Here is a 113,933-nt window from a genome sequence, read left to right on the forward strand (position 1 = left end):
GACAGACAGACAGACAGACAGACAGACAGACAGACAGACAGACATAGATAGATAGATAGATAGATAGATAGATAGATAGATAGACAGATAGACAGATAGATAGATAGATAGATAGATAGATAGACAGACAGATAGACAGATAGACAGATAGATAGATAGATAGACAGACAGACAGACAGACAGACAGACAGACAGACAGACAGACAGACATAGATAGATAGATAGATAGATAGATAGATAGATAGATAGATAGATAGATAGATAGATAGATAGATAGATAGATAGACAGATAGATAGATAGACAGACAGATAGACAGATAGACAGATAGATAGATAGATAGACAGACAGACAGACAGACAGACAGACAGACAGACAGACAGACATAGATAGATAGATAGATAGATAGATAGATAGATAGATAGACAGATAGACAGATAGATAGATAGATAGATAGATAGATAGACAGACAGATAGACAGATAGACAGATAGATAGATAGATAGACAGACAGACAGACAGACAGACATAGATAGATAGATAGATAGATAGATAGATAGATAGACAGACAGACAGACAGACAGACAGACAGACAGATAGATAGATAGACAGACAGACAGACAGACAGACATAGATAGATAGATAGATAGATAGATAGATAGATAGATAGACAGACAGACAGACAGACAGACAGACAGACAGACAGACAGACAGACAGACAGACAGAGAGAGAGATAGATAGATAGATAGATAGATAGATAGATAGATAGATAGATAGATAGATAGATAGATAGACAGACAGACAGACAGACACAGACAGACAGACAGACAGACAGACAGAAACAGTAGATAGACAGACAGACAGACAGACAGACAGACAGACAGACAGATAGATAGAAAGACATATAGACAGACAGACAGATATTTTATTATCCCACAGAAAGAAAAAAAATCAGTTATAATCAGTAAATAATCTGAGTGTGTTAACCTACTTTTACCTAGACAGTTAACGAAACATGAAATCTGAACAGGGGTGTCCAAAATTCGCCTCATGAAATACCCCACTTACATTTACACTTGGTCCATGGACTGAGTATTTCAATCATTTTTTATGACTGACTGAATCGCTTATTGCCACCAGATGGAGCTACGAGAACTTTTAAAGTAATGTGGAATCAAAAAGCTGGCTAAACGGCCACACTTAAGACTATTTTAGTTTTATTTAGTTTAGATAATAACTGTCATAAATCTTCTTGGCCAGCAAAAAGCTTGTGTTTGGTACTGATAATAAAAAACATGTTGAACCTTTATCCCTGTTTTCTCATGTGACATGGACCCAGTTGTTCAAGGACACCTGTTAATGATTTTTAAAAATCCTGACATTTGCAATAGATGTGGATTCAAATACCCTGGATATGAGTTGCTAGACACACTGTGGCCTTGAGCCTAAAATTACACTAACATTTACAATAGTGAAAAAGAAAGCCACCTTTGTACCAACATGACAGTAACTGATATTCCAAAAGTGATTCACCCAGGATGAACTTTATCCTGCTTATCCTGTTAGAAATGCCTGTATTCTGGGCTCAGTGAATCACCCTTTACCATCAGCCACAGACTCTTCTCCAATTTCACTTTTGTTCATGTGAGATCCTCAGTGACGAGGCTTAATCAGCTCTGAGCATTAAAGACATACAATAGCACTGGCATCATCTACTATTTCAGAGTTGATGGCAGCTGGTGTAGAACTGAGAGCATTTTGCAGGTTCAGTGGGGATACTCATTCATCTTCACCAATCCTGAAAAGGGTAACGTTTGGTCTTGAGCCTATCACAAAAACACAGTGCAAGGCAGGAGTAAACCATGGACAGGTAACAATTTATATTAGGGCATTACACCCCTACCAGGCCACACCTACATGCAATTTATAGTATGCAGTTTACCTACTGTCATGTTTTTGCGATGTAGAAGGAAACCCATGTGGAATCAGAAAGTGATACACATATTTCTTTGTCAAGCAAAACAAAGATGTTTATAAGATGACAGTTTAGCAACATTATCATATGTTATATGTAATTTAATTAAGTGCATTTATTTTTATATATGTGCAGCAGTAATAGCTCAGCGGTCAAAGTATTGTTGTGGTACCAATTAGAAAGTCACAGGTTCTAGCCCCACTGCTTTCCTTGTTTGGCTCTTGAGCATAGCCTAAGTGTAACATTACAATGTGCAATGCTAGTCATCAGCTGAAGTGGTGTAACGCAGTGGTTCTCAAAGGGTGGTATTAGTATCTGCATTTATTTCTAAATCAATAAAAATGTTAAAATAAATTAATAAATACATGGTAAATGATACTAGGCAGTATACATATCAATTTTAATGCTACAACATTCTTTAATTTGCCATTTCTAAGTAGCCACATTAGCAATTATGATAAAACTGACAAAAAGTAAAAACATGGATTATTTTAATAATGACTTTACAATCAAATATAGGATAATTTCTTTATTTCCTTTATTAATACAGGTTATGCTGCCACACTAAATGCCATTTAAGTTCCTTACACACTACATAAATAACTTTTAGCACTGTCGCTTCAGAGCAAGAAGGTCCTGGGTTCAATTCCCAGGTAAAGCGGTCCGGGTCCTTTCTGTGTGAAGTTTGCATGTTCTCCCCGTGTCTGCGTGGGTTTCCTCCAGGAGCTCCGGTTTCCTCCCACAGTCCAAAGACATACAAGTGAGATAAATTGGAGATACAAAATTGTTCATGACTGTTTGACATTAAAAGCTTAAACTGATGAATCTTGTGTAACCATTACCTGTTTGGTCATGAATGTAAACATGACGTTAAAATCCTAATAAGTAAATATAAATCACTTTATTAGTGTAACACACTGGCAGGCAGCAAGTGTTACTTGGCAATGATCACAGAAAAGGAACCAATTAAAAAATCCCCTTCAGAAGTAAACACTATGAAAGCATAATAAGATTAGGAAAATATGTGGGGCAATGGTCTGGTACAAAACTAAATATAATTAGTGGTCATGACCTTAAGGTCTTATTTACAATGATATAATTTGAAATCTGGTAAACATGAGTAGATTTGGTTGATTAATGAGGGTAACTAATATTATAACTTACTTAATTTGCAGCAAAACTGTACTGAAACCAAGGCAGCTGCTGTTATATACACTAATTTTTGTCATATCATATTTAAAGACACAACTGTTAAATTGATCAAACACTTTGCTAAAGTATTAAATTATATAAAATAAATGATATACCTCTCAATTTGTATCAACAGTTTGGGGCAAGGCCCTTTCATGTTCCAGCATGACTTTTCCCTCTTGTGCACACACTGAGGTCTATAAAGACATGTGAAGGAACTACAGAGGTCTGCACAGAGCTCTGACCTAAACCACATTAAAACCCTTTGGATGAATTAAAACAATGATCATAAGTCAGGCAATCTCACCAAACATTCTGATACAGAGACAAATGGGCTTCTTTAATTTAAAGTTTTCAAACACAAATTGTATAAGCAGGTATAAAGGATTTATTTGCTTTATTGATATTTATTTGTGTGACCAGCTTGGATTTGCAACCTCCAGAACTCAGGCACTGCTGTAATCACCTAGTTCTTACAATTACACTGCATGAGCTCACCTGCATGGACATGGGATGAACATGCTAAATTGTTTTCAGACTATAGCTAAACTTGAGGTTTAAAACTAGATGTCCTGGACCCTGAAGTTGTGTGGCAACTACATTAACTGCTGTGCCATCATTCTGGCACATTATGCAATGCCCACACAGATTTCCTTTCACACCTTAATTTTACGTTTTATTCATACTTATGTAAATATGACACTATGTGTTAGTGTTTAACTATAAAGTAAATGTGTCTATAGTGTATTTAAAAGCATATATAGAAAAAAAGGAAAGAGTAAAAAATCTATAAAGTCTTTATTAGTAGTGTGTAATACTCTTACTGTGTTGATATCACAGACTGTTCTTATTAGAGTGAATGACTTTGCTTCCTGACTCTAATGCATTTACCTTTTCCTTTACCACACCCCAGTTAACAGTTAATTTGATTAAGGTTGTTTTGTCAGCAGCTTAAATAATGCTTGTTGTATTAGAATGTTATTTTTATCATTATTATCTACATAAACACAAACATAACTAATCCCTCACACTGTCTGCAGTGATACTGTATACTGTACAGTACCTAAACAGTCCTGTTTCCCCCATAAACATTACATCTCCTCCTGAGAACCACTTTCTAGCATTTAAACATGAAACATTAAGTGCATTCACAAAGTTTTCAGACTCCCTGACTTTATTATACAACCCCAAATCAGAAAAAGTTGGGACAGTATGAAAAATGCAAGTAAAATATAAATGCAGTGTTCCTTACATTTACTTTGACTGTTATTGGATTGCAGACAGTTTGAACCCAAGATATTTCAGGTTTGTCTGCTCAACTTAATTTCATTTGTTAATATACCTTCATTCCTGCATTTCAGGCCTGCAACACGTTCCAAAAAAAGTTGGGACAGGGGCAATTTAGGACTAGTACTGAGGTGAAAAAACTAAATAATAATGTGATTCCAAACAGGTGATGTCAACAGGTGATTGTAATCATGGTTTGGTACAAGAGCAGCATCCAGGAAAGGCTGAGTCTTTGATGAGTAAAGATGATCAGAGGATCTCCAATTTGTCAACAAATGCGTGAGGAAATTATTGAAATGTTTAAAAACAATGAACCTCAAAGAAGGGATTTGCATATTTCTTCCCCTACAGTGCATAATATCATTAAACGATTCAAGGAATCAGAAGAAATTTCAGTGCGTAAATGCCAAGGGCGCAAGCTTAAGCTGAACGCTCGTGATCTTTGATCCCTCAGACGGCACTGCATCAAGAACCACCACTCAACAATAGCTGATATAATCTCATGGACGAGGGATTACTTTGACAAACCTTTGTAAAGCTCTACAATACAGAGTTACATGCACAAATGCCACTTAAAACTTTACTGTGCAAAAAGAAGCCTTATGTTAACCAGTGTCGACTTCTCTGGGCTCGGAGGCATCTAGGATGAACCATCACTAAGTGGAAATGTGTATTGTGGTCAGATGAATCAGCATTTGGAAAAAATGGACACTGTGTGCTCCGGACCAAAGACGAAAAGGACCATCCAGACTGTTATCAGCAACAAATCCAAAAGCCAAGGTCTGTCATGGTATGGGGCTGTGTCAGTGCCCTTGGCAAATGTCATTTACACTTCTGTGATGGCAGCATTAATGTAGAAAAGTACATTGAGATCTTAGAGCAACATATTCTGCCTTCAAGACGTCATCTTTTCCAGGGACGTCCATAATTTTTCAACAAAACAATGCAAAACCACATGCTGCACACATTAAGGCATGTCTGCGGAAGAAGAGGGTACGGGTACTGGACTGCCTGCATTTTTCATGCTGTCCCAACTTTTTCTGATTTGGGGTTGTGTATTCATTAGTTGATAAAGTCACTGATTATTTTGTAGAAAGTTTTTTTAATAATGAAAAAATATATAAACCTTACTATCCTTAAATGTACACTGTGTACATTCAACAAATAACTATACAAGGTGATCAAGACATCTAATAAATATACAAAACATTTATTTTGTCTGTACAAAATATGAAAACAAATAACAGTGCTGTTCTAGTTAGCAATTTACATGGAAAAAAAATACAAAAAGCTTTTATCATTCTTAAAAATAACACTTGAAATAATTATGAAATGCTGGCAAATCTAAACAGATCATTCTTTTGAGAAATGGTGACCTGTTCACAATGTTCTTTGAAATTGGTCAAACTTGCCCAACACACTGGACAAACACATCTTTACCCTTTATTTGCAAGAAACAGAAAAATACTGTTCTAATGATTGGTCTGTGTGATGAAAAACAACTAAGCATGCTGCTCTTCTTTTATTAGATATTACATTAGATATTAGACCTTCTCTCAAAAAAACACAATATTGCAACAGGCAATACCCATAATAGCTACAAGTTGTTACAAGTGAGCTCAAAAATTTACATATGCTTATAAGAGACAAGTATGTTTTCATGCTGGTATGACATAAAAAAGAGTTAATTTTGGAGCACCAGGTGCAATCTATGATGCACATTTTGTTTCCTGATGGACTAACACTGACAGAATAAAATCAAGTGCACTTTGTGACCTTTCCAGATGAAACTTTTGTGGGACATTACGCAGCCCATAGTATAAACTAGACCTCGGCCTTCTTCATCCATCAAAGACTTGGAATGTTATCTTTTTGAACATCACACCACTAACCATTTAGAACAGCATTCTATAAAGAATTAAAGCAATTTGGGAACCAAAAGCTGGCTTTACACCTTTTTAGCTCATTAACACAAAGGGTCTTGTGAGGTAGCACTCCATCAATATTGCCCTGATATAAGGAATGTAAGCTGCATTTTAATAAAAAAAACTTATTTATAGTTTAAGGTAATACAACAGTTAAACAAAATAACTAATTTGCAAAAACATATTGACCTCTATCTTAAAAAGGTAAAAGAAAGGAAAATGTAAAAAAATATATATTGTGCATTTGAAAGTCTGACTTCCACCTGATGAACTTAGATATTGTTTACTTTAAACACAAGATACATTTGATTTATAACATTTAAATACAAACATTTATTTATGAAAATGTTTTGTAACTTTTTAAGCAGAATAAGTAACAGATTAGCAGTTAAACTGTTTCCTCATGGCACATACACCAATCAGCCATAACATTAAAACCACCTCCTTGTTTCTACACTCAGTGTCCATTTTATCAGCTCCACTTACCATATAGAAGCACTTTGTAGTTCTACAATTACTAACTGTAGTCCATCTATTTCTCTACATACCCTTTAGCCTGCTTTCACTCTGTTCAGGTATTATTTAGGCACTGCAGTGACATGGTGGTGGTGTGTTGTGCTGGTATGAGTGGATCAGACACAGCAGTGCTGCTGGAGTTTTTAAATACCGTGTCCACTCACTGTCCACTCTATTAGACACTCCTACCTAGTTGGTCCACCTTGTAAATGTAAAGTCAGAGACGATCGCTCATCTATTGCTGCTGTTTGAGTTGGTCATCTTCTAGACCTTCATCAGTGGTCACAGGATGCTGCCCATGGGGGGTGCTGTTGGCTGGATATTTTTGGTTGGTGGACTATTCTTAGTCCAGCAGTGACAGTGAGGTGTTTAAAAACTCCATCAGCATTGCTGTGTTTTATCCACTCATACCAGCCCAACTAGTGCTGGACAATAATTCGATATCGATATATATCGCGATAGAAAATGTTTCAATAACGGTGATATGATTTTTAAACAAATTCGAACAATATATATTATATCAGTGCGTACTTTTGTGCGGAAGCATTTTTGCTCGCAGGTGTTCCCACAGGGAAGCAATTCAACAGCGCACCTCAAGCGAGTAGTTCTCCACCAAAACAGTGCAGTTATACACTCAACATAAATGTCAACCACCAAAACTATTACAGAAGTACTAATACTACTGAGTACTAATACTACTGAGTACTAATACTACTAAGTACTAATACTACTGAGTACTAATACAACTAATATTAGTTATGGCGCGCTACGAGTAAAGGCACGAACGGACTCTGCGCGTTCCACTGTTGCCAGATTGGGCGTTTTTTTTTTTTTTTAGAAAAACAATTTAATAGCATTTAAATAACACTTCTATTGAAAAGAAAATATTCAGTTTTAAGAAGCCCCAGCATTGTAGAAGGTTGTTAAAAGTAAAGTCAATTTTCAATGCTGATTTGGCTTAATAGTGTTGGTCAGAATGTATCATATTCTTGAAAGAAAATTAAAATTAGTTTTCCATGCATTCACACTAGCATGTTCACACAAGTGTGCAGTCAAATGATGAAGTATTGCAAAGGAATATCTTTGAAATTCTTCCTCATAATGTTAAGGTTATAGGCTATATTTTAGTTTTTCACTTGTCAGGGAAAATTAGAAAAAAATAAAAAAGCTTATTATGCTAGGTTTGATGTCATTCTACATGGCACTCACTGCCATAGGTAAACAAGTGAGTGACCAAAACACTACTAGATCAACAGCCACTAGCCACATACAAAAAATAAGATATCAGACAGTTTCTGTGCCGCCCCTGTGTGAGCAATGGTCTCAGTTTGGCCACCCCTATGAAAACTGTCTGGCTTTGCCATGGTCTACAGTCGAAAAAGAAGCAGATGAAATAGCTGATAAGAGATGAAGGACTAATTCAGTGGTGTATTCAGCTTGTATTTTTAGCCAGAAACCAGAAAAGAGGTTCGCAGGTACCGGCATCCAATTTTGGTATTTTTGGCAGTTTTTCTGAAATTTTTATTATTCATATCGATATCGGAATTATATCGTATCGACCGAAATTAGGAGTTATATCGTGATATAAATTTTAGCCATATCGTCCAGCCCTAAGCACAACACACACTAACACACCACCACCATGCTGAGAATGATCCACCACCCAAATAATACATACTCTGTAGTAGCCCTGTGGGGGTCCTGACCATTGAAGAACAGGGTGAAAGCAGGCAAAAAAGTATGTAGGGAAACAGATGGACAACTACAGTCAGTAATTGTAGAACTACAAAGTGCTTCTAATTGGTAAGTGGAGCTGAGAAAATGAACAGTGAGTGTAGAAACAAGGAGGTGGTCATAATGTTATGCTTGATGCCAGTGTACAGTCTAATACAAAATGTCATGCTCTTTTAATAAAAATCCATGTTTTGTTGATATCCTCATACTAAATGACTATTCATTTTCATTTGGTGAATTTAAAATATAGGGGGAGATAAGAGATATCACATCCCCATTTTGTTAAAAAAAAAAAAGGGTTAAGATGTGCTAACTTATTCTTATCTGGAATTTGACCAGGGGTGTCAATATGTTAAAATTAGACTGTATTAAGACAGCAGACACCTTTCAAGCAGCGGACTCCAAAGTCTTCAATTAATGCAAATGGAAGGTTTCAGAAAGCTTAAAACTTAAAAGAAGGTTTCATGTTACATTAATCATTGCACTCATAACAAATATAAAACATTCATTACTATTCTGCACAGCTTTAGACACATTATTTTAAAATCACCCCATTGGCACTTATTGCATCATCCATTTCCATGTCTGAATCTGTCCAAGGCATATATATGCATATTATTCAGACTCACTTACTAATCATTTTATCTTTATGAGTTGTGAACATGTTGAAGGCCCTTCCTGAAAAGTTTCACATCATTGTATTTCTGAGACTGGCGTCTTATTGCCTACTGCAGAAGCTTTATCATGATGAAGTGGCCCTGATGAACCTCAGGAGGTGCTGCTCCTTTTCCTGGTCTTGGGTCTCTTTATCAACACGTCCTCCTCCTGGTCGCTTTCACAGTCATACTGAAACATAATTTCTGTGAACATTTTGGGTCTATACTGGAAGAAACTACTTTATATTAATGTTCAAAGTTGTGATATGAAGTATTTAAGAACATGTTGTGATGTTTGGATGTCCAAATACTTGTGTACAAGTAGTGCATAAATAAGTTATCATCATTCTATATGTTTAGTTTCAATGAATATCTATGAACAAAAATAGCATGCATGTAGAAAAAACTCCACATTTTGACCTGAATGAGGTCTGAATGTCCGTAAAATTTAACATTATACATTATTATAACATTTAACATTATAATAGCCCTCAGTAATTCATTTCCAGTAGAGGCATGATTTAGTAGGTAGAATGTGAATATGATACTTACTTCTGGTTTCTTCATCATACGTGTCAAATGGTTACAAAGAGCAACAATCCTGAAGGAGAACTATGTAAGAGAAGAAGAAGAATCAATGTGAGAACAAAAACTACAAGGTCAACGTATTATCAGTAAAAAGGCAATGTGCGGGATAAAGTTCAGGGGTCGTATTCATTCAGGTGGCAGTAAAATGTGCTAGCCCACAACGTTCGAAAATCAAATTGGAATCTCTGTGTTATCAACAGGCCAGGCAACTCCACAGACATGATTGGCTGTGTCTGTTGGGATGGATGGATGGATGGATGGATAGATAGATAGACAGACAGATAGATAGATAGATAGATACTTTATTATCCCAAAGGCAATTAGGGACTAATCCCGAAGGAAATTAAGGTGTTATGTGGGAGGGATGGTAAAAGGGATTCTTCATTACTGCAGCAATGGCAGTCTCTGCTGGCTGGGCAAAGGCACCTACACAGAGATGGTGAATAATAATAATGGCAAGCAGTGCGTGACACTTTGTACATGATACTTCTCTTTGTGAACCTGTATCTGACAGGTGTTTGACAACTGCACACTTGTCTGAGGGGGCATGTGTTAGGTACAGGTGTCTGCAGCAATGGACCAGATTGAGGGGCAAAAAAATGCACTGCACCTCATAACTTAAGTAACCATGTGTTTAAATTGTATTTGCTTAATGGCTTGACATTTAACAGAGGTTTATGTCATGCTGTTACTAACAGTTCAGCACACAGTTCAGATACAACTGGCTGTAGTAGGTTACCTTCCACCTGCGGCGGACATGTTGTCTTCTGAAATTCTCAATGTTGACTACAGACTGTCTGCGCACCAGTGCTTGCCTGTGGTCCAAAGGCTAAAAAAATAAAAAAGATCAATTAAACACAGAATTAATATGAAGGTGAGAATCATTTCATATAGAAGAGTCTTAAGATTCTTATTTTAGGTAATATAAACACAAAAAAATTAACCACATTACCCTTGAGATTATGTGAATCTACATTTTTATTTGACCTTTTCCCCACATATATATCAAAAAAGCTGAGCAAATCTGTGAGGAAAATTGTTGACTTTTTATTTAGTTAATGTTCTTTGAAAGAAAGAAAGAAAGAAAGAAAGAAAGAAAGAAAGAAAGAAAGAAAGAAAGAAAGAAAGAAAGAAAGAAAGAAAGAAAGAAAGAAAGAAAATAAAAAGAAAGAAAGTAATAATCAAGGAACATTCATCACAGTGATGTTTATGACTAACTTTTGGCTAATCACAATAAATATGAAATTTATAGTACAACTTGGATTATATATGAAAGTAAATTAAAGTAAGGGAAGTCAGTTACAGGCAAATTACATTGGTTCACGATCTCAGCAAAAACAGCTCAGAAAAAAAGAGAACTATGGCTAAACATCTTGTTCAACATTTTCAAAAAGCACACCTTGTTAGAACAATGTTCTACAGACAGACAAATCAAATGCACACTTTTAAACAAAAACTGTCTGGCAAAAGGCAAATAAAAAAGTTTCTAAAAATAAGAAAGAAAAATGGCAATGGCAACTGTTTTGAATAGTGTGGGAGTGCTGCACATGGTAACAAACATTTTATGCACGAAAAATGAGCAGTGTGTGCAATAAGGCTAAAGTTCCTCCAAAGTGACAGAAAGTGTTTCACAAGGTTGGATAACTTTATCTCCTAAATAAATACAATAATGTTTTACAATAATGTTTTACAGAATATGTTAAATATCATTTTTAATGATGTGCAACTACACAGATCATACAAATAACTGTTATCCAGTGTGTGCAATAGCACAGGGAATCAGAAAGTTTGTAGAAATGTGGTGATTAAATCAGTGTGAAATAAAAAGGGATGTAAATGTTTTTTTTCGTTCTTTTATGTACACCTAATTTCAATTTTGTTTTAACCCCCTTTATCTAAAACTAATCAGTCTATATCTCACATAAGTTAATATTGCCAGGCTTACTACAAAAGAGTTAAAACTGCTGCACATTTAGATGCACATTGCTCTAAACACAAGTGTTTTAGTACACAACAATTACCAAAAGCTGTACAATGATGTAGGGTGATATATTTATTACCATATACCATGTAATTTTACTTTGATGATATCGTCCAAAAAGAAGTTAGTGAGGATAATTATTTGAAGCTCTTAATGTAATGATATTGAAATGTAAGTGTAATGATATAGCAGCAAATCAGCATGTTCATATATACATTTTTTATCATAAGCATTTGCAGTTATTAATGTGAAACAAAGTCAGTATTAGACCAACGTTAGACTTTGTCCGATACCCAAAGCTTTGATATTAATATCGGTGCATGCCTAATTTTAGTACTGCTTTTAGAAATAATACACAAATATGACTGGAACTAATAAATGCTATTGTAAATAAAAAATACTGTAATGCTTTTTCAAGTGTTACATGTGCAAAGTGAATGTAATATGGGTGCATTGTATACGAAATTGTGCAGAAACATGCTTTTAAATTAAAGACTGGCTGTTGTAACTCTCCTTTGCAAGCTCTTCTCAGCAACTCCAGGAGACCCTGGTTCACCTGGTTCTTGAGGGCAGGAGTGGATCATCATTTTCCATTCTCCACATCTACCTTTAAGGAGCCCATTACTCCCTGGAGCCAGCACAGTTCAGTATGTAGCTCCTCTCTCAGAGAGCTAAGCTGAGCTTGTCTCTCTAAGTAACAGTCACTGATGCTGTCTAGGCTGGTTTCTGTAGCCATAATGTCCTGCTGAAGATCCTTCCTTAAAGCCACTACCTTACGGAGCTCGTAACGAAGCTGTGAGAGTTCCCGTCCCACACTCGCACTTTCCTCTCTGTACCAGACCTCCTTCTTATTATAGGTGGAAAGAAAAGCTTCAACATCCTCCTGAACACACTCTCGTTTTTTGGCTACCTCCTCCAGGCTGGTATCTATGAGTGAGATATCATTCACTACTTGGGCAAAGCGCTCAAAGTTGATATAGGTTTTGTTGGGTGGGATGCTGCAGTGAGAGTGGATGGTGTACTCCTTTAGGTGTTTGGTCTTTAACTGATGCGGTGCAGTTTGCCTCTGTGTTGAGATGCTGTTGCCCACATGCCCATGGGACTTTAGAGATAGGAACCAAAGGAAAAATTAGGTAAGTGTGTGACCTGTAAAGTGTTTTGCAGTCACAGCACTCAATTATAGGTTGGGAGGTGGGCAGTGGAATGCATGTTAGTGTAAAGGAGATTAAAGGGATCAAATCAAACCACACTGAGGTCAGATCACTGTTCAGTCAATGGCATTATAGGTTTTTTGACCAAACACTTCCATTATGCAAGAAATATCCATGCAGGTTAACTGGTGGGGTGAGACAGGGTAATCTCTGAGTACACACAGTGCTAAATGGGTTTGTTTTTGTTTGTTTGACTGAGTAAGGTGGACAACAGAGACAGGGTGACTGTGTATGAAGACTATTTAAAATACAATACTGTAGAAATGTAAGGAATCGGTTACTGAATCATATCCTTCTGCCTTCCCAAATATGGCCGGCAGAGAAGGCATGGAGGCGCAGATGATTGATGTGTCGGTTCCCTTTAACTGTCATCTGTGCCTTGTTGAGCGTTAATTTGCTCCAGGTGGAAGTGTTTCTATTTATAATGGTTTCTTTTTACAGTTTGTCATAGCTCATCTGTTGCCAACTTGCTGTTCTTTTGAAATCATAATGCCCGGCTTAGACCAGTCTGGTTTTCTGTAAGGCCAGCACACGTTTGTCTTTGTCCTGGGAACATGGCGGGAGCAGACCCCACGGATGGACCGATGCTGGACATGGGCTGTGCAAGTTGGTGGGGTTGGGGTGACGCTTGTGCATTGCTGTCCCTGGCTTGTTCTGAGTTTCCTTTCTCTCCTTTTTTGACAACTGGATTGTCGCAGGCACTCTGAGCAGCTTACCATATTGTGAAAACCAGTTCTCATTTCTGCACTATTAAAACAAACACTCTCAGTGTTTTGTGTCTGCATTAGTCTTTCTCCTCTTTTATAAAACCTGCATTTGGCTGGCTGAATCCAAAATGAAAAGTGGACTGTTATTGCCACAATGGGAAGCCAATGGCAATGGCAGTGATTTTAAGAAATGTTGCATAAGGTTAGGTTACCAACGAAACAATAAAAACACACAAGTAAAAAAACACATGCTGTCTTATGCACAATCCTCCAGATAGTTACCTTTATCCAGGGGTGGCTGAGAGCACCTTCTACTGTTAGCCTCTTTCTGTAAATGACAAAAAAGCCAATTATAAATAACAAGAGCACTACAATAGTAGGCATGGTAACTATTTAGCACAACTATTACTGCTAAAGTGTGTGCTTTTAAACACATATTTCCTCTGGGCATTTTCTCAAGACCGTTCCTTACTGTTTGCTGATTAAATACTGACATGTTTGAGCAAGTTCTCAGAATGTGAGCAGCACAAACTTTTCTCTTAATCTAAAAACGTAAATCCTGATTCTCTTTTAAAACATTCTGAAACAGGTCCATCGACCTTTTTCGGACTGCAGTGCCATTTTTGTCCCCTCACCTTGTGTCTTTATTGAGTAGCTGTCTAATAAAGCATTTAGCCAGCTCACTGGTGCTGCCGAAGAATTCCTCATCGAAGTCATAGTTCACAGCAGAAACGTTTGCAAGAGTCTCCTGTTTGGACTCGCCTAGAAATGGTGATGCACCACTTAATCTGGAAAGTTAAAAGAAAAAAAGTTTTCACTTCTGGCAATCAAAGGGTTTAATAAATTATAATGGAACAATGATTGTGAGCCAAGTCTTCACATTCAACAACAGTGCCTGACCTTATAAATGCTAACAAATGCACTGTAGACTAAATGGGCACAAGATGACAAACTTTAAAATCTTATGGAAAACCTGTTAAGGCTGCAAAGGGAGAGGTGGGTGGACTTAATATTAATGCTTATTGTTTTAAACCGGAATGTCCAGTAAGTTCATGGTCAGGTGTCCATATATATATTATTAAAACCACCTCCTTGTTTCTACACACGTTGTCCATTTTATCAGCTCCACTTACCATATAGAAGCACTTTGTAGGTCTACAATTACTGACTGTAGTCCATCTGTTTCTCTGCCTGCTTTGTTAGCCCCCTTTCATGCTGTTCTTCAATGGTCAGGACTCTCCCAGGACCACCACAGAGTAGGTATTATTTGGGTGGTGGGTCATTCTCAGCACTGCTGTGACACTGACATGGTGGTGGTGTGTTAGTGTGTGTTGTGCTGGTATGAGTGGATAAGATACAGCAATGCTGATTGAGTTTTTAAACACCTAACTGTCACTGCTGGACTGAGAATAGTCCACCAACCAAAAACATCCAGTCAACAGCGCCCTGTGGGCAGCATCCTGTGACCACTGACGAAGGTCTAGAAGATGACCAGCATGAACAGCAGCAATAGACTTTACATCTACAAGGGAAACCAACTAGTAGGAGTGTCTCACAGAGTGGACAGTGAGTGGACATGGTATTTAAAAACTCCAGCAGCGCTGCTGTGTCTGATCCACTCATACCAGCACAACACACACTAACACACCACCACCATGTTATTGTCACTGCAGTGCTAAAAATGATCCACCATCTAAATAATACCTGCTCTGTAGTGATCCTGGGAGAGTCCTGACCATTGAAGAACAGCATGAAAAGGGGCTAACAAAGCATGCGGAGAAACAGACGGACTACAGTCAGTAATTGTAGAACTACAAAGTGCTTCTATATGGTAAGTGGAGCTGATAAAATGGACAGTGAGTGTAGAAACAAGGAGATGGTTTTAATGTTATGGCCGATTGGTGTATATTTACCAGGATTTGCATGTTATAAATGTAGTACATCAAGGTATTTAATATTGAATACTTAGAAACAGTAACCAGTTAAGACAAATTAAAATTAGTATAACTCTAATGAAATTCCAATTAGCCTATTTAAGAAATAATCTGGGTCTGTCACACCAGCCTCCTCAGTTAACACCTGAAACGGTGAGTTCACACTTACAGGATGTATGTGATGACTCCAATGCTCCTGCGTAGAAAGAGAAAGATCAGAAAAATGCAAGATTAAGCCATGCAATATACTGATGCTTGTGTTCTGCAAAATGCAAAGTACCAGCCAATGAATGTGCACTGACCACATGTCTGCTGCTAATCCCAGAGGCTCGTAGTTGACAATTTCTGGAGCTGAAAATGTAAAATGCAAGATGACAACAATGAAAACAGTATAAATGTTCTATTGAATATGATTAAGACTATACACTATACACTACGTATAATGGAAACCCGTCTTTCACTTCACACATAAAAGATATAATACAGTACATAAATAATACACAATGATAAGTGTATTGCACAATGATAGTGCTTCAGTACAAATGTCTGTACAGTACAGTATAAAGATAATAATATGTTATACTCTCCCCCATTCTGACTTACCCACAAATTCTGGTGTCCCAAATATGTTTTTAAACTCAGCGCCATCTTCAATCTTATGTGCCAAGCCAAAGTCTATAAGTTTGATCCGTGGCTTTGGGACGTTTTTATCCAGGAGCATAATATTTTCAGGCTGAAATCCAAAAATATGACAATAAATTCTAATGAACTGTTACCTAGACAATATGATGTCAAAAAACAGTGACTGCTGTTATAACATGAAATGCAGATTGTCACTTCGAATAAGCAAAATGATTGGTTTTTGACACCTGCTTGTTTTTGGGAGGTAAGAGTAAAGCAGAATATCTACAGGAACCCAGAACCTCAGAAATTAGAATGTTGTGACACCAAATCGAGCTGTGCTGCTGTGCCTCTAGACTCTCTACAAATGTATGGTATGTTCGGTTTGCACAGCCTGAATAATATAAGTTAAAATAACTCTAATCATTCATTGATGGAAGCTGTAAAAGTGAAAGTGAAGAATATGAAGCTATTAGTAAACAGGATGCAGGTTATCAGGCAGATCATGCCAAACTTCCCTTATCATGTGTGGCTAATAAACTCAGATTAATTGCAATCAGGTCAAACAGCACTCTGCACAAGTGTGAATATGAATGCAAACAGATAAACAGCTTAGGGGAGTGAATGGACAGTTTTAATAAAGCCGCATAATGCATAGCCGACCAAAGCTATATATAGCCTATTACACTAGTCCACCACTGCGGCGATGACCAGGATTACATTTACATTTTCTGCATTTAGCAGATGCCTTTGTCCAAAGTGACTTCCAGTACTGGGACAGTATACAGTCTGAGCAATTAAGGGTTAAGGACCTTGCTTAAGGGCCCAAGAGCAGCAACCTGGAAGTGGTGGGGATTGAACCAGCAACCTTCTGATTACTAATCCAGTACCTTAACCGCTAGGCTACAACAAGAACAATAATAATGGCTTTAATCTAACCAACATCTCAAAGGCTACAACAAGAACAATGAACATTAAAAAGTTGTACCTGTCCTTTGTTTAATAATAGCATGTAGAGAACATTTAACTTATATTAAGATCATATCTATACCTGCACTTCACGCTGTTATGATGTTGACACGCAGGTTTGATTACATCTAACTATCATGTTAACAGATGAATTTGGCAGATATTTTACCGGCACAGTTAGTCCAAATTGTGTATTTGAAAATACAATTGGGAAACTGCACTGCACTTAAACTACCATCTGCACTACCAAACTCTATTTAAGAAACGTCTCAATATTCTTCGCCATCGAGAACATTTTTCACAGGCCCCCTGTGCAGATTTTACTTTTAAGTTTTAAAACACTGTGTCTTGCTAGGCAACAAAGTGCAGAGCAGGACAGATTGTCTAAAAGGCCATCACAAAAACGATCTGCTACCATAGCAACACTTCCAGTTTCGTGTCATTTTGGACCATACAGTATGTTAAAGTTAATAAATGTGGATAGATACCTGCAGTGAAATGTGTTTAAGCTAAAAGAAAAGGCTGCAAAACCTTTTCACTTTTAGACCTGCTTCATGTCTATTTAGGTAAACTGCTACAGGTTAAAGTGATTACACTGGTGCTGTAATTAGTCATTGTAAAAATTGCTTTAGCATTACAAGAAAGTGAATTGTGCTCAATCAGTAAATATGCTTTTGAGGTGCAATGCCGACTGATATAGTAAATACTATACAAAAGGAAGAAAAATAAATGCTATATGCACACTCACTGAGCACCTTATTAATCTGTTACATATGTTAATAATTTCATAAGCTACAACTCTAAAGCTACTCTAAACAGATGAACATTGTGGGTTTACATTTACTGACTAGTCAATCTGTTAATCTGTACACTGTCACCCTCCTATACCTCATTTATCAGTGAAAATGGACAAGATGTTGAAACAATTATTATTATTAATGTTATAATTAGTGATATTATCATTAGGTGCTGTTGACTCCTAGTGACCATATGGATAGTGTTTTTCTAGAGCACACTGTCGTCTGTTTTGGTCTTCCGACTTTTTATTAGCTTGTTCATTGTTCCTCTAATTAAAGCAATTCTTCTGCCATTATAGTCACTGTGTTATTATTGTTCTATGTTGTTTTACTTCCTACCTACTTACTCTTACTGAATGTTGCTTGCTTTTACTATGTTTGTGTGCTCACTTTCCAAGATGTAGTACATAATTTCAAACATATAAAAGAAATGTCTAGTGTGCTAAAACATTTCTGCAGACACCTCAGACCAAATAGTTTAAGATGAACAATAACAATTGGACACATACCTTCAAATCAAAATGTACGATTTTTTTGGAGTGCAGGTACTGGACTCCATCAAGAATCTGTTTAATAAACTCTGTCGCCTCTTCTTCACTTAGAGATTCCTTCTGGGCCAGGAAATCAAAAAGTTCCCCTCCGGAAACCCTACAAAAGATGAAGAAATAAACTAAACTACTTGCCTCCATTACAAAATTAACCAATTATATAATGTTAACATTAAATGCAAAATATACATCACATGCAGTTCAAAATTATTTATATATACAGTATATAACATATATATACAAACTCAGTTGGGACAAAAGTTGGGACATTTTATAAAATGCAATAAAAGCAATAATCAATTTTCTTGAACCTTATTTAACTAAAAAGTACAAAAACACTTGTTTTGTCAGACCAACTTAATTGTATTGTGTAAATATAAACTCAGCTCAAAAAAGTTAAGACATGAGCAAGGTTTTAAAAAAGAGTAAAAAATTTTATGATATTCAAGTTGTTTCAACTGTTTCACACTAAATATTTCACAATAAGCAGGTGAGATAGTAACAGGTGAGGGTATCATGGTTGGGTATTTAAGGAGCTCCACCAATGGCTAAATTAAGATGGGTTGTGTGCCAAACTTTGAAAGAACATATCTTAATGCAAGATTGCAAATAAACTAGACCTTTCACCATGTACCGTACATAATAGTGTAAAAAGATTCAGGGAATCTGACAAAGAAAAAAGGCAACAAACCACTGTTGAGTATACATGACCTTTGAGACCTCAGATGGCAATGCATTGTGCTACTGTAATAAATATAGCCACATGGGCCCAAGGGTACTTCAGAAAACCATTGCCAAAAGTACCTCAGAAAATCACTTTTAACATAGTCTATCGCTGTATCAAGAAATGCAAATTGAAACTCTATAACACAAAGAGAAATCCGCTCATCAAATCAGCAGAGTTCTCTGGGCCCGAGCTCACCTCAGTTGGACCAAAGGACAATGAAAACATGCTGAGGTCAGATGACTCTACATTTTAGCTTGTTTTGGAGAAAAATGTATGTTGAGTTTCTGTGCTTACGGCACAAAGAACTATCCAGGCAATATCTGTCAGTATGAAGGTGCATCAGTACCCATGGCATGGGTCAACTGCATGTGTGTGTTTGCAGGTTATTGACAAAGAGACGTATGTTTGGATAATAGAGAGACATATGCTGCCATTAATGCAATGCTTTTTTCCAGGAAGTATATGTTTATTTTAGCAGGACAATGCCAGGCCATCATTCTGCATGCACTAATGCAGTGTGGCTTTGTAAGCACAGTGCTTGATTGGCCTGCCTACAGTCCAGAACTGTGTCCTATGTAAGTGCTGTACAGGACAAAACATGGCACAGATACAACAGTTTAAAAATACAAAAATAAATCGGCAAAAATCAAATGGAAAGAAATGCTTGATTTGAAATGAATGAATGAATGAATGAATTAATGGAATAATACACTGTAACTGCACTCTGTGTTGGTGAAATGCAGGTGACTCTCTTTCAAACCTGGTCCAACCAGGACCAACTCAAACTTCACTTATTACAGCTTTACATATCAAAATGAAGAATTATGTAACAGGCTGTATGCAGGATTTAAGTTTGTCACTTACAGTTCCAGAATAAGCACCACATCAGTACGGGTCTCATAGACGTCATGCAGCGAGATAATGTTGGGGTGCTGAAGCTGCTGTAGAATGGTCACCTCCCTTTCAATTTCCTCTCGGCGGACTCCTCTTCTGCTTACTCTGCTTTGCCGCTTCTTTATAAACTTTGCAGCATACTCCACACCTGTACTCTTCTCCCTACACTGTTTCACTATAGCAAACTGCCCACTAAAAAACAAAAAAAACTGGTTAGAATTACATCAGTAATGTATGCGGTAAAAGAAATCAGCATATACAGTTGTTTATGATATTAAAACTAGCATTTTCTTATACATGATATGGCCAAAAGTATGTGGACACCTGACCATAAGCTTGTTGTTGGACATCTCATTTCAACACCTTTTTCTATAATCATGGCTAAAAACCTGAAAGCAATAATCAGAAGGGGTGTCAACATCATTATATAGCCATATAGTGTTTTACCAAAATACAGCAGCATTGTTAAATTTGCGACGGTGTAGAATGGTGTAGTGTACAGCTGGGCGATATGACTTTGAAATACACATTAAAACCAGTAGACACAAGGCTTCAGCATTTAGACAGATCATTTACACTTTTTGTTTGTTTGTTTTTTGCTCCAGTATTTAGGGGTAACTACAGCGGATCCTTTTGGTTTGCATACAATATTTGGCACATTTTTTATGTTGGATGGCCTGATGGCCTGGATGTTCTGATGCAACCCTCCTATTTTTATCCAGGCTTCGGACCGGCACTGAGAGTGCACTGACAAGTGAAACTCCCAATGGCTAGGCTGTTCAGTTATCTCCCCAACGACACATAGCCAATGATGTCTGTGAAGACACTTAACCAGCTATCATGACACCATGATCAAAAAGTAGAGACTAGAGTGGAATAGAATTTTATTCATAAAGGGCTCCAAATAAATGAATGAAGTTTTAATTAAACATTAAAAATGTACTTTTTAATGTGTGCATAAATTTGTGACTGACACAGTAACTGGTAGGGTGGGAACTGCTCAGGGAGAGGGGGTTAAGCCCTGTAATGGATTGGTGCCCTGTCCAGGATATTCCTGCCTTGTGCCCAGTGTTTCCTGGTGAAACCTGACCCACCATGATCCTGACCCGGATAAACCGGTTGATGACAAGGAAATGAAAGTATTGTAGAACAATGTGATACCTGGCAAGAATTTAGTAAATATTTTGCATTACTAAAATAATGAATGAGAACTATTTACTATTGTATATCACACCACAGTATTCATCTTTATGAATCAAATCACCTCCCACAGAGTAAATGTCTGAGAGAAAACCCTTCATCTGGTCAGCATTAGATGGGACGTTTGGAGTAGGAAGAACACAATTTGACAGAATAAAAAAGTACAGAAATGTCCTCCTACTCACACTACCACTGTGTGAAACCCTTGCTTCCTTCTGCATTCTTACAACATTGCTTGCTGGTATTCAGAATAACCGTCTCGGGTAAAAAACATTCAAGTCAACATGATTCTTGGCAACTTGCACAAGTGGTTCTACAATATCATGATTCAAGATTAATTTATGACCAACTTAGAATTGTATGCTCCTTTGGATAAAATCATCTGCTAAATGCTGTGAAGCTGGAGCAGGCGGTTTAGAAAAGTGTGTGTTTTTTTTTACCATTAATCATGAGAATAACTTGTGCCTTAGTCTACTAGTCATATTCTATGCACAAATTGCCACAATTTCATCTGTCCCAAGCTATGCCTAAAATAATGAACACTAAACAAAGAGAACAGATATAGGAAATACCTCTCTGTGTCAGAGTTCATCTTTGCAGCTATGTCAGGCTGCATCACCAGAGCATTCCAAGTGGAATGTACAAGTAGGAAGCTGTATCAGAGTTTACTAAATAGAACCACCTCTGATACTCTCCATCACTTATAAACCTCCTATTCCATTACTTTATCAGTCTAGACCATTAAGACACAGCAGCATCAGTGCGCACTTCAGATGGCTGGCTCAGGAATGCAGATAGTGTGGGGGTGAAGGGGTCACTATGTGAGAAGCGAAGTGGAAATGGGAAGCTGTTTCCTGTCTAAAATGTGCTAGGGGTTTTCTGACAACAGTCTTGCCAAATCGGATGTTCCTGTATGTAAATTGAGGCTTGGTGATGTGACGATATATAACAGCTGGTAAAAAATGTTATTTATTTATTTTATTTTTTTTACAAATCCTCGCTTATTATTAAAAATAGATGATGCATGGTTGGAGTTGGGGCAGTTTCATTTTACCATTGTTTTACATCAGCTTTCATATTAATTACACTTTTTAATCGTTTGGGAACTAAGGACCATAATTGATGCAGTTTTGCAAGTGGAATTCCCACTTGCCCATTTTTGCTTGATACACCACACTCTTTGCTTACAAAGCCAGACTGTGGTAATGCATACAGAATGAGGCTTGACATTGTCTAGCTAAAATAACCATAGATTTTCCATGGAAAGAAGTGACCTTGATGACAATATGTGTCTTTCAAAAATCCCAATATACACCTCCACGTCAACACATATGCAAGTCAACCATGCTGTGGGCACTAATGCACCTCCACACCCTGTTGGCTTTTGCATATTTTGCGGATTGTTATGTAGTAGTAATAATAATAATAATACAATTTCATTTGAAAAGCACCTTTCACAACACCCAACACAGCACAGTTCTGGGTCACAGGTTTTAAACACGGTAGCAGATGAACAAGCACGTAACTCAAAAGGAATACTATTCCACAACTTGGGGCCAGCGTCACTAAATGCCACGTCACCAAATTTAGAGGGGTTATGTGAATTACTGCTTGTGGTCTGGCTGGTTCTTTTCACTGTTGTCATGGAGAATTCAACATTTGTTTTTTCCTGAAAACAAGCTATGACGTAGATCAACAAGCGGCACACATCAGCTGTTTTTTTTTTTTTGATGAGTTTGGATCCAGAAAACTCACAGTTTCTGTATGAACTTGATGTACAGAGTTCTCTTTGAGTAACAGATTTTCAGGTTACAATAATTTCCACCTTTAAAGTGACCTATAATCTGTGCAACTCAACTGGAAAACAAACTGGAATTGTTTAGAGTGAAAAAACCTAAAATACTATGGTTACATAAGTGCGCACACCCTCTTATCTTTGGGGATGTTTCTGCATTCAGAATGAGTCAATCACATTTAATTATTAAATAGTAGTCAGTGACACCTGCCATCAATAAAAGTGACTTTGATTAACCCCATAGTTAACCCCAAGTTCAGCTTCTCTACTAGGACTTCCCTGAAATGTATTGACATATAGTTGTATCTTACAGCAAAAGCCATGATCCACAAAGAGCTTACAAAGCATCAAATATCTTATTGTTGAAAGGTATCAAGAGGACACAAAAAATTCCAAAGCATTACATATACCATGGAACACAGTCAAGACTGTCATCAACAAGTGAATAAAATATAAAATAACAGTAACATTGCCATAGAAAACATGGCATATTTAAGTTGGCTCTATGTAGATAATAATCTAGCTTAGTGTGATCAAATTTATAGCCTTAGGACTGGCCAAATTAGGAAAAAACTAAAATGGTGGTTCAGCTGCTGGTCCATCTTAAAAGTTTGTTGCATCTGTTACATCTAAAGTAGAGTTCTAGCCCAGAGACTGTCAAACGTTATGCTAACTGGACTGGTTAGAAGCAACAACAGGAAAGAAATCTAATCCATTGAGAACAATGGGTCTTAAATTGCATAAAATGTTCTTGGAGAGAGCCCAATAATATATGAACAATTCCAGACTTTTCTGGGAAAACATAACACAAGGCAAATAAACCAGCAACACACTGAAAATCATGAATAAATCAAACCATATCAAAACATTCTTTTGTTACTACAAACTGACCTTGATATTAACTCATCTATCATGGAGACACAAAATGGTTAATGTTCTGTGTGGGGCTAAGAAAGAAACGAGTCCTCCCCAAGGCAAGCAAACGTCACTCTGGACTTTCCACCCCCAACAGCTGCTGGTTTTAACCATGCCAAGCCTGAGTTCTTAGCCCAGTAATGCCAACCTAATATTTTAATTGAACATAAAAATGTAACACCACAGCTTAAAGGAATCCTTAACATTAGATTCATGACTATAAACTGTGATCTGAAGAACCCACTGTAACTGGTGCAAGTTCTTGTTTGAAAGTCTTTGGGGGTGTTTATAATTGAATGAGGCTCCAGGCATAACAGAAAAAATGAATGACTAAAATGCCCATATGGTTAGGAGTAAGCTATAAACAAAAAGGAACATCTGCTTTTAATTTCATTAGAAAGACGTGCAGTCATGTCAAGTTCAGAAAGTCAAATTCAGAAATCAGTTTGGCAGTCATCCCTGCTAAAACTGTAATTCTTTCAGTGTGGGGTCAGAAAACCCACCCAGATCATTATCCCTCCCATGCAAATGCATTTCGATTAACACACTACTTTCAGCAGCTACTTTTTAAAAAATATATATATATTTGTTTTATGCATTTTCTCCCCTTTTTTCTCCCAACTTTTCAGCGCATCCAATTGCCTGATTGCATCACGCTTCCTCTCCACTAATGCATTTTGTCACCCACACTAGGCGAGTACATATATGCGAATCAGCCTTGTGTACGGAGAGACACACCCTGATCCGCACTATTTCCCCGCCTCTGCAGGCGCCATAAATCAGCCAGCAGAGGTTGCAGTGCATCAGTCATGAGGAGTCCGGCTTAACACCCCACCCTTAAATGAACAACAGGCCAATCGTTGTTCATGTGGCCGCTCAGCCCAGCCGGATGGCAGATGTATTCAAAATCCCAGCTCTGATGCGCTAGCGTGTGTTTTTACCGCTGCGCCACCTAAGCGGCTTCAGCAGCTACTTTAACTCAGACTGACACAAACACCCATCATTTTCAAAAACTATTTGAAATGACTTGTCAGATCCCAGTTTCCAGTTTAAGTGCATCTAGAATGATCTTTATTCTTAACTAGTATGTGTAAGTACAGTGACAAACTTGCTTAGTTTACTAACACAGGTTTAGTTCTGTCATTACAAAAGCATGTTAGTTGCATGCTTGATCAAACATTACAGACATTCAAAATTAGTTTTTGTCATTGCTCTTTATGCACACACATTTCTCTGGATTCTGGATGGGCTGAAAGTGGTAGACAGTGATTAAGGCACTGGACAGAAGGTGATCAGAAGGTTTCTGATTCAAGCCTCACCACCGCCAAGCTACCACTGTTGAGTGCCTGAGCAAGGCCCTTAACCCTCAATTGCTGCTGTAAGTGTCTGCTAAATGCCATACATTTAAATGTTAATGTCATAATTAGTCACAACAGCAATACCTGCTACCAATTCACCAGCTTATTTGTCTTGTAACATTCCACAAACTATTTCTACCCTAAGTCCAACATTTTTGGAATTGCAGGCATTAAATTAGTAATAAATGCTGACATGATAAAAGATAACTAATTTTATTCGCAGGTTAGAAAACTGGTTTTGTAAAATGAAAAGCTTTTGGATTTTAATTACATTATAATTACATACAACTTTCGCACAGTCTTGCTTGTAAGAGCCCTTTCCCCACCTGAGACCACACTAGGGGATTGGAGATCTGCTGAAAAGAGAAGGATTTTGACCTGAAAAAGGAACTGACACTAACGTTAGCGGTTTCCATGTTTTAGTTCACTTCCTTCCACTGTTTAGCCACACTGACAGATCTGTTGCATTTACTCTCATTAAAAACTATTTATTAAACAAACACAACCAAGATGTATGCAAATGAGAAGCAGAGCTTTGTGACAGTAGCCAATTGAGAGTCTGTGTGAAACTTTAAGTTCCCAGAAAACATGCTCTTCTATAGAGAAAAAACATCTGTAAATATGGGCATGTGAATAATACAAATGCTGGATAAATATTCTAGTTTATTACTAAACATTACATAATAATAGTAGACAGTCATACTTAATTGTATGTACACCTGCCAGGATGATTTTTACATGTGAGTTAAGTGTGAAGTAATGTCCTGCCAGTACATTCCATTTTGATTTTGTTAGCATCAACCCCTTTATCCTGGTCAGGGCTGCAGTGGAAACACTGGGCACAAGTCATACCCTGGACAGGGGACCAATTTATTTCAGGACTTCGACCACCCTCCCTCAGACAGAGCCAATCACTAAGGGTGCACTGATATGTGTCCTCCTAATAGCTTGGTTCACGTACCGCCATGCGCCTTCTGTATTTGTGAGCCCAGCCCAGCTCAGGCACTGTGCGCTTAGTTAAGAGGTTTAGTCTGGATACACCACTGCTGCATGTACAGTTTTAAAACAATAAAATATTGCTACTTTATGATGGGGATAAAATTTAGGCTAAAAAGCACAGCGGGATAATCCGATAATCCGCTAGCACACCAGTGCCGAGATTCTGAACTCCCGGTTTCGAATGCTCGCTGTTCAAACGCAAATCCACTAAAGCATGGGAGAATAAGAAAGGACTGGTGGACTGCGCACACATCGGAGGGAGTGTCAGGCTAATGTACACCCTCCTTGGACGCCATCAGGGGTCCCCAGCAGTGGATTGTTTAGCTAAAATTGGGAGAAAAAGAAGGAAACATGCATAATAAAGCAGAGACAGCTCAGTGTCATGTTCATTTTACCATGGCTGCTATTGTAAATGTATAATAACTCTTTTATTTCATTGCTATATAAGCAGGTATCGCATGTTCCCCTGCCCTCTGACCAGTTTAAATTACTCTTGGTGGCCAGTACACTGCTTTATAAATATTTAATTAATGTCAACATCTTGCATGCTTTTTGAACAATAGCGATTCTAAGTATGGCATGCCACAGATGATCGATCCTTTGTGGTATGACTCTGTAAACCATGTATGCAGTCAGACATCACCGTCATGGAAGAGATGTGGAAGGTCTTACATGCATTCTAAATGATAAATGAGGTGACGTGATCATCAACGCACGGAAAAAAAAACAACAACAACGAGTGGGACACGGAGGAGTAACTGGGTTGGGTGTGAGTGATATTTTCTTTGCAAGAATTCTCTGAACATCATTATTCTTTCTCTTATTCTCTGTAGCATGCTCATTTCACACAGCTGTAGCAATGGCTTAGCTTTCACACGTCTCAGACGGTTGTGTAAAACCACATACAAGATGTTTCCTCTTTCACTTAAGACATGAGTGCTTATGAACAAAACTGTCCCAGTAGACCTTTTTGTGTTCTGAGCACGATTTCCTGCTATATAAATCATAAATTTGGGTAAAGATTACTAACACAGCCCACATCTAAGACTTCTAGCCCACAATGGAAAAGTATAACATACTGTTAATCTAAACATGCAGTTGTTGCTTCAATATCTTCACATCATTTTCCTTCCTCATAATGCCATCTATTTTGTGATGCACCAGTCCCTCCTGCAGTAAAGCCCCCCCACAACATGATGCTGCCACCCTCCATGCTTCATGGTTAGTATGATGTTCTTTGGCTTGCCAGCCTTCCTCTATTTCCTCTATACATAATAATGGACATTGTCCAAAAAGCAAGATATTTGTCCCCATGTGCAGTTGCAAAATGTAATGTTTTATGGCAGTTCTGGAGCAGTGGCTTCATCCTTGACGAGCCTTTCAGAACATACTATCAATATAGGACACATTTTACTGTTGATATCAATACCGTCACAAGGTCATTTGTTATCGTTCTTAAGCTGATTTGTATTTTGCACACCAAAGTACATTAATCTCTAGGAGAAAGCATGTGTCGCCTTCCTGAATGGTATTATGGCTGCAAGGTCCCATGGTCTTTAAACTTGCATGTTAATTTTGAGTAGATAAACGTGGTACATTCACTCACTCACTCAGTGGCTTAACCGCTTATCCAATTAGGGTCGCGTGCTAGAGCCTATCACAGCTTTTCAATTGGCGCAAGGCACACAGTAACAGCCTGGACGGGGTGCCAGTCCAACGCAGGGCAGACACACACACACATACACACACCCATTCACCTATAAAGCAATTCAGTGTCTCCAATTAACCTGACTGCATGTTTTTGGACTGTGGGAGGAAACTGGAGCTCCCAGAGAAAACCCACGCAGACACGGGGAGAACATGCAAACTCCGTACAGAAAGTACCCGGACCGCCCCGCCTGGGGATCAAACCCAGGACCTTCTTGCTGTGAGGCGACAGTGCATGATTTCAACTGTATCTCCAAATGGTTGAAGTTGAATCAGATTATGTAACTACTGACGTCATTCCAATTCGGTACAATACACTACAACCCTGTGTAATACAGTTCAGGTACCTTTTTGAAACTAGGGTGTGTCAGATAAACAGCCAGTAAACTGAGGGAGGGAACGTTGAGTGGGACACAAATCAAGTTCGCCAGATGGTGACTTTTCTCATATATTCACAATAACAGACATCCACCTTCTAGCTACAGGGCATGCCACCTCCACTGCGCTCTGAACTGTCAATAACCTTACCTGGATAATAGATGCTGCTTCCATTAGCAGACGTGAGACTTTGTCATTCGATTTAACAGTGCATATTATTCATGTTTGTGATATAACCAGTTCTCCACAGGCTTAATTGCAGCTTGTTATATGCCATCTTTTTAGTGATGCTTTGTTTATAGGCCAGAAAGAAAGGATAAGCACCTGGACATAAGGCAACACCTTTCCTGAAAGTGTACAAGCAATTCAGCAGTGTAACCCCACTTCCTTTATGAATGGATTTATAACTTCATTCTGCTGAAAAGACACTATGAGTAATGTTTTCACAGTTGCTGTGCTTAAGTTGAGTGATGAGAGCTGGCCTCGCCTCTTGGAGCAGCTCTCGGGGAAGCGTGCCTTTTATAGCAGTGATAGCTCAGCGGTTCAGGCACAGGATTAGTATTTAGAAGGTTGCGGGTTCAAGCCCCACCCATGCCAGGTTGCCATTTAGCCCTTGAGCAAGGCCCTCAATCATTAACTGCCCCCCATATTCTCTCTACATGTAGGTTTTTTGGCCAATGAAATTCAATTCTTTTTTTCTATGGAACTTTTGTTTGATCATTTTGTTCATAGGAAGCTCTTAAGCCCATTCTTTTTTTATTTTATTTATACCCCCCCCACTTTTTTCCCCCAGTGTAGTTAGTCAGTGTAATTACCCTGAATGCGTCCTCTATACTGATTCGACCCTTCACCGCTGACTGAGGACGCCTCTCAACTGACATACGCCCCCTCCGGCACGTACAGTCAGTACAGATAGTGCATTTTTCACCCGCACCAGTCGAGTTCATATACTTGACAGGCACTGTGCACGGAGGGCCAAACCCCCATCAGCCTAATTCCTCAGCCAGCAGGGGCCGCAGTTGCACCAGTTATGAGGACCTATGAGCCGACTTTTTACCCCTAACCCTGAACAACAGCCAATTGTTGTTCATACTGCCGCCCAGCCTAGTCGGAGAGGTAGAGCTGAGGTTCGATACGATGTATTCGAAACCCCAACCCTGGTGAGCTAGCGTACTTTACCGCTGCGCCACCTTAGCGGCTTTCTTAAGCTCATTCTTAAGCTCACCTTAATTACTACTTGCATAAATATTTCAACACAGATATAGAACAAAAGCACTGTTGTTTGTAATGGCTGTTTATAAGGTTAGGATGGCTCTCTGTACGTGATACAGCTTTTTAGGTTATAGGAAGCAGCCACTGATTGGACACGTGTCTGTGATCTGACTCTCCACAGTTAGAAATAGGAAATGATTAGAACAAAATTTACCGTCTTGTAACATGTACTCAAGAATACATGTTACCTTTAGTTTGTATATGTTTCTATAAAATGTATATGAATGTACTTTAAGCTCAGTAAAATTACTTATGTATGCTCAGATATGAAAAATACACAAACTTAAGCTACAAAAGACAAACCCTTGGGGGTACTGCCCCAGCAATGAAGACATGGAGACTACGAGTAGAGGCAAAAATCAAACCTCGGCTCCCTTAGATGTGTGTCAGCAACCCTACCTACCTATGCCTTGACCTATATTGAGTTTTAATAACACTACACTCATTTTAACGTCCATGAGTATAATATTCGTTAGAGAAACACAGCCAATCTGAGCATGTTGCTAAGCACAAACAACAGCCTTCTGTTAGCTCCTCTGTTCTTTTCAGCTATGACTAGGACTTCCAGCACAGTAATTTTCTAGACCAACATCAGTGACCTGTCATTTAGATCGTTCTTTAAATGCACTCAAGCATGTAGTAGGACTGCAGTTTTTAATGTCAAACCACATGCTTCCTTTATTCTGGTCTTGCAGTGTTAACTAGTCACACAAACATGTATCATGTCACTTACCTTCCAAGGTCCTTTCCCATTTCATAAAAATCCTCCACTTTCTGTTGCTTGAACACAGCCATGCCCAGAGTCTTCATTGATGATGATTATGTCTTGAAGGTTATCAGGTAAACAAGTTTCAGTAGGGATCCCCCCAGCATAACACACACTAGACCGGAGATGCTGTAAAAGATTTTTATTCATGTACGTTACCCATATGATGAGCACACACGTTCCAGCTTGCTACCTGCATTCCATCACTGAAGGGTGGAACCTAACATATCATGTTACTTAAGAATGTCCCAAATGCTTTATTTTGACCTGTGAATTTGACCTGTGAAGGACAGTGGGACCTAATGGGTAAACATACAAGCATAATAAGCAAAACAGATATTTTATTATACTGTGATTATTCAGGTGTGCACCCATTTCTTTTTCTTTTTACAATTTATTTCTTGTATGGCATGTTTGTTTGTTTGTTTATTAGGATTTTAACGTCATGTTTTACACTTTGGTTACATTCATGACAGACACGGTAGTTACTCGTTACACAAGGTTCATCAGTTCACAAGGTTATATCAAACACAGTCATGGACAATTTAGTGTCTCCAATTCACCTCACTTGCCTGTCTTTGGATTGTGGGAGGAAACCGGAGCACCCGGAGGAAACCCACGCAAACACGGGGAGAACATGCAAACTCCACAAAGAAAGGACGCGGACCGCCCCACCTGGGGATTGAACCCAAGATCTTCTTGCTGTGAGGCGACAGTGCCACCCATTTGCTTTAAATCTGTTCTAACCAATACAACCAGATTCTGATGTTTTGATTTTTGAAGAAATTTCCTTTTAGATACCACCACATTCTTACCCCAGCATTTCATTTCCTCATAGTTTAACACATCAGTGCATTCAAACATTTTTCCTGATAATTCTATCTGTTCTGTTAGTTTGAGCTCCATCTCTGAGTGTAAAATCTGCTTGATGAAAAGCTAAATAAGTCATTTATCGCATTTACACCAGCATGGTGTCAATGCTGGTGCCAAAATAGTTTCATGCTTTTTTACCACAAAATTACAGGTTCTCGGCCAGAAAAATTGGTGCCGTTCTGACCCCATAATCTTGTTGGTCTGGAACCAGCAAACCTGTGATGCAAGTGCCCAGTGGGTGGGTGGGTAGGATGTCCCAACCTTTTGTGTGTGAACACATAATATGCATAAAATGCTTGTGCACATACATAGAAATCATAAAAAGTGCCCACTGAGGTCACATTAATTTGACGGTCACAGATGTCGGTGCAACATGCTACGTAATAACTGTACACAACTGTACAGTCAATCAAACTGATAAAGCAGACAAAGGACTTGGGTTTATGTTGTTTAAAGTGTGTTTCGAATTTTGTTTTCAGGTGATGGAAAGCACACATCCACTTACATAATTGTTGGGCTTTTAAACCAGTGTAAACATAGGTTCATTTCTATAAGGTTCACTAGTTTGCAGGAACTGGCACCAGAACTTCGGTGGAAAAGAAATATTTCTGGCCCCTGTTGAATATGCACCAATACTACCCATTTAGAATCATATTAATTCTTTCATTTTTTAATTTTTAGGAAAAGCTTTATCCTGGTCAGGGCTCCAGTGAAAACAGAGATAGTGAAAACTATCATTGACAAATATGTACACTGGAAATATAATTTCATTTTTATGTTTTACCACTGATTTATCCTGGTCAAGGTTGCAGTGAATCCGGTTTACCTGGAATCACTGGGCATAATGCATTAACACACCCTGGACAGGATGCCAATCCATCCCTGGGCCTCAGCCATCCACCCAGACACAGCCAATCATGTACATTTTATCAATACACAAAACAGCTGGAACCAACCTGACCACGCCAACTGAACCTGACTAGTTCGTTATGTAACATCACAAAGTGTGAACTTTTGGGGCGAAACTTGATTCAAACTTATCACATCAAACATATGTCAACACATTAAAGTACTGATAAGCTAATAAGTGTTTACTTTTCAGGCAGGTTCCACAGAAAAGATGTCAGGCAGTTCAGTACAGAGAGCAGTACCGCAGCAGTACAGCAATACAGAAGTCTTTACTCACTGAACGGGGCGGCATCAATAGCGTACAGTCAAAATGTTACAAACTTTAAAAAACACTTTTAAAAGTAAACTGTGAGTTAAAAAGTTTCTTACCCGTATTGTTTAATTGAAAACGCTTCCTAACAGCAGTGTAGCAGAAGCAGAAGTAAAGTTTGGTCCTTATTGGACATTTGAGCGACTCCTCACCGCTTCGCTTCTCTCCACTGACAGACTCGTACTGCGGGCAAGTGTGCGAGAGATGTGTATGATTAGAAGCCGCGCTATGCGCATGCGCAGCTTACCCAGGCGTACTTAGTAAGTAGAAACACAAATAATACAACAATGAAACAAGCAGCACTGATTTGCATTTTTATATCCCAAGTAATTGATTTAAGGTATTGTTTTTGTTTCAAATGTTTTATTTTGTATACAATATTTTAACCGAATTATCAACTTTTAACACCCAGATAATGTCAAGTAGTTCAACCACACATAAATAAAACACATATTAAATTAATTTACCACTACTAAAAACATTACTCTTAGTAGTGGCTACATTGCAGTACATTTTAAATTTGTGTTTACTTTTCATTTTAATGTTTTATGGAATCTTTTACAGCATTTATTGAACAAAGACTGCTTGAGCAAACAAGTGATTGTTAAGATGTTGTTATATGTTTATTTAAAAACAGCTCTTATGAAGACAAACTATGAAACAGGGAAAAAATTATAGTGGATGGTATTAAAACAATTTCTATCCTGACATTTGGGATTGAATCCAAATAATCTATGGAAACTGAAGCACTCAATTTAGGAATAATATTAGCTAGCTGTTTATAGAGTAGTTTATAGCTGTTTATAAAGTTTATGCCTTTATAATGTGCTCTAAAGTTATTACCATGGGCTCATTGATAGGTTATCAAAATAAAAGAGTTCATCCTTATTTTACATCGATTCATGATTCCCTCACTTGTTACCAATTCACCTGCTTATTGTGAAATGTTAAAAATTCTGTAATGCTTGTAACGCTTTTTAAAACTTATTTTTCCTCTTTCCCAACTTTCCTTGAGTGTGTTACAGGCATTACATTCTAAAAGTGTTTTTATTTACTTTTTTTTCTTTTGTCAGTTAAATAAAGATTCAAAAGAATGAACAAATCACAGAATATTTTACTTCATTTTACACACCGGCCAAAATTGGTTTATAAATAGTCTCTTCTAAATTATCATGAACAATGACCTAATCTAAAGCAAGCAAGGCCTGCACTTCCTTTGTGTCCTTTTGTGATTCCTGGTTTAAAGCCCCATCACCAAGTTGCCACTGTTGGGCCCTTGAAAAAGCCTTTAAAGCTTAATTGCTTACACTTTATTTGGTTGCAAATGTATTTCTTTAGATAAAAGCTTCTGAAAATACTGTAAATCAAATGCAAATAAATTTTTGCCTTACTGTAAATAAAATGACAATTTAAGCTGTTTTGTTGTTGTTAGCCATGTAATTGTATAAAAAGGAACCTTGCCACATATGAATGACCTTACAGAGCATAAATATTTTGGAAAATACATTTAAAGGCAAACGTAAAAGACATGACTCCAAATTAAACTGGTAGTCTAAAATGAAAGCCCATATTTATTCCATGTTCGAGTTAAAGCATTAAATACGTTCTATACAATTTCTGTCATATTTTGAATTTGAACCCTTTTTAACCACATTTTAAAAAGGTTTACTGTATCTGCATGGTTGAATTGTGACACTACCATCCACGTTTGTGTTCAGAGAATAGGCTTTCCCTCTTCGTACTTCTTTGCTGATAAACTCCATACATAAGCCAGTTCAACATACACTATATTGCCAAATATCTCGTCTGCCTTCACACGCATATAAACTTGAGTGACATCCTATTCTTAATCCATAGGGTTTAATATGATGTCGGCCCAACCTTTGCAGCTATAACAGCCGAGCCCAACTCCTGAAAAACAACCCCACACCATAATCCCCCCTCCACCAAACTTTACACTTGGAACAATGCAGTCAGACAAGTACCTGGCAACCGCCAAACCAAGACTCGTCCATCGGATTGCCAGACGGAAAAGTGTGATTCGTCACTCCAGAGAACACGTCTCCACTGCTCTAGAGTCCAGTGGCAGCATGCTTTACACCACTGCATCTGACGCTTTGCATTGCGCATAGTGCACCTCAGCATCCGCTGACCCCGCTCTGTCATTTTATGTGGCCTACCACTTCGTGGTTGAGTTGCTGTCGTTCCCAATCGCTTCCACTTTGTTATAATACCACTGACAGTTGACTGTGTTTAATATTTAATAGTGAGGAAATTTCACGACTGGCATCCTATCACGGTACCACGCTGTAATTCACTGAGCTCCTGAGAGCAACCCATTCTTTTACTGTTTGTAGAAGCAGTCTGCATGCCTAGGTGCTTGGTCTGGCCATGGAAGTGATTGGAACGCCTGAATTCATTGATTTGGATGGGTGAATACTTTTGGCAATATACTGTAGTGTAATTCACTTGTCTCAGTACCTTATGTTTTAAAGCTACCAAAGGACATAGTGCCACCTGCTGGAAAAATGTAAATAGCGTGCAATGCAACGTGCGCTTAAAAAAGAGGGAAAAAGCATGTTACAGAAGAGAAGAACAGTTAGTTTTTAAAACACAAAGCTAATCTCCACATTCGCCAATACGGATACACAATCAACAAAAGCAGGAAGGAACTTGAGGTGAACCTCAAGTATTGTTAGCTGAAACATTATCTATATTCAGTTTCCTGTTTTTCATCCAGGTCAGTACAAATCACAGAGGGAAAATCTTCCTTTAAGTGTGAATCTCAACTCACTTAACACACATTCAGTTGTACACACACTACTCTGAAGCAGGGATCTTCTGTATGCTTAGGCAATTTATTTAACAATCAGTGAAACAACAGAAAACGATTACATCAGAAAGCATCTTTAAATGTTTTAAATATATATGCTTTACATGTATGTATATAATAAACCTGTAAGCTGTTGGGCAACAACAATAAGAATCACATGCCAGCTTATTTAATAAACAATAGTGGAAGGAAATGGACTAAGTAATGCTTAAATTTAGATGTTTTTTAAACAAAGTGTACAAGTAAATAATACTTGTAGGCCAAATATAATAGAAATATGTGAGAGTCATAGAGAAGGGTAAGGCCAATGTCCAAAGTTTTTACTGAAGAAACTTAAAGTTTTAACAGTTTTAAGTCAGAATAAAATCCTACAAAATGTCATGAAGACACATTGAGAGACCAGCTCTCAAAGTTCACAGCATTGTATCATTACTCAATGAAATTTCCGGCATATTTTTAAGACAATTTTGGGTACAAATACACATGGAATGTGTAATATACAATACACTGAAAGCCATCTAATCAGTTTTTATCTAATCAGTTAAAAATAAAACAAATAATAATGACAAATTATTAAACACTGCTGCATGTAAAAGTAATACATGTTATATTGTGTATGCAGGTATAAACAGTAATGTCCAAAGTCAAATCAACTAAAAAAACAAAAAGTGTATATTTAAATGAAGGTAAAAATGTAAAAAACAAAACAAAAAAAACAATACATGGACATTTCATGTCCCTCATCAATAAGGCCTCAAAAATTCAATACCATTTGTAATCTAAATTAAGCCACAAAACATGTGACGTGAAATAAAAAAGCTAACCAAAGCTTAGTATAATAATGAATAAAACTGATATGATACTGCTCCCTGCTAAAGAAAATTTTTGAAAGTCTTTATTATCTGTAATGTACCAAAATGCAACTTTGCTGTCAGAACAATACACGTGTAAACATTAACTGAAAATGATGCACTAAAATAAAATGTATATTATCAAAACTGTCCTGAAATAAAGCCACACACAGCTGTCAATATAATACACAGGCAGAGAACTGGATATACTGTATACTGTAAAATCCTGACTCATAAGAATTCAAACTAATCAAAATTCAGCATGAAACATTTGCATTGTTTAGGCACTGTATTTAATTCATGGCTGGAAACAAGATCTTTCAGTGGGTTTCTGAAGAAGTTCATACACTGGACAAAAAATACTGCTTGGTTTTGGTTTTCTGATCTACAATTTGTACTATAATTGTATGTCTCTAATTTAAAGTGATTTAAGTGCTTCAGAAGGAAATGTATTTGAAGTTGAGCAAAACCTATAACATTGTATATAAAAAAAGCAAAATGTATTTCAAATGAGATAGTGCACAGCAGTAATATGAATATAGTTTATATAAAGAGGTAAACAAGTGACAGGAAAAATAATTTGATTAATATACAAAAGTGTGGAATGTGTATGATAGTGATAACACAACAGTTATAAAAATGATGTACCAGAGCTGCATTCCCAGCATTCTACTGTATGAAAAAGCAGCTTCATTTTGAATGATTGCTTAAAGGGACCCTAATGGAGTTCATACCAATTTATAAGAGAAGTCTCAGTGCTATTATGTTGCACATTTTCATTGTTTTATCAAGCACATTAAACACAGGTGTCTACATCAGTCTACACCAAGGGTGCCAATAATTGTGTAGCTGACTGTAAACTGGTGGGAGCAATTAAAGAGGCACAGATCCCTGTTTCAAACAGCTCTAATCACCGATCGACACTGACTTAGTTGTCCTCCTCATCTTCACTGATGAGTGAGCGTCCATCCTGGGAGTTGTCTCTCTCGCGTAAAAACGTTTGCCGTATAGCCTCCAGCTCGGTAAGCTCCAGTCGAACCTTTTCCAGGTGAAAGGTACGACGGTTTTGAATTTGCTTCAGCGGAAATGGGTTCATGTCCACAAAAGCCATGTTCATGAGCTTTCTGCAACAGAATTATGTCAAATAATTCAATTAGCCATGGGTTTATAGCATTTATATTGGTAGCAAAATAATTGCCCTGAATTTTAAACACAGACTGTTTTTCATGCACAGATTAATCAGGGAACTGCAAGAAATGTAATTTGAACAAAATTATTACATAACTGGGGTTACACACACACTCATGTATTCTCATAATGGAAAACCTCTGATAGTTTGGTCACCTGTGGTAAAACATATTTAACTTAGGTCAGAGTATTACTAGCATACCTATGTTAGTGGATTTTATATTCATTATTTATTTTTGTTCAAATGGGTGCTTGGGTGGCACAGTGGCAAATTACACTATCCCACTACCACTGGGATGCAAGTTTTAAATCCCCAATGTTGCTATCAGATGGGAATGTTATAGATTGGGTGTGTTAATGTTTTGCACCCAGTGATTTAGGAAAAGTTGCAACCCTGACCAGGATAAAAACATAAAAATTAATTGAAAACAATGACTGATTTCATACGCCTGTAAGCAATCTTAAGTCGTTTTCCTTTGCCTATACGATGTGTTTAATAAAGAAAAGGTTATGATGCCATCCTGCTTTTAGATGTCCTTGTTTTGACTCAGGAAGCATTTCAAATCCTATACATGTGTGTGAAAGTGTGTGTCTGCATTAAAAACAATCCATTGATGACGTTTCTTGGAGTATATGTGTAAGTGAAGAAGCCACAATACTAGCTCACACAATACTAATACTCATAAGTAAGTTCTAAAGAACAATAACAAAAAAGTTACCTTGCATCAAGGATTGTCTGTGTAAAATATCGAAGATACTTAAAAATAGACATGGTGTCCTGCAACTTCAAAAACTCCTCCTCTTTGCATTTGAAGAGTGCAAGAGCATATCGAAATATGATCTGTTGAAACAAAAAAAGGTACTTAAAAAAAACACAAGCAACTACTTCCTTCATTTCTAACATATCATCTATGCACAATCAAATATTTTGCAGTGGTAGCTTAGTGGTTAGGGTACTAGACTATTAATTGGAAGTTCCCCACCACCACACAGGTTGCCACTGTTGGGCCCCTAAGCAAGGCCCTTAATCCACAATTACTTGCACTGTTTTCAGATTACAATTTCAAGCTGCTTCAAACAACATTTTAACATTTTGCAGAGGCTTTTAATGTTGTAATTTACACCGATCAGTCATAACATTATAACCACCTCCTTGTTTCTACACTCACTCCATTTTATCAGCTCCATTTACCATATAGAAGCACTTTGTAGTTCTACAATTACTGACTGTAGTCCATCTATTTTTCTACATACCTTTTTCAGCCTGCTTTAGCCTGTTTTTAATGGTCAGAACCCCCACAGAGCAGGTATTATTTAGGTGGTGGATCATTCTCAGCACTGCAGTGACAATGACATGGTGGTGGTGTGTTAGTGTGTGTTGTGCTGGTATGAGTGGATCAGACACAGCAGCGCTGCTGGAGTTTTTAAATACCTTGTCCACTCACTGTCCACTCTATTAGACACTCCTACCTAGTTGGTCCACCTTGTAGATGTAAAGTCAGAGACGATCGCTCATCTATTGCTGCTGTTTGAGTTGGTCATCTTCTAGATCTTCATCTGTGGTCACAGGACGCTGCCCACAGGGCGCTGTTAGCTGGATATTTTGGTTGGTGGACTATTCTCAGTCCAGCAGTAACAGTGAGGTGTTTAAAAACTCCATCTTATCCACTCATACCAGCACAACATACACTAACACACCACCACCATGTCATTGTCACTGCAGTGCTGAGAATGACCCACCACCAAAATAATATCTGCTCTGTAGTGGTCCTGGGAGAGTCCTGAGCATTGAAGAACAGCATGAAAGGGGGCTAACAATGCATGCAGAGAAACAGATGGACTACAGTCAGTAATTGCAGAACTACAAAGTGCTTCTATATGGTAAGTGGAGCTGATAAAATATACAGTGAGTGTAGAAACAAGGAGGTGGTTTTAATGTTATTGCTGATTGGTGTATATCCGGCAGCTCAATGGTTAAGATACTGGTCTACTAATCAAAAGGTTGCTGGTTCCAGCGCCACATCTGCCAGATTGCTGCTGTTGGGCCCTTGAGCAAGTTCCTTCATCTTCAATTGCTTGCATTGTACAAGTCACGGTCCTAAGTTGCTTTGGATAAAAGCGTCTGCTAAACTGTTTAAATGTCAAAGTTCTAGGAACAGATGCTTTAGAAAGCTTTAGTGCCTGATAGTCTGTTGCTTAGTCTATACAATGCTTTGCTTTGACACCCTTTTGGTACATTTTAGTTTCACACATCACATTTCAATAGATAAGGTTATAAATATATAACAAACGTCATTTAATGGTTAAAATACGTATTTTCTATCTGTGTTCATTTTCTCAGATTTCTCCCCGCTGAAATTAGCTGTTTAACTGACTTGCCTGTTACAAAAACAACAGTCTGCAACATTTAAGACAACAGCAGACAGAGATCACTGCTTATAAGCAGTCTTAGATCAGTCATTGAGACCTAAAGCTCAAGCACAGTTGGGTTATGCAACAAATGGGTTATGTACGGCTCAAAAGAAACAAAATGAAGGTTTTGGAGTGGCCGAGTCAGTGTCCTGATTTTAATCCCATTGAAATGTAATGGCAAGACCTTTAAGGGGCAGTTCATGTTTGAAACCCTTTTAATGTAGGTGAATTAAAACAATTCTGCCAAAACTAATGGACGTTGTTATTACTAGATGTTACTCTCAAGGGTGGCAAAACTGGTTATTAGTTTTGAAGGGGGTGCAATAACTTTTTCACATGGGTAATATACAGTAGGTTTTAAATGAATCTTTGTCTTCAATAAATGGAATTATCATCTAAAAGCTGTTTACACATCATCATTATATTTCAATTAATTTCGGATCTGCAACATTTAAATATGAAAAATTGGCAAAAATAGAAGAAATTGGGTGATGGGCATATAGTTTTTACCTGCCTTGTTGGCACATAGAGGGCAGATAAATAAGTAGATTATAACTAATATCGCATTATTAAAGCATTTTAGGTGAGTGTCAGAGCAGACCAAACAGTCAAACTACAACCACTTCCTACCCTTTCCCAGACACAGCCACTCATGCATTTGTAGATGCTTGGCCAGTTGACGGCACCTTTAACATTCAAACCTGGATTTTATTCGAGCTGTCAGTTGTTTTGTTTCATATCCATAGTGTAATGAATTCTATATTCCATAATGTTTTCTATCTCGCTTCTCCAGATCACCACGTTTATAAATTTGGATTTGCTTGTGCTTTATCTGCATGATTTTGCCCATATTCACTATGTTTGTGAAACCCTAATATCAAAATATCGATAAGCCCTAGAATGTCTAGTAGAGTAGTTTTCATTTCTTCTGCATTTTACATGTTTTTTTTCTCCACCCACTCGCAATTTAGTTCCAGGCCCAAGTCTATTTGCCACACAAGATAAGGAATATAAACATGAGAAAGACAAGCTTGAAAGCTGTTGTTGAACTCATTTCAGGAACTGATCCCCAGTCCACCTGAAAACTCTGGTCCATGGTTCACTTCAAGTGATCTGGTTGTGCACGTCACATTACTTCCTATTTCATGTTTTACATGAACAAAAAACAGAAAACTGCAGTCTACAAATAAACAAACAAAATACCCGCTTGATAAACAGAATGAAAATGGCATTCAGTTACAAGTGACTGCAAAGTACAGATTCATATCTGTATCCAAGTAAGCAAAAATACAGAAACTGCTTAATCGTTTAAAAACGTCAGTAAACATTTGATTTTACCAGCACCTATCAGTAACATGTGTCAGCAAACATTTATTCCCAGGGTAGGAAACACCCTGGACAAGTACCAAGTCCATCATAGAGCGCACACACAGGGCAATTTCTAGTAGTTACAGTTGGTCTGACTGCATGTATTTGGACTATGGTGCACCCATAGATAACCAACGGAAACATTGGGAGAACATGCAAACTTTAAACTGAAAGGACCCTGGCCTCCAGGGGTCTAACCCTATACCATTCATTTATTTATTAATTTCTTCATTCTTGACTGTTTGACCACCACTTTATTCTATTTAGGGTGGAGGTGGGTTTGATTAATTGGGCAAAATAGTAGAAAACACCATAGACAGGTTGCCAGTCCATCACATGGTGCGCACACACACACAAACACACACATTCATACCTAGGGCAATTTTTTGTACCTTCAATAAACCTGACTGCAACCCCATTTTCATCCTAAACTAAAACACACAGATGTTTATTCCTACCTTGGGGCCCTCGTAAAGAAAAGCATCCCATATCTTGAAGAGGATATCACTGACCACACTGTCCACAAACACCACCAAGAACCAGTTAAAAGTGATGAGGGAGAAATCCACTTTATACTGTTCAAAATGTGAATGAATCCTGGGCAGCTTCTCATTCATCAGATCCTTAAACACACGCTGGTCCACCTGCAAATAAAAAAAAAAAAACTTCCTGTCAGCTTCAGATTCACTGTATATAAAATATTTTAAGATATTAGTTGTGCATTACTTATTCATTGATATTTCACTTCATACTGACTAGGGCTGTGGAATGTTCAAAAAGGGCCAGTGATAGCTCAGTGGTTAAGGTACTGGACTAGTAAACAGAAGGTTGCCGGTTCAAGCCCCGACACCACCAAGTTGCCACTGTTGGGTCCCTGAGCAAGGCCCTTAACCCTCAATTGCTCATCGTGTTCCACTCATTGTGTAAGTAACTTTGGATAAAAGCGTCTGCTAAATGCTGAAAATGTAAATGTAAAATGTAAAAAAGCAACCCATCTATTGCAGGACATTTAATATGTATCCCCTCACTAATTTACTCACATACTGAATCCCACACAAACTTAATTAATTACTCTCAATCCATTACACTGGATTGATCACTAACTCGCACATTAAAAACTAAAAACATTTAATTGTATGTAAAAAAAGAAAAATTCTGCTTTTTCAAATATTTTGTTACAGAAATTGTCATACTTTTGTCATAAGTTTTTGACTTGTAGACAGGCAGGTTTTCACTCCCATGCTGCAAGTTTGAGAACCCTGCTGTAGTGGCTCTGTATGTTTTATTATTTTGTATTTTTATGGCTTCCCTGCACTATTTATTTTTCTTCCTCCGTTAAACCCGTTATATATGTTCTGCTAGATCTCAAATGCTAAATTTGTGCTCTTAAAACAAGACCTTTTTAATTCCATGTAATTTATTTATACTTAAATATAAACTGTTATTTTATTTAGCCCATTTCCCAGCACCAATTCCTTTGCCCACCACTAGAGGGGCCTCTTCTACCGTTTAGATACCAACGAAGCGATCAGCCTTTGTGAGGCTTATTTTTCCTGTAGCATGGTCGGGCAATGTTAGGCTGCTATTTTTGCTTAGTCTGTAAGGCGGGTAAATAATCTGCCAAAGTTGGTTTTAAATTGATTAATAACCAAAAAAAACCTACATAAAAACACAATTTATGCTTTAAATTAGTTTAGGTTTTTTGTTTTGTGTGAAGCACACGCACCTGTAGACCGTGTAAAAGAGGAGCTAAGGATAAAACAAACCAAAGGCTAACAGAAATGCAATGAATTCTGTCAGTAATTAGCAATAAAGAACTAGCAATTATGTATTCATAATTGACTACAGTGATCAGGGCTCTCAAGTTTTCGAGTTTGCTTGGAGTGAGGGGGGGGGGACACACCGACAGAACAACCTCTTCACGTTACACTAAATTCTGTAATATTACATAAATAGTTTTAGCTATGCCTTTCTAAACAAAAAAAAAAAAACAAAAAAAAAAAATTAAATAAAGAAAAACAAACGGGCCCCTTGAACAGTGGTGGTTATTCTGTCCCTCTGTGTGTGTTTGTGTTTATGAGTAATGATGTGTGTTGTGTTTGTGGCAGATTTTGATGCCTTGATGACCGATATTGGGGGCTCCCATTTAAAGCACTGTGGTTCAATATCAGCCATTTTCACGGTCATGATGGATGACAGAGTTCCATCCAGAGCCAACGTGTTCCTGGTTTTGGTTTTATTAAGCCCCACCATAGAAAAAAACTCTCTGCATCTGCATTTGAATGTGGCAGAACTAATACCAGTTTGGCAATCGTAGACAGCCTCGGAAATCTGCTCATACCAGTCACCTTTGAAAAAAATGAACCAAGGAAGCCTAATTACACTCTACTACATATTTTTATTTTATATTTTGCAGTTATTAAGTTGCTCATGTCAGTGGGTGTGTACTGAGTATAGGTCTTATACAAAGAGTAGGAAAACTATAGTGACTATATTATTTTAATAGTATAGTAATTCTATAGTAATTCATTTTGCCTTTTAAAATTGATCCTGTATAATTCACCCTGCTGTTTAATTCACACCGATTTACTACTGTTTTTACTGTAGGTTAACATTTAGCTTAAGTTTTAGCATGGAAGAAATCAATTACCTCTTTTATTTTTTCTGGTGTATATTAGGGTGTGTTTTTTTACTAGTTAAGAGGTTTGTAAATTTTTAAACAAAAATTTAATGTTTTAACATAATTCTATGTATAATGTACTATTTGAGCTGATGTTCCCTGACCATGAGCGTGTTGGACATTCCATTCCAAAACCACTGTCAACAATATAGAATTGGTTCCTACTTAAAGCTTTCACAGCTTTAACAAGAACTTGGACTGTGTCCATTAGAGTGTTTGAGTTGAGTGTTTGCACATTTTATCAAAAGACCATTTATGAAATCAAGTACTTTATAAGCAAGTCTGTGGCCTTCCACAGCCACCATTGGGGTGGTGTAATCAGCAGAGGAACTGGAATAGGGAATTGGATGTAGGTTGGGAGAAAAGAGGGAGAAAATGCAGACAGAAAGCCTTTATGGACCTGCCTTTGAGCCCAGCAAATGAATCATAGCTAACTAAAAGGCACATGCTACAAGGAGTCAGTTCATCTGACTAATGAAAGTCAGTCCAAAAAGCAGATCTGGAATATTCCCAGTGATAAAAACAGGAAAACAGTGGGGGTGCGTGCTTTTAATAGTACCTGTGAGCCAAGTAGTGTCTTAGTGTAATAGTCTCGTGGCATAAAAACCTCCACAATGGTGATAAGACACCAGAAAGCCTCTTCTTCCTCCAAATACAGAAGAGCTATGGCTGCTAGCCTGGAAAAACAGAAAATGAAAACAATGAAAAGAAACAATGAAAAACTGTTCAATTCTTTATCAATTCTGAACCAAAAAAAGCAAGATTAATGTAATATCCCAGTCTTCAACCAGCACAAATGTCACCGTTTGTTTTGGATTGATTTGGAATTTAGTTTACTTTAATATTAATTTTAGTTTTCGTAACAATTGTGTTACACTTCCCTCAACTCTGTGCAGACGCCATCAATCAGCCAGCAGCGGTCGTAATTATGTTATGAGGTCCCTATCCGGCTTTTCCCTCCCTGTATGAACAACAAGCCAATCGTTGTTCATATAGCCGCCCAGCCCAGCCGGATGGCAGAGCTGAGTTTCAAACAGATGAGTTTAAAATGTCAGCTCTGGTGTGCTAGCGTGTTTTACCGCTTCGCCACCTGAGCAACATCAGTGTTTTGTTTCTTTTAAAAGACTGTCTATTTTAATACAATTTATTTTTGCTTTTACCTATGGCACTTATTTACTTATTTACAGTCTCAAAGGAAAAGTGTACACTGGCAAGTCTAGAAGAAGGTATCAGTGATTTTGATAAATGTTTGAAAATCATGGTCTCTATGGCTGCACAAGGTGAACTGTACCTGCCTGCCAATCATGTCTGCAAAGTCAGAGTAGGGCTCAATGATACATTATACAGACATTATATGCCCGAAAACGAAATGAAAAAGAAATTTTATGCCTTCAGCATCGCAGGAACAGTTTAGAGCAACCCTTTCCTGTTTTAGCATTACTGTGCCCCTGGATAATAAAGGATTTTGGCTATACTGTCTCTTGTTTACAGTATATGTAGTATTAAATACAATGGTTACCCTGCCAATCTCTTTTTTTATTTTGCTCAGTTTTATCAGCAATAAATTCCAAATATATGAAAGGTTCCATATAAATAAACAATCTTTTTAACTAATGTTAACAATTACCTATAGATGTTCCCCACTAAGCATACCTGTTGAGTCCCTGGCAGTAACCAATGTCTGGGTTTCTCCAGGAGAAAGCCAGCAGCACATTCCTTAGTTTCTGGATACCTTCAGCAGAAGGTGAAGAATAGTGCTTGTTATTGGGCAGTGTTCGCAACAAGTCCAGCTCTATCTGCTTAGAGGCTGGGTTCGGTTTGTCCCTCGCGGTGCACAGCAGGTTCTCATAATAGTCCGCTGGCTGGCTCTCGCGGAGCTTTTTAACGTGGAAGTTGACGCACCAGCTCCAAACTTTGGAACGATGAACATGAGGAACGCCGCTGCGGATTAAAACTTTCAGCTCGAGACAGCGCACCATCTCTCTGTTCATGGTGCCAGCCAGGTAGTTTTCCCACTTCACCCCAACTGAAACCTCCTGGTCGGTCAGCGAAAGAGACCTAAGCTCCAGAGCCCTGACTTTGGCAACCAGCTTCTCCTCTTCATCCTCCTCCTCTGGAACCGTTTTGAAGCCGTACACATCATACTCACTGAGAACAAGAAGGAATATTAAATATTCAAATGTTAGTTTATTACAGTAGATTACACTCAGGCATGTTTTATAAAAAGGGTTGTCCATACCTGGTCAAATTCCACATGTTGATTTTCAAAATAAAAATAAGTCATCTTCTACAGAAAACTTTGCACATTTTAATGCCCTGTCAATGTTTATTGGCTAAATGTATCATGGTGGTTAAACATAAAACGAGCAAAGGTTATGGCACTTTTTGTAATATGGTATAGGCTAGGGCACTGTATTTGCCGGGAGAAAAAATTATTAGAACCCTTTGTATTTTTTGCATTACATGAAATTATTAAATTATTAAAATATCATAATTAACAGAATATTATATTTAAAACTAACTTTTTCTTTACTTGTTTGACATCCAGAGAAATATGTATGGCCTCCTCTTCTATTTACATGACATAGTTCAGTCCGCCCTCAAACCAGGCATGAACGGTACTTACTACCATTGACCTGCTAGTAAGAAGTGTCTTATCATACAGAAAAATCTGGTTACCAAAAACATGAAGAAAGGAAACTGAGTCTGAAGAAAAAAAGCTACAGTATGTCACCCAATTTTTTACAAACAAAAGTTGGAGTAGTCTGTGAGTGGTGGAAATAAACCTGGTACTGTAGGTCACAATGACACAAGCTAACGTTACTGTTGCTTCTTTAACATTTTATTTCATTTCGTAACAGTAAATTTTAAGTGTTTAAATGTCGGCTAGAAGAGGAGAGAATTGTAGTCAATGCAGGCAAAGCTTTAGCAAAATGATTACACTGAATCAATTGGCCCTACAAAACCTGCTACCAGGCCCAGCAGATGCAGCTTCAGGCTCAGCACCTTTATCTACCCATTGCCATATCAATGAACCAGCCCTACTCCCAACTGAATATAATGCATGTCAGTTAGCATAATTGCAGGGGATCTGTGGGAATTTCTTTTTTTATTACCATAAAAAAGAAAAAAAATGATTCTTTACAATAGTAAGAATTTAAACCATGTTAAAAAGGGGGTTGGTCTACAATGATTTATCTGGTAACCCAGGATGCCAATGCTGGTTAACCCAAATACCAGCAGCCAAACTATGCTGGTCATTTTCTATTCTTTTCAACTATACAGTATAAGCGTTTAACAAACTGTTGTTTTTTGTAATAAAGATACAAACAGATGCTTTTATCCAAAGCGACTTACAATCGTGACTTAATACAATTCAAGCAATTAAGGCTAAGGGCCTTGCTCAGGGGCTCAACAGTGGCAACACGGCGTTGGTGGGGCTTTAACCCACAACCTTCTGAATACTATTCCAGTATCTAAAACCGCTGAGCTACCACTTTTTATACTTAACACTGGCATCATATTTTAAATTAGTTAGTGTCTATTTTTTTTACATTTTTAGATTAGCATACAAAGCTGTTTTTACTCTTTATGGAACATTTGGTGACAATCACTATTTAACAAGAGTGTTGCAATAAATAATAAGTATACATGGCAGAATGTTTCATTTTCAGTGCAAGTAATTTAAAGTAAAAAATAAAATAGTAACAGGAATGCATCTTGACGTTATTATATTATGGAATATGTGCCAAGTGAAGAAAATCCTGGCTCTGTAGAATCTACATAAGGTATATGATATAGATCATGTAAACTTGTCAGAACCAAGACCGTCAAGTAATAATCTTTTTTCAGGAAGGAGTGTAGAAGTGAAAGGAGAGATTGCTACTCTTTTTTTTTTAGATTTTTTAAATAGTAATTCAATATTGATGTCTTCTATTTGGTTGTTTAGGCTTTAATAGTACTACAGTAAAAATATTATGATGCTAAACATTTTAGCAACCAGAGCATACAACACTTTTCACTTAATAGAAGATTCTCTTAGGCATAGTCAGATTTCCGAGCATTACTCTGTGCTTTAGGGCATTTTTAGTCAAATAAAAGTTATTTGAACACCCCAGTACTAGATACAAATAATTTGCTGGACAAAGAAATGATTTCTTAAGTGGGATGTTCGAAGATGATTTTAACATGCTGCTGAAAACGGAGCATGTGTGAACACAAAAACAGCATATTTAGAGTAGCTCTACCTGACAGGGTGAGGTTTGAATATAGTGTGCTCCTGCTGGTCAGACATCTCTACTTGCAGCGCATCCTCCAGCAGTCTGGATATGACTTCTCCACTCGGGCCCTGCTCATAGGAGGAGCAAACTGGAGTCTTTACCTCCTGCAGGAGCACCAAGTACTTACTCTCCACCTGGCACAGCTTAGCCTCCAAAGCACTGTACTGCACAGAGACAGACAAAAACAAGCTGAGGAAAGGAAACGAAGAAACAGAAGGAGTGTCTACAACAAAAAAAGCATGTTTACAGTAAAAAATACAGACAGCTGCACTGAAAAAGGGAAGTGATACATTGGTGGATCAAAAAATAAAGTATACCGAGACTAAAATATAACTATTTTACTACTTCCTTTATTGAAAAAAAAAACGTACACAGCCAAAATGAAGAAGTACACACACTTACTTTTGCCTCCAGGGTTTTCTCTCTAACTTCAGCTTTTCTTCGTAATACTGTCAGTTCAAGGATTTCTTTATTCAGAAAATTATTTTGGGATTTGTAGCCCTGAAGGCTGTCCTAAAACAACAAAAGACAAAGTGTTTTAAACAGCAAGTTTATCAGTTAGATAAATAAAGTACATTTAACAGTACAGTAAAAGTGTATATTCTGCAGTCATCCATCTAACGATATAAATACCCGCAGGTGAATAAGCTCTTGTGGGTCCCTTGTGATTGGAGAGCTGCTCTCGGTTGCCTCTGCGTTTCCTTCTTGACTTTGCTGCGACAGCTTTATGATGATCTCGTCTTTAGCCTGGATGGTCTCCATCAGCATGCCTAACTGATCGTTAATCTCTCCAACTTTGAGCTTTAGGTTTTTTAGTTCCTGTTGCAGGCTTTCTTTCTCCAGTGCCAGTCTTTCCATGTGCCCACACAGGTCCTGAATCTGCCTGTTGCGCTCGGCCAATGCCCCGGCTGTCTCCTTTTCCCCGGGCCAGCGCTCACACTGCGCAGTTCTCAGAGTTTGCTGGAGGAGACGCACCAGCTCCTGGACATGGAGAATTAGGTTTATTAAGCACCAACTCTTAAGCTCAATCACTAACCTACGCTGACTGAGCTAACAGAATCCACACTGAACAGTTTAGATAACTGAACAAAGCTCCTTGGACTCGAAGATCCTTAAAATACACTACAGTTGTTGCTGGATGTGCTGATTCTTTCAGTCAACACTGTTTTTAGTGCTCTTTGTGAGTAGTTGTGTTGATTAGCAAAGAATAAAAGTTTAACAAGTGTGGTCAAAGTCTGTGTGTGCTGTTGTGATCAGTGTCAGATACAAAACAACAGACGTAATAAGAATGTTTGTAATAACTTACTTTCTAAATAGTCTCTACCATGCAATTACCTATCACAAATGTCTGAAATGACAAAGAAAGTGATTTCTAGTGTTTTGTGTGTCACATTTTTAATTTCCTTAATTGCAAATAGCTAGGACAAACAAAAAAGCTGCATTGTTAATTACTTTATCAATATACAAGGGTTTTTCAAAAACTTATTTATTAAGAATTTCAAAAACAAATGACAACAAATCACTTTTCTACATAGTCACCTGCCAATGCATTTTTCCCAGTGTCGTACTAACTTTTTAATGCTATCAGCAAAAAATGTGTGTAGCCACTGACATACCGCTGCTTTCACATCGTCATCACATGAGAATCTTCTTGCCCTTAAAGCTTCTTTGAGCGTCCAAAAAGGTTGAAATCAGATGGCACTAAATCCGGACTATAAGCTCTCTCTCAGTCATGACCAATTACTACTCCTCCCACCCTCACCGTTTCCAACACAAATATACAAGTGCAGAAATTGTTTGAAGATCCCTCGTAATAACCTGTGCTCTCTAGCACATTTGTCCTTTAATATTTGATAACAGATGTGCTCCTTAACACCTGCACATTTGAGACATTGCAAAATATTTTTCCAGTAATATCAGTCAATTGGGCATCTACATACAGACATGGCCCGTGGACATGCCCTGCAATGGATTAGCAACCTTTATGGCAGGGTCTCGATCCTTAAATTGGGTCACAGAGAATAATAATAATAATTAAATAAACTTGTTTGCAAACATCCCCTTGTGAAGGTTTTATGTTACATCTTTAAAAAATTGTGGGACCAGATTGTAGAGAGCAAAACAGAGAGAGTAAGATGTGTTGTTTGTGTTGCCTGGGTCACATAAACAGCATGGACAGGAATTACCTGGATTTCTGCATGAATTCAAGTCCTTATAAGAGACAATCATGTTCTGCTTCATTTTATTTATTACCTTTAGCAGAGGCCTTTATCCAAAGCGACTTACATTACAGTTACAGTATACAGTCTGAGCAATTAAGGGTTAAGGGCCTTGCTCAGGGGCCCAACAGCAGCAACCTGGCAGTGGTGGGGCTTGAACCAGCGACCCTCTGATCACTGGTCCAGTACTGGTCCAGCTTGCCTGACAACTATGGCTTGCCTTCTGCTTAAACTAATGACAATCAAACAATTGTATTTGTTTTTAGAAGAATGTGAACCTCAAGGCTAATGTCTTAAGATATTTAGTGTTAAGATAACATGGGAGGTGTGGTGTTCTAAATTTAAGTCTCCTCTACTGTTAATATAAACAATGTACGATTCAAAAGAAATTTGGATTTTACAGGTGAATGAGACTAAAAATGACTACAAAAGCATTGCTTAAGACCTGTTGGTCTATCAACTGTCATTTAGACTAACTTTAAATAATAGTACAAAAATCATACTGTTGCTTCTCTAAGTGTGGGTGTTCTGTAGAATTCATACCAAGAGCACATGTGATGATTGAGAAGAAATAGAGTCCAAGAGTAAACCTATAGCACTCTACACTATTAGAACCACTAATGGTTCTAACAGTATATTATCAATAGAAGCACACCTTGGGGAAAATGCTCACCCAAAAACACTGTCCCAGAAATACACAAAATACTGCACACCAGCACCTTATTTTTTCTATGAAGCGTGGTGAAGGCAGGCTTATGATTGGTAGCACTTCGCTCAGAACCTGAAAAGTTGTAATCACTTAAGGAATAAAGAGAAAGTAAGGGTACCCCCGACTTTCTGTATTTTTGCTCATATTTCTGGGACAGTACAGGACAGGTCTTAAGCAATATTTTTCTAGCCATTTCTAGTCTCATTCACCTGTAAAATTCAAAGTTCTTTTGAATCGTACATTGTTGAGCAGATCTTTTTTAGTAGAGATGACTCAGGCAGTCAGATACCTCAAGCTTAACAGAGATTGGATGAAAACACAATACAATAACCCCAACACACACACACACCAAATCATGTTAAACAAAGAAGAAAAGCATGTTAAATCATTTGACTTAGTTAAACAATTTAATGATTAGTATGTTTGTAACTGAAGGGTGCAGTATTCTGATACAGAGCACATTCAAACAGACTCTTGTTATAATCGGAGTTGTGGTTAGATGTTATACAACACCTCTAACACACCAGATTATACCTGCTACAGGAAGTCTACCGGAAGATGTTTTATTCTGTACAAAATCAGAAGAGTAAGTTAAGTTAATCCACTGTTCTGCTTTATCACACTGCATAAACACTTCTCTCGGTCTGGCTTTACACTAAACATACCATTGTACATTATGTGTACATTATGTGCACAGTCATGTGTACCAAAAACATTGTAAACCACAAAGAAGAAAGTGGAAATGAAGGAAATGCAAAAATGAGAACTGGATAACATGACATGACAGGCTAATTCAACTGACTGCAACAAGGCCAGCTATCGGTAAATAGAAAAGACAGAGAACTATCTGAACCTGCCAGTTCCAGTCCTCTACCACACCAATTTGTGCTCCCCTGTGCATAACAGTGGACTTACCTGCAAATTAAGCTCCAGAAAAAGAGCCACACCACATCTGGGGCAATTAGCTCTCCCACAGTGGTTCCCATGTGAGGCCCAACAAGCCGCGATACTGATGCGAGTTTCTAGGAATCAACAGAATGCTGACAACCCTAACAGCAAAAGACTGAACCAGACCAAGAGGTCTGGCACCATGGCATCAGAGAAAGGCAAGTGTGTTGACAAAGAAGCTGGCAAAGAAGACAGACAGAAGCGTAAAAAGGAAACCTTAACACACGCAACTAACTGCCGGCTAAACTAGGCTACACAGAGAGACATAACATCTAGCATGGAACAGCTCAGGAGTGCCAATATTTTGGCCATGACTGTATATCAGCCAGCTTACTAAGGCTAGGAGTTTGCACTCTATATTAGCTTAAGAAGCTCATAGATGGATGGATGGATGGATAGATGGATAGATGGATAGATGGATAGATGGATAGATAGATAGATAGAGATGGATGGATGGATGGATATATAGATAGGGATGGATGGATGGATGAATGGATAGATAGATACTTTATTAATCCCGAAGGAAATTAAGGCCTTATGATCATCATGCATTAGTGATTTCCAAAACTACAGTCATAGATTTATCCAACTTGGTGAGTGGACTTAAAAATAAGTGTTTTCAGGGGTTGAAAATGCTATTGCAAATTTTAGTGTTAATGGAATGCCAGTTGTTTGTGTGAACTAGATCACATTTCTAAGGAACAGAGGTTATTTGCAACACAGTTCATCTCTTCACAATAATAGTCTAATTACAACTGCCATGAATAAAGCAATAACTGCATCACTGTAACTGAAGCAACCCTCCTGTTTTCAGTGTAATGCAATATACTGTATACTTTTATACACCTTTTTCTTATAGCTAATTTAGCCTTAATGTAGTCTTTTTTGCCCACAATACCTTTTGACTGATGAGCTCCTCCTGTAGGCGGCTTTGCTCCTCTTGCATGCGGTTGAGCTCCTCCTGCTGGCTCTGCAGTTGTAGTTGCAGCTCTGAGGCCCTACCGCCATTAAACTCCACCGGCGACGTCTCTGCACTGCGGTTAGATTTAGCCAAACCCAAGTTAAATGACCTCTTAATGCGAGACGAGTTCCGGAAGTCAAATGTGAATGCCGAGCCGATGGAATCTGTGCCAAATAACAAAAATATCAAAAAGATTTTACATTTTCTTTGACATCAATGCATTTAAAGCTATCAGTACTGCACTGATAATGCATGGACAACAATACAACCAAAAATACAAGAACTCTAAAAACAGGCCATGTTATTGAAAAATAATCCAGTTCTGATTAAAAATAGCATCAGGGCCAGATTGTTCTGTATTTTTCTATAACAGCATGCATAGTCATGCTTTATTGCTAACTTAAAATACTTAACTAAACTAGCTTAGCTGCTAGTAGAGATAAACAAAAAACTGATAGCAGAATATTTCACTAACACACCAGCGCTGGGATTCGGAACTCCCCGGTCAAATATCAGCTCTGATACCGGTTGGCTGGATGCCCTATGGCAAGCACAATTGGCAGTGCCTGTAGCAAACAAAACTGGCCATCAGTATGCTGGGTGGGAAAAGCCTGGACTAATAAGTGGGTGGGGTGGTTCAAATGCCGTTCAAAGACCCTGGTTAGCAGCCCAAGGCACCTGTAAGGAGGTGGAGGAGTACGGAGATTGGTGCGTATCTCTCTGTGCGTGATATCCGGCCTTGTGTTCGAATCCACCAAAGTATAGGTGAATAACATAGGGTTGAGTGACTGCACATGCGTCAGAGGGGGCGTGGGGCAGGCGAACATGATTAGGATCCCCAGCAGTGGAAGACTAATTGACTACACTAAAATTTGTGAGAAAAGGGGATAAAATGCATAAAGAAAACAAAAAAAAAAGATGCATTTCTTACTTCTATGTAAGTGTGAAGGGCTCTCACGCCGCTGGCTCTCAGGTGGAGGCTTTTGATCTGGAATATCTTTAGTGGGGGATTCCACCAGCTCCCATTCCTCATTACTGGCTGTGTAAAAAACACTGCGCCTGTTTTCTCCTCCCCGGCCGGGGCGCAAGTACGACATGCTGTTTCTGTTAAAGCAAAGCAAAGGGAAGGAAAGAGATAGAGAAAATAAAATAAAACAGGTCAAAAATAAATCTTCAGGTTAATGTTAATTAAATATGTTAATATTTAACCGTTTAACCCATTAAAAATTAATTGTAGCTTAATGCTGCTGATTTAAAAAAGAAATGTTAAACTCCTTTCCAACAGCTGACTGTTAATTATTGATTTGAGACCCACCCTCAGTGTGCATGTGCCAAGTAGGTGCACAAACTCCTTTAGAGAAAGAGTGTAGCCGTTGAAATCTAAAATTTTGTGCATTTATATTATTTAAATTATAAATGACAGAACTAATAAATATAAATTGCAAACAGAAGCGGAGACTGTTATTTTTTACAAAACTGATGTGGATATTTTGCATTACACTTTAGTATGAAGGTAAAAAAGGGTAAAACACTATTATCTCATAATAACCACATTATTGTTGTCAGGAAGAACTTTAATATGCCTAGTACATTTTCAATCATTATTATTAGCATGTTTAGTGACTTATGATGGTCAATTATTGGTTAATCCAAATTTGCATCCCTACTAAATGCAGAAGCAGCTCTAAATACTTTGTGCTGACATATCAAAATATATGTAGAAAAAGAGTACAGAATAATTAATACATGCAAAAAATAAGCTTAAAGCAGCCCTTCATCTCAACAAGGCTTATGGCTTTATTAAATAAAATACAAAAAGCTTAACCTAGCAAATTATGTCAGTATTGCATAACAGTAACATGGACGTACAATCAAAGGAAAATGAAAGTACATTGTTTCTAACATTTTATGTTTTCATTTATCGGGCCCTAAAACAACTGTGTAGTCTTCTATTAACAATTAACCTCAAGCCACATAAAAAAAAACACAACCAATTTCAACATGTAGTAATTTTTCCCAAAAGTAAACCAACATTAAGAAACCAGGTGGGAATAAAGTACATCATTCCTGTTTCCACAATTATAAGAGAGCAATTAGCAGCCATGTGTTAATAATCAATTGCACAAGATTCGTAACTCATCAGGAATATGACTACCTCTTGAAAAGTGTAGGCACTTAGGTGTGTATACATCATACCAAATGAGGACATCATTCATTACCTTAGATATATTGTTGCTGCAATTAATCTACGATGGATTGTTGTCTATCTCCAACAATTTGAAATTCACCCTTCAACAGTAAGAAGGATTGTCTACAAATGGATAGCCTTCAACACAGGTGCCAATCGTCCAAGGTCAGACTGTTTTATTTGCAGAGAAATGACCACCAGACCTCTCTAAGCACATTAATTTTTACGTTCATGACAGCACAATCAGAAAAGTGCACCTTTACAAACCACAAAAAAAATGTCACCAGCATATCACCAGCTGTCAAACATGGTGCAGTATGGGGTATGGAATTTTTTGTTTTCACCCGAGGTTAATTGTTTCTTATTAAACGTAGGTGACGTTAACACAATAATTATATTGGCCCTGTCTGACAAAAATATTGAACAGGTGGCACAGTGGTAAAACAAGCTAGCACGGTTGGCTGTTGTTCATACAGGGTGGGAAGGCCCATTCCATGATCTTAACCCCAAGAACACAGCTTTTTTTAATGAACAGCTTCCCTTCTTGCTTTGTCTTGGCTAGAAAAATGAGAAAATGTTAGGTTGTGACAATCATTCCTGTAAAAAATGTTGGGAGATAAACTGTTTTAAGGCATTGTAATAGGTAAATGCGACTGTGTTAAAGGTGCATAAGTAAACAATACCCTTAAAAATATTGTTATTTTAACAAGCAATTGTTTGCTTATAAGAGAACAAAGATTACACAGAGACCTTGACTTTGTGTACACTGTGCTCAAGGTGAATGTGTGTGCTGGAGAACAGAACAATCTTGGTACAGATGAGCACAAGAACCTACTATGTTACAGTATCAACCAAATTATGTAAAACAATGTCCTGTTATTGCCAACCTATTTATTTACATACAGAACATTGTAATACTAAAGAATTAATTATTATATGCAACTGAAAAGAGAATAAAGTGTTGTGAGTATTTGGCTTTTCCTGCTTTCCTGTATTATATTAGATCTTCCAACCACACTTGATTCCTTTTAGCCCTGTTAAATCTAAACATCACGTTAAAACATCCTTCCCACCAATGTGAATGAGACAGGAACAAGTATACAATCCACAAGAACAGGTTAACCTTTAAATAACTTATCATATATATCATATATAGATGTATATATACACATGTTGTAGGTCTTGATACTGATATCAAAATTCTCATTTATTTTAATCTCCCCCGTTGTGGTCAGGTCAAGTCAATGTTTCAAGCTCTTCAAAGCTAGTTTTAAAAACAGCTCTGCATTAAATTTGTGTGCAAGCTTGTCCAGCCTTTATTAGCATACTGCAACATTGCATCATTCAAAAAGATAAGACCAAGTGGCTCAAGACCAAGTGGTGTTTCAATAATAAAAAATCCAGAGAAAGATCGTAGAACAACTTGTGGTAATTATATAATCAGTAAGCCAGTCATTTGGTCATTTAAGCATCATCATTGAGGCAGACCTGAGATTTCAACTTGAACATGATTAACACATAACAGACTAAGAAGTCAATGTTTGCTTAATGCAGTCGATTTTAATGACTATTGTTTTTAATAACTGATAAATCAAATTGGTGTAATGTTTTATAGTATAAAAAATGAAAACCACCATGTTCACATCACTGCACGCTTTATTTGCATAGCGTTGTGAACTTATGAACTTCTGCCTACTTCACAGTGGTAACAGTTATTTCCTGCGACATTAGATGAAAATGAGTACATCCCGGAAGCCTTGTTGCATTTCTGTCAAAGTGAATCATTGTAGAATTTACAACATTATATCACACACTCAGGCTAATAGTTTTGCTGGAACATGGACTCCACAAAACATCTAAAGGAGTCCTGTGATACCTGGTACCTACCAAGACATTACAAATAGTCTTTAAACTTTAGTATGTTACAAGGTGAATTGTCTCCAGTCGATCATCCTTGTCAAGTCCTGTTCTAATATTGTTCTTAAAATGCGCTCTTTAAAAGCAAATTTTCTTTAAATTTTCAAGAAATTAAGGATTGTTTTCATTTTTTGTAATGGTCTTTGCTAATGCATTGTCGTTGTTGTGAGTATTTAGTACATTCAGTCAGTATGTGTTTTATAGAAAGATGTATTCTGCAGGTATCACAAAGTGGGGGATATTCACCCCTTACAAGATCATTTGGATATATAGACCACATGATCAAATTGTTTCTCTGGTTGTATTGTTACTTTGGTGAAAAGATCAGGACATATTTAATAAAGTTTAACTTCACTTTGTACGTTTCATTCTTTTTGCCACATATTCTTAATGTAGAGAGTTTATCCTGGTTTGGCATCTCTGGCATTAATGAGTCCTGGCCACCCAGCAACATGTCGGCATGTCATGGCTTATATTATTTAATATATTTCCATGCACAGTTGTTACAAAATAGACATTACCCTGCACATTATGAGGGGTCATAATGTTTTGGCTCAACTTTGTAATTACATACTAGAAAGAAAATGGCTAATCCACATATTTACTGATAGTTTACATTCCACAGATGCTTACCTCAGCTCAGTGCTCCAGTTTCGAAGAGAAAAATTAAGTGCTGTTGGGTTCTTTGCAGTCTGGAGTCCAACCAAACCATTCGCATCAGCTTCTTCTGTGAAATCACTGCGCACGCTCTCCATGCTTTCACTGGGCTGCTCAGGCAGAAAAGCATCTAAAACGTTACACACAACAGTAAACAATAGGCATTAAAATCTGTTATTTAATTGTGTGTGTGTTGTACATAAACACTACAGTCCCCACCACAAGTAAGCCATACAGAAAAGTACCTCATCCTGACTGAGAAGCATGGTGCTGGTTTTGAGATTTTGTGGGGCTGTTTTCATCCAAAAACTCTAGACGTGTTTGGGTACATTTATTTATTTATGTATTAGGATTTTAACGTCATGTTTTACACACTTAGATTATATTCATGAAAGAAACAGTAGTTACTGGTTACACAAGATTCATCAGTTTAAGTCTTTAATGTCAAACACAGTCATGGACAATTTAGTATCTCTAGTTCACCTGACTTGCATGTCTTTGGACTGTGGGAGGAAACTGGAGCTCCCGGAAGAAACCCACGCAGACACAAGGAGAACATGCAAACTCCACACAGAAAAGACCCGGACCGCTCCACCTAGGAATCAAACCCAGGACCTTCTTGCTCTGAGGCGACAGTGCTACCCATCGAGCCACCATGCCGCCCTGTTTGGGTACATATCATTTTATTCCAATTCATTTATTTAATTTATCATTTTTATCAAAAGTTTTATTTTTCTGGTCAGGATTGCAACGGTCTGTTTCAACAAACACAGGGTGCAAGACAGGAATTCCCTGAACATCACAGGACTTTAGCCATATTTTTATAGACAGCAGACGTTAGCCAATCATGTCTGCATCATACATTAGCCAATCATGTCTGCATCATACATTAGTCAATCATGTCTGTGTGTAAGCATTCAGCCAGCCAATAGTAGGGCTGAGATTCGAACATGCAAGCTCAAAATCTCAGGAGTGGTGGGCTAGTGTGTTTTGCCGCTGTGCCACCCTAGCCCCATATGGAGGAATGGTCTTACTTCCCTTGTCATATATTCTCCAAACTAATTAGACATTATAGAACTTTACTTTGAGCTGTCTTAGCAAAGTGCGCTTGGTTGGCTGTTATTCCGGATTTGAATCTCAGTGGCCGGCTGGACACCTACACAGCCATTATTGGCAATGTCTGGGTGAGGGGGTGGGGGGATTGGGGGGCTGGCAGAGAGACTTTACAAAACAAAAGTGAAGAGTTGCAGTTACAGCCTGTTTTGCTCATGTTACCAGTGGTGCCACTATCTGTAAGAAGGAACTGTATGTACAGTGTATCACAAAAGTGAGTACACCCCTCACATTTCTGCAGATATTTAAGTATATCTTTTCATGGGACAACACTGACAAAATGACACTTTGACACAATGAAAAGTAGTCTGTGTGCAGCTTATATAACAGTGTAAATTTATTCTTCCCTCAAAATAACTCAATATACAGCCATTAATGTCTAAACCACCGGCAACAAAAGTGAGTACACCCCTAAGAGACTACACCCCTAAATGTCCAAATTGAGCACTGCTTGTCATTTTCCCTCCAAAATGTCATGTGACTCGCTAGTGTTACTAGGTCTCGGGTGTGCATAGGGAGCAGGTGTGTTCAATTTAGTAGTACAGCTCTCACACTCTCTCATACTGGTCACTGAAAGTTCCAACATGGCACCTCATGGCAAAGAACTCTCTGAGGATCTTAAAAGACGAATTGTTGCACTACATGAAGATGGCCAAGGCTACAAGAAGATTGCCAACACCCTGAAACTGAGCTGCAGCACAGTGGCCAAGATCATCCAGCGTTTTAAAAGAGCAGGGTCCACTCAGAACAGACCTCGCGTTGGTCGTCCAAAGAAGCTGAGTGCACGTGCTCAGCGTCACATCCAACTGCTGTCTTTGAAAGATAGGCGCAGGAGTGCTGTCAGCATTGCTGCAGAGATTGAAAAGGTGGGGGGTCAGCCTGTCAGTGCTCAGACCATACGCCGCACACTACATCAAATTGGTCTGCATGGCTGTCACCCCAGAAGGAAGCCTCTTCTGAAGTCTCTACACAAGAAAGCCCGCAAACAGTTTGCTGAAGACATGTCAACAAAGGACATGGATTACTGGAACCATGTCCTATGGTCTGATGAGAACAAGATTAATTTGTTTGGTTCAGATGGTCTCAAGCATGTGTGGCGGCAATCAGGTGAGGAGTACAAAGATAAGTGTGTCATGCCTACAGTCAAGCATGCCATGGTCTGGGGCTGCATGAGTGCAGCAGGTGTTGGGGAGTTACATTTCATTGAGGGACACATGAACTCCAATATGTACTGTGAAATACTGAAGCAGAGCATGATCCCCTCCCTCCGGAAACTGGGTCGCAGGGCAGTGTTCCAGCATGATAATGACCCCAAACACACCTCTAAGACGACCACTGCTTTATTGAAGAGGCTGAGGGTAAAGGTGATGGACTGGCCAAGCATGTCTCCAGACCTAAACCCAATAGAACATCTTTGGGGCATCCTCAAGCGGAAGGTGGAGGAGCGCAAAGTCTCGAATATCCGCCAGCTCCGTGATGTCGTCATGGAGGAGTGGAAAAGCATTCCAGTGGCAACCTGTGAAGCTCTGGTAAACTCCATGCCCAGGAGAGTTAAGGCAGTTCTGGGAAATAATGGTGGCCACACAAAATATTGACACTTCAGGAACTTTCACTAAGGGGTGTACTCACTTTTGTTGCCGGTGGGTTAGACATTAATGGCTGTATATTGAGTTATTTTGAGGGAAGAATAAATTTACACTGTTATATAAGCTGCACACAGACTACTTTTCATTGTGTCAAAGTGTCATTTTGTCAGTGTTGTCCCATGAAAAGATATACTTAAATATCTGCAGAAATGTGAGGGGTGTACTCACTTTTGTGATACACTGTACACAGAAGATACATACGATTTATTACCTAGAACCTTCTAAGGTAATTTGCAATTGTAGAGTTATTCACAGATTTTACAAGAGCTTTAGTGGATACCTGGGTCTTTGACCTTTACCCCAGTCATTACAGTTATTCAGATTCAATGTGAAACTGTTGCAACTTCACAGCACTATTTCATCACATGTTCACATGGAAGAGAGAAGTTACGCTCATGTATTTTTAAGAACCCTAATCTTACTGTACGTAAACTTCCTACTTACATTTACTAAATAACTGTCTAAGAATTCAGTTTTAACGTCTCACTAAATAAAACAACAGATGCAAGAAATTCAGTGCAGTTTGTCATGAAATTAGAACAATACAATTTCAAGAGTAAAAGAGTAAGAGAGACATATATCCATTTTTACCTTTATTGATTTCCTTATTTGCATTTTTGTGACTCAGTCAGTAGTGAAAATAGTGTGTTAAACATTAAGCCATCTGACATATGAAGAAATGTGTTTACACGCTTACCAAACTCAGTCCAGAAACAGTGAGCTGTTCTCAATGTACAACCGGTGAAGGAATTCCCACATGCTGCAACCCTCATTAGCAGTAAAGCACACAGCTAAGCTACAACAACTGAGCTAAAGCAAGTTAGGCCTGATCAGCTGCTTAATAAAAGCAACAATCAAGTGAGTTTGTGTGGCATAATGGTAAGAGTCACGCTGCTGGTTTCATGGGTTTGATTCCCAGGCTTTACGTGAACCCAACCTGTGAGTGGACACATATCAGTGCACCCTTTAGTGCCTCTCCCAAGCCCGGATAAAATGATGGTTGTATCAGGAAGGACATCTAGTCTAAGTACTGTGGCAAATCAAATATTTAGATGAATAATCTGCAGTGGCGACCCCTAACGGAAGCAGCAAAAGGAATCAATTCCTCACTCAGACAAGGGCAATTGTCTGTGGAGTATGAAGCCAGGCCGACGGCGCCACCGAGACTCGACCTAAGACTCTAGCGCTAGAATATTAGACTGCTGCACTGCCTGCTCTTTTAAGACTTTAATATAATATATTATATCTATATAATATATCTATAATATCAGCAGTTTTGTTGAGAAGCAAATGATTTTGCATCTAAACTTGTCTCCATTTATGTTTTGGTTCCAGCACTGGTAAGTTACATGACAGTAAATATGACTAGAGGTATTGAATGGAAATTGAATAGAAATTGAAATTACAGCATTTAGATAGTATTACTATGCCACTCTTTTAAGCTTGAACTCTACATCTGCAAGTTATAACACCTAGATAATAGAATAGATATTAAGTAATAATAATAATAATAAAAGATTGGAAGACTTGGTGACCCCAAGATGCTTTTTGTTTTTGTAAGGATTTTTTTTGCCTCTTCTAATATCTTCAACACTGTGAATGTTTTTTTAGTGAGATTACATATATACAGTGACATTCCAATCAACTTAAAAAAAAAAAAAAATTAACTATAAAAATGCTTTAGTTACATTTTGTTTAAAATCATTTTGGGGTGCCAATAATTGTGGCACATATGGTTTTGTCATTTATATAATATTTTTTGATGAGGGATTACTTACAATTATCAATTACATTTTTCTCATTTTTTCAGTGTGAGATAATGCTAATTCACCAAAAGTTAAATTTCTAATCATCAATTTTACTCATTTTTACCACTTGTGCCAATACTTGTTGAGGGGACTGTAAATGCACTTAATTTGAATAATTTTTAATAATGTTCACAACACTGGATGTTTTAGAGGTGGGCTAAGACACTCCAAAAAAAAAAAGAAATCCAGGTGGCAAATTTCCAGAAATTTATTTCTGCTTGGTGTGTCTAGCTGTGAAAGTGATGATTGTCTCTAAAGCCCAGTTTATCTAAACGTACTGACAGCTGCCTTATTTATAACTCAGTATGATTCGTTATCATTATAGCTATATCAAGGTGGTACCATGTTAGACAGGGACTAATGAGAGTTTTGGGGTTTTATGCGACAGGCGTGTGGGTGCAATCTTTTACCTGCATCTTTGGCCACCAGGCCTGTATGAGGGTGCAGCAGAGTGGAGGAGCAGTAGTTGTCTGGGTTGCCACATCCTCTTTTGTTACTAAATTCCCATCTCTTCTGCTGAAGTTGTTGAAGCCAGTAGTGCATCACTTGCTTGTTGGGGGCCTGTATGAATGAAAAGATCAGTATTTAAAAAAAAATCATACATGGTTCTAGTTATGGCCATGGAAGACATAGTCAATCATGTGGACGGCTGGCAGGCCAATATCTGTCATAACAGACCACTGCGTCACCTGAACGTCTCATGCATTCATTAATTCACATTCTGCATGACCTGAGAATGTGACATCAGTTAACAATGCAGGTGCTATTGTACTATTCTGGTTCATAATCATCCTCAAAATGTTGTGAAGTGAGTTCCCTTTACCATAAAATATGGAAAATCTTGTAGGAAGATCATGTAAGCTGTAAAGATTTTTAAAGATATTTACTCAGTGCTTCTTCCATATAGCTAGATAAAATGACCTAAGCACTAGCACCTTGAGCAGTTATTTAGAGATTCTGCACTGACCATGCTAAGCTAAGCTGAGCTTGGTGTCTGGAATGTAGATGATGTATGGTTTTATTGACAAAAATCTATATTTTCTATGCATATATTTATTATAAAACAGTACAGTGGCTTTAACACAGGCCAATGGCTAAGCAGAGCATAACTTACTCCATTATGTCCATGAGCACATACAGTATAAGCTGAAAGTATAGGTCTCCAACAAGCCTGAACATGTTTATTTACATACTTGTGACAATGTACAACAGTATGTACAAACCAGTGGCGATTTCTGTAAGACTGCAAGGGAAGCTCATCTTCCCCTAAAATGTCAAAAATTAAATGGTCAAATATGTACAGTTGTGTTAACATTTCATTGACTACAAATGCGTTAGAACACGTTCATCTCGAAGACGAGTTCGTTCAGAATCAGCTACTTATCACAAATCAACTGACTCGATTTTGTTAACTTCTCATACATTCCCGGAGCGTCAATGCATTTGCCCATAGAAGCTGAGCATCTATTCACTTCAACGGGACTGCATGGAACGTTTTTTTTTTCATTGCTTCGAAACTCGCCGGTCATTGGATAAATGCCACGATTTTGTCCCGCCCCCGGACGCTGAGCGTCTCTGGGGGTGAATGGAGCTGTGGGCGGGGCTGGACGCTGAGCTTCTGCAAGATGATTGGAGGATCAGTCGAAAGGCTGAATCCCGTTTTGATTGACAGCTATTTTGAGATCTACACCGTCACTTAATCACTGGGAGCTTCAGTCCCATCGCGGATTTTGCGAGGGAAGTCGAAAGACAAACTGCGACCCATTTCTTCGATAGGATCACAGGCCATTTTCTTGAAAAGGAACGGAGGGCAGAATTTATGTATAAATAAATTGACAAATTTTATGATGTAAGCCGACAATGAGCTTCCCCTCTTTGAAAGACCAGCAGCCGCCACTGGTACAAACTCAATTCCAAAAAACAATGGGGTTAGTAGGTAAAGTGTAAATAGAAGCAAAAAAACAGAAAGCAGTTTCCTTATCTGCTTTTTTATAAGGAATAGCACACACACAAAAATAATTTTTCAATGTTTATGTTCATTGATTTTTTTTTTTTTTTTTTTTTAAGTTTGTGGAGTGAATTAATAAAAATCACCTCTTTGTTTGGTTGTGCAAGCCATAGCCTAGTGGTTAAGGTACTGGACTAGTAACCAGAAGGTCACTGGTTTAAGCCTCACCACTGCCAGGTTGCTGCTGTTGGGCCCTTGAGCAAGGCCCTTAACCCTCAATTGCTCAGACTGTATACTGTAACTGTAATGTAAGTCGCTTTGGATAAAGGCGTCTGCTAAATGCAGAAAATGTAAATGTAAATGTTTGGTCAGGTGGAGTCGAGCAGCCAAGATCTCAAAGTCTTGAATCTGAATATTTTACAGTGCTATCAACCAGTCCACATATCCGGGCTGTACATTTGTAACCTTAACATTGTATTAAACAATGTTTTATAATTAATATACCAATTAAATTAATAGATTTTTTGTTAATTTATGCATGCTTCTAGTTGTAGGCAAGTGAGCAAAAATGCCCCAGCACTGTTTATACTATTTTATATTATAGTAATGATATTTATTAAGATAAAGGGGGCGGCATGGTGGCTCAGTGGGTAGCACTGTCGCCTCACAGCAAGAACGTCCTAGGTTCAATTTCCAGGTGGAGTGATCCAGGAGTTTGCATGTTCTCCCTGTGTATGTGTGGGTTTCCTCCGGGAGTTCCGGTCTCCTCCCACAGTCAAAAGACGTGCAAGTGAAGTTAACTGGAAATACAAAATTGTCCTTGACTGTGTTTGACATTAAAGGCTTAAACCGATGAATCTTGTGTAACCTGTTCTGTCATGAATGTAACCAAAGTGTGTAAAACATTTGTTTGAAATCGAACTTCATTTACACAACAGCTTTGCTGGGCCTATTCATTAGAAACTTTGAAGAACTTATTAAAAATAAACCCATTTTAGACTTAACAAACCTTTCTACACTATATGGTAAAATGTATGTGGAATAACTTCATTAATAATAGTATCATTACTATAACTTATTTTAGCAAGAAACGTTGGATCTGTATTACAATTAATTTATTTTTCACCCTGATCGACTGCCACATGTTAAGATGTGAACACATGGGTGATAAAACTGTACAGGACAAAGGTTTCACCAAATCATGCAGTTATCACATCTGTGGTGGTTTGTGTGATTTGGCAGCAGAGGTGTGTAGATATTGTTATTAAATTATTATTGCACATACTGGTATCTGCTGATACGCAGAGCTGTGATATCTGTAGTTATTATCTTAAACACATTTGTGCATTAAATTCATCCAATGAGTGTTAAAAGTTCGAGTTGTTACACATGGCAAAGCTACAGAAAGCAGGCCTGCTTTATATCAGTCAATTCTTATCTACTTCAATGTAAAAACCACCTCTACGCAAATAACACTTCTTTCGCACGGGTCATTCTTCCTCATCAGGTGGTTAACATGAGAGCGAAAGTATTACACCTAGACGCTGTCCAGCCTGGAAGTGAGACTGAAACCAATCATGCCCAGTCATGCTCACATCTGGCCTTTTTTACTAAGGCGATAAATAAAGCTGTGTGCACTGAACAGATTTAATAATAATCACAATTTTTTTTTTTCCATTACCCAAACTGTCTGGTTAATTACAGCATGTTCTGACCACTGTACCTCTCTGGCTTCCAAAGGCCGCATTAACATGCTCTGCATCCACAGGTTTAAGCATACAAGCCAAACAAAACATAACACTTTAAGTTTGTCCTGAAATGTATTTAAATTTTTTTCTGATTTAGGGTAAGTGATATTAATTAGCAGGCTTTCACAGTAAGTTTATTTACATAGGGCTGGGCAGCATAATGATATATACTGTCTATAAGATTGTAAAATTTTTGCTGGTGGAGATTTCATGTAAAAGGATCTGTGAAGCAAAGTGGAAAAATGAGATTTTATTCATACAATACTCCCACCAGAAACAGTAGAAGTATGTGGTAAAATTTAGACAAAACAGAGTATATTTATTTCATTTCCTTTTCATCAACTGCTATATTCTGGTCAAGGTCGCAACAGGTCCAGTTTCACTAGAGAACACTGGTCACGAGACAGGAATACCCTGGGACAGGGTGCCAATCCATTTACAAGACAGAAGCATTTTTTTCAACGAATGTTTACAAACTGATCATTTTACTTATGATTCATTACATCAACATTACATTGGGTCAGAGGTTGAATGTACCTTTAAATAGCTTGAAAAATTCCAGAAGACTATATCAAGGCTTTTGATAGGCTTCTTGAAGCCTGTGATTCAACTGACATGGCTTAAGTTAACGGTAGGTGTACTTGTGGCAGTATTTTAAGGTCTACCTTTAAGGTCTATTTGTCTCTTTGCTTGACATCATGGGAAAATCAAAAGACATCAGAAAAATAATTGTGGGATATTCCGCTAGCACACCAGCGCCGAGATTCCGAACTCCTCGGTTCGAAACTCGCCGTTGCCACCGGTCAGCTGGGCATAATTGGCAGTACCTGCAGGGAGGAATGACCGGAATATGTGGGCGGGGTCTTCAAACGCTGTGTAAGGACCCTGATTGGCGGATAGAGGCACCTGTGCAGAGTGCATTGGTGGAAAAGGATTCCGTTAAGGGCTGTGCGCAAGTCGGAGGAGGCATGAGCAGCAATATACCCTCCTCATCTGCAAAAAATCAGGGATACCCAGCAGTGGAAGACTACGCTAAAATGGGAGAAAATGCATAAAAATATATATTAAAAAAAGAAAAGAAAAATAATTGTGTATCCTCTGGAGCAGTTTCCAAATGCCTAAATGTATGTACTGAACTAGTGATCAGAAGGTCAAGATTCAAACACCACCACCACCAAGTTGCCACTGTTGGGCCCCTGAGCAAGGCACGTTCCCCCTGAATTACTTGCATTGTATTAGTCACAATTTAAAATGAATTTGCTAAATGCTATAAAAGTAAATCATACCATTCAGGAAGGAGATGCTGTCTTTATCTAGAGATGAACTTTGATTAGAAAAAACAAATCAGTCAAAGAACAACAAACCACCTTGTGAAGATGCTGGAGGACAGAGGTATAAAAGTATCTATATTTCGAAAGGCTCAGCTGGTCTGATTAAACAAAATGGAACTGTTTGGCCATTATTATGCATGGAGGAAAAGAGAGAGGCTTGCAAGCCGTGAAGCATGGGGGTGGCAGCATCATGCCGTGAGGGTGCACTTCATAAAATACATGACATTGTAAGGAAAGAAAATGATGTGGAGGTATTAAAGTAACATCTCAAGACATCACACAGAAAGTTATTGCTTTGGCACAAAAATGGGTCTTTAAAATGTCAATGACCCCAAGCATACTTCCAAAGTTGAGGCAAAATGGCTTAAGGACAACAAAGTGAAAGTAATGAACTGGCCATCCTGAAGCCCTGACCTCAATCATATAGAATATTTATAGGCAGAACTGAAAAAGTGTGTGCAAGCAAAGACGCCTACAAACCTGACTCAGTCACACCCGTTCTGTCAGGCCGACTGTCAGGAGGGCCAACATGTTACTAAATACTAATCATATGCTTGTAGAATTCTGACCCACTGCGAATGTGATTAAAGATAGAAGAGCTGAAATAAATCATCTCTAGTATTATTCTGACATTTCCCGTTCTTCAAATATAGTAGTGATCCTAACTAACCTAAAAGAGAAAATATGTGTTAGAATTACATGTGAGGAATTGTAAAAAAGAAAAAAAAACTAAGGTTAAAGTAATATGGCTAAGGTGTATGTTAACTTATGACTTTAACTGTATATACATTGCTGTGATATGTGATATAACACCACATATGTTGCAATATTTAAATTACTGCAGGATAGCATTATGGTACATAAATGGTGAAATATGGATTTTGGCTATACTGCCCATCTCTTCTCTGTGGGTACTTCGGCTTGTCACTATGGGGAACTATGACAGGTTCTAAGAAGTAGGGGGTGCATACACTATAAGACACAAAAGTATGTTGAACACGGCTATGAGGATGTTGAAAATAACAATAACAAACATGCACAATAATATGGAGTAAGCTCCCCCTCTGAAGCCATTTTGGGAAGGCCTTCTACAAGACTTTGTAGTGTGTCTGTGGGAATTTGTGCCAATTCAGTCAAATGAGCATTTGTGAGGTCAGGTGCTGATGTTAGACATGAAGACCTGGCTGGCCAAAAACATTCCAATTCATCCCAAAAGTGTTGAACGAGATTAAGGTTAGGGCTTTGTCTAGGTCTCTGGACTTTTTTATTTATCAAAGCATGTTTAATGGACCTTGTCATGCTAAAACAGAAAAAAACTGCTTAACCCTAATAACAATGGGTGTGGATGAAACACCTGAACTTAATGACTAGGAGGGGTGTCCACATACTTTTGGCTATGTGGTGCATATTTGTTTATGTAGTGTTCATGAGTGTTCTACATATAGAAATCACTATTTTTAAGGACTATTGAACACTGAAATTAAAATTTTGAATTCAAATAGTTAGTTAGTTAGTTAGTGTGTGTGTGTGTGTGTGTGTGTGTGTGTGTGTGTGTGTGTGTGTGTGGAGGGCGGGGCTGAACTAAACACAACATTAGTTGCACTTATTGGACCTTTAGGGAGTGTTCATGTAAGCAACAAATTGCAAGTGAGTTATACTCATAAGCAAATCTTTATTTTACTACTTGCCCTTTGGCATGTTCTCACTGAAACCAGCCAGATTTATCAGAGAGAGTACAAGCTAAAGTACAGCTAGTCTGTTGCACATATGTTGAAGTTTACCTTCAGCAGGAACTCCTTGCCCGCGGTTCGGATCTCGAACTGACCCTCTTCTCCTTCCAGATCATATGTAAAACAGGCGTCTGCAATGTCGATGTACCCCAGCGGTAGCGCATCATGAGCAGTCTTAAAGTAATATAAATAACATTTTCTGGGGTCGTAGAAGAACCAGCGGGTTTTGAAGCCCTTCAGAGGTCCCCTGCCCACCAGTTTGTTTAGGTAGCCGCAAAGTTTCTGCGCTTGCTCCTTCCCGACATCACACTCAGCCACGTCGACCGACTTGGTTGGCAAAATGCGAGAGTTCCTGGCCGGCTTGGCCGCGGTCTCATCCTCCTCTTCGCGCATCTTTCTCGGACCTTTCGTCTTCGGCGGATGCACTCTGCTATTTCCATCCACATGACTTGTCGCCCATTCTCGTGCTGAGGCAAAGGACTGCGGGAAATGTAGTACGGAAGCGCTGCAGAAATGAACTGCCCCCTAAACCGCACACTAGCCTACTGAACAGTATGAATAGGGTTCACAGTACGCTCTACTTTGACATACTATGTAGTACTATATGATGCTGTTAAAGGCAATGAATTGTGCGCATGCGCAACTTTTTTCATAGATAGATAGATAGATAGATAGATAGATAGATAGATAGATAGATAGATAGATAGATAGATAGACAGACAGACAGACAGATAGATAGATAGATAGATAGATAGATAGATAGATAGATAGATAGATAGATAGATAGATAGATAGATAGTGTATCACAAAAGTGAGTACACCCCTCACATTTCTGCAAATATTTCATTATATCTTTTCATGGGACAACACTATAGACATGAAACTTGGATATAACTTAGAGTAGTCAGTGGACAACTTGTATAGCAGTGTAGATTTACTGTCTTCTGAAAATAACTCAACACACAGCCATTAATGTCTAAATAGCTGGCAACATAAGTGAGTACACCCCACAGTGAACATGTCCAAATTGTGCCCAAATGTGTCGTTGTCCCTCCCTGGTGTCATGTGTCAAGGTCCCAGGTGTAAATGGGGAGCAGGGCTGTTAAATTTGGTGTTTTGGGTACAATTCTCTCATACTGGCCACTGGATATTCAACATGGCACCTCATGGCAAAGAACTCTCTGAGGATGTGAGAAATAGAATTGTTGCTCTCCACAAAGATGGCCTGGGCTATAAAAAGATTGCTAACACCCTGAAACTGAGCTACAGCATGGTGGCCAAGGTCATACAGCGGTTTTCCAGGACAGGTTCCACTCGGAACAGGCTTCGCCAGGGTCGACCAAAGAAGTTGAGTCCACGTGTTCGGTGTCATATCCAGAGGTTGGCTTTAAAAAATAGACACGAGTGCTGCCAGCATTGCTGCAGAGGTTGAAGACGTGGGAGGTCAGCCTGTCAGTGCTCAGACCATACGCCGCACACTGCATCAACTCGGTCTGCATGGTCGTCATCCCAGAAGGAAGCTGACGCACAAGAAAGCCCGCAAACAGTTTGCTGAAGACAAGCAGTCCAAGAACATGGATTACTGGAATGCCCTGTGGTCTGACGAGACCAAGATAAACTTGTTTGGCTCAGATGGTGTCCAGCATGTGTGGCGGCGCCCTGGTGAGAAGTACCAAGACAACTGTATCTTGCCTACAGTCAAGCATGGTGGTGGTAGCATCATGGTCTTGGGCTGCATGAGTGTTGCTGGCACTGGGGAGCTGCAGTTCATTGAGGGAAACATGAATTCCAACATGTACTGTGACATTCTGAAACAGAGCATGATCCCCTCCCTTCGAAAACTGGGCCTCATGGCAGTTTTCCAACAGGATAATGACCCCAAACACAACCTCCAAGATGACAACTGCCTTGCTGAGGAAGCTGAAGGTAAAGATGATGGACTAAACCCAATTGAGCACCAGTGGCGCATCCTCAAGTGGAAGCTGGTGGAGTTCAAGGTGTCTAACATCCACCAGCTCCGTGATGTCATCATGGAGGAGTGGAAGAGGATTCCAGTAGCAACCTGTGCAGCTCTGGTGAATTCCATGCCCAGGAGGGTTAAGGCAGTGCTGGATAATAATGGTGGTCACACAAAATATTGACACTTTGGGCACAATTTGGACATGTTCACTGTGGGGTGTACTCACTTATGTTGCCAGCCATTTAGACATTAATGGCTGTGTGTTGAGTTATTTTCAGAAGACAGTAAATCTACACTGCTATACAAGTTGTACACTGACTACTCTAAGTTATATCCAAGTTTTATTTCTATAGTGTTGTCCCATGAAAAGATATAATGAAATATTTGCAGAAATGTGAGGGGTGTACTCACTTTTGTAATACACTGTATATATATATATATATATATATATATATATATATATATATATATATATATATATATATATATATATATATATGGCAAGCCAAACAGGAAATACATAGCAAACATATCAGTTTTCATTCCATATATATCTACTTTCATTTTATATATATCGAGTTTCATTATATATATCTATATACATCTATCTATAGTGTTGTCCCATGAAAGATATAATGAAATATTTGCAGAAATGTGAGGGATGTACTCACTTTTGTGATACACTGTATATGTATGTATATATGTACATAATGAAACTCGATATATATATAAAATGAAAGTACATATATATATGGAATGAAAAATGATATATATAAAATGAAACTCAATATATATAAATTAAAACTTGATATATATAAAATGAAACTCGATATAGTATATGGAATGAAAACTGATATATAAAATGAAACTTGATATATATAAAATGAAACTCAATATATATGGAATGAAAACTGATATACAGTGTATCACAAAAGTGAGTACACCCCTCACATTTCTGCAGATATTTAAGTATATCTTTTCATGGGACAACACTGACAAAATGACACTTTGACACAATGAAAAGTAGTCTGTGTGCAGCTTATATAACAGTGTAAATTTATTCTTCCCTCAAAATAACTCAATATACAGCCATTAATGTCTAAACCACCGGCAACAAAAGTGAGTACACCCCTTAGTGAAAGTTCCTGAAGTGTCAATATTTTGTGTGGCCACCATTATTTCCCAGAACTGCCTTAACTCTCCTGGGCATGGAGTTTACCAGAGCTTCACAGGTTGCCACTGGAATGCTTTTCCACTCCTCCATGACGACATCACGGAGCTGGCGGATATTCGAGACTTTGCGCTCCTCCACCTTCCGCTTGAGGATGCCCCAAAGATGTTCTATTGGGTTTAGGTCTGGAGACATGCTTGGCCAGTCCATCACCTTTACCCTCAGCCTCTTCAATAAAGCAGTGGTCGTCTTAGAGGTGTGTTTGGGGTCATTATCATGCTGGAACACTGCCCTGCGACCCAGTTTCCGGAGGGAGGGGATCATGCTCTGCTTCAGTATTTCACAGTACATATTGGAGTTCATGTGTCCCTCAATGAAATGTAACTTCCCAACACCTGCTGCACTCATGCAGCCCCAGACCATGGCATTCCCACCACCATGCTTGACTGTAGGCATGACACACTTATCTTTGTACTCCTCACCTGATTGCCGCCACACATGCTTGAGACCATTTGAACCAAACAAATTAATCTTGGTCTCATCAGACCATAGGACATGGTTCCAGTAATCCATGTCCTTTGTTGAAATGTCTTCAGCAAACTGTTTGCGGGCTTTCTTGTGTAGAGACTTCAGAAGAGGCTTCCTTCTGGGGTGACAGCCATGCAGACCAATTTGATGTAGTGTGCGGCGTATGGTCTGAGCACTGACAGGCTGACCCCCCACCTTTTCAATCTCTGCAGCAATGCTGACAGCACTCCTGCGCCTATCTTTCAAAGACAGCAGTTGGATGTGACGCTGAGCACGTGCACTCAGCTTCTTTGGACGACCAACGCGAGGTCTGTTCTGAGTGGACCCTGCTCTTTTAAAACGCTGGATGATCTTGGCCACTGTGCTGCAGCTCAGTTTCAGGGTGTTGGCAATCTTCTTGTAGCCTTGGCCATCTTCATGTAGCGCAACAATTCTTCTTTTAAGATCCTCAGAGAGTTCTTTGCCATGAGGTGCCATGTTGGAACTTTCAGTGACCAGTATGAGAGAGTGTGAGAGCTGTATTACTAAATTGAACACACCTGCTCCCTATGCACACCTGAGACCTAGTAACACTAACAAATCACATGACATTTTGGAGGGAAAATGACAAGCAGTGCTCAATTTGGACATTTAGGGGTGTAGTCTCTTAGGGGTGTACTCACTTTTGTTGCCGGTGGTTTAGACATTAATGGCTGTATATTGAGTTATTTTGAGGAAAGAATAAATTTACACTGTTATATAAGCTGCACACAGACTACTTTTCATTGTGTCAAAGTGTCATTTTGTCAGTGTTGTCCCATGAAAAGATATACTTAAATATCTGCAGAAATGTAAGGGGTGTACTCACTTTTGTGATACACTGTATATTAAATGAAACTTGATATATATAAAATGAAAATTGATATATATAAAATTAAACTCAATATATATGGAATGAAAACTGATATACAGTATATTAAATGAAACTTGATATATATAAAATGAAACTCGATATAATATATGGAATGAAAACTGATGTATAAAATGAAACTTGATATATATAAAATGAAACTTGATATATATAAAATGAAAATCGATATATATGGAATGAAAACTGCAGTGACTATGACATGGTGGTGGTGTGTTAGTGTGTGTTGTGCTGGTATGAGTGGATAAGACACAGCAGCGCTGCTGGAGTTTTTAAAAACACCTCACTGTCACTGCTGGACTGAGAATAGTCCACCAACCAAAAATATCCAGCCGACAGCGCCCCATGGGCAGCGTCCTGTGAACACTGATGAAGGTCTAGAAGATGACCAACTCAAACAGCAGCAATAGATGAGTGATCGTCTCTGACTTTACATCAACGAGGTGGACCATCTAGGTAGAAGTGTCTAATAGAGTGGACAGTGAGTGGACATGGTATTTAAAAACTCCAGCAGCGCTGCTGTGTCTGATAGTGTCTCATACCAGCACAACACACACTAACATTTACATTTACATTTTCAGCATTTAGCAGACGCTTTTATCCAAAGCGACTTACACAATGAGTGGAACATGATGAGCAATTGAGGGTTAAGGGCCTTGCTCAGGGACCCAACAGTGGCAACTTGGTGGTGGTGGGGCTTGAACCGGCAACCTTCTGTTTACTAGTCCAGTACCTTAACCACTGAGCTATCACTGGCCCCCATACAGCTAACACACCACCACCATGTCATTGTCACTGCAGTGCTGAGAATGATCCACCACCTAAATAATACCTGCTCTGTGGTGGTCCTGTGGGGGTCCTGACCAAGTGTACAGCACATTGCTATTGATCAATCTGTATCACAGTATAGTCAAATAACTACTGGTAGACAAACAAGCATATCTCCCAGTCTTACCTATGACCTCCCAAAACATGTCTGTAAGTAAATTAGTTACTCTAACGCATACTTGGTGCCCTGTGTACTGCACCCTGTTTCTAACATAGACTCTGTCTAGGTCACTTTAACAACCTGACCAGAACAATGTGGCTATAACAAAAGAATGAATAAATGAATGTAATTTAGACTTCTTTAAAATACCTTTATAAACACACATTTTAAGACCTGTATATTTTGTACACACAGTTATTTTTCATTTTATTATGAAAACCTGCCTTTAAAAACTTTGTTACTGTACAGATCTGTTGCTGTTGTTGTCTGTCTGTCCAAAATAGATTAAGAATATGAATAAGTCACAGGGCGCAGGTTACATTATCATGTCCACCTATGAAGCTATTATGGACAGTAGGGAGCATTGGGCTTTATTAGGTGGTAATTCAGTGCAGAGGCATTTTAAATTTCAACTTTGTTGACTGACTCTCTGTCGGCTCAAAGTGTGTGTATCAACCTGTATGCCTTTACAGGGACGAGAGACTAAGCTTGACTCTGCCCAGACCTTTTTGTCCACTGGCACTTTTACCAAGCAATGGCAGTCCAATTTTCTTTTTTTGTAGCTGCTGCTGGTTTTTTATTCTGGCTTTTTGCCTTTTGCCTATCTGCTTATCTTCATTCTGCTTCGGGCTGCAAAATTAATATTGTAAGTTATAATTTGGCTTTTTCTGTATGTGGCTCCAGCAAGAAGGTCCTGGGTTCGATCCCCAGGTGGGGCAGCCCGGGTCCTTTCTGTGCGGAGTTTGCATGTTCTCCCCGTGTCTGGGTTTCCTCTGGGAGCTCCAGTTTCCTCCAAAAACATGCAGTCAGGTTAATTGGAGACACTGAATTGCCCTATAGGTGAATGTGTGTGTGTGTGTGTGTGTGTGTGTGTGTGTGTGTGTGTGTGTGTGTGCCCTGCAATAGACTGGCGCCCGGTCCAGGGTGTTACTGTGTGCCTTGCACCCATTGAAAAGCTGGGATAGGCTCCAGCACCCCCCGCGACCCTAAGTGGATAAGCGGTTAAGAAAGAGAGTGAGTGAGTGTTAGTGGCTCTTTTGTCACAGTATAAGTCTACCTTGTTTAAGTTTCCAGCTATTGGTTTTGTCTTATTGCATGTGCGTGGCTTCACTGACCAGCTCCATTACAAAACACGACGTGTTTTCATGTTTTTAATAATATTAACTTAATACTTTTAACAACATTTGGTTGTTTTGTTCAATGGGGGTATGGAGATAAGAGTGGTAGGTTGTAAATTAACTGCTGAGTTTCTGAAAGATACAGGTGGCAGCGTTGTTACACAAAATAATATAAAATCTAGAAAATGTCCACCACTAGGCGGCGCAAAAGGACAGCGTAATATGTGCTCATTTGCTGAATACAATTGTTCATTTTTGCTAATCGTTCTGTCCTCATCAGAGAGACCCTGAAGCTATGACAGGCACTAAAGGGCTTCATACACCCACCTATTACTTATTTCTTTACCCGCACCTAGGAGACATTTAGAGCAGCCTGTCCACCTTCTGCATGTTTTAGGTGGTAGGAGAAAACTAGTGTCCAGAGGAAACCTATTTAGTAAACATGCTAAACCCTTCACAGACAGTATCCAAAGGAAAGGACAAAATTCTACCAACCATGCTATGGTGCTACCCTTAACCTTGTGGTGTGCTACATTTAGTTTATACTTTTATCATTCTCTGTTTTGTCCATGGAGAATTCAAAAAGTTGTTAATCAGTTAGAAATGAGCGGAGATGTATGAGCGATGACTATGTTCAACAGTTAACAAAGTGTTCTTAACCCTTTAATGGTCTCACCAAGAAAGTAATGTTTACAAGTTATTTCTTTGCATTTCTTAGTTTCTTGGGATTATACCAACAACAAGCAATTAATTTTTTTTACTAGTGCACACTGGTGGCTCGGTGGGTAGCACTGTCACCTCACAGCAAAAAGGTGCTGGATTCGATCACCAGGTGGGGCGGTCCGGGTCCTTTCAGTGCACAGTCCAAAGACATGCAAGTGAGATGAATTGAAGATAAAAAATTGTCCAGGTCTGAGTTCGATATAACCTTGTGAACTGATAAATCTTGTGTAATGAGTAACTACCGTTTCTGTCATGAATGTAACCAAAGTGTAAAACATGACGTTAAAATCCCAATAAACAAACAAACAAACTAGTGCACACAGTATTTTTTATGAGCCTCCACCAAACAGTTGAGATTATCACAAAAATGATTCATTGATTTTCATTGATTTTTTTAGCTGCTAGCTTCAAGCTGACATATAGGTTAGAAAGGCTGTTTTCTTAAAACCATCTACCACTATTTTTGAGTGTAACACATGTCAACCAAGGAGTAGATATGGCCCAAACAAGATTATTTAAATACAGCTTATTTGTACTCAAGTATTTAGACTCTAAGTAAGCTCAACCAAATGGTTCAGCAGACCATTAAATGGTTAATATGAAATGCTGCATTTGCTTGACAAAATAAAACATTCTTTTCTACAAAGTATTTAAATTTTAATTGGTCTATCCATAAAATATCATCCCAAAAGCATTTCTCTTTGTAACCAGTGATTTTCTTCTTGCTTTTCTATTGTAAATGCATTTAGAGTCTGGAGTTCTTAATATTGTGGAGTCAGGAACAGCTGGAGCTAGAATCATTCATCAGATGTTTTTCAGTTGTTTTTTTAGAATCTGTTGTGATTTCTTAGAGGAGTTTTTAGGCACTTGGAGAAATCTTAGCAGACCACCCACTACTAAATAGGTTTACTTTTTCATGTGGTGATAACTGGTGTCACTGTGGGTTGATGAAATCTTCAAACCTAATAGATGGCTTTGTAGGCTCTTCTAGACTAATATATGGTTTAACAACTTTTTGAAGCTCTTGAGGGATTTTCTTTGATTGTATCATGGCGTTCCTGAAGAAATGTTTACTTTGTTCCTTTTATAAAAACTATCAACTTAATAGTTGTTGCAAGTTATTGCCAGTAAACAAATGTAAAGATTGACTTAATTTGGTGAAAATAATGTGTTATAATGGTCTGTGGTTGTGTCTGATAGATCAGATTGGTCCAACAGATAAAATCCTACTCCTAATTCCACAGCATACAATGAATATGGTTACATTTTCACTCTTTTTTGTTTTATAATGATACTGATTGTTAAATATTGAAACTAAACTGACTAATAAGGATACCACATATGCAATTAGCAACAGAGTTTGAATTTACCCTAAGGTGATCTGCCTCATTGTGCACTGTGTGTATCAGTTTAAGTGTGTGTTTCCAAAATGTCATACGGTTTGATGTAAATCTCTTGTTGTCATAGCTACTGAGGAAGCTGTTTATTTGAGAAAAGAGCCGTTTAGAAGGGAAACACTTTGGTTTCCTGTAGCACAGATATATGTGTGCAACACATCAGAAGTGACGTCTGTATTCAGTCAATCCTGCAACTAAAAATTCGAATAATAAAATGTTAATAAAAAAGCCAGAAAGTCATAATATGTTGCCAGTTGAATAAACATTAAATTCAAACAAAGAGCTACTTTTATAACATGGAATACAACTTAATGAGTAAGTGAATCTTTGGCAAACACTGTAAATATTGAAACTCTTTTCCACTCTGATGTGTGTTCTTATAGGTATTGGTACACTATATATTGGTACAGTATAATTTTGTCCGTTATTAAGCCACAAACTTTCTAGGCAGCACTGTCTCAAATGTGACCTTTTAGAAATGTCAAGCATGCCTTACAAGTGAAACCTTTACCACCCCCTGTCTATCACTTATCTTTAGCATTCAGAGGTAAGGAAAATTATGCAATACTGACCCCGTTTATTCATTTTCCTATTGCCAATGCAAATCTATGTTGTATTTTGAATGGAAATATACAAGCCATATTTTAAAAATAGGACATGTTATAAAATGCAATACAAACAAGAATCTTTGATTTGTTCATTCTTTTAAAACTTTATTTAACTGACAAAACCTTGCATCTGTCCAATTATTTGATTCTTTTGGTCCAGTTCTTTATATATGACAGTTTCCCCATCTCAGTTTCACCAGCCCCTGTGTTGTAGGCCACTCTGTCTGGTCTTACTCTGGCGTGTAATGCCGGGTTCTATAGCTTTCTGCAAACTTGCCCCAGTGTTGTGGCCTTTGGGCCCCACCCTGGGCTGAGCGGATTGCCCATAGAAGGTGTTGCATCATTTTTTCGGAGTGGACATCACCCATGTTATGCAGAGGATTGCCAGTTGGTCGGGAAGGGGTTCTGCTTGTGCATGGCCAGAAGGTTCTCTATTCAGCACTGTTTTTGTTTTATCCCCCTTATCTGTTGCGGGCTGTGGATGTTTTTTTGTCTTTTATTTCATTACTTTGTTTTTATTAATTTTGCTATCTTTTGTATTTGTGAGTATCTTGTTTTTGTTATTCAATAGTGAGGCACGTCCAGTCACATTACAGTAGGGCCCACTAGAGTCCAAAGATCTAGTAAACATGACACTTTTTTTGCATTTATCAACGGTTTTTATGACTAAATATACAATTAGCTAAATAAATTCAGTAAAAAGGTAAATCATTAATACATACATTTTATGTATACACTACATAAAAGAGTGAGGACATTTTCAATTTCTTTGTAAGTACATGGTCAGACAACTGTCACCAACTACTTAATCTACTCAACAGAAGCTTGTTTTAGTTAATACAATTCATCAATTTTGTCTTCATCTATATTTCATGTACATCTTCACTCATATTAGTTTAATTATATGACATGTAGTGGAATATTATATTGTAAAACAATGTATTACAATAAATCCTCAGACTTTTATTTTAGTATGCAAAAATGCCTACCGTTAATTTTATTTTTAACATCTGTAGTTTGTATACATGGACAAGTTACTGTCAGATAATGGAATACATTGTTTATTTTTTATAACTGTTTTATTCAGTTAAGGGTTGCGTTAAGCCATTTAAAAAGACTGGACTGGATACTAATCCACAAAAATAAATTGTTACAAATAATTTTATTTTATCCTTCAAATGTACTAAACTCAACTTAATATAAAATGTTACTACTTCACGCTGGGCTGTCCTGTTTATGTGTTTTCCACTTGTTAAGGTATGTAAGTTCTTTCCATCCATTCTAATCTTTGCACACATTTTCAGTTCTTCCATTATGTTAATGAGATTAACCTGTTTCCACATTCGCCCATGTTTCCACAGACCAGTGCAAGGTATCAGTGTTATTCATAGCCTTTACTAAGTGGGTCTGCAAATGACTGCTTTGGCCACGACCACTGCTTTTGTATTTTTGACTCTTCATTTTGTGTCTTGCCTACCACAGTCTGTCTATAGATGGATCAACCCATTTGTGATTTTTCAAATGGAATATCTAACATTATATAAAGCTTAAAATGAAAAAAAAAAAAGTCTTGTAAATAATTGCCATGATGAACAAAAAAGTACTATCTGACCTGTGGTGTTATCATTCATGTACAGTCTGTGTCTTCACCACTATTTACAGTACAACTCACCAGTGGATCAGATCTTTTAACTGGGAATCAGTGTATCATACAGTTCTCAGCAACTGTGACTCATCAGAAAAAGTAAATGCATTAGATACAGACTGATGTTCTAGTAAAGTCTACTGTAGTTCCACTCTGGTGTGTTTGTAGGTGGACCTGGGGTGAGTCTTGGTGCTGGAAGAGTTTGGGGTGAAACCTGTGACACATCAGCTCTGCAGAGGTTGCAGTCTCACTCACAAAAGGGAAAGTAGAGGTCACGTCAACCAAACAACAACAACACGCACACTGATTAAACCATGATGTTGGCATGTCACATTACTGTATTTATTCTGAGTAAATTCCAAAAGCATTTAATTTATTAAAATAATTACAATTGAAGTAATGACATGAATGTGACCAGGTTCAGTTGATAACTTATTATTACACAAATACTTTCTTGATGTAAAAGCATTTTTAATGTGTCTGACCATATCTCCATAGATCATTTTTTTTTTTAAATCAGAGTAAAACAGCTTTTAGTAATTAGTTGTTTTTTTGGGGGGGACCTGGGTTGGGTACTAATTTTAAAAAACAACATGGACCTTCTTCGACCATAATCAGGATTAGTTTTACATTTGTGCATGTTTAAAATTTGTAAACAAAAAATGTTACATATTTACATACTTATCTACAGTAGTACTGTATAATAATATAATTATTAGTATAATTATATTCTTGAAAAGGAAAATCCATTTCAGTATTTTAAGTTTTTGTGGGTGCTGCAATTATCTGCCATAACCCAAAGAATGCCAATAGATGGATTGGCTAGTATAAATTCCCCTAGGAGTAAGATACCCTGAAATTGTCTGCACCCAGCCGCACCCAGTAACATTGATACAGAGCAGGAATACACTCTGGAGAGTACTCCAATGTATTGCAGGGCAACCTATAATTTTAACGTCATTATAATTAATGGCAAATTTGGGGAGGTGTAGTGTAGTGTAGTACAGTGTAGTTTAGTATAGTGTAATGAAGTATAGTGTAGCTTAGTGAAAGGTAATGTAATGTAGTGAGTAAAAATGAAGTATTGGTTAGTGTAGTGTTGTATAGTGTAGTTTAGTTTAGAATAGTCATGGTTAGTTTAGTGAAACGTTGTGTAGTATTACGTAGTGTAGTTTAGTGAAATGAAGTGTAGCGTAGTTTAGTAAAACAAAGTGTAGTCTTGCACAGTTTAGTGTTGTTATAGTGTAATGAAGTATAGTGTAGCTTAGTGAAAGGTAATGTAATGTAGTGAGTAAAAATGAAGTATTGGTTAGTGTAGTGTTGTATAGTGTAGTTTAGTTTAGAATAGTCATGGTTAGTTTAGTGAAACGTTGTGTAGTATTACGTAGTGTAGTTTAGTGAAATGAAGTGTAGCGTAGTTTAGTAAAACAAAGTGTAGTCTTGCACAGTTTAGTGTTGTTATAGTGTAATGAAGTATAGTGTTATTTAGTATAATGTAATTTTGTGTTATTTAGTATAATGTAATTTTGTGTTATTTAGTATAAAGTACCGTGTAGTTTAGTAAAGTGTAGTGTAGTTTGTCAAAATATAGTGTTGTGTGGTTTAGTACAACCAAGTGTTGTATTGCATAGTTTATTGTAGTACAGTGTAGTTTAATGTAGTAAAGTGTAGTGTAGTTTACTTAAATATAGTGTAGTATTTGTAGTATTGTGTTGTTTAGTTAACATAAGAGTTCAATATAGTGTTCAGTATAGTAGTTTAGTACATATATAGGTATATAGTATAGGTACAGTATATAGTTTAGTATATAAGGTGTGGTATTGTGCATTTTAGTGTAATGTTAAGAAATATTGTGTTGTTTAGCATAGTGCAGTATAGTGTAATAGTATAGTGTAGTAGTATAGTATATTTTATTTACAGTGTGGTAAATTACCCCATTTGCTTTTGTACATATAGTGCATTTATAGTACTGTGCTAATTTTATATCAACCTGCTTATTCCAGTTCTGTTTACTATGTCAGTTACTGTAATACAAACTTACTTTATGCTACAGCCAGTCACAGTTGTGCAAGTCATTACCAGCAGCACTTGCACAACGACCACATTTCTTTCCTGTACTTTCTCAGTTCCATTTCTCTTCAGGAAACTCTAAGCTGGTAAAACCCTCAGATGTATGTATGTGCTTTTTCCCCCACTTCAATCTTATTCACTGTACGCAGGTAAAGTTTCCGCTCCCCATGGAAGGATGTGTAATGTAAATGTCAGCACTGTATATCAGAGCTGTATCTACTTGTACACCTTCACAACGCCTTTTCTTTCCTCTTAAGCAGCTGAGGAGAACATCTCCCCTGAGCAACATGAGACGCAAATCACACCACAGACAGCAACAGTACCCCACAGGTATGTCTCTACTGTCCATAAAGCTGCTTTTGGGATGATTTTAATACTTTTCATAATAATAAATTATTTTATTATAAAAATACCAGGATATAATAGAACATTGTATTATTATTATTATTTTATAATATTATATTTTTGTTATTGTAATTATTGTGTATTTGTCAAAGATAAGCATGTTGTGATTAAGAGCCGTCAATTTTAACAATCCCAACATTTAAAAATAAATCAATAATTGATCTATATGATGAACTATTGCTGACTTTCATTTTTAGGGTGGAATGTGTTTTTTCTAATTTTATTAGAGTTTTTTTTAGAAATTTTATTAGAGGACTAAGGGCAAAATGTCATGTACTGTACATTAATGCAGACTTTTTTTTGTAAAGCAGATTTCTTTAAAACACACAAAAGACATTGTTTTGTTGTATATACAGATACAAAATTTTACAAAGCTGCACTAATTCTATAACATGTTTACAAAAGTAAAAAGTTAAAAATACTTTCATTAAAGGTGTAATAGCAGCAGTTTTAAGAAAACCTATCCCTTAGTCAGATGCATGATGTGTTATGTGTGTGATGAGTCAACATCTCACATTATAGCAATATATGCATATGGATGATCAGTTAAATCCAACTGGATACAAATGCAAAATGTTGAAGTTGTTTTTATGTTATTTGCCCAGACACTGATACTCAGTGATGATATTAACCTCTGACACCTTTTTATTTGTAAGACATTGTTTTACAGTAAAAACCACAATAGATTTGATATTACTTAGTGTAAAATCGCAAATATCAGCAATTATTAAAATTATTGTTTATTTTCATTAGGACTATGGCACCTCCTGCAATGCCACCGAAAGATCAGCTTTCAGTTTCAGCTTAAACACCACACTGGAGAACACTTGATGGAGCAAAAGAGGCCTAAATCACACAAGTTCCAATCCTGTCTGCTGTTGTGTATGAAGGTAAATGACAAGTAACCTTAAATGTACTTCATTTTCAATCTGTTAAATATTTATCCAAGGCTGGTTCAACATAGAAATAGTGTGATATAACATTATACAGAAAGCTCAATTTTTACTACAAATATAAATACATATAAAAAGATATGTAATAATAATAACAACAGTAATATAATAAAATAATAAATTAAAAAGAAAATACTGCTAACAAATTGTCTTATTAGAATATTACTAGTGCATGTGGTTAAAGAAGTACAAGCAAAGCAAATATTTCAGTTACAGTATACTGTGATCAATTCATCTTGTTTATATTTGTGTTTTATTCTTTAAAAATGAGCAAGCATTTACACATTGATCAATTAAATGAACTTGGCATAAATTATTGTTTAAATATCTATATTTTAATAGACCTATGATACACTATAAAAACAACAATATTATTATTGTTATTATTATTATTAACAGAGTGCTTGGGTGGCGTAGCAGTAAATTATGGTGGTGACAATTTTAAATTTAATATCAATTTTAAAAATCTATCATTTTAAACTCATATTAGGGCAGTTGTAGCCTAGTGGTTAAGGTAACGGACTAGTAGTCAGAAGGTCACTGGTTCAAGCCCCACCACTGCCAGGTTGCTGCTGTTGGGCCCTTGAGCAAGGCTCTTAACCCTCAATTGCTTAGACTGTATACTGTCACATTACTGTAAGTCGCTTTGGATAAAAGGTGTCTGCTAAATGCTGAAAATGTCAATGTCAATTAGTAATAATAATAATTAATTGTACACACAGTCACACACACATTTTATTATCCCAGTTGTCCTAGGTGTTGTCTAAATAGAAATCCTCACCACAGTTGTAAATAGACAGGATTGGTTATTGTAGGCGTCTCTTGGTCAGCAAACTCACTGGTTGTTTTGTGTTTTTCACACTACTTTTGTGTAAACGTCAGATACTGTTGTGCTTAAAATATCCATGAGATCAGCTGTTTTTAAAATCTGGCACCAACAACCTTTCCACAGTCAAAATAACTTTCCCCATTTAAATATGACCAATGTATTTATAACTTAATGCATTTAACTGCTGGCACATGACTGATTATCTGCAATAATTTACATTCCAAGAAAAATCATAGTGTTACCACATAAAATGTAACTATACTGCTTTGACTAGCACGTTAAAGTAAAAACAAGAACAATGACTTTTTTCAAATAGCCTCTGGCTTCAGTGGAACATAGGCAAATTAAACAGACAGAAAGGAGGCGTAGCACAAATACTGTGTAAAGCACTTTCAGTCCATGTTAAACCTTCTACCTTTTTATGAGTTTAGGATCGGGTGAGGATGGAGCACAGGCAGCAAGAAAGCACCAGGGACAAACTGAGGGATCTGGCCCTCAAATGGTTCACCGAGACCCAGGCTCCTCTCATCTTGCACAAGGGCAACTTTCCTGCCTGGTTTCAGGGCTTCATCAGCCGAAAGTAAGAAACACAGACATAGACACAGAGCCTGATAAAGAGAAAGAGAGAGAAATACACTAGGATGACATTAAAAAGTGTGTTTTTCTGTGTAAATATAGAAAATGTTTAAATGATAGACTTATTAGTCTATTATTAGTAAAAATTAGATTAGAATCTAAAGTTATTAGTAAACATAAGTTGTTGTACTCACAATCATTTCTAATGATAGTTAATTTAACAAGGAAAAACACATTTCTGTACTTTGAATATTGTTGTAAAATGTGTTATTTAAAAAAAGTGGATGGTTTCATCATAAGGCATGCATATTCATATTTGTTTTTAGTTTTTTAATGCTTTGTTCTAGTTGTTACTTTAGTATATATATATATACAGTATATATATATACAGTGTATCACAAAAGTGAGTACACCCCTCACATTTCTGCAAATATTTCATTATATCTTTTCATGGGACAACACTATAGACATGAAACTTGGATATAACTTAGAGTAGTCAGTGTACAGCTTGTATAGCAGTGTAGATTTACTGTCTTCTGAAAATAACTCAACACACAGCCATTAATGTCTAAATAGCTGGCAACATAAGTGAGTACACCCCACAGTGAACATGTCCGAATTGTGCCCAAATGTGTCGTTGTCCCTCCCTGGTGTCATGTGTCAAGGTCCCAGGTGTAAATGGGGAGCAGGGCTGTTAAATTTGGTGTTTTGGGTACAATTCTCTCATACTGGCCACTGGATATTCAACATGGCACCTCATGGCAAAGAACTCTCTGAGGATGTGAGAAATAGAATTGTTGCTCTCCACAAAGATGGCCTGGGCTATAAGAAGATTGCTAACACCCTGAAACTGAGCTACAGCATGGTGGCCAAGGTCATACAGCGGTTTTCCAGGACAGGTTCCACTCGGAACAGGCTTCGCCAGGGTCGACCAAAGAAGTTGAGTCCACGTGTTCGGCGTCATATCCAGAGGTTGGCTTTAAAAAATAGACACATGAGTGCTGCCAGCATTGCTGCAGAGGTTGAAGACGTGGGAGGTCAGCCTGTCAGTGCTCAGACCATACGCAACATACTGCATCAACTCGGTCTGCATGGTCGTCATCCCAGAAGGAAGCTGACGCACAAGAAAGCCAGCAAACAGTTTGCTGAAGACAAGCAGTCCAAGAACATGGATTACTGGAATGCCCTGTGGTCTGACGAGACCAAGATAAACTTGTTTGGCTCAGATGGTGTCCAGCATGTGTGGCGGCGCCCTGGTGAGAAGTACCAAGACAACTGTATCTTGCCTACAGTCAAGCATGGTGGTGGTAGCATCATGGTCTTGGGCTGCATGAGTGTTGCTGGCACTGGGGAGCTGCGGTTCATTGAGGGAAACATGAATTCCAACATGTACTGTGACATTCTGAAACAGAGCATGATCCCCTCCCTTCGAAAACTGGGCCTCATGGCAGTTTTCCAACAGGATAACGACCCCAAACACAACCTCCAAGATGACAACTGCCTTGCTGAGGAAGCTAAAGGTAAAGGTGATGGACTAAACCCAATTGAGCACCTGTGGCGCATCCTCAAGTGGAAGGTGGAGGAGTTCAAGGTGTCTAACATCCACCAGCTCCGTGATGTCATCATGGAGGAGTGGAAGAGGATTCCAGTAGCAACCAGTGCAGCTCTGGTGAATTCCATGCCCAGGAGGGTTAAGGCAGTGCTGGATAATAATGGTGGTCACACAAAATATTGACACTTTGGGCACAATTTGGACATGTTCACTGTGGGGTGTACTCACTTATGTTGCCAGCTATTTAGACATTAATGGCTGTGTGTTGAGTTATTTTCAGAAGACAGTAAATCTACACTGCTATACAAGCTGTACACTGACTACTCTAAGTTATATCCAAGTTTTATGTCTATAGTGTTGTCCCATGAAAAGATATAATGAAATATTTGCAGAAATGTGAGGGGTGTACTCACTTTTGTGATACACTGTATATATATACAGTGTATCACAAAAGTGAGTACACCCCTTAAATTTCTGCAGATATTTAAGTATATCTTTTCATGGGACAACACTGACAAAATGACACTTTGACACAATGAAAAGTAGTCTGTGTGCAGCTTATATAACAGTGTAAATTTATTCTTCCCTCAAAATAACTCAATATACAGCCATTAATGTCTAAACCACCGGCAACAAAAGTGAGTACACCCCTAAGAGACTACACCCCTAAATGTCCAAATTGAGCACTGCTTGTCATTTTCCCTCCAAAATGTCATGTGATTTGTTAGTGTTACTAGGTCTCAGGTGTGCATAGGGAGCAGGTGTGTTCAATTTAGTAGTACAGCTCTCACACTCTCTCATACTGGTCACTGAAAGTTCCAACATGGCACCTCATGGCAAAGAACTCTCTGAGGATCTTAAAAGACGAATTGTTGCGCTACATGAAGATGGCCAAGGCTACAAGAAGATTGCCAACACCCTGAAACTGAGCTGCAGCACAGTGGCCAAGATCATCCAGCGTTTTAAAAGAGCAGGGTCCACTCAGAACAGACCTTGCGTTGGTCGTCCAAAGAAGCTGAGTGCACGTGCTCAGCGTCACATCCAACTGCTGTCTTTGAAAGATAGGTGCAGGAGTGCTGTCAGCATTGCTGCAGAGATTGAAAAGGTGGGGGGTCAGCCTGTCAGTGCTCAGACCATACGCCGCACACTACATCAAATTGGTCTGCATGGCTGTCACCCCAGAAGGAAGCCTCTTCTGAAGTCTCTACACAAGAAAGCCCGCAAACAGTTTGCTGAAGACATGTCAACAAAGGACATGGATTACTGAAACCATGTCCTATGGTCTGATGAGATTGTTTGGTTCAGATGGTCTCAAGCATGTGTGGCGGCAATCAGGTGAGGAGTACAAAGATAAGTGTGTCATGCCTACAGTCAAGCATGGTGGTGGGAATGCCATAATCTGGGGCTGCATGAGTGCAGCAGGTGTTGGGGAGTTACATTTCATTGAGGGACACATGAACTCCAATATGTACTGTGAAATACTGAAGCAGAGCATGATCCCCTCCCTCCGGAAACTGGGTCGCAGGGCAGTGTTCCAGCATGATAATGACCCCAAACACACCTCTAAGACGGCCACTGCTTTATTGAAGAGGCTGAGGGTAAAGGTGATGGACTGGCCAAGCATGTCTCCAGACCTAAACCCAATAGAACATCTTTGGGGCATCCTCAAGCGGAAGGTGGAGGAGCGCAAAGTCTCGAATATCCGCCAGCTCCGTGATGTCGTCATGGAGGAGTGGAAAAGCATTCCAGTGGCAACCTGTGAAGCTCTGGTAAACTCCATGCCCAGGAGAGTTAAGGCAGTTCTGGGAAATAATGGTGGCCACACAAAATATTGACACTTCAGGAACTTTCACTAAGGGGTGTACTCACTTTTGTTGCCGGTGGTTTAGACATTAATGGCTGTATATTGAGTTATTTTGAGGGAAGAATAAATTTACACTGTTATATAAGCTGCACACAGGCTACTTTTCATTGTGTCAAAGTGTCATTTTGTCAGTGTTGTCCCATGAAAAGATATACTTAAATATCTGCAGAAATGTGAGGGGTGTACTCACTTTTGTGATACACTGTATATATATATATATATATATATATATATACAGTGTATCACAAAAGTGAGTACACCCCTCACATTTCTGCAGATATTTAAGTATATCTTTTCATGGGACAACACTGACAAAATGACACTTTGACACAATGAAAAGTAGTCTGTGTGCAGCTTATATAACAGTGTAAATTTATTCTTCCCTCAAAATAACTCAATATACAGCCATTAATGTCTAAACCACCGGCAACAAAAGTGAGTACACCCCTAAGAGACTACACCCCTAAATGTCCAAATTGAGCACTGCTTGTCATTTTCCCTCCAAAATGTCATGTGATTTGTTAGTGTTACTAGGTCTCAGGTGTGCATAGGGAGCAGGTGTGTTCAATTTAGTAGTACAGCTCTCACACTCTCTCATACTGGTCACTGAAAGTTCCAACATGGCACCTCATGGCAAAGAACTCTCTGAGGATCTTAAAAGACGAATTGTTGCGCTACATGACGATGGCCAAGGCTACAAGAAGATTGCCAACACCCTGAAACTGAGCTGCAGCACAGTGGCCAAGATCATCCAGCGTTTTAAAAGAGCAGGGTCCACTCAGAACAGACCTCGTGTTGGTCGTCCAAAGAAGCTGAGTGCACGTGCTCAGCGTCACATCCAACTGCTGTCTTTGAAAGATAGGCGCAGGAGTGCTGTCAGCATTGCTGCAGAGATTGAAAAGGTGAAGGGTCAGCCTGTCAGTGCTCAGACCATACGCCACACACTACATCAAATTGGTCTGCATGGCTGTCACCCCAGAAGGAAGCCTTTTCCGAAGTCTCTACACAAGAAAGCCCGCAAACAGTTTGCTGAAGTCATGTCAACAAAGGACATGGATTACTGGAACCATGTCCTATGGTCTAATGAGACCAAGATTAATTTGTTTGGTTCAGATGGTCTCAAGCATGTGTGGCGGCAATCAGGTGAGGAGTACAAAGATAAGTGTGTCATGCCTACAGTCAAGCATGGTGGTGGGAATGCCATGGTCTGGGGCTGCATGAGTGCAGCAGGTGTTGGGGAGTTACATTTCATTGAGGGACACATGAACTCCAATATGTACTGTGAAATACTGAAGCAGAGCATGATCCCCTCCCTCCGGAAACTGGGTCGCAGGGCAGTGTTCCAGCATGATAATGACCCCAAACACACCTCTAAGACGACCACTGCTTCATTGAAGAGGCTGAAGGTAAAGGTGATGGACTGGCCAAGCATGTCTCCAGACCTAAACCCAATAGAACATCTTTGGGGCATCCTCAAGCGGAAGGTGGAGGAGCGCAAAGTCTCGAATATCCGCCAGCTCCGTGATGTCGTCATGGAGGAGTGGAAAAGCATTCCAGTGGCAACCTGTGAAGCTCTGGTAAACTCCATGCCCAGGAGAGTTAAGGCAGTTCTGGGAAATAATGGTGGCCACACAAAATATTGACACTTCAGGAACTTTCACTAAGGGGTGTACTCACTTTTGTTGCGGGTGGTTTAGACATTAATGGCTGTATATTGAGTTATTTTGAGGGAAGAATAAATTTACACTGTTATATAAGCTGCACACAGACTACTGTTCATTGTGTCAAAGTGTCATTTTGTCAGTGTTGTCCCATGAAAAGATATACTTAAATATCTGCAGAAATGTGAGGGGTGTACTCACTTTTGTGATACACTGTATATATATAATGCTTTCCCCTATTACACAGGGATGCAGAAGATTATCTACGAGATAAAGAGCTGGGTTGTTTCCTTATTCGCCTCAGTGACAAAGCCACAGGATATATTCTTTCATACAGGTAAGTCTGAATCTACATTCAGACTACTCTCACCTCATAATTACATGCTATACGGTACAAACTATTAGTTCAGTAAATGTATTTTACCTGCCTAATCCTCTGTGGTTTTTAACTTTCGTACTGTAAAATAGAGTATAATTTGCTTTTCATTTTTGCTGTAGTAAAAACTGAATTCTCCAAATACATTTCTTTACATTTGACAATTTTTCAGAGGACGTGATCGGTGTCGACACTTTGTCATCAACCAGAATAAGGAGGGCCAGTTTATCGTGACAGGAGACGTTGAAATGCATGACACACTCACCAGCTTAATCGAGCATTACAAGACAAAGCCTATTGAGCCATTTGGGGAATATCTAACAGAGTCATGTTCTGAGGTGCAGTATCTCCTTTTACAATACTTAAGTTTCTTACTCAAGCGTTTACATGCACTTGTAAGAGAAAGATCATAGCAGTCTTGAAATGGTATGATTTATACAACTGTTTCTTTCCTATGATTAAATTATTAACAAGTACTTTGTTGTTCAAAGAAAAGATAAAGGTTGGGAAGAAAACGCAAACTTTTAAAAGATTATTTGTCTTGAAGGTCAAATATAATTTAAAAACAACCTAAAACATGTCTGCTCTAAATTAAAAGCTTTAGGAACATGGGTGACACTGTCCACAGTCAAGCAAGCTTTATATCGCATGAGACAAGAATCTGCCTTGCAAGAACAATATACATATACATCACCATATTAAACGTTGCCATATCTGTATTCTTCACTCAGAAGCCACATTTGTTTTATAAATCCCACAAACCTTTAAAAGTTTCTTTTTTTAGTTTTTAACAAAGACAATTTTTTTTAATTATTTCGATTATTAAAAAGTAAGTATAGTTGCAGAAAAGAGTGAAATCTTAAGACTGCCATGACATAGGTTTTTCTTACAAGTGTATGTGAACTTTAACTCTAAATTAAATTACATTTTACGAAATAAAATGGACCTTGCAAAGTAACATATTAAATGTGTTCTTACAGTCATCCACAGATGATATATATGATGCAGTGCATCCTATGTCAAGCAAGAAGCCTATGGTAAATGTGGAAGCAGTAAGGAAGATTTGGGACCAGCGTGCTGAACAGTCAACTCAGGTTCAGCGCCCTCCAAACATGCCACCAAAAAAGATCAGAAACACTCAGGTATGCAACATGATCTTACACAAATTATGCAAATGTGCAGTCTTTGAAACAGTTCAATTAAAAAGTAAAAATTTAATAATTGCTCTTAAAACAATGAATCTATGTTGCCATGTAAACCCCATTTCCAGATAAGTTGGGATGTTTTGTAAAAGGCAGTCAAAAGAAGAATATGTGATTTGTTTATTCTCTTGCGTCTTTACTTAACTGGAAAGAAAAGATTTCCAATGTTTTCATCTCATTGCATTTTGTAAATATAAGCATTTAAAATCTATACCTGGAACACACTTCAAAAAGGTTGGGACAGAGGAAAAATAAGAGTGAAAGGTATCTAGAATATTCAAGTTACAGTGAGGGAATCATGATTGTGTATAAAAAGAGGATCCACCAAAGGATCAGTCTTTACAAGCAGTGATGGGTTGTGGCTCACCACTTTGTACTAAACTTCAGGAGAGAATTGTCCATTCAAATACAACATTTCTCAATGCAAATAATTAGTTTCACCATCCACTATTTATAATATTGTAAAAGGATTCAGGGAATCTGGTGAAATCTTAGTCTGTGTAGGGCAAAGCTGGAAACCACTGTTGAACGTGCGAGACCTTTGAACTCGCAGATGGTAGTACATAAGAAACCATCACGCTACTGTGACGAATATAGCCATGTAGGCTCAGGAGTACGTCACTTAACATAGTCGCATAGTCGCAAAAAATGCAACCTGAATCTCTGTTACACAAAAAGAAAGCCGTACATCAATTCCAAGCTCATCTCAGATGCTCCAAAAGACAGTTTAGAATGCTGTCATATATACATATACAGACGTACAGTACAACGAAATTCTTTCTGCATGTATCCCAGCTTGTGTGGAAGCTGGGGTCAGAGCGCAGGGTCAGCCATCGTACGCTGCCCCTGGAGCAAAGAGGGTTAAGGGCCTTGCTTAAGGCCCAACAGTGGCAGTATGGCAGAGCTGGAATTCGAACTCTCAACCTTTCAGTTGATAGCCCACAGCCCTAGCCACTAGGCAACCACTGTCAGTAAAAACGTGTGCTGTGGTCAGCACACCATTTAGTTTGTTTTTGGAAAAAATGGATGTTGAGTTCTCTTTGCCACAGATGAAAAGGACCTTCACTTTTATCAGTGAAAGGTGCAAAAGCCAACATCTGGCATATGTTGGTATGGACGTGCATCAGTGCCCGTGTGTAAAAGTACCACTGACACGGAGGTGTATATTGGAGCAAAACAATGCTAGACCTCATTCTGTATTCATTACAACTGTTTACACAAAATGTATGTGCGTGACTGGCCTGGCTGCAGTCCAGATCCAATTGAAAATGTATGGTGCAGCATGAAAAGAAGAATCAGATGATGGCGAACATGGACTGTTGAGCAGTCTCCTATTACACAAGATTATTAAAAAACTGCAACAATTAGTTTCCAAACCATCATAAAGTCATTAATAGGAAAGCTAATGAAAACAGGAATAAACACAGTTCTGTCACCACTTAAGTAATTACAAGTAATTACACTTTTTTCAGTAATTATAACATGTATAGCAACTATTGCAAGCATTTTAAATATGTATAGACACATCTAGGATAGAAGCGTCATGTAGATGTGTGACAAATGGAAAATCAGTAGCTTTAATGCTTAAATATTTAAATATGCATAGAAACTAAATATAACATGCTGTCAGGAATTGTCACCCTTTCTAATTATCTGATATTTGTCCCACTGTGTAAATCAGATCATTAAATAAAACATGTTATTACATATTTAACCCTTGTAAAAAACAGACTGCTCAGTGAACCTGTTAACTAAATTTAATTGGTAAGCCGATCAAGCTAATTAAACATAGCCAGGAATGATTTCAGGCAGCCTTGTTGAATAAAGTGTCATATAATGTTAAGCAATATTACAATAGTTACAGTATTAATGTTGTTACAATTATGTACCTTCACTTTTCTATTTTGTTTGACTTATCTCATTGGTGATGTTCGCTCCTGCACAGGCACAGGCTGTCCCTCCAGTTCCACAAAGAGGTTACCCACTAAAGACTAGTTCCTTGGACGAAACATCTGTGCTGTATGCCCAGCTGGAAAAGGTCCGACCACAAGACAGAATAAAATCTTCTCCAGCCAGATCTCCCCAGGCGAATCAAGCAGGCGCAACGTCAGTCTCTGGTCCACAGAAATGTAGCAGTAAGGACGAACCCGCTCAGGACTTTGGCACTGTTTATACAGAACTCAACCTGTCGGACTGCAGAAGTAAATCGCTTTCTGTATTGGATGATACAATGAAAGAGGAGCATTCCTTCAGGCACAACACAACCTCATTTTTCCAGTTTCAACTGGCACAGAGCCTCCAGAGACACATCGCCAAGAAGCATAGCAGCCAAGTGGCACAAAGCCACAGCAACAGTCTGGACAAGATGTACGATAATTCCATATATCAGCTGGCTGGTCAGCCTGCCAATCCCAGAGACATGAAGCAGCCCCTGAATATTGATGCTCTGTATGCTGAGGTGCCGTGTCAGCCTGTGCCAAACTGTTTGCTTGCAGAGAACACTTATGAGCAGATTCCTGGCCTACAGCCCAGTGCAAATCCAATGGCACACTTGGAACAGGGAAACACCTATGAGGCGCTAGAAAACATCAAACCTAGATCAAGTGAATCAGGCAGGGGCATTAAGGTGAGTGTGGGTCTTGTATATAGAATAGAATGTCTTTATTTGTCATATATACATATAAAGATGTACAGTACAACGAAATTCTTTCTTCGCATATTCTGGGGTCAGAGTGCAGGGTCAGCCATTGTACAACGTCCCTGGAGCAGAGAGGGTTAAGGGCGTTGCTCAAGGGCCCAACAGTGGCTGCATGGCAGAGCTGGGATTTAAACCTTCGACCTTTCAGTTGTTAGCCCAATGCTCTACTCAATAGGCTACCACTGTCTCTAGTCAAATTTATATATCAACATATGACTGAATAGGCACATACACACAGACTGGTACAGCTAACTTTACTGGTGTTTTTTTAGTGAATGATATCTTATGGCAACACCAAAGTTGGGGAGTATTCTTTAGTTTTACACAGAAAGTACAGTTGGTACAGCCTGGGATGCCTTAAAGGGGGAAAAGGTGAGGATGATTTCAAGTTGGCCCTGACTAGACTGGGGGCATTTGAGGCAGTAGAAATAGAATTGGACATTGTTTTATCATGAGGAAGAGTGGCAGTGTGAAAGCAATTAGAGCCGGGCGGTTCCTGAATCACCCGGGTTAATGATTCAAATCTTGGTACTGAATCAGGAATCACGAGTCCGAGGTCTCATTTAACCCAGATCCTATGAGACTGTACCACTGTTTGTTTTGGTGCCACTGTGGCTGCCTGACTGGGCCAAGTTACCATGGCAAATTGTTTTTGACCATTCCCCTTGAACCCATGATCCATTAATGTACCCATCTGATTGGTAGGTGAGTCCACCCCCCTCTTCCCCCTCCTTGTCCCTATCCCCCATGATCAAGATGCTACTTAGAAAAAAATGTCAACTTGTCACTGACAAGAGAAGTGTGAGGTGCCAAGAGAATTAAGGGAGAAGGATTTATTTACAGAAGATGAGTGCACGGAAGATAAGTGATATTTGGATGCATTTTGACTCAAGTGAACCGGATCACATTACTGAGTGATTAACCCGAGTCCATAAAATGAACCGAATTTACCACCACTAAAAGCAATGCCCTAACCTTTCAGGGGGTTAGAATTCCTAACATAACATAAACTGTATAGACTGTGCAAGTTATTCACCAGTAGTACTTGTGGCATGTAACACTCACTTTTGATATTTGCATGATCATGATCACTGATAAGTTACGATTATGACATCACACTGCCTAATAATTTACTTGTTGCTTCCTGCAGAATGACAAATGGAAACGGCTGCTCCCTGACCAATGGAAAAAGTGACAAGGTCCTCATCATCTGCAGCGTTACAACAAATTACACTAACATGGAAAAACAGTCATTTTATTAAACTTATTTATTTTAAGTCTATTTTTGATACTGTACAAACAACTGATGAAGGATCCTATTCTTGTATCCTTAACTGTTTTTATTTTCATTTTCATATGTTTTTGTATGTATTTATATTTATTAATAAATGGTTATGCAAGTGAAACAAGTAGTATTGCTGCTTTTAGAAACTGGTTTGTCCCTGGGGATTATGTTTTCCCCCCACATATTCTGAAAGCATGCAAATAGGTAGAATTTTTAATATGTTGCCTCTAGGTTTAAACAAGGTAGTGAGTGATAGACTAGCTTTACATCCAACATGTGCCTTTTACTCAGTGTTCTCAAGGGCAGGCTCTAGATGCACAATGACCCTACATAGGATTAAATAAAAATTGGAAAATAATACAGCCTAAGGTTTTCTTTATATTCATATTCATGTGAATTAATTATTAAGACCATGACAAAAGTGTTTGAGACCAAGGTATGCATGTGGCTAATAATGAATTACATTCGTGGCATTTAGCAGATGTTTTTATTCAAAACAACCAACTGTGAATTGGTCTATGACTTAAATACAGTTGAAACAGTGGCAGCTTGGCTGTAATGGGGCTTGGACTGGCAACCTTCTCATAATTAGTCCAGTACCTTAAATGCTGAGCTACCACAGGCTTAAAAATTCTAATATCTGAAACCTGCTAGGTACATTTTAACCTTTATGAAGCTTTTAATAGTAACTCACGAGTTTTGACATAAGCCTGTTATAAATACTCCAACATTGTATTAAAAAGGCTTTATGTATTGCTTAATAATATAGATATGAAGTCATAATAGTGTTTAATTATAACTGTACTGGAATGTTAATATACAGCTGAAGTCCAACGTTTACATACACTTATAACTGACTATGGACACATTTCCTCTCAGCATAAGGTTAAAGTTTAGACTTTCTTCCCAACCTTGGCAAATTGACCAGTTTTCCTTACTGATAATTGTTGATAATGTAACTAGGGATGCATCAATACTATTTTTTCCCAACCGAGTACAAGTACAAGTACATGTATTTTTGTACTTGCTGATACCGATACCGAGCCCAGATAAAAATAAAGGGAGTAAAAAGAAGTCTTCTTGTGTCAAAAAGGGAATCTGGCGACAACCCTTTAATACAGGAGCAGCTGAAAGGTCAAATATGTATGTATTAGATATGTATCAAATCAGAATAAGAAATTTCAGAAATTACTGCAGTCTCAATGTAATCTGTAAATTTCTAACCACAACATACAATTGTGTATAAAGACACAGAATATACTATTGTATATACAAAATACATATGAATTTTAAAATTATTATTTTATTCACTGTTACTCTTAGATATAAGCAACCTGAGCATAGAGTCTAATTTTGCGGCCATGTAAATATTCATGAACAACCGTTTTTCCGCACTTTAAGTGAAAATGTAACAATTCATTTTCTTTTAAACAGAATGTAAGAATGCAGAGCTTGGGGTGGTCTAGGTTGTCATCATGATTCATTTGGAGGTGGGGAAGAGCCTTGTGTGCAGATAGTTCACTGCCTCCCACTCTCATTAGCATAAGCACTGTAGCTGGTGGGCTGCAGCGCACCATAAATCCCCTGATAGATGATACTATCAGTCCCAACCACACAGTGTGGGTTCAGCACGTTCATGTGGCCCTATAGCATTGAGGGATGTGTGCCCTGAAGAATAGTAGTAAGCATGTATGAAACCTTGGGCACTCAGGCATCTATGTTGGACCACAATGGAAATAAGTCTATGGACTTTTTGTGTTATCCCTGACTGTTTCAGTTTTTTATAGGAGGTATTGTATCTATTTATAAAATATGAAATGGTTCAATAAAATCAAAAATCAAATCAAATGTTAGAGAATGTTAACATGTTACATCTTAAATAGCATGTTTTAAAGGCACCCTGTTATGAAATATTAATGAAAACCAGTAAAACAGGTGTAATTGGTAAGTTTTTGTTAAAACTATGATGCTTATAAAGAGGTTACCACTAGTGGTTAATGCATCCGCTTAAATATGTTTCTAAATGTACTGTATATATTGTTGCTTTGCTGACACTTACCAGCATTAGAATAGTATACTTTTTTTAGATTATAAGATTGCAACCTATTTGTCACACTGTGAGCCTCTGTGTGCTCTGGAGCTCCTGTGCTCCAGTGTGCCACGCCTCCTCTCCTGTGTCTCCAGCCAGCTCCCTTCTCATGATTGGTTACCTGAACTAATTAGCCCCAGCTGCAGGGTATTTAAGAGAGGAGCTGGGAATGGCTGGTTGGGGATTATTGGATTTGTTTCATGGTAACTCTGTCTGCTCTGTCTGCTCTGTCTGCTCTGTCTGCTCTGTCTGCTCTGTCTGCTCTGTCTGCTCTGTCTGCTCTGTCTGCTCTGTCTGCTCTGTCTGCTCTGTCTGCTCTGTCTGCTCTGTCTGCTCTGTCTGAGCCTTTGTCTCAGTTTGTTAGCCCTTTGTGTGTTATCTCTGTGTTAGCCTTTTGTAGATTAGCTTTAGCCCTGTTAGTCTGTTTAGTCTGTTTAACCTGTTTAGTCTGTTTAGTCTTTGTTTAGCCTGTCTGTTTCGTCTGTTTAGTCTGTTTAACCTGTTTAGTCTGTTTAACCTGTTTAGTCTGTTTCGTCTGTTTAGTCTTTGTTTAGCCTGTCTGTTTAGTCTGTTTAACCTGTTTAGTCTGTTTAGTCTGTTTAACCGGTTTTGCCCCGTTAGCCTGTTTGTTTGCCCCGTAGCCTGTTTGTTTGCCCCGTTAGCCTGTTTTGCCCTGTTAGCCTGTGTAGCCCCGTTTGTTTCTTTAGTCCTATTAGCATAGTTTCCGTTAGCCCTGTAGGTTTGTTTGTATTCCTTTGTTTTGTCTTTGTCTATCAATAAATCCTCTGTTTTCATTCATCTCTGCATTTGTGTCCGTCCCTCCTGTCTGTCTAGCCCACATAATCGTTACACTATTGTAATTATTATATCTTTATTTTTTAGGATTTTAACATCATGTTTTACACTTTGGTTACATTCATGACAGAAATGGTAGTTACTCATTACACAAGGTTCATTAGTTCACAAGTTTAATGACAAACAGTCATGGACAATTTTGTATCTCCAACTCACCTTACCCGCATGTCATTGGACTGTGGGAGGAAACTGGAGCTCCCGGAGGAAACCCACACAGACACAGGGAGAACATGCAAACTCCACACAGAAAGGACCCACACCGCCCCACCTGGGGATCAAACCCAGGACCTTCTTGCTGTGAGGTGACAGTGCTTCCCACTGAGCCACCTGCCACCCTATATTGTATTTATTAGATTGCAACATATTGTAATACATTTTTAGTATTTTGCTTTGTGATGTCAGTGCTTGGGCCTGCCGCAACCCTGACCAGGATAAGGTGGTTAATGAAAAATAAAATATTTTGTAATGCTAATCAAAATTGTAAACTCATTACAAAAATAAAACTAAACTGAAATAATTACACAGGGTATTCTGTTAGGTTGACTGCCCAATAAAAGCATTAGCAGCAATAAAATCATTCTGGCAGGTAGTTCTTTAAAATGACACATTGTACAGACAAATGGCATTGAGGAACAGTGGTCACAATTCAAAGCTCACTGACAGGAATAGATGGCACTTCACAATATAGCTGCTACATGCCTCAAAAGGTAATGTAGTGTTGTGGTTCTGATGAACGACCAGAAGACGCAGTTATTAACAAGGCAAGCCTCTTTTAGGAGGAAGAATTTAATACTGTATGAATGTAATACCCCAAGCCACACACACAACACAGCACAAAACCCACAGTGCTGTTACTAAACATCAAGAACCTGGGGGTGTTAATTTACCTACAATTCTCTTCAATACTCAACTGTTTGCATACTTCACAAGCATGGTCTTATTGTAGCACAGTGGGCGTGCCCTCCATTGTCCACTAGTGGTACAATATTATATACTGTTGGGTTAATGTGTCAGACAAATCATGTACAGGTTCCTTCCCTTTCCAGGTTGGTATTTGCTGTCCATTAATTGAAAGCAGTTGGCAGTTGTAGCCTAGCAGTTAAGGTACTGGACTAGTAATCAAAATGTTGCTGGTTCAAGCCTGTCACTGTTTGGCCTTTGAGCAAGGCCCTTGACCCTCAATTGCTTAGACCATATACTGTCACAGTACTGTAAGTCACTTTGGATAAAAGTCTTTGCTAAATGCTGAAAATGAGAGTGGTGGATGAAGATTAATAAGCCTTTATCAAAAGTAAATGTGGAAAAGTAATAAGCATTAAATTTCACAGTGTCACTAACACAATTGGATATCAAAATTAGCACAATTATATAAATATATTGGACCCAGTTAGTTTTTCTTGGCATAAATATTACTAGTAAGTTCCTGGAACTGTATTGAAAGGATAAAACACTCATTCCAAATACAGTATTATTCCTCAGCTAGTGTTTAATACATCAAATACAGTATCCAGTATAGATGGTAACTTTAAGATCTGGTGTCTGAGAAACCCATGGTATATGATTATCATTTTTATGTCCTGTAAATGAAAGCATTGTTGTCTCGGTTGTCTCTGTTATTAGATTAGAAATGTACTATAAGAGAGATTAGGTAATCAATCGGAATAACTATATTGATTTGTAGTGATCTTTTGTCCAGTGGCATAAGTGGACAGTGTAAACACAGTGTTCCCCACAGCACGACAGAGCCATGAACCCTTTCAGTGTAATGATATGTAATCTTTATTACCATTTAAATCATATTAAACCCTAAGAAACCACAAGGGTTTTTTAAATTGCTTCTGTTCAAGACATAATTACGTGAAACACCTACATGATTATGTTTGAGGCATTTACATCATTTACTTCTTAATCCTATGAGATATGATATCTTACATACATTTCCCTGTATGGAAGCTAGGTCCTAAATGTATTTAGTTGACATTAGTAAATTTGATTGGACCGTGTACTATCTTACATAAACCAAAGTTTGCTCATACATTAGATAATTTAATTTGTAATTTGGGCTTTTTGCAAATGTACCTGCACCACTGAGTGTGTAATCTGAGCTCAACACATTGTGATTCATACAGCGCTGCCCGCACATGATCTCACGTCGTCGTGAGCCTGTCAGCTTTAGGATTTATTACACCACACCAGGTCACTATCAGACTCACAGTAACATGGCAATAAAAGCAGTGAAAAGGACAGAAGTCAATGATTATTCCACGATATGCATCGTAAATGCTATTTATTTGTACTACTCCCTCCTTAAATAAGTATATTTTGCATTTATAATTTAGTAAGAAATATAAAAAACATATAATATGAGGTGTGGTTATAATGCAAAGTTTACTACAAAGCTTATTACATACTTACATATCTGCTGCATTCAACACATGCACTAGGAGGAGTAACTACCATCATCACAACAATTATATCCCCTATATCAATATCCCTTATCGTGACATGTAGGATTGTTTCACAATAGGCATTGCTATGCACATTTCTTGGGGGGAGGGGGATAATGTATGTATCTCCACTGATATATTTTATAACATTTGCTTATTTTATAAGCTACACAATTTATAATTCCCCAGTATGCAATTACAGGCTGTAATCTATCTAATGTTGCCACCTCTATAGACTTTATCACCCCCTGTACCTAATATATCAGCTGAAAAGAGCCCTCATATGAACCCACCCGACCAGATAATGTTTGGAGATTATGTACAACTGTTCAAAACTTTAAATAAATCCAAAAAAGTTATCAGTTGACCAATTTCTAGAAGAAATTGTGTCTATAGTCTGTGAAAAAATTTGTCCAGATTGTCACATATAATTTGAAAACTTTAAAAAAACTACACAGGTTTAGCACATGAGCTGCTGGAAGACAAATGACACTGACCACAGGCGAGCAACAATGGACCGTAACTACGGTCACTGGAGACCAAAATCATCCAACCACTGAGCCCTGAGTTCAAAAACACACTCAAAAACTAAATAAAAAATTGAAATCACATGCTGTTCCAATTTGCATGAATTTCAGCACGACAACTCATAACGTGACTTAGTACTGTGGCAGAAACATGCACACAAGTAGCCTGCTAGTCATTTTGTAGAGCTCTGGCAGTGCTTCTTCTGTTCTTCATTGAACAAAAAAGCAGATACCTGTTTTGCTGCTGGGATGATGGCCTTCTAGAACCCTGTCCAGCTCTCCTTGTGGAACAGCCTGTGTCCTGGTATCTCCTCCATGCTGCTGAGACTGTGCTGGGAGAAACAGCAACCCTTCTTGTGACGGCACATATAGGTGTGTCATCCTGGAGAAGCTGGACAACCTGTGCGACCTAAAGAGGCTGACAAGGACACTAGTAAGATGCTTACAAGAACAGCACTGAGCACCTCAAATATAATGTTTAAGAAAACAGTTATGTTCAAGTTGCTCAGTGCTATTATTGTAAGAATGGCATTCTGGTCGCAGTGAAATAGAACATAGCAACATTTCACTTGGCAACTGTAAATGAGCCAAAATAAATGTTAACGACCTCATTGTGTTCCACCAAACACTGTTATAGTCTTGTCCTGTTCACACTTCAATCTAATGTGAACAATATAGCACTGAGCACTCACTGAGTATTTTAAAGGTGCTCTGTTACAAAATCTCTAAGAACATAAATGAAAATAACTCACGCACTTTCTTAACCGCTTATCCAATTAGGGCTGCTGGGGGGGGGGGGGGGAGTTGCTGGAGCCTATTCCAGCTTTCAATAGGTGCAATGCACACAGTAACACCCTGGATGGGGTGCCAGTCCATTGCAGGGCAGACACACATACACACACACAGCCATTCACCTATAGGGCAATTCAGTATCTCTAATTAACCTGACTGCGTGTTTTTGGACTGTGGGAGGAAACCCACGCAGACATGGGGAGAACATGCAAACTCTGCACAGAAAGGACCCGGATCGAACCCTGGACCCAGGAGCCACCGTGCCGCCCAATGAAAATAACACATGAATATAGTAAATAAATGATGTTGAATATATTATGCAAGTATCTGTTAAAAAAGATAGATAATCAATGTTAAAAGAGTTTGTTAAATAAGTCATTGCCAAAACTGTTTAAGAAAGTTCTTAATAATGGATTATCTTCAAACTGAAGAGAAAGAATCAAGAATAAAGTAACTTAGTAAGGTGGGAAACAACAAGCCACCTGAACAAAACACCAAATAGGAATTGAGCATTGAGCAGAGCAGTATGCACATTATCTCCGTCACCATGATGGAAGAAACACGTTGTCATATAGGCGAAATGTCCGCAAACAAGCGGCAGCAATCACAAAAAGCAAACACAGTTTTCTTGACATCTTGCCTACACAGGCAGGCAATGATGCAGGGATTAAAATGATAGACAAACTATTTTTCTCCAGAATTTGTATTTTTAGTGGTAACACATCTGATTTGTGGTTAAACCTATCCTTAAACTCAACATTTCCCTTAAACTAAAATACATAAAATGTATTTATTTCATTTCAAATTAACCATTAACAGCCGCTTTGTTCAGCACTTGGCTTGAGCGGTGCAGTAAAACATCATCAGATTGTGTGTCAGATAAATCTGCATTTGTGTTGAATAACAGTCAAATCCACTCTGAAAGCGTTCACATGTATCTGTGTTTAGCTGGATTTTCCTCCTGTTTCACTTTTAAATTTGTGTTATAGCTCAGGGTTTTGAGAAATTGTGAGAATCAGTTTTTCTGAGAGAGTCTAAAACGCTTAAAAAATCGTAAAAAATAAAAAAAATAAAGCTTAACATGATTTCATGTACTAAAAGAACGACACAGGAAAACTAAACATCTCTTAATTATTACTGCTCATAAGTTCTTTTCACTAGTGAAATCGCTCGTTCATGTTACGTTTTGTGCATCACTTAAAAAAAATGGAAAAGCGCAAAAGCTATTTTGTCACTTCTCATGTGAATGCACCTTTACTGAACGGAATACGGTATTCCAAGATCAAGCATCTCCACGATTAAGAAACATAAGGCAACATAAAGAAGTAAAGGTAAGGTGCAGGTTTTTTTGTATTTTTATATTGTTTTTTTTTCTAACTGTTTTCAATTGTATTTTAGTGTTTTTTATATTATACCTTTGTTACAGTGTATACAGTGTATATAACAAAAAACAACCCCATTATTTTTCATAATCCTAAAATATATGCAGTTTCATGTGACCATGGAACACATTAACAGGTTTTCCATACATCCTTATGGGAAACCATACCTTGACACTCGCTGCCTTTAAAACTCTGTATGATATGCTCTGTAGATACTAACAAATAAAGTCCACTGTACTGCCATGGCATTTGCTTTTTTATTTTGTTTGGCCTAAGTTAAACCATGGTAATCAAACACCCAAAGGCAACGATAGCGCATCTGGTATGAACACAGAGCGATAAGCGATCATTGCTGCTGGTCTAAACATAGGATTATTCTGTAAATGTACTTGACGTCTAAACACCATTCATCCAAAACGTATTTTATTTCTCGTTGTATTGGAAACATTGGTTTAGAAATGTTAGATTCAATTTAAGTAATCAAGTTATGTCATTTGCATTGACATCTCCCTTAAAAAAAACAAGTGAACCCAAACTATGACAGAAAGTCTTTTACAGAATAACAGAGCATATTTACTGGTGGGATGTAACATTAGGCATGTACTGTTTAGTTGGTGTAGACCAAACATGATGTTGTTTATGAAATGCTAAACAAAGCATTTGTTCAGACAAGTAGTTATTCATTAATTTTCTGTTTTACCACCACTTTATTCTGATCAGCCTCATGGTGGGTCTGATATATTGTGCACAAGGCAGGAAACACATTGGACAGGTTGTACATATATATATATATACATAAAGGCATGGTTGGATGAGGTGGTGTGGAAGAACGTGATTGGCCCACACAGTGCCCTGATGTCAACCACAACAAACATCTTTGGGATGAACTAGAATTGAGATGTCTTGTCCAATATCAGTGTCTGATTTCACAAATGCTCTAAACGATGAATAGGCAAAAATTCCCACAGACACACTCCATAGAATGGAATGTAAAAAAAAAACTCCTGTAGGTGTAATGTGTAGGTGTTCCAATACTTTTGTCCATATAGTGCATAGATTAAACAAGACACATGAGTCAAGCCATATTGTCACTATTTAAACAAGCAAGTGTCTGCATGAATAAAACATTAATGTACAGTGTATCACAAAAGTGAGTACACCCCTCACATTTCTGCAAATATTTCATTATATCTTTTCATGGGACAACACTATAGACATGAAACTTGGATATAACTTAGAGTAGTCAGTGTACAACTTGTATAGCAGTGTAGATTTACTGTCTTCTGAAAATAACTCAACACACAGCCATTAATGTCTAAATAGCTGGCAACATAAGTGAGTACACCCCACAGTGAACATGTCCAAATTGTGCCCAAATGTGTCGTTGTCCCTCCCTGGTGTCATGTGTCAAGGTCCCAGGTGTAAATGGGGAGCAGGGCTGTTAAATTTGGTGTTTTGGGTAAAATTCTCTCATACTGGCCACTGGATATTCAACATGGCACCTCATGGCAAAGAACTCTCTGAGGATGTGAGAAATAGAATTGTTGCTCTCCACAAAGATGGCCTGGGCTATAAGAAGATTGCTAACACCCTGAAACTGAGCTACAGCATGGTGGCCAAGGTCATACAGCGGTTTTCCAGGACAGGTTCCACTCGGAACAGGCTTCGCCAGGGTCGATCAAAGAAGTCGAGTCCACGTGTTCGGCGTCATATCCAGAGGTTGGCTTTAAAAAATAGACACATGAGTGCTGCCAGCATTGCTGCAGAGGTTGAAGACGTGGGAGGTCAGCCTGTCAGTGCTCAGACCATACGCCGCACACTGCATCAACTCGGTCTGCATGGTCGTCATCCCAGAAGGAAGCTGACGCACAAGAAAGCCCGCAAACAGTTTGCTGAAGACAAGCAGTCCAAGAACATGGATTACTGGAATGCCCTGTGGTCTGACGAGACCAAGATAAACTTGTTTGGCTCAGATGGTGTCCAGCATGTGTGGCGGCGCCCTGGTGAGAAGTACCAAGACAACTGGATCTTGCCTACAGTCAAGCATGGTGGTGGTAGCATCATGGTCTTGGGCTGCATGAGTGTTGCTGGCACTGGGGAGCTGCAGTTCATTGAGAGAAACATGAATTCCAACATGTACTGTGACATTCTGAAACAGAGCATGATCCCCTCCCTTCGAAAACTGGGCCTCATGGCAGTTTTCCAACAGGATAACGACCCCAAACACAACCTCCAAGATGAAAACTGCCTTGCTGAGGAAGCTGAAGGTAAAGGTGATGGACTAAACCCAATTGAGCACCTGTGGCGCATCCTCAAGTGGAAGGTGGAGGAGTTCAAGGTGTCTAACATCCACCAGCTCCGTGATGTCATCATGGAGGAGTGGAAGAGGATTCCAGTAGCAACCTGTGCAGCTCTGGTTAATTCCATGCCCAGGAGGGTTAAGGCAGTGCTGAATAATAATGGTGGTCACACAAAATATTGACACTTTGGGCACAATTTGGACATGTTCACTGTGGGGTGTACTCACTTATGTTGCCAGCCATTTAGACATTAATGGCTGTGTGTTGAGTTATTTTCAGAAGACAGTAAATCTACACTGCTATACAAGTTGTACACGGACTACTCTAAGTTATATCCAAGTTTTATTTCTATAGTGTTGTCCCATGAAAAGATATAATAAAATATTTGCAGAAATGTGAGGGGTGTACTCACTTTTGTGATACACTGTAAATGGTAAATGAGCAGGTAGTGTGACGTTCATGCAAACAAAGAAACACTGTGTACACTTCCTTGTATGTGCAGTTTATTTATAAATGAACTTGCTTTATGTAGGCTGCTATTGTGTTCTCATGCGTGACCTTCTCCAGAAAACAGAAAACAGGACAAAAATATCTTGTTTCATGTAACTAAAAACAACTGTTTAACACAGGACAAAGTATTTATTGAACGCACTCAGCTCGGAGTGCTATTATGCTGTTCAAACTTTATGCAGTCTAGCCAAAATGCTTGGACACTCTCACACTGGTCAGATGTGATTAGATTTTCCAAAGCCAGCACACCATGCTTAATGTGTGTGAGAGGCTCACTGATGCCCTTCTTTGCACAATTGGCCAGGGAATCGATGCACTAATGGCTACTTTACAGTCCAGCAAATTCAGTGGCTGTATCAGACTTGAACAGAAGTCCTCCTATTGGGGCATCTAAATCAGCAGCTGCTCCAGCTGAGGAGCGCAATTAATGAAGCCGCATCATCAGCACTTACATCCCCCCACAGATTTTAACACAGGCCTCATAAAGGGAGCGAGAGGTAACTGCAGCAGGAATTAACTGCATATTAACATGAGCTGTCTTCTCTTAATGAATGCACACTGCCTCCACAATGGTCCTTCTTAAAGCTCTCTGGCTATGTTTCCTAATGACTGGACACTATAATAAATCAGATAGTCGATGCAGTTAGCTCTGAAAATCATATGTTGTTTTCCATACTAGGGAAGAAGTATACATAGCACAACTTAATTTGCAATGTGACACCACTTATATCTACATAATAACTACACACCTCCTAGCGAGTGAGGCTATTTCTCCAGAAACTGGTTTCTCACTGCAAGAAATAGCCTAACAAGATGAGGCACTAGAAAAACTATAAATGGGAAACAATATGTAAAATATGTTCTTTGTACGCCAGTAAGACCTAAACTTCTAATAAAAAGAGCCATTTGCTATCTAGTAGGCACAATTGACAGTGCCTGCAGCAGACACAAATTGGCCACCGTGTCTGCTGGGTGGGGAAATGACTGGACCAAGTAGGTGAGGTCTTCAAACGCTGTACAAGGACCCGGGTTAGCAGGCCGAGGCGCCTAAAGAAGGGGTCCACTAGAGCTGCACACGTGTCGGAGGGCACGTGAGCAGCAAATATACCCTCCTTGAATGCAATCAGGGATCCACAGCAGCGGAAGACAAACTGACTACGCTAAATCATGAGAAAAAAGGAAGAAAATGCATAAATAAACAGAAAAACTATAAACTATAAAAACAAGTAAATACATTCATAACATTCATGCTACTGAGTAGAGTGCCCAGGTGGCGCAGTAGGACATTCTGCTAGCGCACCAGAGCTGGGATTCTGAACTCTCCAAGTTATAATCTCAGCTCTGCTACCAATCGGCTGGGCTTCCAGCAGCGGGCACAATTGGCCACTAGTCTTCTGGGTTAGAAAAGATCAAAATAAAAAAGAAGGCGGGGTCTTTGACGCTGTGCAAGCACACTGGTTAGTAGCTCGTGGTGCCTGTACAGAAGTGGAGGAACGCTTAAGATTAGTGCGTGACCTTCTAAGCTTCTTCACACACGAATCCACACAATTGTGGGTGAAGAAGAGGGGGTCGGTGGATGCAATCGTGGTCTCCAGCAGCGGAAAACTAATTGGCTATGCTAAATTGGGAGAAAATGCATAAATACAAATATAAAATAAATGAATAAATAACACACTATAGAGTTATTGCATACTGTAGCTAGAACCTTTGCTAAAGGGCAAATTATACATGAATATACATGTATTTATATTGACTTCATCATTTACTCCTTTCAGGTGCAGGGGTTGAATATAAGCTTTTTTAATTACAAGCTGAACCACAGCAGTAAAGCTATAGTATCATTACCATTTAGCAAGCCAGTTCACCATGTTCTTACTTGTAAGAAGTAAAAACTGTAGTAGGATGAGGAACATTCGGATGCATGTTGGCGGGTGGACTAGATATTAATGTCCATGGTTTTGGAATGAGATGTGCATAAAGCTCATAATGAGTGTCCACATACTTTTGTTAATCTAATGTATACCTTATTTCCATTGTAAAATCTATTAAATGTTGATTTGATGTATTGTGTACATTTTAGTATTCAGTGCAGTGGGCAGATGTGGAGAAAAGCCATTTGGGATTTGTCCTAGTTTGGGATTTACATATACACCAATCAGCCTTGTTTGTACACACACTGTCCATGTTATCAGATCCACTTACCATATAGAAGCACTTTGTAGTTGTACAATTACTGACTGTAGTCCATCTTTTTCTCTGCATGCTTTGTTAGCCTGCTTTTACCCTGTTCTTCAATGGTCAGGACCCCCACAGGACCACCACAGAGCAGGTAATATTTGGGTGGTGGATCATTCTCAGCACTGCAGTCACACTGACATGGTGGTGGTGTATTAGTGTGTGTTGTGCTGGTATGAGTGGATCAGACACAGCAGCGCTGATGGAGTTTTTAAACACCTCACTGTCAAGAAGGTGGTCATAATGTTATGGCTGATCAGTGTATATAAAAACATAAACTAGCACCAAATGAACTACAGCACTCTGTACATTATTACTATAACATTTACATTTGCAGCATTTAGCAGATGCTTTTATCCAAAGCGACTTACAATTTCAAATTCAAGCTATTGAGGGTTAAGCAACAGTGGCAACTTTGCAGTGATTGGGCTTGAACTGTCAACGTTCTGTTAGTCTGGTACCTTCTGCTTATTTATACTGATAAGAATTACATTTTGGAAAAAGTGCTTCAATCCCCTCCAGCTCAGAGATTAATTTCCTGGTAGCTGGATCTTTGTTGTGTTCCAACAACTTGGGGGAAAAGCCGTTTTTTTGTTCCAAAATAACTGTCCCTTTGTGCATAAAGTGCAGTTGGTCTATGAAGACATGGTTTGGTGTTTCTTGGGTTTAGTGCAAAAGAACTTTAGTGGCCTGCACAGAGCCTTGACCTCAACCTCATTGAACACTACTGGGATAAAATGAAACATGAAATGTAAGCCAGGTCTTTTTGTCCAGCTTTTTGCCCCATCAAGTTTAAGGTCAGGCGTCCACATACATTTGGCCATGTAGTTTACTGTACAGCATTTTAAATGGAGCCCTGCTGATGACATGCTGTATAAATGACAATAATGTGTGATCATGAATATACACCGATCAGGCATAACATTATGACAACCCCCTTTTGCTGCCAAAACAGCCCGTCGAGGTATGGACTCCACTAGACCCCTAAAGGTGTGCTGTGGTATCTGGCACCAAGATGTTAGCAGCAGATCCTTTTAACTCCTGTAAGTTGTGAGGTGGGGCCTCCATGGATCGGACTCGTTTGTCCAGCACATCCCACAGATGCTCGACTGGATTGAGATCTGGGGAATTTGGAGGCCAAGTCAACACCTCAAACTCGTTGTTGTGCTCCTTCAACCATTCCTGAACCATTTTTGCTCTGTGGCAGGGCGCATTATCCTGCTGAAAGAGGCCAGGCCACAACCATCAGGGAATACCGTTTCCACGAAAGGGTGTACATGGTCTGCAACAATGCTTAGGTAGGTGGTACGTGTCAAAGTAACATCCACATGGATCGCAGGACCCAAGGTTTCCCAGCAGAACATTGCCCAAAGCATCACCTGGTGCCATGTGTTCCCCAGGTAAATCCTTACGCTTGCCCATTTTTCCTGCTTCAACTTTGAGGATAAAATGTTCACTTGCTGCCTAATATATCCCACCCACTAACAGGTGCCGTGATGAAGAGATAATCAGTGTTATTCACTTCACCTTTTAGTGGTCATAATGTTATGCCTACTCGGTGTATAAGGCATGGCCATGATTAGTAAGGTAAGGAGTGGCAACACAATTCCTGTTTTGTTTTTCATGTATACACCTGTCCAAAAATGGTAAGTCTGGCTTTATATAAACTAATGCTCCAAGTTTTAAACCAAATCAGGATATTTCTTTGCATATCTTGTCAAGTCATGGCCATACATTATTTTTATTTATACAGGATGTCACCAGCTGGGCTCTGTAAAAAACAATAAAACACAATACATTTACTCAAACATTCAAGGCTGACATATGGACAGTGTATCATGGATTATAACCCTTCTGCGGTGCTGCTTTTGATGTGCTCATAATACACTCCATTACCTACAAAATGAGCACCAAGAAGTTTAATATTCCTGTAAGCAATCCATTTGCTTATCAGACAAATCACTGTGAACCTCAACAACCACAACAAAACCTTATGAGAACATCTATCACAAACCAGAATGGAGAAAACTAAACTTGTCTGGTAGCGATGGGTCTGATTCATTGGGCAGGAGAAAACAGGTCACCAGTCCATCACACCTACACTCGTGGTAATTTTTAGTAGATCCAATTGGCCTGACTGTATGTCTTTATACTTGTGGAATGAAACTGGAGCACCCGGAGGAAACTCAGGACACAGAAAGGACCCTGGCTGCATATTTGGGGAATCAAACCCAGGCTCTTCTTTCTGTAAGGCCATAGCACTATCCACTGTGCCACCGTGCTGCCCGATTACATACTCAGTAAAGTCCTTTTCAAAGAAAAAGAATTTACTTGGTGGATACTTTTATACTCAAAGCGACTTACAGTTCAGCTGAACAGTTTAGGGTCATGCCCAACAGCGGCAGCTTGTAAGAACTGAGATTTAAATTTACAACCTTCTGGTAAGTGGCCCAGAGTCTTAAAGGGAAAGTTTAATGCTCTCTATCTTTTTTAAGCTTGGCAGACAGAGCTTTGAGTTAATCTTTTTCCTCATGGCCATTTATTAGAGAAAAAGCCATAGAAAATGGACCAATGATATCAATAAACTCAACTTCCCAAAATGCTTTTTTGGACTTATAAATCATGTATCACTTAGGTAATGCTGTCTTATTGATTTTTTGGCAGCTGTCTCCTCTCTCTGGACGATGCAACCATAATTGGCTTTAAATAACTTTTTATGTATTGTTTTGAAGATGTGGGCATATACAACCCTTATTGTTATTTAAAACAGCCAGTGGAGTGATGTTCTTTAATTGATGAGCCACAGCTGTTTAGTAGAACACTGGGGCAGCTAGGGTCTTTGTAATCATTGCCACCTTCCCTCTATTTACAGCACCACTAGTGAAATCAAGGCAGGCCAGCTTGGTGTGGAAGCCAGCCCGGTGTGGAAGCCCGCCCAATGAGAGTAAGAGCTACTTTCAGTGTTTTCACTACTGCAATCATCAGATGGCATGAACATGCAAAAGATAGTCTTTACATTCTGTTTCGGCTATGAAAAGCCATACTTTTGTAAGACTTGGAATAGGCATCCACTAATCTGCATGGAAAAACACAAGAAACAGCTAATAAGTAATGGAGAATTAATTGTAAATGGACAAATCTTACTGAATCTTGCTTATGAAATAAACAGTCTCTGTTAGGAATGTAATGATGCACCACAAGACAGTTAAAAATCGGTGCACATGTGCCACGATTCGAATCGGTTATTCATTTAAGATGAATCAATATTCACTTTAAACAGCAGAGGGCACTGGCGCTATTCACCTGGCCTGGTTGACGTCACTACAGGGTTGCCAGGTTCGGAATCTTCCAGCCAAATTTATTTATGTGAGGATACTTTCTTTATTTGTATTTATCATTTATTATTATTCATTTATGTAATGTTGTATGTTGTATTTTACACAGTAAGCATTATTTGGCATAGTTTGTACCTACCTCAGAAATAAAAGGGCATTCATTATTGAGATAAATAAAAGATAAGCAGTATTTTATTATTTTTTAAAGAGAAATAATGAAAGGAAACTTTGTCATAATTTGTCATAACTTCATTTTGTTTAAAAAAAAATTGGGAAAAAATCTTATCGTGAACCCAGTATCGTGAATTGTATCGCATCGTGGGTAGAGTGTATCATTACACCCCTAGTCTCTGTAAATCCTCAGTTTAGCCTATATGGCCAAGGACAGTGGTGTGTGCATCTCTTGGTTTAGATTTACCGTACTCCAGTGTGTGAGTATAATAATGCTGCTGGGAGCTGAGGCAGCATCGCTGCTAACGATCTCATTCAACTTAAAAAGTCATTACAGGTTATACAACAGGAGGTGCAGAGCAATAATAACTGTTCTGAGCGTACCATCTCTGTTGGCAGCATAGCTGGAGGCAGGTTTGTTGTGAAGGGGGAAAAAGTAAAGTTAGTGGGACCCCAGGGTGCAAAGGTTGTCCTGTGCAGAACAAACTGTCCGAAAGACTGTCTGAAAGATGCACTGCTTCAAATTGGTAATGTGTTTTTTTCTAATTCATATAACATTTAAATATTTAAACACTTAATATTTTTGTAATGTTATTGAAGCAAGCATAGGGGGCACTCGGATAGCACAGTGATAAAGTACGCTAGCCCACTACTTCTGAGATCCAGGTATTCTGTGTTTTAGTCTCAGCTGTGCTATTGGCTGGTTGGGTGTTTGCACAGAAATGATTGCCTAATGTATGAGCGGATGGGGAGATGAAAAGCCAAGTCATTGGAAGGTGCACTTGTCAGTACTCTCAGTGCCGGTCCCAAGCCCAGAGAAAAATAAGAAGGTTGCATCAGGAGGAGCTTCTTAACACAGGACAACTTCATATTTCATATTTCAACCATATATCCAACAAACACAAACATATCTGACATCCATGCTACAGTATATGGCCAGCATCACCAGATGCTTTTGTTCAGCAGAAAACACTATCAGCTGCAAAAATAAACAAATCAAGAATGAATCTGGAAGTTGCTTAAGCTTGAGTCAAAGTTATAGAATTAAAATGAAGTCAAAGCTTCTCTCCTTACTTAAGATTTAAACCATAACAGGTGGATGAAAAAATAAGCTAGTTTTATACTTAAACTTGTTACAGCTTTGTTTCCCCCTAATTTTTCCTCCCAATCTAGTCATATCCAATTACCCAATTGCATTATGCTTCTCTCTATTGATGCTGATCTCCACTTCTGATTGAGGAGAGTGAACTGACACACGCCCCCTCCGACACGTGTGCAGTAGCCGACTGCATCATTTCACCTGCATGAGGCAAGTTCATATGCGGATCAGCTTCGTGTACAGAGAGCCACAACCTGATCAATGCATTATTCCTCGTCTCTGTGCAGGCTCCATCAACCAGCCAGCAGAGGTCGTAATCACATCAGTTATGAGGTCCCTATTTTTAAACTCTTAACTGCTTCATTCTAGTCAGGATTGTGATCGTTTAGGAGCTTGTTC

At 38.4% G+C, this 113,933-nt stretch overlaps 3 protein-coding genes across 3 annotated transcripts; 1 reads left to right on the forward strand and 2 right to left on the reverse strand.

Moving 5' to 3' along the window:
* Positions 1-8,709: 8,709 nt before the first annotated feature.
* Positions 8,710-30,742, reverse strand: dapk2b (death-associated protein kinase 2b). Its single transcript, XM_063002087.1, has 11 exons — positions 30,617-30,742; positions 20,230-20,451; positions 18,600-18,738; positions 16,307-16,436; positions 16,006-16,054; positions 15,873-15,899; positions 14,405-14,557; positions 14,052-14,097; positions 10,610-10,699; positions 9,835-9,894; positions 8,710-9,472 (listed from the first exon to the last, which is right to left on the reverse strand). Exons 1-11 carry the CDS (start codon positions 30,691-30,693, stop codon positions 9,395-9,397), a joined length of 1,071 nt encoding a protein of 356 aa, XP_062858157.1. The 5' UTR covers positions 30,694-30,742; the 3' UTR covers positions 8,710-9,394.
* Positions 30,743-35,520: 4,778 nt separating this feature from the next.
* On the reverse strand, positions 35,521-69,727 carry tbc1d2b (TBC1 domain family, member 2B). Its single transcript, XM_062991795.1, has 13 exons — positions 69,328-69,727; positions 62,930-63,080; positions 57,929-58,082; positions 54,122-54,294; positions 53,128-53,354; positions 48,987-49,334; positions 48,756-48,866; positions 48,321-48,517; positions 45,727-46,221; positions 44,633-44,750; positions 41,852-42,037; positions 38,333-38,454; positions 35,521-37,549 (listed from the first exon to the last, which is right to left on the reverse strand). The coding sequence occupies exons 1-13, from the start codon at positions 69,667-69,669 to the stop codon at positions 37,354-37,356; spliced, it is 2,820 nt and encodes a 939-aa protein (XP_062847865.1). The 5' UTR covers positions 69,670-69,727; the 3' UTR covers positions 35,521-37,353.
* Positions 69,728-82,579: 12,852 nt separating this feature from the next.
* Positions 82,580-95,814, forward strand: sh2d7 (SH2 domain containing 7). The gene is made up of 8 exons (XM_063002100.1): positions 82,580-82,721; positions 83,550-83,686; positions 85,010-85,158; positions 90,479-90,568; positions 90,780-90,945; positions 91,588-91,749; positions 93,755-94,435; positions 95,658-95,814. The coding sequence occupies exons 1-8, from the start codon at positions 82,580-82,582 to the stop codon at positions 95,700-95,702; spliced, it is 1,572 nt and encodes a 523-aa protein (XP_062858170.1). The 3' UTR covers positions 95,703-95,814.
* Positions 95,815-113,933: the final 18,119 nt, after the last annotated feature.

This window comes from Trichomycterus rosablanca, chromosome 1, assembly GCF_030014385.1.
Source record: "Trichomycterus rosablanca isolate fTriRos1 chromosome 1, fTriRos1.hap1, whole genome shotgun sequence".
In the NCBI taxonomy this organism is placed as follows: domain Eukaryota; kingdom Metazoa; phylum Chordata; class Actinopteri; order Siluriformes; family Trichomycteridae; genus Trichomycterus; species Trichomycterus rosablanca.

Coding starts and splice junctions, on each gene's coding strand:
- dapk2b (XM_063002087.1), bottom strand. CDS start 30,693: ATGAAGACTCTGGGCATGGCTGTGTTCAAGCAACAGAAAGTGGAGGAT. Junction 16,437..18,599: donor TCGTACATTTTGATTTGAAG/GTATGTGTCCAA, acceptor TTTGGATTTCAG/CCTGAAAATATTATGCTCCT. Junction 16,055..16,306: donor TGGGACACCAGAATTTGTGG/GTAAGTCAGAAT, acceptor TTACATTTTCAG/CTCCAGAAATTGTCAACTAC.
- tbc1d2b (XM_062991795.1), bottom strand. CDS start 69,669: ATGCGCGAAGAGGAGGATGAGACCGCGGCCAAGCCGGCCAGGAACTCT. Junction 63,081..69,327: donor GCAAGGAGTTCCTGCTGAAG/GTAAACTTCAAC, acceptor TCATTCATACAG/GCCCCCAACAAGCAAGTGAT. Junction 46,222..48,320: donor TTCAAACCTCACCCTGTCAG/GTAGAGCTACTC, acceptor TCTTGTTCTCAG/TGAGTATGATGTGTACGGCT.
- sh2d7 (XM_063002100.1), top strand. CDS start 82,580: ATGTCAGCACTGTATATCAGAGCTGTATCTACTTGTACACCTTCACAA. Junction 85,159..90,478: donor CAGGGCTTCATCAGCCGAAA/GTAAGAAACACA, acceptor CCTATTACACAG/GGATGCAGAAGATTATCTAC. Junction 90,946..91,587: donor TAACAGAGTCATGTTCTGAG/GTGCAGTATCTC, acceptor GTGTTCTTACAG/TCATCCACAGATGATATATA.